General features: G+C 37.2%; 4 protein-coding genes, 1 long non-coding RNA gene and 2 pseudogenes across 7 annotated transcripts; 6 read left to right on the top strand and 1 right to left on the bottom strand.

Annotated features, from left to right (window-relative positions):
* Positions 1–5096: 5096 nt before the first annotated feature.
* Positions 5097–6017, top strand: LOC149846315 (syntaxin-111 pseudogene; annotated as a pseudogene).
* Positions 6018–8203: 2186 nt separating this feature from the next.
* On the bottom strand, positions 8204–8896 carry LOC149846314 (protein RADIALIS-like 4 pseudogene; annotated as a pseudogene).
* A 59617-nt stretch (positions 8897–68513) lies between these two features.
* Positions 68514–70292, top strand: LOC149846313 (auxin response factor 4-like). Its single transcript, XM_089990921.1, has 4 exons — positions 68514–68824; positions 69567–69679; positions 69912–70007; positions 70218–70292. Exons 1-4 carry the CDS (start codon positions 68605–68607, stop codon positions 70290–70292), a joined length of 504 nt encoding a protein of 167 aa, XP_089847047.1. The 5' UTR covers positions 68514–68604.
* A 69-nt stretch (positions 70293–70361) lies between these two features.
* On the top strand, positions 70362–72620 carry LOC149846312 (uncharacterized). The gene is made up of 3 exons (XR_016430517.1): positions 70362–70514; positions 70740–70824; positions 72530–72620. It is a non-coding gene; the product is annotated as an uncharacterized LOC149846312 (long non-coding RNA).
* A 1943-nt stretch (positions 72621–74563) lies between these two features.
* Positions 74564–76756, top strand: LOC149846311 (auxin response factor 2A-like). The gene is made up of 4 exons (XM_089990910.1): positions 74564–74774; positions 75150–75997; positions 76155–76345; positions 76603–76756. The coding sequence occupies exons 1-4, from the start codon at positions 74564–74566 to the stop codon at positions 76754–76756; spliced, it is 1404 nt and encodes a 467-aa protein (XP_089847036.1).
* Positions 76757–92377: 15621 nt separating this feature from the next.
* LOC149846310 (bifunctional 3-dehydroquinate dehydratase/shikimate dehydrogenase, chloroplastic-like) lies at positions 92378–96627 on the top strand. The gene is made up of 10 exons (XM_089990898.1): positions 92378–92565; positions 93318–93423; positions 93624–93842; positions 94439–94785; positions 94884–94947; positions 95096–95198; positions 95285–95431; positions 95777–95925; positions 96176–96341; positions 96475–96627. The coding sequence occupies exons 1-10, from the start codon at positions 92378–92380 to the stop codon at positions 96516–96518; spliced, it is 1533 nt and encodes a 510-aa protein (XP_089847024.1). The 3' UTR covers positions 96519–96627.
* A 2464-nt stretch (positions 96628–99091) lies between these two features.
* LOC149846309 (bifunctional 3-dehydroquinate dehydratase/shikimate dehydrogenase, chloroplastic-like) lies at positions 99092–119365 on the top strand. 3 transcript variants are annotated; one of them, XM_089997941.1, is made up of 10 exons: positions 99092–99512; positions 102327–102432; positions 102571–102789; positions 115966–116312; positions 116850–116913; positions 117029–117137; positions 117221–117364; positions 118382–118530; positions 118778–118940; positions 119052–119365. In XM_089997941.1, exons 1-10 carry the CDS (start codon positions 99313–99315, stop codon positions 119093–119095), a joined length of 1545 nt encoding a protein of 514 aa, XP_089854067.1. In that variant the 5' UTR covers positions 99092–99312; the 3' UTR covers positions 119096–119365. The 3 variants fall into 3 exon arrangements, with proteins under 3 accessions (XP_089854067.1, XP_089854066.1, XP_089854068.1); XM_089997940.1 differs by having other exon boundaries at positions 99108–99512; positions 115954–116312; XM_089997942.1 differs by lacking the exon at positions 119052–119365 and having other exon boundaries at positions 99109–99512; positions 115954–116312; positions 118744–118862.
* Positions 119366–144179: the final 24814 nt, after the last annotated feature.

Genomic DNA, 144179 nt, shown 5'->3' with positions numbered 1-144179 from the left:
ACAAGAATGTTTTTCAGCCTAACAACCACAAAAACACGACTTGTCTACGGTAGAGTAGTTAGAATTAATGTTGATATAGTTTTATGAATTTTTGAGATATATTAATGTGAAAAAAAATTAGAGTTTCGAATTCGGGTGGCCTGTTTTGGCCCACCCGAATGCCTAACTCTCGGAAGTACGTATTTTTGGCCTGACATCCAACCTATAAATCGCTCATATCTCTCTCTTTCAGAGGAGTTTTAATGCGTGATTTATTGTGTTGGAAAGCTAACAAAATTTTACATCTACTATAAAATTTTGAACTTTATTCATGCAATGAGCACAATTCTATGATAGTCGAAACAGAAAAGTATAAGTCTGCACCAAAACGTTCTTAAATCCTTCATATGGATGAATTTTTATCAACAGTTTGCTGCATCAGAAAGCTAACAAAAATTTCTATAAACTGTAAAAAATTGTATGCCCACCTATGGGGCATGAATTGAATGTTAAAAGAATGCCTAAGCTAGCCTGCATGGCCTTTTGCTAATTAGGAGACCGTAGAGTCCAATTTGCGAATTCAAGTACAATGATAAAGAAGATAATACCTGCTGTAAATTTTCTTATATGTTTGTTATAATGATGATGATGATTGATGATGGTGATGATGTGAATGTAATGATTTAAGATATGCATCGATTGGCCCTAAAGTGCCTGAATCCTTTTTAGGAATTTTCATACGGTGTTGCATATAAAATGACTTAATTAACGAAGCTAAACATGTAACACTAAAGCAAGGGTTTGTAAGTGGTACTTATGTCTTCGTGGAAATATGTTATTGAGCATGAAAGGTTGCTCTTCCCCAATCACGAAAATATGAGAAACCCTCTGTAATAGACTGCAGCGTAGGGAGAATAAACTCATGAGTGAAAGTTCAATACATCGGGATGGTGGTGTTAGGAGTCTCTCTCACTCTTGTCGTCCCTCACCCGATACTGGAAAAAGGTGTTCGGCAAGGCCAAAGCCATCAATGTTGGAAAATATTGCCTGTCACGGTCTTGATCCAAGTATAAGCTGGTGTTTGTACCCACAAGGCTAAGAAGTGAAACCTAAATGTTTATGCATTAGATAGGCAAGGAAAGTTAATTAAAGATAAAAATTTGTTTATGTATATGATCGGCTTCTGCAATAGTAAGTGCATACATTTTTAATTGTTCATACATTTTTAATTGTTCAAGTTTGAATGAATTATTTTTTGCAATTATATGCTCACATGAGATATTTGCAATACATGTTAAACTTTATTGTATTTAATTTTGTTAAATTCATGAACATTTAAAGTACTTCCTGCTTACTTATTCTAATTTACATATTTTGTATAGTTTTATCCTACTGAGGCAAGTTTTGTCTGACCTTATGAAGTTTAATGTTTTTAGAAAGTGAGTGAACTCATATGCGATAGTGGGAGGTTGCGATGGGGACCGAGCCATGCTTTTCTCAATTTCTAAGTGTTTTAGACAGAGAGCAATTTTAACTGCTCAAGACTCTAATTTAAATTTTAAAATGGATTGTTATTACTATATTTTAAAAGTAATGGATATTTATTTGACTTATGAATGTTTAATTTTCTGAATTAAATTTATGTATGGATGTGAATGTGAACGAGAATGTAATACGCCAAGTTTTTATCCTGTTTAATTTTTTTACTGTAATTTTATAAAAGAATTTAAAAGTATTTCAAAAATATATATTTTTCATGATTTTTGAAACTTAAAATTTGAGGTGTTACAATTATGCTTTGAGATGCATTATTTATAAAATGCATACAAGATTATATAAATCCCATGGAGTTGCATGAGCACTTTGGTGCTCGATAAAATAATAATTTATGGTTCTAAAGAGGAAATAGTGAAATAACAATGCACTAGCCTAAATGGTAGATGCTTTTAACTGTGGCCTAATTAATAAAGATAACTTTGTGCTATATTTCATGTATGCCTTTACCAAGGTATGTTGAACCGAAATGGATGGTGATTTACTTTAGAGAGGGTAGGCGGTATGAAACTCTCTCAGCCTTTTCTTTCTTATTATGTTGCGAGGGGCAATGCCTTGGCGGTCTCCCAGCACAGAGAATTTAGGGGGACAAGAATTGTCTCTTATATCCTAGGCGGGCATGTCCTTGGGACTTCTGCAGAAGTGAGTGATCATGATCATCATTGTGGCACAAAGTCATGCCCCCGGATAGATTCTCTCTGAGCACGCCGCTACTTCTTACGCCCTGACTTCACTCCTGGAGGAGATGACTCAGTCAGCTATTCGAGAAATTAAAATACATAGGATAATAAACACCCAAGTAGTTTAATTTGTTTCGTGTTGGTCCTACGCATACCCAATAGGCTTTTTATAATCAAGTGAAACATAAAATACTTGTTCACTTACTTTTCTGCACTTTTATTATGTTCATATGATTATATATATTCATGCATATTATTGGATGCCTTTATTTCAATTACAATGCAGTTACGTAGGCTTGAAATTGTTATATCATGCTTATGTACATTTTTCATAATTATAAATGCATGATTTTTTTGTTAAAGCATTTATATGTTTATTGAATGTTATACTTTGGTGATTGATGCATACTATGCAAGCTTTATGTATTATATCTTGTGTTAGTTGTGTAAATCTTACTAAGACTCTTCAAAGTCTTATAATTTCAAAATAAAATATTTTCTAGGTAATATGTGATCTGTGGAGCGAGTGCATGATGCTGGGGGGAGGGGGGTTATGAGGACTAATGTTTTTGAAATCCCAGGGGCTACTTATCTTTTTAATTCGATATTCATTGACTATTTAATTATTTATTCTGAACAATTGCTTGAATGGTTTAAGATTTAAAGCAAACTATTTTATATTTCAATTAATTTGTCTTATGGGTGATTGAATGCCAATGTTTTTAAAATGTAATGTGTTTGGGAGGTTTAACAAAAAATTCAACTTATTAAATTGATTTCAAATCAATATTTTCCACTGTATTTGCTCATATAAATAATAACTTAAGGATTTTGTCATTTGGACGCTTTATTCTCAAACTTTATTCGAAAGCGTTATTAAATATTGGTGCATGCGCAGGCTGACCCCTTAAAGCTTAATTTGGTTAAAGTAATGTCAATGATGAAAGACTTAAATTAATAACTTTTTCTATGTAATGGTTCAATCGAATTTGTTAATTATGGCTCTATACTAGATCTAGTACTAGGAGACTAAGACACGCTTATGCTCAAGCGAGCTGTCTAGTACTTTGTACGATTGAAACATGTTCGTTGGTGAGACCGTTGTATTATTATATATTAGAAAAAAATTTAATAATATGTTAACTTTAAAAAAAAATCTTAATATTTTTGGGTTAAAATCTGTCGGGCAGCTACACAAACACACTGCACTTTCCAAATGCTCAACCCACAAACAAAGTGTTAACCCGTATTTTGGATCTTGCTAACATATATCTTAGTTTCAATCAAATCCAAAATAAATTGGACCAATTTTACCTTTTTCATATGAAAATAGATTTTACCCATTTTCAGCATATACAGCTCCACACAGACCCATACCAGATCTGGATCTGAAAGTCCAAAATGAGATTGGAGTTGAATCCAAATATAGACCCGATTTACACAATTCTGATATAGTACCGGGTTAAGCATGATACAAACCCATACCCTACTCGTTTGCATTTGTGCCCTTGACCAGCAACCGTTTTTTCATTTTTCTTCCTTACCATGCTGTAGAATATAAAGTATGCCAACAACTTGGGTTCGGGTTGGATAGCCAATTGACTGATTACTTGGATATGGTAAGCCCCTTCCAGACCCGAATGGATAAATGTGGTTTAAGGGTTTTCTTATCCAATTTACAGAAAACGTAAATTACAATTAAAAGCTAAAAGCAATTCAGCTCGATATCTGGCATGATTTAACGGACTCGGGTCCGAAACTGAGTCCCAGGCAAACAACAAGTCACAGCCTCGGTTTTAATATATAAAGTACAGTTGGTAAGGAATCTCCTGTTATTAAGTCCAAATCCAAATCCAAATGTACCAAACCCAATTATTTTGAAATTGGATAGACCAGGATCTAAGTTAACCAGATTTCTGAAGGTCCAGTTGGGTCTGAGCTGAAAAGATCTTCACTCAGCTGGGTTAGATTTGTTCAAACCATCTGCGTCTCCCATGGAGGCATAAAGTGAAAAATGGGTTGGATACGGGTCTGATAATGACAGGCCCGAATTAAAATCCAAAATTTAAACAACAGATTCCAATCCAAATCCAGGTTCAAACTAGATCTGATAGAGTAGAATTTAATCCTGAAACGTTGAAATGGTACTAATGGATCCTGTAAAACAAGAAAGGATGGGAACAGCGATTTTACATGTAAATTGTTCAGATAGATCCGATCCGATCCGATCCAACAGAAATTATTGATCGGAATCTAGAAAAAAAACATATGATCGATCGTATTTGGATGAGGAACTTATTTTAAGATCCACATCAGATATTAACATATCCGATTCAAATCCAAGACCCGAATAAATCAACATATGGGCCCACCACATATCCGAAGGTTCTCCAGATGGACGATTCCTGATTGTTGGCTCGTCCAACATACATGCACGCGAGACTCACTGTGTACTTACTCATTGAGACGCACCCTTTGCAACGGCTAGTGACGGATAATTACGGTTCCACTGCTGATTTCCAGTGTCATCACAAGTTCCCCGTATTTATCCCCGTCTTTCTCAGTTATGACCTTCATATCCCTCCTCAGTGAGTATTTTTTCTCCAATACCGAACCCGTTCCTTCCATACCTCCAATACAAGAATAGTTTCGTCATTTCATCTAGATTGGATTCAAAATCTCAGGTGGCTGGCTCCAACGGCTACTCGAAAATATTACCGTTAGAAGAACCACTCCCCCCTCTTGTTATAATGCCGCAGGTAGGCTTCTACCGCCCAACAAATTCAAGAGAGATCCCTAATTTAGAAGCAAGAAAGCGAGAAAACGATCACCACCAACGAAAGAAAGAAGAAAGAGATCGGTCGAGGAGAAAGACGAGGAAAGATGAACGATTTGATGACCAAATCCTTCACCAGCTACGTCGATCTGAAGAAGGAGGCCATGAGAGACCTCGAAGCCGGGCCTGATATAGAGATGACCACCCAAGACGCCAATCTCATACATTTCTTCGAAGAGGTCGGCATTATAAAAGACGAGATGGAGGCGATCAGCGGCCTCCTCTGCCGGTTGCAGGACGCTAATGAGGAGACCAAGCTCACCCACAAACCTGATTCCATGAAATCTTTGCAGAATCATATCAATTCCGACATAACCGCCGTGCTCAAGAAGGCTACGACCATCCGGTCTAAGCTTGAAGATCTAGACAGCGAGAACCTGGCGAATAGGAGGCTCTCTGGATACAAAGAGGGGACGCCCATAGACAGAACCCGGACCTCTGTGACCAACGGGCTGAGGAAGAAGCTCAAAGAATTGATGTTGGATTTCCAGGACCTACGGCAGAAGATCATGACTGAATACCGGGATACCGTCGTCCGGAGGTACTTCACTGTTACGGGCGAGCAGGCGGATGAGGAGGTGATGGAGAAGATCATCTCGACTGGGGAGAGCGAAACGTTCCTGCAGAAGGCGATCCAAGAACAGGGGAGGGGGAAGGTGCTTGCAACAGTGTATGAGATACAGGACAGGCATGATGCAGTCAAGGAGATAGAGAAGAGCCTGCTGGAGCTGCATCAGGTGTTCCTTGATATGGCTGTGATGGTGGATGTTCAAGGGGAGCAGATGGACGACATTGAGCACCATGTGGTGAATGCGGCCAACTACGTCAACGACGGGACTAAGAATCTCAAAGCTGCAAAAGAGTACCAAAGGAGCAGCAGGAAGTGGCTGTGCATTGGAATTATCCTGATACTCATCTTGATATTTGTCATTGTGGTCCCAATTGTGAGCAGTCTCTCAAAATCATGAAGCGTAAAAAGGGTGGTGGGCCTTTTGGGATGTTTTGCTATCTTGGTCACCTCATCTCATCAGACTGTTCTGTTGGGATGGTTTTCTGGGGTGTTGGAGTTCGCCTCAAGCTCCCAGAGTTAATGCAATTGAATTCGAGTTCAATTGTTGGTGGCATCATCAGTTGGTTTTGTCTGTCTTTTAGGATTAAAAATTTGGTTGTTTCCGAGATTAGATTTTGTCTCAAACCCCTGGAGCAACAATTTCTATTGAACTGGGGATTTGCTGTAATTTGCACGACAGCATAAACACGACAGCATAAACACAAGTTTTGCATGATTCAGTTTATGGTAAGAACAAGTTTGTCTTTTGGCAACAATATTTGAATCTTTATTATTTGTAATTTGCTATCAATGGGGATACTCATCCTTGTCTAATTTTTGAGGTTAACAGTGGACAAAGAAGTTTGTGGTCCTTGTCTACTTTTTTCCTTTAACGCCACATAATTGAATTAGTCATTATGATAGCAAACCAAAAGACTAAATGCCACATAATTGAATTAGTTATTGTGGTATTAAACCAAGAGACAAAAATATACGCTATGCAACTCAAGCAAATATTAAATCAAGTAGCCAGTTGAGATTATTGAATGAAATGCCAAAAATGTAAGAGGGGAAGTCCCAAAAACTTTCTATTTCATGCTCCTTGACACTATTTTATTCCTTTCTGTCCTTTTCTTTCTTTTACTTTGAGTCCGCCTTTCTGTGAAGAAAGCACCAAAAGTTTTTACTTCTCTTCTTTCTTGGAAGCAGAATTAACCACGAGAAAACGAAACTTATGAAGTGATAAATGAGACTTGATGATACCTTGCAACTCTGCAATATGGGGCCAAAGAATATAGCCTACCCATAGTAAGTTTCAAGTATCTGGCTTGTCTATATTGACCATGAACCAAAATCAAGAAGAGATCAGAATATAGGACCATGATTAGAAGGCAAAATAAACACCCAAAATAAGTTCTACTCTGGCCCATTGTATGATGCTTATTTTGGGAATCTTGCAAACCAAGATCGATCCCTTTGATACTGTTTCAATCAAACCAAGTGGTGGACTAGGATGTTAAAGATCTCATATTTTCCCATTCATGGACATTGGACTATTTGAAAAGCATCCCTCTTCAAAATAAAGCTCAAAAGACGAAAATACTGTTACACCAGGAGCACAAATCATCTCTCTCTCTCTCTACCCCTTTAAATAAATTATCAAATAAGTACATCCTTTTGCAACTTGGTCTGTCCTGGCTGTCAATAACTCTAACAAGAAGGTGAGTGCAGGTAAAGCAAAGGGAAACAACGGCAACGGCATCACAATGTTTGCAACTTATGCCATCTTCTATGCCCATGAACCGATATAAGCCTTATTATGGCAAGAAAGCCTGATAACCTAAAAAAAAAATGCACGAGTCACAATGTCACATAGTCCATTTTAGTATTCCAGGTATGATGCATAAATGTAGCAGTCACCAGCGACCCCAGGACCAATGTCACATCATCAACATATATATATATATATATATATATATATATATATATGAGAGAGAGAGAGAGAGTTGTACGTATTTGCAAGGAAGAAAAGTCTAAAGATTGATCATCTTGCATTACATACAGTGTCTTGCCGATGCAAGGCTGCAGTTTACAGGGATTGCTACAATGAAGCGTGTAGCCCCCAGATGGATGAGACAAACTTACACACAAACAAGCAAAAAAGAAAACAAAAGTACTGAAGAGGGGAGTATCGAGATGGTCGCTTTAAACGTGAAAGGGTCCATAAAAGGTGACCTCATAAAGAAACCCGTCAGTCATTGCTTTGCTCGTCCACGTGAACTAAATTGCAGAGTCACGTGACACGTGTACCATGAGAGAGAGAGAGAGAGAGACAGATTTATATAGCAAGCCTATAGATTGGCAGTACATATACTAATAGATGTCGTTACATTTACTAGACATCTACGGCCATAGTTTAGTTTTCTATATAATCCTTATATACTTTCATCCACTTTAAACCTTGGTATATAACACCCATACAAGAAGAACAAGAGCCCTCTGTAATATATTCAACCACACACCGTATTAAGTAACACAGGCAACCAGGCGTAAGCAGATAGCATATATTCATCATCCTAACCATCTTCCTCTAGAGTGGACTCCTCATTGACGCTGCAACTTCAAATTCTTCAACAGCCTGCAGAAGAACAAAGAAAACAAGAAATTGGGTATCCCTTAAAAGGGCAATTCATGAGCAAGAACAGAAAATTAGACAATTTATCTCGATGAAGTCTAAACTATGTCACGTGGGTACTTCATTTTTTACCCCGTATCGTGTCCTTTTATATACTACTCATATTAAAAAGTTCATAAAAATGGCGTGTTCCTTAGTATACTAGTCATATTGAAAACTTCATAAAAATGGTTGTATCGGTACATACTACTCATTGAAAACTTCATAAAAATGGCGCGTCCCCTTATTAAAAACTTCATAAAAATGACGGTTTGGCCAGCTGTATCAATGTGACATAGGTCTAAAAAAAGGCTACAAAGAAGACAAAAAAAAGTACAGAACAATTACCTGTAATCTTCATCTGTTAAACCGGAGCCCTTCCCCTTACTGTCCCCATTGGACGACTTGTAGTTAGGGAAGGGCACTTGGCCTGATTCAATAGACCTCAAGTCCTCCAGCAGCAGTTCATAGTGGCGTTTCATTTCCTCTGCAGTCTTGCCTCCAACCATGGCTGCCACATTCTTCCAACGGTCAGGAGTCTCCTTATCATACAGTGCCAGAGCCTTCTCAAAGGCCTTGTTCTGCTTTATTGTCCAGGAAGAGGTAGCTGAACGAGAGGCCATTCTTTGAGGATAACCACAGAATTTCAAGAGGGACACGAAGGGATTACAGAAACTGATGGTGGGTGTCAATGCATGGGAGAAAGGCTTCTTTGTTGATGGGTATTTATAAGGGAAGGATTCCCCTTTTCAGAGAGAGAGAATAAAGATTGCGCTGTCTGATTTTTTCTCAAACCACAGAAGATGAAGAAAGAATTGTACCCAAGGAAAAGGAACGCGAAGAGGGGGAATCAGAATCCCTTGATATCAGAAATTTTGTGTACCAGTGTACCCAAAAAACAGAGAGAGAGAGAGATGAATACATAGAGTGTGGTCTAATAGGTTACAGTGGGTGTTTTGGAGATGCCCATAATAAGAGAACTCGATTCATGACGGGTGATCACATGATTAAAGTGGTGATTTATAGAGGTAAGTAAGAATAAGAGAAAGAAATTGTCAAAAAAGAACAAAAAAATAGATTCTACAGGCTGTAGATGGATCGAATTTTGTGGCATCCAATTTCTCTCGTATATATCTCAAAAGGACTTCTTGGGGGGATATGATATCAGGTGCAAGTGCAATGTGATTGCACACTTCAAGTTATGACAAGATACCAAACCGGATTTGCTGTTATTATAAAAAACAATGTCAGCCAGCATAAAAACTTAGTCATACCCTAGAATATGAACGAACATGAGAATTTCGTTGCAGCGTTCCCTACTGAACGACGCGCTGTACTATATAGGCCTGGAGGCAGTGATAAATGGGCAAGGGTTGCCTCACTTTGTTGGACGAGTGAGGGTAAAGAAGTTAGTCCAAGATCATAAAATTAGGTTAACCACTTGAAACATAGGATCTTTAATTGGTAAGTTGGTAGAGTTAGTATATGTTATGTGTAGGAGAAAGATTGATATTTTATGTCTATAGGAGACCAAATGGGTAGGCGAGAAAGCAAAAGTGATAGAACTTTGGGGATATAAAATTTGGTATACAGGAATATGAATGGAGTAGAGATTGTTATGAGTCGTAAGTTTATAGATAATGTAGTTGAGGTCCGTATGAAGGGTGATAGGATTTTACTCATTAAATTAGTATTAGGTTCGGATATTATTAATATTATTAGTGTTTATGCACCTCAAATAGGTTTAGATGATTCCATTAAGCGTCAATTTTAAGAAGATTTAGATGGAGTAGTACAAGAGATATCTTATAGAGAAAGGTTTTTCATCGGCGGTGACCTTAATGGGCATTAGTAGGGATGGATTTGAGAGTATCCATAGAGGCTATGGTATAGGAGAAAGAAACGAAAGTGGAGAAAGGATTTTAGATTTTGGTTTATCCTATGAAATGATCTTAGCAAACACTTGGTTTAGAAAGAGGGAGTCTCACCTAGTAACATTTAAAAATGGGGTTAATACGAGTCAGATAGATTTTTTTCTACTTAGAAAGAGAGAGAGGGGTTGTTGCATCGATTGTAAGGTTATACCGAGAGAAAGCGTAGCTACACAACATAGAGTCTTAATTTTAGATCTTAGAATTAGACAATGCCGCAAAAAGGTAGACATAGGATAGATCCTAGAATTAAGTGGTGGGCACTGAAAGCAGCTAAACAAAGAATGTTTGTAGAGCAAATAGTTAAGGAAGTTGATTGGTGTCTCGAGGAGGATTCAGAATCAATGTAGAATAAGAAAACGGGTGGCATGAGAAAGGTGGCTAAGGAGGTATTGGGTGAGTCTAAAGGCGGTGCACCGCTAGGTAAGGATACATCGTGGTGGAACGAGGATGTCAAATTAGCTATTAAGGTTAAAAGAGAGTGTTATAGAAATCTAGGTAAGAGTCGTGATAATGAGAATTTGGAGAAGTATATGATAGCAAAGAAGGAAGCTAAAAAAGTAGTTCGGAACGCGAGGGATAAGGTATATAAGGAGGTTTATGACAAGTTGGATACCAAAGAGGGCGAGAAGGATATTTATAGGCTTGCAAAGATGAGAGATAGAAAATCGAGGGATCTGGGTATGGTTAGATGTATCAAAGATGAAACGCAAAGGGTTTTAGTCAAAGATGAGGAGATTAAGGAAAGATGGAAAGATTATTTTGATAACCTATTTAATGAAAGTCATACTCAAGATCTTAGAGACTTCTTCATTCCTTTTCATGAGATGAATTATGACTTCATACGGAAGATTCAAAAGAAAGAAATTGCAGAGACTCTGAAGAAAATAAAATCAAGAAGGGCAGTTGGCCCAGATGGTATACCTATCGAGGCTTGAAAATGCTTGGGAGAGAAAGGTTTAGAATGGTTGATAAATCTTTTTAACAAGATTTGGAGGACAAATAAGATGCCTAATGAGTGGAGAAAGAGTACTTTGGTGCCTCTATATAAGAATAAGGGTGATATACAAGATTGCACAAACTATCGTGGTATAAAACTCATGAGTCATACTATGAAACTTTGGAAGAGGGTGATTGAGTCTAGGTTGAGGAAGGTTGTCATGATATCGAAGAATCAATTTGGTTTTATGCCTGAAAGATCAACTATGGAAGCTATACATCTTCTTAGACAACTTATTGAGAGAAATAGAGAGATGAACAAAGATTTGCATATGGTTTTTATTGATTTGGAGAAGGCATACGATAGAGTACCTAGGGACATTCTCTGGTGGACAATGATGAAGAAAGGTGTTTCTCTCAAGTACATTAGTATAATTAAGGATATGTATGAAGGAGTAGTAACCAATGCCCACACTTGTGGAGGGGTGACAACCAATTTTCCTATAACGGTTGGGTTACATCAAGGATCTGCTTTAAGTCCTTTCCTATTTGCTATAGTGATGGATGAGCTTACGAGATCAATTCAAGAAAATGTGTCGTGGTGCTAATGATATTGTTTTGATTGATGAGTCTAGAGTTGGGGTTAATGCTAAGTTAGAATTATGGAGACAGACATTGGAAGCAAGAGGTTTTAAGTTGAGTAAGAGTAAGACAGAATACATGGAATGACGGTTTAGTAAGCAACGAAGTAGTGATGGGAGTGTAGTGAAGCTTGGTGAGCAAGAAATATCGGTGGATGATTGTTTCAAATATTTGGGATCTATCATTCAAAAGTATGGAGAAATTGATGGAGATGTAAATCATAGGATAAGGGTTGGGTGGATGAAATGGAAAAGTGCAACTGGAGTGTTGTGCGATCGTAGAATGCCATTGCAGTTGAAAGTAAAGTTTTATAGGACGACTATTAGACCCTATTTACTACATGGTATGAAATGTTGGGCTGCCAAGAGACATCATATTCAAAAAATGAGTGTAGTTGAGATGCGTATGCTGAGATGGATGGATGGAAATACAATAAAAGATAAGATTCAGAACGAGGAGATACGTAAGAAGGTAGGCGTTGCCCCCATCAAAAATAGATGAGAGAGAATCGGTTACGGTGGTTTGGACATATTTTACGAAGGCCTAATGATGCTCCAGTTAGAAGGATGGAGAAATGGGAAAATATATTAGTTAAAAGAGGTCGGGGTAGGCCTAGGAAAACATGGATGGAGGTGATAGGAAAGGATATGAATGCTTTGAACCTCACCGAGGACATGGCATTAGATAGAAATGATTGGAGGAGAAGGATTCATGTGGAAGACCCAGAATGATTTTCTTTTTTGGTTCATATCGTTGACCTCAATTGTTTTGGGATGAAGGCGTAGTAGTTGTTGTTGTTGTTATTTTGAAAATAACGGGTTATGTTTACATCTCAACATGGGAAATGAGAATATGCAAACTAAAAACATGAACTTTTGAGGTTTGAATATTTATTGAAAGTTGTTGATTCTCATGCCTTAAAAAAACCTGCTTGAATGTCATAATCGGATAATAGAAGTTGATTCCTTTAAAATCGAGTCCCAATCGGTGCAATATGATGATTGCACAAAATTTTGTTCATTAATTACTCCATTACCCCTCCATCAGTTCTTGGGTCTACAGGCCATGTCCCAAGATAGAGGGTGATCAGGTGCTTAATGCACAAATATTTGTTCAATCATATTGCACCTGATCTTTTCACTAAAAATCAAGCATGTAGAACACATCCATATGATGGATTTTCTAAAAGAGATGGAAAAACCTCTCTAAAATCTCAGTTTGGATGGTAGTATGTAGGATCCAATTGCGAAAGTGCGAAACACAAATCAAGAGACTCGACTTTAACATGGTTCGATCTGCAAGGATCTACATCCACGATGACACCAACTCTCCTTTTTTACTTCATACTTAAATCGTATGAGGGAGAGTGCCTTTATATATCAAGTTGCAATATTGATTTGTTTTACATGATAAGAACGGATATGATCATTAGTGGTTACAACAGATTTTTTGTTTCTCACAATTTCAGTATTTGATCCTATGTGGCCCTTGTTCCTAGCCGATTCAATCTGCCCGCTCTTATCCTTAGGTGATTCCATCTTAGCCGAATATTGACTTTCAGTTGAGTCTTTAACGCCCTAACCACGTGTATGGCTTTATCATGTGTAACTAATGAGTCCTTATCAATCTCATCAGCAACTGAAGTTGCCGGATGACCATGAGTCTTAACATCCTCCCGCAAGCTGAACGGTAGTAATACAACATTGAACTTGATGTGAAAGCTACAAAAAGACTTGGTGTTCCACGGCTTCATCAATATATCAGCAATTTGTTCTTTGGAAGAAACATATTGAACTTGGACTTGATGTCGAGCAATCTTGTCTCGTACAAAATGAACATCGATCTCAATGTGCTTGCTTCTATTATGAAAGGTAGGATGAGCAACAAGATAATTGGCGCTGACATTATCACACCAAATAGTAGGAATTTTGTGGATCTGGACTCCAAGATCCGTTAAGAGGTAATGGATCCAAGACGCTTCAGCTACAGCATTCGCTATTCCCCTATATTCGGCTTTTGTGCTTGACCGAGAAACAACATGTTGTTTCTTGGAACTCCATGAAATCAAATTTGGCCCCAAAAAGACCATGTATCTGGATGTTGACTTTCTATCAATAGGGCATCCTGCCCAATCAACATCTGAGTAGATATTGAGATCAATGGATTTTGATGGCTTGATTAGAAATCCATGATAGATTGTCCCTTTTAGATATCGAAGGATTCTTTTGACAGCCCTCCACTGTATTTCGGTAGGTTTGTGCATGAATTGACATACCTTATTCACGTTGTAAGAAATGTCTGGCCTTGTGAGAGTAAGATATTGAAGAGCCCCTACTAATGCTTGATATAACGTAGGGTCATTGAAGTCTTGACTTTCATCATGAAGTTTGAGTGAAGTGGACATGGGGGTTTTGGAGGCTTTGGCGTCTTCTATCCTGACCTTCTTTAGAACATCGTAGATGTATTTTTTCTGAGTTAAAAATAAGCCAGACGAATTGAATTGTGCCTCAACTCCCAAAAAATAGTGAAGGCATCCAAGATCCTTGAGAGCAAATTTCCTGCTAATTTCTTCAACAAGGTTGTTGATTATGCTGTCTGAATTTCTTGTTACAAGAATATTGTCAACATAAACCAAGACATAAATGAGAATGTGACTATTTTTTAGTACAAACAATGATGGATCAGCCTTGAAACATATGAAACTGAGCCCTTGAAGAGTAGTACCAGGCGCAAGGGGCTTGTTTAAGGCCATGTAAGGCCTTATTAAGCTTGCAAACATAGTTTGGTCTTTGTGGATCAACAAACCCAGGCGGTTGAACCATAAACACATGTTCGGTTAATGTATCATTTAAAAAGGCATTATTGACATCCAATTGCCGAACATTCCATCCTTGTCCCAAAGCAAAGGAAAGAACAGTTCTGACAGTAGCAAATTTGACCACTGGACTAAAGGTTTCAAAGAAATCAATCCTTTCTTCTTGATGAAAACCCTTAGCAACAAGGCGAGCCTTAAACCATTCTAGGGATCCATCTGCTCTATGTTTGATTTTGTAGACTCACTTGCATCCAACTAAATTGTGTTCTGGGTTAGGAGGCACAAGAGTCCAAGTATTATTTTTGTCTAGAGCTGTTATTTCTTTGCTCATCGCATGTTGCCATTTTGGGTCACCTTTGGCTTGAGAATAGGAATTTGGTTCAATATCATATTCAAGTTGAGCAACAAAGGCTTCAGAAAAGGCATGTTTTGATGTTGTATAAATCTTAGGTCGCCTAGTTCCATCTTGAGTTCGGGTAATCATGGGATGAGTTCTTTGAACCAAACATTGATCTTGTATCTCAAGATTTATTTCTTGACTCGGATTGGCACCATTTTCTTCATTTGAGGATGTCTGTTGAATTCTTCCCTCTTCTGAATTGCTTGAAGGAAGAATCAGTTCCCAACTAGGTAACCCAATAGGAACTTCTTGTTCACCTTGTTTTGAAGTTTCATTTTCCTCTTGGTTTTTACGAAAAGGAAATTTTCCTTCATCAAAAATCACATCTCTAGAGATAGTGATTTTAAAAGATTCTGGATCCATGCAAATATACCCATGATGGTTGTTGTTGTACCCCATAAAAACCAGTTTTTTGCTCGGAAATCAAGTTTATGAGCTCGGTAAGGTCTCATATTTGGGAAGCAAGCACATCCAAAAGTTTTTAGAAAATTATAATCTGGTTGTTTGTTGAAGAGAACCTCAAGTGGGCTCTTATTATTCAACACAGTGATAGGCAGCCTATTGACCAAAAAAACTGCTGTAGAAAAGGCATATGTCTATAATTTTGTAGGAATTTTCCCATGAGACATAAGAGTCAACCCTGTGTCAACAATATGTCTATGTTTCCTTTCTGAAATACCATTTTGTTCTTATGTATGTGGACATGAGAATCGATGCTTAATCCCATAATTTGGCAAAATTTTGTCCAAAGCTTTATACTCTCCTCCTCCATCGGTATGTAAATATTTAATATTTTTTCCAACTAAGTTTTCAGCAAGTAGTTTAAAACGTTGGAAAATCTCAGTAACCTCAAACTTATTTTTCATCAAGTAAATCCATGTATACCTGGAGTAGGCGTCAACAAATATGATATAGTACTTGGTCCCATCATTGCCACAAACAGGGGTTGGCCCCCAAACATCAGAAAAAAACAATGTCAAGGGATGAATGTTATCATAGTCGACTTTATTAAAGGCCAACTTGTGATGTTTCCCAAACTGGCATGCTTCACAAATATTGAAAATTTTGTCATAGTGTGGCAAACCAAAGTTTTTGACAATATTATCAACAATTCTAAGATTGGGATGTCCCAACCTGTTATGCCAAATATCGTAGCTAGCTTTTTCACCTATCAAAGCATTTTTAACCTTATTTTTCAAAGCATCAAAATCAAGAATGTAAAGGCCATCTCTAACACCTCCATGTAAAAGTTCCTTCTTGTTGACTGCATCCTTTACTGTGCACCTGGTAGCGCCCAATTCAAATACCACCCTGTTGTCTTTGGCGAATCTTTGCACAGACAATAATCGTTTAGTAATGAGAGGAACATGTAAAACTTCATTCATGTAAAATCTATAGGAACCAGTATTGAATACGGAATTACCAATATGGGAAATGCTCAAACTTGTTCCATTGCCAACTCTGACTGTTTCAGTGCCTTGATAGTTGGAGTGGTTTGACATGGAATTAAGGTCTGGAGTAACATGATGAGATGCACCTGAGTCAGGGTACCAAACATCTTCATACGATCCATTATTGAAGGTTTCAGCATGATAGGCATGAGGCGGAAGAGTTCCTCCATTATCTCCCATTATTTGTCGGCAAGTCTTGGCTATATGACCGGGTTTGTCACAATATTGACAAATGATTTGTTGTTGGTTGCCTTGGTTATTGTAATAACCTCTACCTCGGCCACGGCCACAGAACCTACCATGCCCTCCTCTAAAGTTTTCTTGATTGAAGCCAATGTTTTGATGACCTGAATTTTGACTTTGGAAGGTGTTTTGAGGTGCTGGATTTTTTGAAACAAGATCTGCCTCGTAGCTTGATTCAGCCTTTCCTTCAATCGTTTCACTTATATAGGCTTCATGTGTGAGGAGGAGGCTATGAAGTTCAGCCATAGATACAGAGTGGACTCGAGTAGTCAAGGAAACTCTTAATGAATCATATTTTGTGGGTAGACCTCTTAAAATATAAAGAACCAAATCATCATCGGCAACAGGTTTTCCAATTGGTGAGCTATAAGTTTGGCACGTTGAACATAATCATCAATAGTTTTGGCTCCTTTCCTTAAGGACTGCAACTGCTCTTTAAGATGCATCACACGTGCTCTCGATTGGGCAGCATAGGCTTCCCTGAGAGTGTTCCAGACCTCATATGAGGTTTCCAATCCAACGACTTGAGTGTGAACTGATTCACTCAAGGATGATATTATCCGGCTGAGGAGCAGCTGGTCCTGCCGTCTCCATATTATATATTCAGGATTGATGGTTTCCTTACCATCAACAATTATCATTTTATTTGGCTTGGATTTTGTTCCATCAATAAATCCATCAAGATCATATGATATCAAAAGAGGTTTAAATTGAGAAGCCCAAAGAGCATAATTATTCACATTCAGCTTTGTTGCGAGAAAGTACTGAAAATTATTTGGAGCAGGAATTAAAGATGAACTTAACTGAGACGAGCTCCTTGAGCTTTGAGAGGACGGAGTCTCTGGTGCCATTTGATGGAGGCTATGATACCATGCGAAAGTGCGAAACACAAATCAAGAGACTCGACTTTAACGTGGTTCGATCCACAAGGATCTACATCCACGATGGCACCAACTCTCCTTTTTTACTTCATACCTAAATCGTATGAGGGAGAGTGCCTTTATATATCAAGTTGCAATATTGATCTATTTTACATTATAAGAATGGATATGATCATTAGTGGTTACAACAGGTTTTCTATTTCTCACAATTTCAGTATTTGATCCTATGTGGCCCTTGTTCCCAGCCGATTCAATATGCCTGCTCTTATCCTTAGGTGATTCCATCTTAGCGGAATATTGACTTTCAGTTGAGTCTTTAACGCGCTGACCACGTGTATGGTTGTTTTGGATGGCTTTATCATGTGTAACTGATGAGTCCTTTTCAAAAAAAAAATAGAGTTAGAATTCTATCTTTTTAAAGTTAAAAATTTTAGGGTATTAAAGGTGGTCTTTGAATTGTTCGGCTACGATGCGATCAAGGATCTCAGGCTGCATTTTTAGACTTGACAATTGAATCTTGTCTGAATCAACAAAAATGGCTTCCAGTTGATGAAGTCTTCCATCAACTTTCATTGTCCTGCGAAGCTGACAAGAGTATCGATCATCCTGCGGCTAAGAGTATCAGCTATGATATTCACCTTTTCAGGATAATAGAAAAAACATGAATTCGTAGTTTTTGAGGAATTTCAGTCATCCCCTTTGTTGTATGTTCAATTCTTTTTCAAAGAAAAAGTATTTTAAGCTTTTATGGTTCTACATGACCTTGAACTTCTCTCCATATAGGTAGTGTCACCATATTTTAAGTGTGAACACTATCGTGGCAAGCTCTAGGTTATGGGTTGGATAGTTTTTCTCATAGATTCTCAATTATCGTGACGTGTATGCGATCACCTTTCTGTGTTGCATCAACATACAACCCAGACTCATTTCTGAGGCATCGATATAAGCTATGAAGCCACCTTGACCAGAAGGTAAGGCAAGGACAAGGGTCGTAGTAAGCCTCTGTTTTATAATCTCAAAGCATTTTTTGCACTGGTCATTCCATCCGAACTTAACTCCCTTCTTCAAAAGTTTTGTCATGGGTAAGGCAATTTGGAAAAGTCTTGTATTAACTTTTGGTAGTATCTAGCAAGACCCAAGAAGCTGTGAATATCGGTGATATTCTCTAACTGTTTACAATCCAACACAACTTCTACTTTTACGGATCTACTATTATTCCATCTTTCGATATTACATTCCCAAGGAACATCACTTTGTCAAGACATAATTCACATTTAGAGAATTCGACATAGAGATGATTCTCTTGAAGGGTTTTCAAGACAATCCCCAAGTGCTCTTGGTGTTGCTCTTTATTCTTAGAGTAGATGAGGATATCATCAATAAAGATGATAATAAAGCTATTCAGATAGGGCTTGAATATTTGGTTCATCAGGTCCATAAAGGCAGTAGGTGCATTAGTGAGTCTGAAAGGCATTACTACAAACTCATAATGGTCATATCTCATTCTGAAGGTTGTTTTAGGTATACTCTCCTCCTTGACTCTAAGTTGATGATAGCCAGACATGAGGTCGATCTTAGAGTATACTCTTGCTTTTCTGAGTTGATCAAATAAATCTTCAATCTGAGGCAACGGATACTTATTTTTTATGGTTGCCTGGTTAAGCATCCTATAGTCGATGCACAACTGTAATGATCATTCTGTTTTCTTTACAAATAGGATGAGTGTTTTTCACGGTGACACACTTGGTTGGATAAATCCATATTTTATTAATTCTTTTAACTGACTCTTTAGCTCACTAAGCTTTGTCAACATCATTCGATAAGAGTTCTTTGAAATTAGCATGATTCTTGGTAAGGATTGAATTTCAAACTCAAACTCACGAAGCAAAGGGAGTCCTAGCAGTTCGTCGAGAAACACATCAGAAAAATCTTGCACTACCTCCAAGCTCTCAAGAGGCATAGTGGTTAGTTCTTCTACCGAGAGACTCGCTAGGAAGGCTACACAACCCTTCCCAAGGTATTTTTTGTGTCTTTAACGCTGATATGACTCATTTCTGACTCTGCCCTCATGGCACAAAATCTTAGCATGGTTCTGGGCTAACCAATTCAATCTTAGAATGACATTGTACTCTACCATATCGAGTAGGATGGCACTAGTAGGCAAATGTTGTCTAGCTATCTCTATATCTAGGTTCTTTACACATTTTATACATTTGATGCGAGAACCTAGTGGATTATACACTTCAATCATTTTATGTACTGAGTTTCACCGAGATGTGAAGTTGTTCTGTGAAATCGTTGGAGATAAAAGTATATATAGCTTCACAATCAAACAAGACATAAGCGGTATGTCCATTAACAGGTATGGTGCTTTCAATCAGGTCATCATTAGCTACTTGTTCATTAGTTACAACATATACATGACTTGTCATAGGTCTTTGTTCTGTTCTCGGTGATGGCGATCGTTAGAACTGAGGACACTGGTGTACTTGTTGGGAGGGTCCAGTCGATCCAGTATTCCTCTGTTGTTCATCTGAGGCCTTATTGGCACAGTTCCTCACATAGTGCCCCACTTTGCCACAATAAAGACAATCACCCGTGTCGCGAAAACAAGATCTTTCAGGGTGGTTCGTGTGGCACTTCTGGCAGTTAGAGATAGGTTGTTGGTGAGGCTGGACTACTTCTTGCCTTGGTGGTGGCCTCATGACCTACAGTGCAGAGTTCTTTCTTTGAAACTCCTTGCAAAAGGGTGGTCGTGATTCCTGATCACTCGGAAACATCTTGTTATGGTTTTTACTGCCCGCTACAAGCCCCTTCCCTTTGACCCCTTTAGATCGCTCTTAGTCGGTATGATTCTTCAAAGTTGCCACCATAGCAGCTTAAAATGTCTGGGGCATACTGGTGATGACACAAGACTGTAGCCCTTCCCATAACCCATTGATATACTTGTCGGCCCTCTCCTGGTCAGTCTTGAATAACAGGGAGCAGTACCGCTCAAGGTTCTGAAACTTGGTAGTATAGTCAATGAGACTCATATCACCCTTCTCTAGTTTCAGAAACATTATATTTTTCTTGTTCCTCGGGTGTAATGGGAAGTAATTATCCATGAATGCTCTTTGAAAGTCACCCCAAGGGATGTTCTCATACTCCGAGAAGTGGATAATTTTTATGATATCCCATCACTTTTGTGCATTGTCTTTTAGCATGTATGTTCCAAAGTTTGTCTTTCTTTCCTCTGACACTCACAATACCAGGAACGCATGTTTTATTTTCTTGACCCATCTTTCTGCAAGTTCTAGATCAGCTCTACCGATAAAGACTGGCGGGTTAAGTTTGAAGAACTTTTCATAAGTTATTCCTAAAGTGCTCTCATTGCGAGACAATGTTGGTTTCTGCCTCATTTCACATATGACAATCACTAGGTTGTTGAGAGTCTCTAACAGGAACCCTTGCATATAAGACTCCTCATTTGACATGGTTCTACTTGTCTTATGAACCATTTATCTAGTCACATACAATTAACGTAGTTCAATTTCTCGATATATATAGGAAAGAAAAAAAATTTACTTGTATATATACATTGCATCGCAAACAAGCATACATCATCTTTAATTACAAGTGTCACGCTTTACTGGCGGGCATAGGTGGTGAAAACCTCACATATGAGTCCCCTGACTCAAAACATAACCCGTTCCTAAGAATTGGGTTTCTTTTATGAAGTAAACAACCTTAGATAGGTCTGTCAATCGCTACATCACCTTGGCTTAGGCGCAGTTGGAGTTTGCTTAGAAGGTACTTCTGCACTTTCAAGTGAAGTCAGGGGGTAGACCGGTGATGCTCGTCTATTCTAAAGCATAGCAGCATGATGGCTCAGAGAGTTTGAGATCAAAATGGTCGTTCAGGCTAGGTATAGGTGTTTCTAGATGATAACTCCGCGAGTGATAGAATTTAACAAAGAAAACTTAGTCATTGCCTCCCAATCTCAATGATTCTACCGAAGTCGATGGGGGTACTGTTACTCCCCACACTAGAGTGATGGGGTTCACTTATAATGGTCGTTCAGGCTAGGTATAGGTGTTTCTAGATGATAACTCCGCGAGTGATAGAATTTAACAAAGAAAACTTAGTCATTGCCTCCCAATCTCAATGATTCTACCGAAGTCGATGAGGGTACTGTTACTCCCCACACTAGAGTGATGGGGTTCACTTATACATGAAGTATCATCCTTAAGACCAAGTGGTGCTCATCGACCCATATCAACGGTGTGTTTCTTTTGACATTTGTTGGTGAAATGTCTCTCTTCACTACAAAACTGACAATCTTGGACTTCAAATGGATATAATCATTCAAAGTGCATGATATGACACTGATAGCAGTAGCCTTGCAAATTGTGGGTTGCCATCTATAGTTGACAAAGATTTTTTACTATCAGAAACTTGAAAACCATACTTACAAAGTTATACTGCGAATATGACGGATCTTGAACCAGGTTTCACAGGCTTAGGCTCTGATACCAATTTTATAACGCCCCAGAATTTCAAAATAATACTCGACCAAAAATTCATGAATGTCTTTTTTTTCTTCTTTGCAGCAAAATTTAGAAAAGGTTTTTAGCAACAGAAATAGACAATAATGAGTCGTCAGTTTTAGAAAATATCGGGCAAGTCATAGGTATGTAGTCAAACTCTCATTGACAAAAATGAGTGGTTTATTACAAACATCACTTCTTGAAAAAGCAGTAATCTATAAATTTGGTTCTATAAATGAAAAGGTTCAACGCTTTCTAGAGAAACCCTGAAACCTGATGTTGCCTTGCTCCGCATATTGCATTGCAGGTTTAGTACATGTATCCCTTATAAAACAGGGTCAAACCATCGTTGGTCTAGTAAGAAAGCCTTCAAATTTGGAACAACTATAAACTGTGAAAATACAATGAGCTACTTAGAGCCATAGTTCAGAACGTCGCTCAAGTCTCTATGACTTAGCGTATATCACAAACAACTCCTCAGGGCCACGGTTGAAACATCAAAGCTCAAGTCTTCATGACTTGGTATATCAGTATCCCACGAATCCAAGCATGAGCTCCTCGAGCTTTGCTTAGTCATGTAGATACAACTTGAATCTTTTACCCTATCGGTCCAGCAGTGTACCGATAACAACACCTTTTACATGGTTATGCATGAATCATCAGAACAACTCACATTCATTCATTCATCATTGAACCTAGAACTAAGGCATTATTTTGATATTAATCGTTCACCACCTAGTATGTAGTAGAAACTTGAACTTCAGCATCAATGCGACATTTGGGGGATTTATTATGCTATGTATTTTATATACTCCAGAGGCCTAATGACCCTGTCCATCGTGGGGCGGTAGTCAAAGCTCATATCGGGATAACCTCACCAGGTCGTTTCGAATGCACTCTTCTACTGTAGTAGTGGGATTTAATCCTTAGATCTTAAGGATAACTGGATTTTCAAACCTCCTGAATGACGGGAGGTCCCTTGAACTCTTTGGTTCATAAATTATTCATGTCACTCGCGGCTGCACCATCATCGTTTGCCACAGCGAACATAAGTTCTGAAGGAGTTCGCAGCATAATCATTTTTATAGGACTTCGAAATACCATTTGGGGCAAACCAGTGCCTTCAGTATAAAGAAAAATATATACCCCAACCTCATTCAGTATTCTGAAGCACGGGTCGCACGGGTCGCCCGTGTAGTCCTGAGACTACTGTTAAGTTTTATTCATATGCATGCAAGATCCCGCTCTTAGCATCTATGGCCTTTACGAGTACTTCACCCCTTTCGGATGGATAATCAACTATGGCACGCTGGCCCTTATGAGTCTTGTTGTATAACAATGTTTTATATGGGCATGCATAGACAACAATTACTTTGGACCGAGTGCTCGGCATATGTAGCTGCAACAAGCACTGGCCTAGTCAAGGCACAACGACTACTCTAGCGCATCGGCTCTTACGAGTATGGTGCCCATGCAGGTGGAGGTAGAACGGGTCATCAAGACAGGGTTTCGACAACAAGAGCATCAATGTGCCAATCAAATTAGCTCAGGCAAGTATTTTACCAGAAATTTTGGCAAAACTTCTTCTGTTTGATGGAGGAAGCGTGACGATCCTTTTTACTTATAGAAAGTAACTTGTCAGAATTTTGGAAGCACTTTCTCTGGTTGACAGAGGACGTATTATGCTCTTTCTAAGCTCGGTGATCATCTTTCAAAAAATTTGGCAGTACCTCCTTTCTTTGATGGAGAAAGCATTGCGCTCGCTACCCTTAATTGCGAATAGATATGCATTGTTATGAGTACTTTACATCTACCATGGTTCATTGAAACTCAGGCCTTAGTTAGGCCATGCACAAGTGACTTAGGTGTTTACGTAAAAGTAGTTTTATGCAAAGAGAGAAACCTTTTCAATAGGGGTTTCTTTCGTCAATCAAAGTATTGATCGATGATGGGCATATAGAATCACACTTGGTGATATGAGTGGATCTCCATTTGTACGCTTACTTATGTGCAGCTATATGTAGTATAAGCAGAAGCCTGTGCACGATATACCACGACAGCATAAGTAAAGCATATGTTAGGTCTGGCTAGTAAAACCGAACTAAATAACTTGCAGAAAGTAAATACATATATAATTACGGAAAGTAGGAGCCTTGGCACAGTTTGACGTGACGTCAATCTCAAATGCATAAGCAAATACATATATATTGTAGAAACCAAGAGCCTTGGTATCATTTGGCATAACGATAATTTTAAAAGCATTAGCATATATATATATATATATATATATATATATATATATATATATATATATATATATATTACAGAAAACAGAAGCTTTGGCACCGTTCGGCATGATGACAATCTCAAAAGCATAAGCGAACACATATATATTGCGAAAAGCAGAAGCCTTGGCACTGTTCAGCACGATGACAATCTCAAAAGCATAAGCAAATACATATATTACAGAAAGCAGGAGCCTTGGCACCATTTGGTGCAACGACAATCTCAAAAGCATAAGCAAATACATATATATCGAGAAAAGTAAAACTTTGGCATTGTTTGGTGTGTAAACCTACCCAAGCTAGGCGAAGGTGCTCTAATGGGGTGGTTGAAGCACTTATAGGTCATGGTAGAAACATCCTTTATGTCCAGTACGGTAACAAACAAGAGTGTCTCTTAGAGCTTTCAATGAAACCGTGATACGACGAAGTCTAAACCAAAAATTGGATTGGACCTACCTTAGGTTCAACTGAGTTCGAACCTACCTCAACAAGGTTGGGCTAGGTCAAATGGGTTGGACCTAGTCAAGGGAATGGTAGAAGAGGTCAAGCAATCAGGGCTAAGGGGTTTTGTCTCAACTGGGTTTTGTCTAGGTCAAGTGGGTCTAAGCTTACCTCAAGTAGGCTAAGTCTAGGTCAAGTGGGTTTGACCTAGTTTACGATCAAGACAAGTGATGTGAGAGAAAAACTAACATAGTGGGTCAAGTGGTCTTGACCAACTGCACTCATCCTAGGCTAAGCAGGTCCAAGCTCACTACAAGTGGGCTTAGTCTAGGCTAGAACCAAGAGAGAGGGGAGAGTGGCTTGAGAGAGAAAAAGGAGAGAAAGGGTTAGATGATTTTCTAAAAAGGAGACACCTCTTATTTATAGGCAACCCCATGGAGTCTGGATCCGATCCAAATGCCCATTTGATCCAAAGATCCAAACTTAGTAGTGAAGTAACAAAAAGACTTATATATCTCTTTGGGGCCCACCTCATGATTCTATGAGATATTTACGTAGGGCCCACCGAATATTTTTGGTCAGATATTTTCGTGAGGTCCACCAGATATTTTTTTGGGTCACACGTATTTTTGGGGTTTCACTAATATTTTTTGCAAAAAAAAATATATGAATATATTTTTTTTTTATCAACGAAACTAAGCGACTTGGCTCATTGAAATCTCTTAATTTTGTTCAAAGAGAGTTATGGCCCCTTGACTATTTGAGCATATATCTTACAGGATATATACATCGTAAGTATAATTGATTTGTTGAAATCTATTTATTTCGCATTCCATGTTCATATGACATTTTTATATAAAATACCTCTTAGTTTATTCAAAATTTGCAATGAAAATTTGTGGGTGTTACATGCACTGACAGCTCCTACCAACACGCGAAGCCCCCCGTTGGTTTATATATCTTTATTTTTGTATCATTTTTTTCTCCAAAAAATTTCCTATTGTATAACTTGGTCAAGTTACCAACAGGGGCTCTGCTTGTTCGATAGAAACAGCTAGTGAATGTCATCTTGTGTTGGGACGTAGCAAGTTTGAATCCCAATGGTATCGTTGTATAACTGGTCATCTTGTGTTAGGACGTTGCAAGTTCAAATCTCAATGGTATCGTTGTATAACTGGTAGGGATCTGCCTTGGTCAAGGACTATTTATCGCTTGCAAACATAGTAACCAAGCATTTAAATATGCAAAGCTAGGCAGCCAAAATCTCATGAGAAATTGAAAACTTTGGTAAATCTCTCAGTTTTTTCTAGCAAAATATCGGCAACAATGGATACATGAAAAAAATTAAAATATTTTTTATGAAAAATATATATATATATATATAAAAGTAAAATCACATATTTTTTCATGAAAAAATATCCATTAAAAATGTAAATATTGTGTAAAGTGTGCTATTTATATTTTTTGCAAATCACAATATTTTAAAAAACTCGTGAGAATTTGCCGTTTAAAATTTGTCAATTTCTCTTTTTTTTTGGCAATGTGTTCAAAAAATCAGGAGTGTTTGTTGCGCTGCTAATGTTAAAATTGGTTCACTAGGTCAATCAGTTTCTCAAAAAAATAAAGAGAAAAAAAATTGAATCTAGTCGAATCAAAGATGAATCAGTCAACTTTCACTATCAAATGACACATTGAAAATAAAAATTTATTAAAAATACATTAACAATTTTTTAACCCCATCAAAAGAATATTTAAAAAATGAATTGAATCGGCCCTTCTAGCATCGTTGTTGGGCCTATTAGATCAGAATGGGCCGAATTCAGTCCGATTCATACCGATTTTAACAACATTGCAGGCTGCTAGCAACCAACACTGAGCTTGTCACTATTGAATGTGGCAATCAGGCAGTTGTATGTATTTGAAAAAAAAAACCATAAGCATCGATATATAATTCAGGGACACAATCAAATCTTAAAGTGGCGTTGGTTTCCTGCAACAGGACGCTATACAGCCCATATGAATTGTGACTCGACCCAAAAACCACCCCGGGGGATCAGAGACCTAGTCACGCTGGCTCTGCCTGCCATACTTAAGTCGCTGTACTGGGTTGAGTACCAACATTTTATCATATACTGGATCTTGGGTTAACTTGTTTGACTTGGCTTAGATAAAGGCAACATTTTTTACTTGGTGGTGGCCAAGAACATGCAATATATGCCAAAGTAATTTTTTTTTTATAGGCAAGCTGAGAGCAGACCCCTACCAGATATCTCTTGAGCCCCATGTGGCAGAGGGATTAGAACCTGAGCCTTCAGCTTGACACAGGACCCGCTTACCACATGGGATACCACCTCGGTTGTCAAAGTAATCAAGTTGAGCTGCTTAAGCTGGCTAAGTTCTAATTAGCACTTAGAAGAAGGACCATTTGACAAGTTAAGGTGGATCAACTCTGACTGCTGCTAGGATGTATCTCGTCGCTTTGACTGGTCAGTTCTCATAAGGCACGGGGTCGGCGAACACTACTCGGGGTTTACTTTGTAGAGACGTGGGCCCATTAGCGACCTGCATTGTTAGAAAGTTGTATCATCATAAAAAAAATGCATAACAATTGCAACTTGATTTGGGGGTTCTTGCCTCTGAAGTTTTACGCCACCGGTATGACGCGATCGTAGGTATATGGCAGGCTTAGTTAGCGATCAGGTCTTCGTGCCGAGTTTAGTTTATTCAAGTTATAAATCCAATAACAATTGCAACTTGATTCAAACTAACCCTTGTTTTCATAATCGTCCTCAACCAGGGGCGTAGCTATATCTCAATACCGTCGCTTATGTAGGTAACTCTTGCCGAACCCCTTATAATCTTTGTTGTAGGTTGGTCCTAAATGATACGTAAAAACGTGGCTTTTATTTTTATGTTTTTGGGTATGTCAGGTCAAACTTATGGTGCTACATTAAACAAAGTATAGTGTTTGGTTTTAAAAGAGAGACACATTAATATCTCACGTTAAAAATACCTAGTTTGACATAGAGGGTGTTTTGATAACCCTAGACATACCATATTTTATTTGGTCCCCAAATAATGTATGTTATTGCAACAGGGCTTTCTTTATTGTGATGATGACTTCACAGTGCCCCCCCCCCCCCCCCCCCCTCCTTGATTTGGACACCTCGGGTTATTCCCCAAACATGGTAGTTGGACCTATGCATTTTGTGCTTACTTTTTGTTTTGATATGGTATAATAATATTCCAAGGGAAATAAAATAATACTATTCCTAGGGTTTAACTAGTTGAAGACAATAAATGAAAAGGAAAACAATGAAGATTCAAAAACCTTGGCAGCTATGGCTTGTCTAGGGCAAGGGAGCACATGGGGGCCAAGAAAAGGGAAGCCATGGGCCCACTGTAAGAGAAAAAAAATGCGCACATCCAGGTGGGTCCCACACCCCTCCTCCGTTGTTTTGTCCCAAACATGCTTTTGTATTGGGATCATGAAACATGGCTTGATTTCTGTAACCCTTTTGGAAATCTTTGATGTTGTCCAAAATTAATAATATGGAAATCATAAGAAAGATGATATTTTTATCTTCTTTAATTCTTAGTGGGTCCCGTATCGGCACACTAACCATGTGTCAACATGTCCATTCACTATACCCAAGTTGCCTGAAGGGGAAACGAAAACGTCTTTGGGAAAAAACAAATGAACCGCAACAGCAAGATCCTGGAGTTCAAAAATGTACATGTAATCGTTTTCAAGAGACGAAAAAAAAAACACTAAAGCAGAAAACATGGTAAGAACCTAAAAAAAGAATTTGTATATTAAGACACAAACTGTATCTGTCAAATCGAACAGCAGAGCATAAGAAAGTATGACTCGAAGCTACCAAAATACAGACGAATGGTCGTTAAGCAACGCAGCACATTGAAACACCAAAGAATCAATAGAAATAAAAAGAGGTGATTTAGAGGTTGGACAGTTTGTTTTAAGACGATCGAAAACCTGATTTGTAAGACCCACAATTCATGAGTTATTTTCAGGTAAATATAGCATTTATACTTGAAATGCGAAACAAATCGATTTTTATAAATCAGTTATACTTAAGATATTCGTATGTTTGCGAATATATGTTCAAACCGTTAAAGAGTTATAACTTCTTCCCTAAATAAAATTAAGAGATTTACATGAACCAACTTTCTTAGTTACGTCAATACAAAGATAATGGCATACTCAGAATTTTTCAAAAAAAAATTATCGAAAACTCAAAAATTTTGCAGAACCCACGGAAATGTTGATGGGACCCACGTAAATATTCCTTAAAAAATATTTTGTAGGACCCACAAAATATCCCATGAGAACTATCTAGTGAGCCCCACCTCAGAAAGAACATCTTGAAAATGTTAGAAAAGAAATGACAAGAAGGAAAAAGAAAGTTTTGGGCTTTTCTATTTTTTTCTAAAAAATTCTCAAAGAGAATATGGGATTACTTGGGGGCCAAGTAATCTTAGCTATAAATAAAGGTACCCCCCTTTAGAAAAAATTGTCCCCCCCTTTCTTTGCCTTCTATCTCTTTGTCCTAAACCTCCCGTACCTAGCCGAGCCTGCCTGAGTGGGTCTGAGTCTGCCTTATCTGGTACTAGCCTGCCTGATCTGGTCCTAACATGCCTGACCTGGTCCTAGCTCAACTGACCTGGTCTAAACCTAGTTGACTTGAATCTAGTTGGGTTTGAAGTTCAAGTCATTTTTTGTCTTGAAACCTGGTTTGGTTCACTTGACCCAGACCCAGCCTACTTGGGCTAAGTCTGAACCTGCTTGACCCAATTGACTTGAACTGAACCCAGTTTGGTTCAAACCACCTAGGCTTAGCAGTTTGACATGCTCTTCCTCATTCTCAACTAGGTCGACCTCATCTGACCTAATCTGACCTCTCGAATAAAGGATCGAACCTCGTTTGAAGCAATCAGAGCCTTCTAGAGTTGTTTCTACTTTGATTTGAAGTTAGTTCGCTTCGTTAATCCATCTCTCTCAAGTATTTGCTTGTTTGTATACGATATATACTTTCTGAAGTAGTATCTAACCCTAGTCCTTGGTTGAGCCCTCTAGAGTACTTCGGTGTTCACGCGCTCGCCTTGTGACTATCGTCAGATATATATGTTTCAATACACAGTATATGTGTTCTTAAAAATAGTATCTCGCTCTAGTCCTTAGTTGAGCTCTCTAAGATACTTCGGTGTTCACGCGCTCACCTTGTAACTATCGTTGGATATTGATTCTCACGTATATTATATTTTGTATGACCATCGCATTATATAATGCAAGGTTTCTACTTTCTACAATTTACAATTACGCACTTATATTATGCATTTTACCTTGCCGTCACATCGAACGATGCCCAGGCTCCTGCTTTCTGCAAGTATATATGTAGAATATTTCATTCAGTTTCACCCTCCGAACAATATGTTTATGCACTTTTTTACACCATCGTCATATAAAGCACAAGTTTCTGCTTATATTAAATATAGTGTGCGTAAATGAGCATTCAAATAGAGATCAACTTCAAATCGCTAATGTGATTTTATTACCGCTCCTCAATCAAGATTCTGCATGATGAAAGAAGCTCCTACTGGAAATGCTTCGCCTTTGCGCAAAACTGCTTTTTTGTAAGAACTAAGTCACTTGTGCATGATCTGGATATGGCCCAAGGTTCTATTGAACCTCGATGAATGCAAAGTACGCACAACGGTGCGCATTCATTCCTGAGTTAAAGCGTAGCGATTTCTCAGTCAAAGAGGTAAAGTGTTGCTAGAATTCTAAAAATATGCTCACCAAGCTTAAAAGAAATGCACGCTTCCTCAGATAATAAGAAGGAGTGCTGCAAAAAATTCTGAAGAAGCTCAACAAAGCTCAAAAAGAGCATAGCATATTACTCCATCATATAGAGGAGAAGGTGCCCATATTCCATCATGTATTTTCTACAACGTAGAAAGGTTAGACTCACTCCTACCGTCAAAGCAGAGGAAGTGTTGTCGAAATGGTTGACAGAAGAGCTGTTGGAACCAGTTGAATGGCACGAAGATGCCTTGTTATCGGAACGCTGCCAGAATGGCCTATTTTTATGTTTCGTCTGTAAGGACACTTTACTCGTAAGAGTCGCAGAGTCAGAGTAGTTGTTGCGCCTTGACTAGGTCATTGCTCGTAAGGGCTGCAGAGCTAGAGTAGTTGTTGCACCTTGAATAGGCCAACTGCTTGTTGTGGTGATTCACGTCGAGCATCTGATCCGTTGAGATCGAGTCATATGTATGCTCATGGATATTGTTATACAACTAGACTCGTAAGTGTCATTGCGCCAGAGTACGATGTCCACCCAAAGAATGTGAGGTGTTTGTGATGGCCGTAGTGACGAGAACTCAGTTAAGCATGCATATGAATCAGACTTAAATGTCTCATGAACGCCGTGGTTGATGGCCATGTTAGGGAGGATTACTAAATGAGGTCGAGTACATATATCCTCAGTGTGGGATGCACTGGCTTATCTGAATGGCAAAAATATATTTGACAAGTAACGGTTACACCGACGGACATCTTCAGGACTAACGTTCACCGTGACAAACGGTGATGGTACAGCCCGAGTGACATGTATTTGATTATGAACCTGACAAAGTTCAATGAGACCTCAGTCACTCAAGGGATTTGAGGTCGTGGTTATCCTTAAGATCTAAGGATTGAACCCAACTACTGTAAGTAGAGGATGTATCTGAACCGGCCTGTTAGGGTTCTCCCGGTACGAGTTTACTACCCTAACATGGATGGGGTCAACAGGCCTCTGGGGTATCTAAAATACATGGAATAATCAACCCCCAGAATGTTGCGTTGATGCATGGACAATGCTTTGCCCGCGTACCAAGGTGAAAGAGAATAATATCGAAACAATACATTAGCTTTAGGTTGAGCGATGTATTGAGTGTATGAGTGAATGAACGTTGTTGTGTCAAGTACTGTATAACCTTAGTGATGGTGTCATGATCGGTATACTACTGGACCGATAGGGCAAAGACTCGTGTTTTATCTACACGATTAAGCAAAGCTCAAGGAGCTTGCGCTTTAGCCTCGTAAGATACGGATATGCCAAGTATGAAGACTTAAGCTTTGACATCCCATTTGAGACCCAAAAGAAGTAAATACTAAGTCGTGGAGATTTTAGCGGTTATTCAAATCACAGTCCTAGAAAGGCTTATGCTAAGTCGTGCAGACTTGAGTGAAAGATTCAAATCATAGCCCTGAAGAGGTTTGCGCTAAGTTATAAAGACTTGAGCAAATGTTCAACTCAAAGCCTTGAGGAGGCTCTTGCAATATACGTCAAGTCATGGAGACTTGAGCATCGTTATTGTGAACCGTGGCCCTGAGTGGTCAATGCATTTACTTGAGTTGAATGAATGCAATATTGCTTGCTTGCCAGACCATCAGTGGTTCTGACCTCATTTAATGGAGATTTCAGGTATTGGACTTGTGTTGCGATATGCGAAGCAAGAAGGTATCGAGTTTCATGGTTTCTCTAGACAATGTTGTGTCGCTTCCTTTATTAAACCAAATATTGTTTTTTCTCAGCAATGATGTTTATAATAAACAAGTGATTTTGATAAATGAAATACTTTGGTGGTCAAGGAGAGCTTGGCTACATACATGTGACTCGCCCAGAGTTTTCTAAAACTGATGACTTATTATCGTCTAATTCCACTGCTAAAAGCTTTTTTAAGTTCTGCTGCAAAGAAGAAAAATAAAAAAAAATTTAACTTAGCTTTGTTTTGGAAATCTGGGGCATTACAGAATTGGTATCAGAGCAAGTTTCTGAGAAACCTGATTCAAGAATCGTCTTCTTTGCGGTATCGTACTGTAAGTATAAATTTTATATTTTTTTATATTGGGTGCATCTTTATAAAGATGACAACTCATGACTCACGTGGTTATTGCTATTCATGCAAGTTCATGCATGATGAGTGAATATGTCCGTTAGAAGTCAAAGACTACCACTATTGTGGCGAAGATGAAAATTCTGCCAACGAATGCCGAAGAAGGTATACCACCGATATGGGTTGGCGGGGGTCGCTTGGTCTTAAGGATGAGACCTCACGCATTAGTGGATCATATCACATAAGTGTTGGAAGTAGTTGTACCCCATCGACTTCAGATGAATTGCCACATCTGGTGGACTTTGACTTGAACTTTCTTGTAGAATTCAATCGCTTGCAAGGCTATCAACAGGCAGCACATACGCCTAGCTTACAGAGCCTGAATGAGGGACACAACTTATGGTATTCTCCCATTATGATTTTGGATTCTCCAAGTCATGATGCTACGAAATCGGGCAATGGAGCGACATCATATATGCCAAGCCTGAATGGCCAGGATAAAGTATACAACTCCTTCTATAATCCCATTATGATTTCGGATTCCATGAGTTATAATGTTACTGTATGAGAGAATGGACTGGCATCACATACGTCATGCCTGGATGGCCAGGATGAAGGATACAACTCCTTCTATAATCCCATTATGATTTCAGACTTCTTGAGTCATGATGCTACTGTATGGAAAAGTGGACTGGCATTACTGATCTATCTGTAGGATTCGCTCAAGAGTACGGAAGTGCCGCCCGAGCCAAATATAATTGTGCCTAAGCCAAGGCATTGTCGATGAACCTACTTTGGGTCATTTATGTTAAAAAAGAAATCCAGTTCTTAGAAAAATGGTTATGGAATCAGTGGACTTGTATGTATGGTTTCTTCCCGCCAATGTCCACCAGTGTGGCATGATGCTTGTAAATAATGACGATATTTGTGTAATGAAGTGTATATAAAGTAAATAAAGCTTTATTTTTCTATATACATCGAGAAACTAAAACATGTGCTTGTGTATGAATAGATAAATGACTCCTACGACGAGAAGAACCATGCAGAGCGAGGAGTCTCATACGCAAGACTTCCTGCTAGAGATACTCAACAACCTGGTAACTGTCATTCGTGAAACAATGCAAGAACCAGCCTTGCCTCACAACGAGAACCTGGGAGAAATAACTTATAAAAAATTTCTTAAACTTGACCCACCGGTTTTCGTCGACAGAATCGATGTAGAGCTTGCAGAAAGCTGGATCGAGGAAACAGAGCGTGCATTCCTGGTATTAAGAGTGTCAAAAGATAAAAAGACTAACTTCGGCATATATATGCTGAAGGATAATGCACGAAAGTGGTGGGATACCACTAAGATTATCAAGTTCTCACAACTTGAGGTCGTCCCTTGAGATGACTTTTGGAGAACTTTTATGAATAACTACTTCCCGTTGTATTTCAGAAATAAGAAAAGATAGAGTTTCTGGAATTGGAGCAAGGTGGTATGAGTCTGATCGACTATACCATCAAATTTTAAAATCTTGAACGATATTACTTCTGGTTATTTGAGACAGATTAGGAAAGGGCTGACAAGTATATCAACGAACTATGAGAAGGGATGCGGTCTCGTGTAATAACTAGCATGCCCCAGACTTTTCAAGCTGCTATGGCGGCAGCTTCAAAAATTCAAGTTGATTGGGACTGATCCAAGGTGATCGTAGCAAAGAGGCCAATGGCGGATGGTGGAAACCGCAAGAGGATGTTCTCAAGTGGACAAGGATCACGACCACCTTTTCACAAAAGAGAGTTTCAAAGGAAGAACTTCGTTCAACAGGTCATAAAACCACCACCAAGGCAGAATATTATTCAAAATAGCCAGTAGTCCAACTCTAACTACTTACAATGTCGTCTGAACCACCCAGAAAGATTGTATCCTCGTGACACAGGTAGTTGCCTTTATTGTGGCAAAACAGACCACTTCATAAGGGATTGTAACAAGAAGACTGCAGATGAATAAAGGAGAAATGCTGAATCAGTCGGACCCTCTCGTCAAGCACTACAGCGCCTTTAGTTCTAACGACTGCCACCTAGAGTAAAACAAAGACCTGCAACAGGTCATGTATATGTTATAACGACAAAACAAGTCAAAAATGGTGACCTAATTGAAGGCACCATACCTGTGAATGAACATACTGCTTACGTCTTGTTTGATTGTAGTGTTACTCATACCTTTATCTCTGATAACATCACTGAACAACTTTGTGCTTCGATGCAATCGGTTGATAAAATAATTAAAGTATACAACCCGTTGGGTTCATACACCAAATGTATCAGGTGTGTGAAGAACCTAGATATAGAGATAGTAGGGCAATATTTGCCTACTGACGTCATCCTAATCGATATTGTGCAGTACGATATCATTCTATAAATAAACTGGTTGGCCCAAAACCATACTAAGATTTTGTGCCGCGAGGGCAAGGTTATTTTATTACAACCGAGATTGCCTAAGGTGGAATACAGGTTATCCAAACTTGTCCCGCAGAAATGACTCATATCAACTCTTATAGCATAAAAATACCTTAGGAAGGGTTGTGTGGCTTTTCTATTGAGTCTTTCAGTGGAAAGTTCAAATGTTCAGTCTCTTGAGAATTTGAAAGTGGTGCGGGAGTTTCTCAATGTGTTTTTTGAGGAATTTTCAGGACTCCCGACACTTCGTGAGGTTGAATTTAAAATTTAATTCTTACCTGTAACGGTGCCAATATCAAAGGCCTCCTATCGAATGGCGCCAGCAGAGCTCAACAAGTTGAAATGTTAATTGGAAGAACTGATGAAACACGGGTTCATTCATCCAAGTGTATCACTATGGAGAGCCCCGGTGTTGTTTATAAAGAAGAATGATGGATCCTTTCGGTTATGCATTAATTATCGGATGCTAAACCACACAACCATTAAAAACAAATATTTGTTGCCTCGGATTAAGGATTTATTCGATTAGTTCAAAACGGCAAGGGTATTCTTCAAGATCGACCTTAGGTTTGGGTATCATCAACTCAGAGTTAAGGAGGAGGATATACCCAAGACTGCTTTTAGAATGAGATATGGTCATTATGAGTTCGTAGTAATGTCGTTCAGACTCACTAATGCACCTGTTGCCTTTATAGACTTGATGAATCGAGTATTCAGACCCTATGTAGACATGCTTGTCATCGTTTTCATTGATGACATTCTCATTTATTCTGAGAACACGGAATATTGAAAATTGTTTGGAAGACCCTTCAAGATAATCAACTCTATGTCAAGTTTTTAAAATGTTAATTCTGGCTAGATAAAGTGATGTTCCTTGGCCATGTGATCTCAAAGGAAGGAATCGCAGTGAATCCTACGAAGGTGCAAGCTGTGCTGGATTGAAAACAGCCAGAGAATATCACTGATGTCTGCAGCTTTTTGGGACTTGCCGGATATTACTGGAAGTTCATACAGGACTTCTTCAGAATTGTTGTACCTATGATAAAACCGTTGAAAAAAGGAGTCAAGTTCGTATGAAACGACCAGTGTAAGGAGCGCTTCAAGATTCTCAAACAGAAGCTTACTATTGCCTTTATCTTTACCTTACCTTCTGGTCAATAAGGCTTTGTGGCTTATATTGATGCCTCAGAAGTTTGGGTTGTGTGTTGATGCAACACGGCAAAGTGATCGCATATGCATTACGACAACTAAGAATCTATGAGAAAAACTATCCAACCCACGACTTGGAGCTTGCTGCAGTGGTATTCGCACAATTTGGCAACACTATCTGTATGGGAAAAAGTTTGATGTCATGTCAAACCATAAAAGCTTAAAATACCCCTTTTTAAAAAAGAAATGAATATGCAGCAACGGCAGTGGCTAAAATTCCTTAAAGACTATGAATTCATGCTTTCCTATCACCTGGAAAGGTGAATGTCATAGCAAATGCCCTTAGTCGCAAGACTATTGGCACTCTAGTTAGTCTCGCAGGACAATGAAAGTTGGTGGAAGATTTCGTCAACTGAAAGTCATTTTTGACTGATTTAGGCAGAAGTTGATTGTCAAGTCTGACAATGCAGCCTAAGATCTTAGATCGAATTATAGCCGAATAGTTCAAGGACCTCCAGTACTTGAAACTGAAAGTTAGGGATGATAAGGATGATACTTTCTTCCACTTAATGAAAGATGAAAATCTATGGATAGAAGAAAGGATATGGGTTCCAAATAACCCTGTACTCAGAGAAGAAGTACTCTAGGAAGCGCATAGTATCAAGTACACTATCCACCCTGGAGGTACCAAAATGTTCAGAGATTTACAAAGAGAGTACTGGTGGAAGGGTATGAAGAGAGATGTGGCTACGTTTGTCTCAAAATACTTGACCTGCCAGCAAGTCAAAATTGAACATCAATGACCTAGCGATAGAATGTAACAGATCAAAATTCTACAATAGAAATAGGAGGGTATTACGATAGATTTCATTGTAGGATTACCTAGATCCAAGAGACAACATGACTCCATATGGGTGATTATGGACAGACTCATCAAGTCTTCTCACTTTCTGTCAATCAACACTCGATATTCCACCGAAAGATTGGTAGAAATCTACATTCGAGAAATCGTCAGACTCCATGAAGTATCGCTATCGATCAAATCTGATCGTGACTCAAAGTTCGCCTCTCACTTTTGAGAGCAGCTGCAGAGAGCCTTGAGGATAAAACTTAAGTTCAGTACAACATTTCATCCCTAAACTGATGGGCAATCTGAGCGAATCATACAGACTCTTGAAGATATATTAAGAGCATGTATGTTGGAATGGAAAGAGAATTGGGATTCTCACTTAGTGTTGGCTGAATTCGCTTACAATAATAGCCACCATGATAGCATTGGGATGGCACCGTATGAAGCCTTGTATGGACAACCCTGCCGAGCCCCAATCTATTGGAGTGAGGTGGGTGAGCGAACCTTGGACTCTCCCATTATTTTGCAACATTATACTGAGCAGGTCCAGATGATCAGAAAGAAGCTACTGACTGCTCATAATCGACAGAAGAGCTACGCATATAAGAGGCATAGGGAGCTCACTTTTTCAGTTGGAGACAAGGTTTTCGTTAAGGTCTTCCCAACCAAGAATTTTGGAAAGAATGGGAAACTCTGTCACAGATTCATTGGTCCCTTTGAGGTTTTGAACCAGATTGGAGAGACTGCCTACAGAGTAGCATTGTCACTGCAGTATGTACAGATACATAGCGTATTCTATTTGTCAATGCTTAGGAAATATGTTCATGACCCTTCCCACGTCATCCAACATAAAGACATTGAGATTCAGAAAGATATGATGGTGGAAAAAAGACCTGTAGAAATCATGGACCATCGAGAATAAGTGCTCAGAACGAAGGTCATTCTACTTGTTAAGGTGAAATGGTAACATCATTGGATCAATGATTGCACTTAAGAGCCTGAATCTAATATGCAAGATAAGTATTCTGAGTTATTCACTTAGTACTCTTAACATAATTTTATGGACAAAATTCTTTTAAGAGGTAATGATGTAAGACCCACAATTTTTCAGTACAACTTCTGAATAAATTTATGAGGCATTTCTAGGTGAATATATCATTTATACTCGAAATGTGAAATGAATAGATTTCTACGAACCAGTTATACTTAAGATATTCATATCTTTGTGAATATATGTTCAAACCATCACGGAGCCATAACTTCCTAAATAAAATCAAGAGATTTGTACGAGTTAACTTTCTTAGTTATGTCAATACAAAGAGAATGGCGTACTTAAATTTTTTTTGAAAAAAATCACCGAAAAACCAAAAATTTTGCGGGACCCACAAAAATATTTCTCAAAAAATATCTTGTGGGACACACAAAATATCCCATAAAAAATATCTGGTGGGCCCCAGCTCAAAAGGAACCTCTTGGAAATGTTAGAAAGGAAAAGGCAAGAAGGGGAAAGAAGACTTTGGGCTTTTCTAGCTTTTTCTAGAAAATTCCCAAAGAGGATGTGGGATTACTTAAGGGCCAAGTAATCTTGGCTATAAATAAAGGTGCCCCCTTTTAAAAAAAATTGTCCCCCCCCCCCCTCCTTTGCCTTCTATCTCTCTTCTAAACCTCCCCTACCTATCCTAGCCTGCCTGAGTGGGTCTAAACCTGCCTGATCTGGTCCTAGCCTGCCTGACCTGGTCCTAGCTCACCTGACCTGGTCTAAACCTGGTTGACTTGACTTGAACTTAGTTGGGTTTGAAGTCAAAGTCAAAGTCCCTTTTGGTCCTAAAACCTAGTTTGGTTCACTTGACCCAGACTCAGCCTACTTGGGCTAAGTCTAAACCTGCTTGACCCAGTTGACTTGGATCGAACCTAGTTTGGTTCAAACCACCTAGGATTAGCAGCTTGACCTGCTCTTCCTCTTTCTCAACTAGGTCGACCTCATCTGACCTAGTCTGACCTCTCAAAGGAAGGTTCAAACCTCGTTTGAAGCAGTTGGAGCATTTTAGAGTTGTTTCTTCCTTGATTTGAGGTAAGTTTGCTTCGTTGATCCATCTCTCTTAAGTATTTGCTTGATTGTATACGATGTATACTTTTTAAAGTAGTATATTACCCTAGTCCTTGATTAAGCCCTCTAGGACATTCGGTGTTCACGCGCTCACCTTGTGACTATCGTCGAATATATATGTTTGAATGCACAATATATGTGTTCTTAAAAATAATATCTCACCCTAATCATGGTTGAGCCCTCTAGGACACTTCGGACTTCACGCGCTCGCCTTGTAACTATCGTTGGATATTGATTCTCGTGTATATTATATTTTGTCTTATTGTCGTGTTATATAATGCCAAGGCTCCTGTTTTTTGTAATTTACAATTATGCACTTACATTATGCATTTTGTCTTATTGTCGCATCGAACGATGCCCAGGCTCCTGCTTTCTGCATGTATATATGTAGAATATTTCATTCAGTTTCACTCTCCGAACAATATTTATGCACTCCTTTACCCCGCTGCTATATAAAGCACAGACTTCTGCTTATACTAAATATAGTGCATGTAAATGAGCATTCAAATGGAGATCAGCTCCAAATCGCCAATGTGATTCCATTACCGTTCCTCGATCAAGATTCTGCTTGACGAATGAAGCTTCTATTGAAAAAGCTTTGTCTTTGCGCAAAACTATTTTTTCTTAAAAACTAAGTCACTTGTGCATGACCTGAATACGCCTTAAGGTTCTATTAAACCTTGATAGATGCAAAGTACGCACAACGGTGCATATCCATTCTTGAGTTAAAGCGTAGCGAATTCTCCATCAAAGAGAGAAAGTGCTGCTAGAAATCTAAAAAGATGCTCACCGAGCTTAAAAGAAACGCATGCTTCCTCAGATAAAGAGAGAGAGTGCTGCAAAATATTTTGAAGAAGCTCAACAAAGCTCGAAAAGAGTGTAGCATATTACTTCATCATACAGAGGCAGTGTTGCCCATATTCCATCATGTACTTTCTATAACGTAGAAAGGTTAGAGTCACAACTACCGTCAAAGCGGAGGAAGTGTTGTCAAAATGGTTGGCAGAACCAATTGAATGGCACGAGGATGTCCTATTGTTGAAACGCTGTCAGAATAGCCTATTTTCATGTTTCGCCTATAAGGGCACTTTACTCATAAAGGCCACAGAGCCAGAGCAGTTGTTACACCTTGACTAGGCCACTGCTTGTAAGGGCTGCAGAACCAGAATAGTTGTTGCGCCTTGAATAGGCCAACTGCTCATTGTGGTGATTCACGCTGAGCATCCGATCCGTTGAGATCAAATCATATGCATGCTCATGGATACTGTTATACAACTAGACTCGTAAGGGTCGTTGCGCCAGAGTACGTTGTCCACCCAAAGAATGTGAGGTGTTTGTGATGGCCGTAGTGCCGAGAACTCAGTTAAGCATGCATATGAATCAGACTTAAATGTCTCATGAACCCCGTGGTTGATGGCCATGTTAGGGGGGATTACTGAATGAGGTCGGGTACATATATTCTCAGTGCGGCATGCACTGAATTATCCGAATGGCAAAAATATATTTGACAAGTAACGGTTACACCGACGGACCTCTTCAGGACTAACGCTCATCGTGACAAACGGTGATGATACAGCCCGAGTGACATGTATTTGATTATGAACTTGACAAAGTTCAATAAGACCTCAGTCACTCAAGGGGTTTGAGGTCGTGGTTATCCTTAAGATCTAAGAATTGAACTCAACTACTGCAAGTAGAGGATGTATATGAACCGATCTATTAGGGTTCTTCCGGTACGAGTTTAACGCCCTAACATGGATGAGGTCAATAGGTCTCTATGGTATCTAAAATACATGAAATAATCACCCCCCAGAACATCACGTTGATGCCTAAACAATGTTTCACCCGCGTACGAAGGGTGAAAGAGAATAATATCGAAACAATTGATTAGCTTTAGGTTCATCAATGTATTGAATGTATGAGTAAATTGACGTTATTGTGTCAAGTCCTGCATAATTTTAATGAAGGTATCATGATCAGTATACTACTGGACTGATAGAGTAAAGGCCCGTGTTGTATCTACACGACTAAGTGAAGCTCGATGAGCAGATCAGGTGATCTGTCGAATCACTTTGACATCTTCATCGTCCATTGCTTCATCCCACAAAGATCTCATGGTCCTTATGTACATTATGAACGGTGAGGATGCCAAATCACTTGTTCTGCTCTCACCCTCGTAGCCTATTATGTTAGGCATAAGCTTATGCAAGAGGATGGCACCCGGGGTAGTCAAACCCTGGCTACCCATATATATATATATATATATATATATATATATATAAAACAGCCGAGGCCAACTATGCTTACCCCTTTTGAGGCTGCCTACCCTTATTTATATGCTATGAATTTAAAACTATCTACAGATTGGCAGTAACCTGGTTCATGTTGCAAAAAAGTGACATGATTCATGAATGTTTTGAAGAATACCTTAGTGTGAAATGTAAAGTGTTCGGTGGGGGTGTTGTGTCAAGATGAAGGCCCAGGATTGAATCTCCCTGACACATGGGGGCTACCGTTGCTTTATCATGATGGGGGCTAGGGCTGGGAAACAAGCCGAGCAGCTCGTGGTTCAGCTTGGCTCAGTTCGCCACGAACTCGTTAATATAATTTTTACTAGCAAATCCATAATTGCAACCACTAAAACAACTTCTTAATAAATAATATATAAGTGATTGCAACAGAATCAACCAAAGGGCAATGATTAATGATGGCTTAAATAAACCTTAAAACATATTTTATAATTTGTATACGCTACCTGTAGTTTGCTTTTTTAAAACATTGGTGGTTTAATCTTTAAGCCTGCTTTTCAAAAACGTTTTAACTAACGAAAAGAAAAAGAGGGCAGGGCGATAGTGACACCTCATTTGTCGCACGTGAGAATCATCAGCACCTGGGTTAACGCTTCGACACGTGTTCAATCACCCGTGTGGCTCCGGTCACGCGCGCGTCGTGTTTCGAAGTTTTTGGTTTTAGAGAATTTAATTAAATTCTTAAAAAATGGAACAAAAGATGGGGAATGCGTACGTGCGCACTGTGCTCACGTACCTTCGACGAGACATCATCTAGGCTGTCAATTGTCAAAATCCCTGAAAAGCGCCAGAGGAGATGTTCCCAGTGGGACCCACGTTTCGCATATAGGGACACGATGGGACAATTGTAGGCTTGTAGGATCCAAACACCCTTTGTGCGAGGTTCATGTAATGACGAAGAGTGAGGGTTACGTGAGTGCGGTGCTCATATCTCTTAGATGTGACTGTTCTAGGTAGAGCCGTAGGGGGCACTGTTAAGGCTTGTTTGATGGCGCGTCCCTCCTATCGCGCGGGACGAAAAGTGTCGTTTTCACGTCATTTGTAACAATGGTGGGATGCAGCGGACGGCAGAACTGCGTTCAAAATACCGTGAAAACATCGTTTCAACCCCTGTTACAAAAATAACAAGGACAGTAAGAACAAATAAAAAAAAAAGGTGCCTCGATGGGGGTGCCCGACTTTCTCTCTCTCCTCTCTCTCTCTCTCTCTCTTTCTCTCTCTTTCTGCAGGAAAGACGGGGGCGATGTGCTCGTTGGCTGCAGCCATCGTCGTGGGGATCGCGGTGGGGAAACATAGGTTTTCTGTTCTCCCTCTCTCTTCTCTCATTTTCACGAAGCACACAACCCCCTTTTCGCCCGCATCTTTTTCTCACATTTATCTTCTTCTCCCATTCTCTCCTCATTTATGCCGATTTCTCTTTGGCTGAGATCGAGCCACCGTCGGTGGGAGGTCATTTCTGCCCCCTCCCTCCCCTTCTTCATCTCCTGCCTTACGTTTGAAAACCAAGGAGACTGGGGAAGATCTCCACGAATCCACCATCGTAGAGGGGCGAGATTGGTGTTGTTTGGACAATGTGAGAGACGCTGGTGGGAGTAGGAACCGTACGAAAAAAATACTCTTGGGGTTTTGATGTATGGTTATAGTAGAAAATTTTTGTTTTGGGGATTGATTTTAAGCAAATTAGAAAGTTGGGTCTTGGGGTTTCATAATATTTTGTGGTTCATGTTCATATTATAACATGATTTTGTTTCTGCTGAAATCATTGTTGTTAAGCTTCTGTTATTGGAATATGACAAACCTTTGTTATTGACGTGTTTTTCTGCTGAAGTGTAGTATTGCTGTTTTTTTTTTTTTTGAAAAATAAATATATTGTTGTTCATGTTTCATACTGAAAATTTTATACATAATGTTATTCACGTTTTCTGTTGTTATGTAAATTTTGTTGGGATTTCGATTGAGAATCCCATGTTGTTAACATGTAAATTTCTATTGGGATTTTGGTAGAGGAATCCTCTGATATAATGGGTAATTATGTTGAAATTGTTGTTGAGGAATCTCTTTGTTTTTAAATCGTGTTGTTGCATAGACTTATTTTGAATATTGTCCTACTGTTAATGTATTTTGCTACAGGGATTTGTGATTAAAAATCCTTGTTATTAATGTGTCTTATGGTAGAGATCAGTGTAAATAGATCATGCAGACTGTGAGTGGGAGAACCCCAATTTCAGTACTTGTGTTTCTCTTTGTTTTTGGGTTTTTCCTCTACAATGGCAATATCAGACAAATCCAGGAAGAGAAGGCTGGTGAGCTTCTGGATTTTAGATGTACTTTTGAAATTGGATTTATATCTCAGCCAAAAACCCATAATAAGCTTGTTAAAACATGTAAAATGATAGACGGATCGGGTCATACGATCCAAAACAAAGTAATCTAACTCACTATCCATGTCTGTCTAAGTTTCTCGCACATCCTCACCAAACAATAGACATTTACAACACAAGATCTGAGCATGGTACAATTATTATGGAAGGAACATTACCAATGTTCCATCTTTTTTGTTCATTTCGGCTAATCATGGACAAGCCATCAATCTTACCCTTAGGAACTTGGGTTTGAACTCTAGAGTTACACATTCAATTTGTTTTGAAATTCTGTTTGGATTCAAATCAAAAATTTATGTTGGAATTAGGTTAGGATCAAACCCAGTTCTTTAAGAGAAGTCTAATTCGCGGACGGCTGGACAAGCTTGGATAAGGGCACCTTATCCTGCCCTGTCTTGTTCATGGACAACCCTTGACAAAGACAATGATTTTTTTGTTGTTTTTCAGAAGTCTTTAGGGTATCTTGTCCTCTCTTATAATGCCCCGTATTTTTAAAATATTATTTGGTCAAAATTTTATGAATATTTTTTTCTTTGTAATGGAACTTAAAAAAGGTTTTTAGTATCGAAAATGGAAGCTAATGAGTTATCCATTTTAGAAAACACCGGGCAAGTCACAGGTATATGGCGAAGCACTCATTGACTACCAAAGTGTTTCATTTATCAAAATAAATTATTTATTACAAACATCACTGTTTGAAAAATCAGTATTCTATGAAACTTATTTTATAAAGGAAGCAATGCAATATTGTCTCAAGAAACCTTGAAACTCGATATCGCCTTGCTTCGTATATCGCATTGCAGGTTCATTACCTGTATTCCTCATTAAACGAGGTCAAAACTGGTTTGGTAAAAAAGCATTCAAATCAAATCAAGTATAAATTCGTGAAAATACACGAAGCCACTTAGGGCCGCAGCTTGAAACAATGACGCTCAAGTCTCTACGACTTAGCGCATATTACGAAAGACTCCTTAGGGCCACAGTTGAAACATCCGAGCTTAAGTCTCTACGAGTTGGCATATATCACGAAAGTCTTCATAGGGTCATGATTAGAATATTAAGCTTAAGTCTTAAAGACTTGGCACATCCGTATCTCATGAATCCAAGTGAGAGCTCCTCAAGCTTAACTTAGTCGTGTGGATACAATACGGGTCTTTGCCCTATCAGTCCAGTAGTATACCGATCTCAACATTTTTTCAAAGTTATGCATGAATCATCAAAATAATGCACATACATTCATACATAGTTGAACCTATAACTAATGCATTATTTTGATATTAACTCGTTCACCCCTTGGTATGCTAGAGAACTTATCTTTGATGTCATCTGAGGGTTTATTATTTCATGTATTTTAGATACCCCAGGTGCTTGAGTGACCCTGTCTATAATGGGGTGGTAGAACTCATACCGAGATAACTCCATCAAGTCATTTCAGATGCATCATCTACTGTAGTAGTGGGGTTCAATCATTAAATATTAAGGATAACTCGACCTCCAAACCTCCTAAGTGACTGAGAGGTTCCTTGAACTCTTTGGTTCATAATAAATTTATGTCACTCACAGTTGTACTATCATTGTCTGCCACAACTAGCATAAGTCCTAAAGATGTTCGGTGGCATAATTGTTCTTTATAGGACATTCTAATATCACTTGGGCAACCAGTGTGTTATGTACTAAGAGAATATGTATCCCAACCCCATTCAGTTATTTTGAAGCACGGTACAACCGTGTGGTCGATGAACTATCATTAAGTTTTATTCATATGCATGCAACACTCCGCTCTCAGCATCTACGGCCTTTACGAGCGCTTCACCCATTTTGGGTGGATAACCAACTCTGGCACATCGGCCCTTACGAGTCTTGTTGTATAACAGTATTTCACATAATCATGCATATACCATGATCACTTTTGATTGATTGCTCAATGTATATAGCTGTAACGAATACTAGTTTAGTCAATGCGCAACAACTACTCTGATGCATCGACCCTTACGAGTATGGTGCCCTTGTAGGCGAAGGTGGAACGAGCCATTCCGGCAGGGTTTCAACAACATGGCATCATCATATCATTCAACTAGTTCAGGCAAGTATTTTGCCAAACATTTTAGCAACACTTTTTCTACTTAATGAAGGAAGCATGTCGATCATTTCTACTTATAGAAAGTAACTTATCAGAAATTTGGCGGCACCTCCTCTTTTGGACAAAGTACATGCTACGCTCTTTCTAAGCTTGGAGAGTTTCTTTCAAAAAATTTGACCAAACTTCTCTCTTTGACGGAGAAAGCAATGTATTCTTTTAAGCCCGGTAAACATCTTTTCAGAAAATTCGACAACACTTCATCTCTTTGACAAAGAAAATATTATGCTTAACTCGAGAATAGATACACACTATTGTGCGTAGTTCTCATATATCATGGTTCTTAAGCCTTAGTTAGGTCATGCGCAAGTGACTTAGGTTTTTATGAAAAAACAGTTTTGCACAAAGAGCAAAGCCTTTCCAATAGAGGCTTCTTTTGTCAATCAGAATCTTGATCGAGGAGCGGCATATGGAATCGTATTTGGCTATAGGAGTTGATCTTCATTTGAACGGTTATTTATATACAGCTATATGTAGTATAAGCAGGAACCTATGCAATATAGCGAGGTGGTATAAATAAAAGCATATTTAATATTCGATGGGAAAACCGAACTAAATAACTTATAGAAAGCATATATATATATATATATATGTGTGTGTGTGTGTGTGTGTGTGTGTGTGTATATATATATGTGTGTGTGTGTTTGCAGAAAGCAAGAGCCTTGGTATCGTTCGATGTGATGACAATCTTAAAAGCATAAGCAAATACATATATACATATATGCAGAAAGCATGAGCTTTGGCATCGTTCGACGCGATGACAATCTTAAAAGTATAATTATATATATGTGAAAAGTAGAAACTTTGACATCGTTTGACGCAATGACAATCTTAAAAGCATAAGCAAATATATATACGTATATGCGAAAAGCAGAAGCTTTGGTATCGTTCGATGCGGTGGCAATCTTAAAAGCAGAAGCAAATACATATATACCGAGAAGAGAAGAATTTTGGCACTGTTTGGTATGCAAACCTACCCCAGCTATGTGATGGTGCTCCAACGAGGTGGTTGAGGTACTCCTAAGTCATGATTGGCATATCGTCACAACCAAGAGTATCTCTTGCAGCTTTCGATGAAACGGCAATCCAACGAAGTCTAGACCAAGAACCGGTTTGGACCTAACTTAGGGCCAACTGGGTTCGAACCTACCTCAATTAGGCTAGGTTTGGTTAAATATATTGGACTTAGGCAAGGAATTGGTAGAGAAGGTCAAGCCATCAGTACCAAGGGGTCTTGTCCTAACTGGGTTCGATCTAAGTCAAGTGGTTCTAAGCCCACCTCAACTAGGTTAAGTCTAGGTCAAGTAGGTTTGATCTAGGCTAAGAGCAAGATAAAAAAGGAGAGAGAAAAGTTAATCTGATAAGTCAAATGAATCTTGACCAATTGGGCTCAGCCTAGGCTAAGCAGGTCCAAGCTTAGTACAAGTGGGCTTGGTTTAGGCTAGAACCAATAGAGAGAAGAGAAAGGAAATGAGCTGGAGAGAAAAAGAGGAGAGAGGAGGGGGGACGATTTTTAAGAGAGAGGGTCACCTCTATTTATATCTTTTTTTATGAATCTTGGATCCATACTTGGTTTGGATCTTACCCAGTTTTATTTACTTTATCTAAGACCCAAACTTGGTGGTAAAGTAATAAAATAACTTTCATGTTCCTGTGGGGCCTACCTCATGATTCCATAGGATATTTTTATGGGGCCCATAAGATATTTTTGTGGATCCCACATATTTTTGGGGTTTCACCGATATTTTTTTCAAAAAAATATGAATACAACATTTTCTTTGGATCGCTGAAACTAAGCGAGTTGGCTTATTGAAATCTCTTGATTTTACTGATGATGGAAGTTATAGATCCTTGACTATTTAAGCATATTTCTGCGAAGATATATACATCATAAGTATAATTGGTTCATTGAAATCTATTTGTTTTACATTTCGGGTTCATATGCTATTTTTACATAAAATACCTTGTGAATTTTATTCAGATTTTTTACTGAAAATTTGTGAGTCTTACTATCTCTAGTTTTATAGAAAAGCAATGAACTCCTTCAAACATGAAAAGGTGTCCCGCCAATCCACCCATCTCTCATTTGTATTGATGCACGAACCTCACACGTTACAGAGAAGCTAGACACCACCCCTCTTCAGAATCAAATGCCCATTTTCATATGCATGTTCATCTTTTTATCGGGTTTAGGATTACCATATACATTTTGGATCCATATTCAGTATCCCATTAGAGTTGTTAACATGATTTGGATTAGGGGTGTCAATGGGTCGGGTTTACTTGGATCTGATTCGTACCAAACCCTATAGGGTTCGAGTATGGTGATGAATAAGAAGACCCCAGATCCGATTAATACATGGAGCTTGGTATAGCCTGTGAAATTTCGTACCAGACTCTGGCCCGACCCGAGTTGTGATTAAGACCTGCAATTTTTCAAAGTAAAAATGATAAAAATTATTATTTTATTGGGTATGACCATGGTCTGGTTCATGTAGTTTTTATCGGATACAGGTATGGTTTCTCTTATGGTGGGTCCAATTAGACCAAGTCTAGACCCGATACCATACTAAAAAATCAGGGTGTTGATTCCACCTAGGTTCAAACCAAACCCCCCCCCCCCAGTTGACACTAGGGGTGGCAAAACCTGACACGACCCGCCAACCCGCCTCTTAGGCAGGTTTGGGTTGGGCTTAAGCCAACCCGTTTAATAAACGGGTTGACCCGTGTAACCCGTTTATTAAACAGGTCGGGTTCGGGTTGGGGGTATGCCAACCCGCCAACCCGGCTGACCCGTTTAATAAACGGGTTAGGCGGGTGGGTCAACCCACCAACCCGATCCGCCAACCCGTCTGCCAACCCGCCAACCCGTCAACCCGACCCGCGAACCTGAGAACCCGTTTAGCCGACCCAACCCATTTATTAAATGGGTTGGCGGGTCGTGTCGGGTTACCCGTTTATTAAACGGGTCGGGTTCATGTTTGCCACAGCCGACCCGTTTAATAAACGGGTCAGGTTCGGGTTGAGGTATGCTGACCCGCCAACCCATCGGGTCGCCCCGCCAACCCGACACGATTGCCACCCCTAGTTGACACCCATAATTTGGATCTACTATGGATTAGGGTTTGAATCAAGTATGGGCCGACCTGTCTGCACCTTACCCTGTTCAGCCTCGATTTTCAAATGAAGTGCGAGAATCGAATCTCTCGGTTCCCAGAGCTGAGACAGTTCAAATGGATATCACATCTCAGCCTACTTGAGCGACGTATGGATGGACCCGCTCCTCGAGGATTATAGGTTCACCATAAGCCCGATATGCACCCGTACGAAAAAAGTAAAATGGTTAAAGCATTTAATTTCTCTAAAGGCTACCATAAATAAACAAAACCCCCAAAAAATGAAATAGTTTTTAAACTTTTTATGGGAAGTTTTGTTGTTTCTTTAATTCCCCATTTAATTTTTGCATTTTCCAATTACATATTTGTCTTGTCGACAAAATCCCGATCTCGGTTCCTCACGGGCTCCACACCCTCAGAAATAACAGATTTGCCCCTTTCCAACCGTACCGCCTCATCTACTGAGTCGGTTCGTACCCGATTTCATCCGGCTGTATTTTAAATTGGATCACAAAAATAAAACAAACTCGAACCCAATTTGAATCAGGTTCGATGTTCAGTTGGGAACTTGGTATGTCTTGTTGGAATCCAGAAAGATGTAGGAAAAGTGATGCAAAATGAAAATCCATACTAATTTTTCAACCCTTCCAAACGGGAAAGAGTTTTTCGTTGAGAGAGTTTTTCTAAAAAGTACAATTTTTTACAAGGAACATTCTTCCATGAGAGTGTTGGAGAAATGTTTCCTACCAAAAGAAAATTTATTTTTACACTCCCCACCACCCATCTCACATCTCACCACCACCACCCACCACCATCACCTACCCTCCTCCTCTCTCTCATTTTTTTGCATTTTCTCACTTTGTTTTTCTCATGCTACACAAACAAGCGAAAAAACTTTCTTTTGAAAAACTTCTCATATCAAAAACTCTCATACGCAAAACTTTCTTTTACTAGGAGAGTTTTCTCTCTTCCAAACAGGGGCTCAAGTAGATACTGGGTCGGTTTGGGTATGAATGGGTTGGATCGAGATAGGTTCAGATTGAATAAATTCAGGTCATGTGTGAATAATTTTGGATCTAAAAGCAATTCATATTTGGTTTAGTTGGGTATTAGATATTAAGAAATAACATTATTGGGTCTGGGTCTGGACCTAGATCCAAACCCATATCCAATACACCTGGTGTGACACCTACCTAACGTGACACCTTGTTTCCCTGTTTTGTTGGAACTCCCAATTCTGTTGGGTTTCCTTGTTACGTTTTTCTTATTGTGTCGTGTCTCTTCATATTTTGTCTAAAGAAATTTGATATTGATCTTTCAAGCACTTGTTTGACGTCAATCTTACTTTTTTGCTTGACCCCATAAGATATTCGAGTTGTCTATTATTCTTTGAACCTTATTTGGATTCAAAACTTGACATATTCATATTTGTATAATCTGCATACTTAGATTTGCAGGTTTCTTTGAGTTTCATATATCAGGTCATCTACTTTAAAGATTCTCATTTATTTATTTTTTGTTAGAAACATCAAGTTTCTTATAAAATCGATTATGCTACATGCATATTATGATATTCCGACATTAAAAAACGATTAGCAATTTTTTGTGTGATTGTTTGAGTAATTCTATCTTTTTTCATTCTCTTCTGTTCTTATTTTTCTTACTCCTTGATTCAAACAAACAATGTCTCGATCTTCAATCTTTTAACCTAAATTAGTCATAAAAAATAAAATAATTTTAATTTTTTTAATTAAAAAAGATAAATAACTTCTTTCATTAGGAGTCAAGATCTCTCTGAACACTTAGATGGGTTCATCGTCCCTCTACTAGAGTATATTCTCAAAGAGAAAAGGACGACACAGGGGTTGTGATTTTCTTTGTTCATGTGAAAATTTTAGATTTTATTTTATGGATCAAACGAGATTAGGCATTGGTTGCATCTTTGTCATGATAAATGCTTATTGGAGTACCTGATGATTGCATTCAATTGCAACTGTGGACTAGACTGGTCTATACATACTCTTAAATTTCAAAATCCATGACAATATTTTTGAAGAGAGAATTTTAGAACTTGAAGAAAGGGTCTATGTCAATCATAGAGTATCTAAATAAGATGAAGAGCATTATTGATCAACTTGCCATAGCTGCAATTAAGTATCTGATAAGGATATGGTTCATCAGGCTCTTAATGGTCTTGGTCTCGAATATCACATCATCTCCACCTCCCTACAATACTCAAATTTGCTTCTTACATTTGAGAATTTGATGGTCATTACACTATTTGTTACACCTTAATTTTTATATCCCGAAAATCATGAAAAATTATTTGTTTTTAAATACTTTTATAAAATTACAACAGAAGACTAAACGAAACAAAAATTTGGTGTGTTACTTTCTCGATTACATTCACATCCATACATGCCATAAATTGAGAATTTAAACATTCATAAATTAAATAAATGTTCATACATCTTCAAATTAATAATAATAATTTATTTAATAATTTAAATTAAATATTAGAGTTTCGAGCATGCTAAAATGCTCATAATCCAAAAATACTCGAAGGTTGGAAAAGGCTTAGCTCGGTCTTCATCGTAACCTCTTGTCATCGCGTATGAGTTCACTCGCTACCTAAAAACATTAACATCAATAGGGTCAGACAAACATGTCTCGGTAGGATAGAGTTATTTAGACACATAAATTAAAACCAGTCAGCATAAAATTACTTTGCTCTTTCATATATTTAGCAAGATTAAAGACAACACAATTATAAACATAAATTTCTAATACATCCTTTAAGCATACATTTGAGAAATTACAGTCAATCAATCATCCACTTAACATGAATAATTAAAGATGCATAACAGTTAAAAATGCATGCACTTACCATTGTAGGAGCCGATTTTATGCATGAGTCATTTCTTATCTTTAATTAAATTTTCTTTCTTATATGATGCATGTCATGCCTATCTAATACATAATCACTTAAGTTTCACTTCTTAGCCATGTGGGTACTAATACGAGTTTAAACCTAGATCAGGGCCATGACACACACAACATTTTTAAATATAGGTGGCTTTAGCCTGGCTGGTCACCTTTCACCAGTTCTATGGGCGAGGAACGAGCGTATCAAGAGAACGCTCCCAACACCATCATCCTGATGCATCAGATTTCAACTTATAGGTTTTTTTCCTCTACGTTGTTGTCTATTACAGAGGTTTTCTCTATCTTCGTGGTTGGGAAGTAGCAACCTTTTGTGCTCAAAATATTTTTCATGAAGTCGAAAGTACCACTTGTCCTCTCCTTGCAAGCATCATTCTTTAGTGTTACATGTTTAACTTCTTAAATTAATTACTTTACATGCAACGCCATATAGGAATCCACTAGAGGGATTCGGCCACTTCACGGCCTATGGATGCATATTTTAGAAACATTCAATTTGATAACATTTTTCATATTTATTTATTTTCAAGCACATACGCATATGTATAAGATGCGAGAGAATCGTTTACGGTGGTTTGGACATATTCGGCGAAGGCCTAATGATGCTCCAGTTAGAAGGTTGGAGAAATGGAAAAATATATTAGTTAAAAGAGGTCGGGGTAGGCCTAGGAAGACTTGGATGGAGATGATAGGAAAGGATATGAATGCTTTGAACCTCACCGAGGACATGGCATTGGATAGAAATGATTGGAGGAAAAGGATTCATGTGGAAGACCCGAAATGAATTTCTTTTTTGGTTCATATCGCTGACCCCAATTGTTTTGGGATGAAGGCGTAGTTGTTGCTGTTGTTGTTGTATACGCATATGTATAAACAAAGTTCAAGCACATACGCATATGTATAAACAAAGTCATGGGTTTTCTTAAATATTGCATGCATCCATTCATTCACATTATCATCATCATCATGACAGATATATAAAGAAAAGTACAACATGCTTGCATCATGAGACATTCATATATAATTCGCAAAGCGAACCCTTCAGTCCATACATTAGCGAAAGGCCATGAAATATGCTTTTGCATTTGCCTCTTACTCGGTTCATACCCCATGAATGGGCACTTAGTTCCTGCAGCAAACTAACTTTTCACAGTCCATACACTGTCTAATATTCATTAGTAAAGGCATGCATACAATTACATAAAATTTGCAAGTATTCGATAGTTGGTTCTTAACCAGTTCTAAATTTGTGAAAACCAAATTTTATTTGATAGTTACAAAAGTTACAGAAAATTTTACATTCGTTGAAGAAAGCTACATTTTTCACAGTTTGTAGAGAATTTTTTCAGCTTTCTGATGCCATAAACCTTTCATAAAAAATCATTTGGATGAAAGAGTTACAAATGATTTAGTGTAGACCTATATTTTTTTGTTCCAACTATCACAGAATAGTGCTCAACCCATGAATATAAATTAAAATTTTATAAAAGCTGCCAAATTTTGTTAGCTTTCCAATATAATAAATCACTTATAAAAACTCTTCCAGACGAGAGAGATACGAGCGATTTACCGGCCGGATGTCAGGCCAAAAATACGTATTAACGGAAAATATGCATTTTGGTGGGCCAAAACAGGCTACCCGAATTCATGTTTTCCAAGAAAAAAATTATGAGCACATTGAGAAAAATTATAAAAACATAATTATAGCCCTTTTAACTAATCTACTATGGACAAATCTTATTTTCACAACGGTTAGGACGAAAACCAGACCCATCTCGCCGAAGCCTACTTTCTTAAAAATAGTTTTGATAAATTTTGCAATAAGGCATATTAAACACGTAATTTTTTATGACATAAAATAAAAGAATCATGCTATTCATCACAGTGCATTCACATGAATATCCACTACAATCTCTAACTAAAATTTACATGAAAATAATTAGATATTACATGGATTTGCCAAAAATTATAGAATTTATTTTTAAGAAAATCGATAGCATAAAACATGTATTTTTATATAACAAAAATAATAGAAATCATGCCAATTATTACAATATATTCACATGAATATTAACTACCATTTATAATTACAAATTGAAGGAAAACAAGTTGATATTACATGCCTTTTCTATAAATTATGGCTTTCATTTCTTACGAAACCGATAGCATGCATATATGGTTCTTTTTTTGTTTCTAATTCAAAAATTAGGCTATTTTGGGGGGTGAATCAATTTCTTCTACGAAAAATCGAAATCAACCCCTTTCTATTGAGTTCAATATTCATTCTTTCACAAATTTTCTTTTTAATTATTTTTATCAAAAGTTTGAATCAGGTCCTCAAACTTAAATTTAGATAAACCGATTTTTAGAGGGGGGTTTCTTTCGAAAACCCTCTCTATCTTATATTTCGACAACCATATGCCCAACCCACATGTGGGAGGCATGATATAGGGTATGTCTTTATAAAAAATCAAAAGAACTCATGCTTATGAGTTTCAATTTATGTGTAGAGAATAAAACCCCCTACCTCTTTTGACAAAATCAGCTCATATGCTTGCGAAATCGAAGTTCAACTATGAACCGACCATTCAATACGTGTGACCACCACACCAATGAACTTATTTCGCTCCTCACACACACGTGAGTGTCCTCCTTGTTGGGCCAAGAGAGATTGCACAAGAAATACGTAGGAAAGAATTGGAGAAAGAAGGGAAAATAAAGGAGCAAAGGAGATAAGAGAGATAAAATGAGAGAAAATATCAAAGTTGCAAATAAGGAGGTCGTGAGCCCCTCCCATGCTTTTATAGAAACTAGGTGAGGTCAAGGGCTGAGTTAATCTCAGCCCTTAATCTCAATCAAGGGTTTATTTCTAAATCTCAACATTTATCTACCTTCCTTTTTCTTATTTCTTTTCTCTTTTTGTTTTCGTTAATCTGCTCTTTAGCTACTTAGGGTATATTATTTATATCATAGCATATACATAATATATCAAGTATATAATATGGGGATATATGGGTTGGTTGACCTCCATGGGGTTGGTCCCTTCCATATTCTAGTTTTCAAACTTACTTGCTTGGCAATCAAGTTTGACTAGTCTTTAGTTTTTTTTTTCAATATGTTTTTATTTTTCTTTTTAGTTCAGCCACCCCGCTCCTAGAATCATCTAGGAGGGAACACCCTTCTCTAAGGAGGCTCTAAACTTGCAAAAATGCAAGTTTTGACTTTAAGAGCCTTGTCTTATATTTTAGTAAGTTTTAATTTAACTTGATTTTTAAAAATCTATTTTGAATTTATCTTTTTAAAAGTTAAAATGGATTGTCACATAGGATGGGATGGCCCACCTATGGACTCCTACAAGATTATAAATTTTAATTAAATTACAAGTTTCATTCCACTAAATAAATTCCTAATTAATTAAGTTGAAATTGGAATTCAATTCTTTCAAAAACTAAAATGTAAAATTAATGAAATAATACTAGATGAAATCTAAATTAGGTTCAGATATAGGGCGTGTCCTCTTTATTGAAATTTCATATATATATATATATATATATATATATATATATATATATATATATATATATATATATATATATATATATATATAAATTATTTATTATATTTTTTTCTAAAGATAATTTGAATTCTTAAAAAATAATTTTCGAAGAAAGGGAATTCACTAGGGTCAATGAGATCCTTGAGCATGTGGGTGTAATTCATACCCCTAAACATTTTTTCTAAGACTTACATTTTCTATAGCATGACACCTGGTTCACATTAATAATTTTATTTTATCACACAAAAAAGAGAATTACAAAATTTTATGAAAATTCCTCAAAAAATCACAGGTATTAGACTATTAGATGACTCTTTCTTCTAATGTTGATTTATCAAGTGAAACACAAGAAGTTCTTGTCTTTAATATTTCATGAGGATGTGGAAGTGGTGGATACTTTAAATGGGATAGGGGACATGGTCACGAAGGCAATCAAAGAGGTTAATGTGTACTGTCTACAGTGAATGTTGCTCCTAACAATGTTGTCCATGAGAAATACCCCATTCTTACTTACTTTATATGCAAGAAGTTAGGTCATGTCAAAGAGAATTGTTGGTCTAAAGATGATCTCATATATAATTAAGGGCCAACGTAGAACAATAATCAAGGCAAGAGCCAATCTGAAGGTCAGAGTAGCGCACAATGTAGTGGAGAAGGTCAATTCCTGAAATATAAGCAATTATTACTTATTATCCTTGTCGGTTTCGATTTAAAGCATAATGAACAATGAGATCTTAATTCTGGAGCTACCTACCACATTACAGGTGATAAAAGTATGTTCTCAACTTTGGTTCCTTATTATGGTAGAGATAGTATTGTTGCTAAAGATATGACTTGTCACCCCATCACACACACAGAAAATGTGTCTATTCCTCTTTCTAAGTCTACCTCTATAAATTCTTTTAATGTTCTTTTTGTTTTCAACATCAAGAAAAAACTTATTTTTGTTTTTAAACTTGTGGATCATAAAAATTCATGTGCGGATTTTACTATGTCATCTGTTTGTGTCAAGGATCTTCATACGAAGAAGATATTCGTTGAATATATTTTATAAAACATAAACATGAAGTATTTAATATATTTGTGAAATTTCATATGTATTTTAAAAATCAAATTTTTATGTCTATTCTAAGTTTTTAGTGTAATGGTGGAGGAGAGTACTCTTCGAAGGTATTCATTACTTATCTTGAAAATAATGAAACCAATAGAAGAATATATTTCATTTACACTACTTAGCAAAATGGATTAACTGGAAAAAAACATTATCATATTATTGAAAGTTTTCTAGCAATATTACATGCCAAAAATGCCCTCTTATATCTTTAGACAAAAAAATTTCATTCAGTTGTGCACATTATAAATATGTTGCCTATGAAGGTTTTAATTCTAATTCTTCATATTATAAATTATTTGGGAAGCATCCTAACTATAATTTTTTATGAGTCTACGAGTGCATTTGCTATGTTCATATAGATAAGTCTCAGAGAAAAAATTTGAACACAGATCTCATATTTATAAATTTGTTGGTTATGTTGATAATTATAAAAGATACATGTTATGATATTAAAAATAAATGTATTTGCATTTTAAAAAATGCATAATTTGATGAAAGCTCATTTGAGTATGATCTCATTTCAGAACAGGTCAAAAAACCAAAAGAGGACAGCATTGAGTACCACCAGTCATGGATAAGTAAAGAGTTGTTTTAATAATCAAATAAAACTTCTATATCATAATATGGAGATCTAAAAAGCCACGAGCAAGAAAGGGGTGTTTCTGTCATCTCTATAGTAGGGGTGGCAAAACCTGACACAACCCACCAACCCGCCTCTTAGGCGGGTTCGGGTTGGGCTTAAACGAACCCATTTAATAAATGGGTCGGGTTCGTGTTAGGGGTATGCCAACCCACCAACCCGACTGACCCGTTTAATAAACGGGTTAGGCTGGCGGGTCAACCCGCCAACCCGTTTACCCAACCCAACCCGTTTATAAACGGGTTGGCGGGTCGTGTCGCGTTACCCGTTTAATAAACGGGTCAGGTTCGTGTTTGCCACAGTCGACCCATTAAATAAACATGTCGGGTTCGGGTTGAGGTGTGCTGACCCGCCAACCCGTCGAGTTGACCCACCAACCCGATCCGATTGCCACCCTACTCTATATAAAATGTAACTATAGATGGGATATATAAAGGACAAGTATATACTAGAAGAGGTACAAAGACAACTATATTTAAAGCTAGGGCATAAAGGACAACAAAAAATGAAATGTAACCAGAATAAAAAAAATGTGGACAATTATGAAGAAACCATCAGCCCGTGTGATGAAATCCTAATCAACCAGAGTTTAGAAGATCAAACAGGGTTAAGCATCTTGTTGAGAGGTGGGTAAGTTATGAAAATTTTAGCGTAGATCATCATGCTTTCTTTACGCAAATAAAAAAACAAAAATAATCATTTTTTTACTCTCAAGTTATCTGAACTAACAAGTGAATTGGAGCTATGAATGATGAAATGAAAGCATTGCACATGAATGTCAAACATGAAAATTTACTAAGACCTTCAGAAATGCAATTTGATTTTCATTTAGGTTTGAGTTTACCTGATCAAGTTACTTACCCATGTCATCAGCTACAGCTAGTGTTTAAAACGGTTGGCTCGGGTCTGGATTCAAATCTTTATTATTTGGTCTAGACCGGGTTCTACGCCGATGCAAATGCCCATGTGGGATCTTGGTGCAAACCTAGTACAAGTGGAATTCCCGATTATTTCTTGTATGGGAAAAGAAAACAAGCTGGATCTTGTCAATACGAACTCAAATAAAGATGGATCCAAAAATGCATGTTTGGTTTAGATCAAGTATTGGAACAGTGATAGCTAACCTGGCAAACATGGGTCTGGAGTTAGGTTTGTAGTTGGCTGGTCCAGTATCAGTAAAGTCAAGCTTGACCCAACACTGTATCCACGTTTTGAAGAGTAGGTCCAGTTCCAAATCTTATTCGATTCAAATCTCACAGTAGAGTCTCAAACCAGTTATGATTCGAATCCCTGCATCAATGGATCTGCTAAATGATGGAAAAGACGGTAGTGACTTTCAGGTTCAAATCTCACAGTTGAGTCTCAAACCAGTTATTAATTGGGCTGGATCAGACAAAACCCGAACTGACACAAACCCGGGCCCGAGGTTGGCCGGTCCTGAAAATTAGGGGACCGGTAATGGGTTGAACTTAGACTGGGTCAGACCTTACAACGGTTGGCACATCATAACTCGGGTAAACAAAACAAATAAACTGAACAGAGCAAGTTGTAGATTAAGTCGTTAGCAATAGGTGACTCAACTAATGTTCATGTCTAGCCCAGCTGAGGGCTCATCCCTGAATGAGGCAAGCCAAACCAAGGTTGTTAAATGCGATGAGGCGAAGCGAGGCGTTGAGCCTGCGCTTCGCCTCTGAGGCGTACGCCTCTCACAACTGGTATGGAAGTGAAGCGGTGGGAGGGGAGGCAGGGAGCGGCGGAGGAGCAATTGGCCGGCACGTGGCGGTGGATCCACCGGCACTTGGGGTTAGCACAGCCGACGAATCGGGCGGAGGAGGAAGACTTGGGGATGAAGGAGGGAGTTCTGGAGGTTGATGAGGGCAATTTGCGCATCACAGCACGCCTCATTACCTTGAGTGTGCGCCTCTGAGGCGTACGCTTCAGGTACTGAGGTGTACTTCTCTCACAACACTTAATTAGCCAAACACCAGCATAAGAAAATTCCATGTTATTTTTACATGAAACGCCTTGGGTTGGCGCCTCTGTAACAAATATCGCAAGAAATTGCCTGAAAGTTTAAAATGGCAATTTCTTGCGAGATTTTCAAACCGTGACATATATCACGATATTTACCGTTTTAACAAATATTTATCACGAGATTTTTATTTTTAAATGTGTTTTATTTATATTTTCTTATAAAAAATATTTTTTAATTTTTTAATTTATTTTTTATCGTCAATTTTTTGCGGAAAAAATGCAAGATCTATGAAAAAATTCAAAATCTCTCGAGTTTTTGACTCCCGAGATTTTGCAGTTTTTAACTTTTGTCACTATGGTTGGGGCTCTACTCCGTTTTAGGCAAAGGAGCTACTCGTGACTCGGCTTGCCAGCTGGTATAAGCCGATCAAGAACGAGCCAAACCAATCTGATTCGCTCGCGTGTGTCGTTTAGTTCATTTACCAACCTTACTCGGCGGAACTCCAGCCAATTTTCTACATGATAAGGGCATTTTTGTCACACAAAAGTCCAAGATCCTACTCGTCCATTTACCAAATTCTAGATGGGTCTTAGGTAATTTTACAGAGTAAGGGGAGGCGAGGGAGAGAAAACGCCCTTTTCTTTTCTTTTCTTTGGGACCGTATATTGTGACAACGCCTCCCGAGCTTCGTAACCGCTTCCCCCACCATGCACAAACGACGTTTATGATTCCGTTAACAGCGTTCCTAACGTCTGGAGGAGCTGCCCTTCTCATTAATGCTCTTCCAAAAAAAAGTAAGCCGCAACGTCTCATCCTCGTAACGGTCGATTTTTTTTTTCATGGATCGGGGGAAGAGTTGTGAACCGGTCAAATAGGGATGTCAATAGATCGGACTTTATCCGATATCTTAATCCAAACACTTACAAAGGTACTCGGCCCAATGACTGGATGCCATACATTCAACTGTCTCCTCCTTGTCGCAAAAGATGGGTTGCATGACAAGGCACTCGGTTCGACCACTGGATTTTCTCTCCATATTGCAAGTATAACAATTTTGGTTCATAAACTTGATTCGTGGACTCGTATAACAATTTTGGTACTTTGTTTGGGGGGTTGTTGGCTTGTACTTTTTTTTTTTGAGTTTTAGTCAGAGTAACCGCCTCAGGCGCAGAGACCTAGTCGCTCGGGCTCAACTTGTCGTACTACGGTCTCTGTCCATGTCGGCGTAAAACTCCAAGGGCTTTCCCCTCGACCCCAAGGAGTCTCCAAGCTTTAGCTTACTTACACAAGGAGATGACACCCATGGGATTTAAACCTAGACTGCCCGTCTAACAATCTAGGCCCCATCCCACCATGCCAAACCCGTTAGGTCTACATTGTTGGCTTATACTTGTATGGTAGATATCTTCCACCTGATTAGGATTAGATGGGGATACGAGGATAAGATCAGGTTACGACCTCTGTTTCAAGCTGATTCCTCTTCCTTTCAAGTTTTGTTGGTTGAGTCCAACACAACCTCCTCAGACTGTACTGTCTATTTATTATTAATAACACTTTTCTTTCACTCAAAAAAACAATTTTGGCGCATAAACTTGGTTGTATTTTGTGATAATCGCTCAAGCAAAACAATTTTTGTTCATAAACTTGGTTGTATTTTGTGATAGCCAAGTTCAAATGTGGGCTGCCTAGATTACGCCAAGAAGCTGATGATATTTCTTTTGTGATAGCCAAGTTGAAATGTGGGTTGCCTAGATTATGCCAAGAAGCTAATGATATTTCTAAAATGTAAGTGAGATATGATAGTGTCTTGGATCATTGTGTGGACGATCACTTTGATTTTGGTGTGTAAAATATGTTTTTAGATTCAACAACAACAACAACTACAACTACGCCTTCATCCCAAAATAATTGGGGTCGGCGATATGAACCAAAAAAGAAAATTATTCTGGGTCTTCCACATGAATCCTTCTCCTCCAATCATTTATATCCAATGTCATGTCCTCGATGAGGTTTAAAGCATTCATATCCTTTCCTATCATCTCCATCCAAGTCTTCCTAGGCATACCCCAACCTCTTTTAACTAATATATTTTTTCATTTCTCCATCCTTTTAACTGAAGCATCATTAGGCCTTCGTCGAATATGTACAAACCACAGTAAACGATTCTCTCTCATCTTATTTTCAATGGGTGCAACGCCTACCTTCTTACGTATCTCCTCGTTTCGAATCTTATCTTTTATTGTATTTTTACACATCCATCTAAGCATACGCATCTCAACTACACTCATTTTTTGAATATGATGTCTCTTGGCAGCCCAACATTTCGTACCATATACTAAAGCGGGCCCAATAGTGATCCTATAAAACTTTTCCTTCAACCTCAATGACATTCTACGATCGCACAACACTCCAGTTGCACTTTTCAATTTCATCCACCCAACCTTTATCCTATGATTTACATCTCCATCAATTTCTCCATACTTTTGAATGACAGATCCCAAATATTTGAAACAATCATTCACCGGTATTTCTTGCTCACCAAGCTTCACTACACTCTCATCACTACTTCGTTGCTTACTAAACCGACATTTCATATATTATGTCTTACTCTTACTCAACATAAAACATCTTGCTTCCAATGTCTGTCTTCATAATTCTAACTTAGCATTAACCCCAACTCTAGACTCATCAATCAAAACAATATCATTAGCACCACGACACATTTTCTTGAATTGATCTCGTAAGATCATTCATCACTATAGCAAATAGGAAAGGGCTTAAAGCTAAACCTTGATGTAACCCAACCGTTATAGGAAAATTGGTTGTCACCCCTCCACAAGTGCGGACATTGGTTACTACTCTTTCATACATATCTATAATTTAGATTGGTCATTAAAATATACTTATGTTCAAATTCACATTCTTGTACAAATTTATAATTTATGGAAGATATTAATTCATTTCAACCCATGTGAAAGTACACATAAAATTAAAAACTATGATTTAATTCAATGATTAACTTTTATACTTTTTTCAGGATTCAGGGTTGTTCCTAGTCTGTTCTTGGGCCTGCCGTGTATATATATATATATATATATATAGAGAGAGAGAGAGAGAGTAATGAATTGGATAGGCCCTCTTTTTAGTTAGGTTTCCTTAGGCCTCTTAAAAAATCATAGTTTTAAGTATTGTTTTTCACATCTAACACCGTAGATGTGATCTATAGGTTTTGTTTAGTGGGAACCAACTTTTGGATCGCTAGAACCTGACCTGTATACAGGTTTTTTCAGTGATCCAAAATCAATGGGTACGAAGGTACCAGTTTTTCCGACACGTAAATTCATGTTTTTTATTGAAAACACATGATCCAAGAGTCGTTTCTCACTAAATCGATCATGATAAACACATCTAACGGTTCAGATCTATCATTAAACATTTAAAACCTATGGTGTAGAATGGGGAAGAATGAGAAATGAGGCCTAATATGTTCACTTATCTATATACAATATATATATTGATCTATTTGTACTCTTTTTATCAACAATTCATCACATACTCATGTAAAACTTACACAAGCAATCTACTTTATCACATCATACAACTAGGGTTAGTAAATGAACCGAATAAAGGGCATTCAAGCTTGGTTCATTCTTGTGGTGGGCTGGGCTGAGCTGGAACTGACTTATTAAAGCAACAAAAAACTTTTTCTTTAAATTAAAATTATTAGAAATTGAGCTTGGAACTTAAAGCTCAAACTGGATCATTCCAAAATAAATGCATGGTTTCAAAGCTATAAACAATAGGATTTAAACTGTGGACTTATTACTTGCGAGCCAAACACTTCATTACTCTCCATGACACACACACACACACACACACACACACACACACATATATATATATATATATATATATATATATATATATATATATATAGAGAGAGAGAGAGAGAGAGAGAGAGAGAGAGAGAGAGAGAAGCCGGGTCTTGTAAAGCTTATTAACACAAGCCGAGTTACATACAGCTCATTTCATTTCCCACCCTTACAACAATAATGTAAGTTTAATTAATGTTTTCTTTTTTAATGAAAATTCTTGTATTTTTCATTGATACATGTTGCACCCTACTCACATTAATCACAATTAGTATAGTTTTTTGTTAAATAATTTAATCTTTGTATAAACTTTCTTTGTAACGACCAACATTTCCTAATTATCCATCTAGGGTGGCTTGTCCTTAACAAACATTTCAATTCAAATTCATTTTTTTTATTTAGTTTTTTATAAGTTAACGTTGGAGGAGACTGCAACGTCTCCTCTCATATTCCACACCATCCATTATATGTTGAATGTGCTTCTTATTTCAAAGTTTCAATACTCCTAGCAGAGTCTAGATACAAGACTAGTTTTCAAAGAGCTAAAAAAAAAAGATAGAATTCAAAGCTTCATACCCTCCAATATCAATATATTCAAAACTTTTTTCTTTATATTTACATGAAGAAACCGCCCCCAAGATCAAAGGCCTAGCCTCACTGGCTCTGCTGGACATGCTTACAAAAATTCTATGGGGATTACCCCTTGCCCCCAAAGAATCGCCATGCTTTGGCTTGCGCAAGGGGTGATGTCTATGGGATTTGAACCTAAACTGCCTGCCTATCAGCCTAGGCTCCATCCCACTCCATCAAACCCCTTTGAGGCATATATTCAAAACTTGATTTCATAATCATATTGCCATTGGAAATGGGAAAATGTTTCCTACCCCAATGAGTTACAAACCCCATATTAGAAAACATCATTTTTCACATTTAACCCTCTAGATGTGATGTACATATTTGGTTTAGTAGAATCTGCCTCTTGGTTCATATTTTCCCAAAATGTATGTCAGATTTCTGAGGCCTAAAAACCCAATATGATATATACCGAATTTTCAACCTTCAATAAATCATATTTTCATGTTTAACAAATATGTTGAAGGTCCAATTTCTACTATTTTAAACATTTTGTGCATTGACGGTGTAACGCCCCAAATTTTCAAAATGACACTTTGTCTAAATTTTATGGGTTTTTTTTCTTTGCAGCAGAATTTAAAAGACTTTAAGAGTAGAAATAAACGACAGTTAGTAGTTGGCTTTAGAAGATGCAAAGCAGGTCACCGGTATGTGGCCAATCATTCATTATCTACTAAAATATTTTATTTAACTAAACCCAAATGAATTATTTATTATAAATAGTATTGCTTAGTAAAACAGTACTATATAAACTGAGCTTTTAAATGAAATGTCCAACGCAATTGAGAGAAACCCTAGATTTTAATGTCACCTTACTCTGTATATCACACCGCAAGTTCAGTACTTGTATCCCTTATAAAATGGGGTCAGAACTATTTCTGATTTGGTAGAAAAATATTTTAATTGTAACAAGTATAATATATTGAAGACATAAAAAGCTACTTTAGGGTCGCAGTTGAAAACATTATAACTCAAGTCTCCACGACTTAACATATATGTATTTCATGGACCGAAGCAGGAGCTTATTGAGCCTAGCTTAAGCATGCAAATACAATTTGGGTCATTCGTCCGATTGTTCTAACAGTGTACTGAGATCAGTACTTTATATATAGTGATGCATGACTAGTACTAACGTATATTCATTTATTCATTCATCCATTAGTGTACTTATAACTAATACATTGTTTCAATAATTATAAGTTCACCCTGTATAATGTAGAACATAAGTTCAACATCAAACGAAGCCATCTGAGTGTTTCTTATGCTATGTATTTTTTTGCCCATAAGCTTTATTAATCTTGTTCGTAGCAAGGCAACATATTTTTGTCAGGATAACTTTCGCTACATCGGTTTGGATGCTTCATACTACTGCAGTAGCAGGGTCAACCCCTATGTCATAGGGATAACCTGACCTCCTTTCTGAGTGACTAAAAGACTGCCCGAACTCTTTGGTTCATAAGATAAAGTGTCACTTGAGGTACTACCATCATCGTTTGCCTCAATGAGTGTAAGTTCTAAAGGGGTTCGATGACATAATATTTATTATTAGAACGTCGAGTGCCACATAGGCAACCAATGCATTTTGCACGAAAGAAAATATGAACTCAACCTCAATTAGTTTTCTGAAGCACGGGTCAGATCCTGTGTAGACAATGATTATCATTATGTTTGTTTATATGCATGCAGACATCGCTCTTGGCATCTACGGCCTTCACGAGTGCTTCACCCCTTGCAGGTGAATAACCAACTCTAGCACAATAGTGTTTGCGAGTATTATTCTTGTGGCAGTAGTTTACAGAGGCATACATAATTAAGGATTGCTTTTGATCGACTGCTCATGCATATTTAGTCGCAACGAGCACTAGCCTAACAAGGCACAATAGTTACTCTGGTGCAGTGACTCATATGAGTACGATACCCTTGAAGGCAAAAATAAAATTAGTCATCCTAATAGGGTTCCAACAATGAGGGTATCATTGTGTCATTCATACTAGCTTAAGTGAGTATTTTGCTAAAATTTTTTGTAACATCTGCCTTATTTAATAAAAAAAACACTACGTTCTTTTTTAGCTCTAAGAGCACCTTGTCAAAAATTTTGTCAGCATCCTCCCTATTTAACAGAAGAATTGCTACCTTCATTTTTTGATAGATGTGCATTGTTGTGCATACATTACATCTCTCATGATTTATCAAAAACATAAGCCTTAGTTAGACCTTATACTGGTGACTTAGATATTTACATAAATGTGGTTTTGCGTAAATTTAAAATCTTTTTAATAGATTTTTTTTTGCCAAACAATATTTTGAACTCGATAAGGCCTTTGAATATCAGTCACTATTTGTATGTTTATTACAATATAGTTATATTTATTAAAAGCAAGAGCTTGTGCACATAACAACACGACTACAAAGTATATAACTTAAAATATGAGCCTATGCATATAATAGCACAGGGATAAAGTAAAGTGCGTAAAATAGGACTGGGTGAATGAAACCACTTATCGGGCTAAGTAACGTGCATAAAAAGATATATATATATATATATATATATATATTAAATAGGAAAGTAGTCACAAGGATATGCGCTTGGATATTAAAGCAAACTTGTACTGGCCTAAAGGGCATGAACCAAAGATTAGGATCATATGATACATAATCCACCATCAATATTGAGAAGTAGCCACAAGGATACACACATAATCACTGAAGCAAGCTTGCGGTGGCCTAGAGGGCGTGAACCAAGGACTAGGATCCGATATCGTTTTACAAAAGTGTATGGTAAGAAAAATATTATCGTACATGACAGTTATTTCAACAAATATAACTTGAAATAAAGAGAGACGTGCAAACCTACCAAAAATTTGTTATAGATGGCATAGCACAATTAGGGATGGCAGTGGACCGGAGGACAACGGGGCTCCACCCTGCCTCGTCCCGTTTGGACCGAGAATGAAGGGCATGAAATGGGGATGAAGGTGGGGATGAAGGTTAAAATCTATCCCCGCGTGGGGATGGAGGCGAGGACGGACTTACGCTTTTCTCCGCCCAGCCCCCACCCTGTCCCAATCCCCGCCTAGCCCCGCCCCATCCCATCCCCAATCCTTTAAGGGATGATTATAGATTAAGGGGAAACGTGACTCCATCCCCCCTCACCCCCGTTTGGACCGGGGATGGAGGCGGGGGTGGAGGTTAAAATCCATCCCCGTGCGGGGATGGAGATTCGGATTTTGAAATAGGGCGGGGGTGGAGACCTTGTCCCCCGCCCCCAACCCCGGTCCACTGCCATCCCTAAGCACAATCATAAAGACGTGCCTAAGTCATGGCCGACACATTCTTACATTCGGTACAGTTACAACCAAGAACATCTCGTGTAGAACTCGTTGGCGCTAATAAACATTGAAAAATCTAAAAAAAGAGAGCTTTTTCTATAGAGTAAAAATCTAGAGAGTGTTCTTTTCTATAGAGCGAATATTTTTATAGAGAGCAAAATTAGAGAAATGAGAGAGGAGAGAGAAAACTTAAGAGAGAGAAAAGTGAGGGGGTGACAAATTTGTAAAAAGGAGAGAGGTCCTATTTATAGAGATTGGGTGTGGGCCCACCTCCAAGTGATAACTATTCCATTCTTCTCTATTTCTCTTTATCTCTTTTTTTTTATATAAGGACAAATATGTCTTTTATGGAGCTCTATTTGGAGCTCACAAGATATTTTATAAGATATTTATGTGGGGCTCGCACATTTTTTAGGTTTCTTCAATATTTTTTGCGAAAAAATATGTTATTTTCTGTCTTGACAAGACAAAATGAATCATTTATGCAAAATTCTCTCATTTTGTTCAATGAGTGCCATATGGCCCTCTAAATGTTTTCAGTATATATCCTTGAAGATATATGCATCTTAGGTATAATTGATTCTACAAATATTTTTTGTTTTGAATTCTAGGTTAATACGATAAAATTATGTAAAAATACCTTTTTTTTATTCAAAAGTTTAAAGAAAAATTATGAATCTTAGGTAATGCGATCAATTTTGGTATAACAAATGCCCTTCCTTTGCTTAAAATATAAGTTTATGAAGTGATGATTAGGGAATAAACAATTTGTCTTAAACCAAGACTTCTAAAAAAAAAGTATATTACATAGTTTAAATAAAAAAGCCTAGATTTTTTTAGGTTATGACAAGATTTTTTCACTAGAACGGGATTTTTCAACTATGATCCTGATAAGTTCTAACAAAACCACAAAATGAGCAACAAGGGTAATCGGGGTAACTAAACTAAATTGAAGTACATGGTTAATGAGACACAAAGAGGAGAGAGAGAAACAAGACGGCAGGCAAAAAAAATCGATTTTGGAGGGGAAGGGGAACCCATCATTAACCATGGTTAGTCAGGTGGGTGCCTGCCGACCTGTCTCGGGTTAAGTAGCTGTGCACCAAGCAGGGGCGCTACGGTACGGAGTGGCTCAGAGTTTCAGAGAGAGAGAGAGAGAGAGAGACTAGCATAGGCTCTTTCTTTCACTTTCTCTCTCTAAATATGGGAAAAGAGTGGCAAAATTGAAGAGGCGTTATGCCACATTGAGCAACGAGAGAGAGAGGGCTCTGCCTCTGCTATAACTTCTGTTGTACGATGGTGGTGGTGGGGATGATTGAATGGTCGCTTTCTCTTCTTCTTCCGGTTTGAATTCCGTTCGTGGAAATTGTTCTGGAGTTGTTGGTATTGACTCTAGAGAGAGAGAAGTCTGTGAAAGAAAGAAAGGCAAAGAAGAGATGATGGAATGGGGTGGTGGGGAGGCAAACAGGGGGAGAGTGAGTGGTAGTGGTTGTGGCGATAGCATGGTTTCTGGGACTCACTTGGTAGGAGAGAGAAATGGTAATGTTTCTCCTCTTCCTTTCTGAAGCTTTTTGTGGTTTCGAGTGGTGAGTTTCAGATGGGTGTTGCTTGTTTTTTTTGTTTTTGTTTGATTATACTGGTTGGTTGTGATGATTGTATCTTGGTACTGTTTGGGTGTGTTGTTGGGCTCTCATTTCCCAAACCAATCTATATGTATCCCGTTTTCTTTTTGTCTTCCTGGTTCTTGTGATAGGCATTTACTATTTTCTTATTTAGGTTCATATGGATGTTTACATGAATGGAATGTTTTCCTATGATTTTGTGGGGTTTTATTATTATTATTTTTCTGGAAAAGGGCTGCCACTAGCATCACTACTTTTTGGGTTCTTTATAACTCATGGTTGAATGGCTTGGCTTTACGAAGCTCCCTTTTTCATGCTGGCCATTTTTTGTATATACTTAGCGTTGTTTGCTGCTTTTATTTTTTGAAGGGAGGCCTTGCTAGGATTTTGATTTCTGAAAGGGCTATGAAAAATGGGATTTCTGCAAATTTCTCTCCGAGTTGGTTTCTATCTGTTTATTTATTTTACTCTTTATAGCTATCCTTGTAACTATTTGTTTTAATATACATTTTCTTATGCCACTGTGGACATGTGAAGTTGTGAACTTACTTCCGTGTATTCATTCTTTCTCAAATAACGGTGCAGTGAGAAATGCTTTCTTTTTATTTTATTTACTCTCTCTCCTCGAACGATTAATAGTAATGTGTATCAATTTTTAGACGCAGATGATGTTCTTTACAGTGAGCTTTGGCATGCCTGTGCTGGTCCCCTCGTTTCAATGCCCAAGGTTGGGGACCTCGTCTATTATTTCCCTCAAGGACACATGGAACAGGTACGCCGACCCTTCTCAATTCATGTATTTGGTCATGCTGGTTGTTCTCTATTTAACTAAATGCATTCCTAGTTTTTTTTCTTCCAAAAAAAAAAAAGCTAACCCCATGCATAGTTTGCTACTGCAATGGTTTTTCTTATTTTTTGTGGGTATGCTTCTTCCATTTTAGTCCAATGCCACTGGTAGCCATCTTTACATTCCCTCTAAGTTTCTCTGTTTCTGTTTGTTCTAGTTGGAAGCATCTACAAATCAAGGAGCGGAGACCCAGTTGCCCAAATACGACCTGCCTTCCCAGATTCTCTGCAGAGTGATGGATATTAAGCTATTGGTATACTCTCTCTCTCTCTCATTGTGGTGTTCCAATGGTGTCTGAACCTCTGGCGTGTGCATTGCTCAAATATGCCTGAACGCTTGCATATATCACTCTCATACATTATGTTTTTGTAGCTAGTTTAAGTAGATGTAGCGGATGCCTGTGTGGAAATTTGGTGACAACTGTTGGTAAAATAATGTTATTAGTTGAAAACGTTCTTTGCAGGCTGAAGCAGACACGGACGAGGTGTACTCACATTTGACATTGATTCCAGAGCCAGAGGCAGGCACTTGTCTTTAACATTATATTTTTATGCATTTGAGTTTCCGATTGAGTATAATTGATGGTGTTTTCATGCCGCCATAGCAGAAAGACGGATCTATGAAAGAAGAAAGTACAAAAGCACCGCCTGTTAAGCCACGTATATACAGCTTTTGCAAGATATTGACTGCCTCAGACACCAGTACACATGGTGGATTCTCTGTGTTGAGACGCCACGCTGATGAATGTCTTCCTCCATTGGTAGGAGCCTTGTTTCGAACTGCTTTGATAGATATGATCTAAGGTTTTCTCCTTGTATCAAAAGTCTTTTTTTTTCTCTGGGAATTGCTTGAGGTAGTATGATAAAGTTATTGCAGGGGATATTACTTCTCTCTAATATGAGAAGTAAAGAGTTGACATTCATTGTACAGGATCTTGGTTTGGCTGATACATCATATCTCTAATATTTTGAGACTGCCTTTACAGGACATGTCCCAGCAACCTCCAACTCAAGATCTTGTTGCAAAGGACTTACATGGTGTTGAGTGGCGCTTTCGGCATATCTTCAGAGGTAAAACCAGACACTGAAGTTACCTCAGCAGTTTAAAATCCTTAATCGGTTTGCTTTGTAAGCTGTTTTTTTTAAAATAGTTCAAAATTTGACTACTTTCTAAAACATCTTATTCCTATATAGATTCTAAAGTACAATGAGCTTGTGGTAGAGCTGCTTCATCACGTTCATAAGATGGACAAACAATCACCACTAGCAAATTTTATGTGCACATGCACACACATGCCCGTGCACACGCACATACACACACCTCAGGTACATCATCAGATCCACATTATTATATTAGGAGCTTTTGATGTGCTTGCCTACTTTCAGTGGTTCTCTTTGGTGTTTGTAGGATTTAAATCAAGTCTATATCTCTGACCTATGTTAGTAACGACTTGAATTCATACTCAGCTCTGGTGTCACATTATATCAGTACCCCCAAGTTGATTGATTTATGTCCCTCTATGTCACATGGATGCGGGTGCGACACGGGTGTGGCACAATTTCAAAAAATTCGGACACGGGGACTCGGCTATATATATATATATTAAAAAATATATATATATATATATATATTAAATATATATAATTGCATATATAACAATAAATTAACACATAAAGATTGTAAATTTTAAAGCAAAAGTAGCACCCTGCCTTGTTCTTATTTTCCGGCAGCCCCCCCCCCCTCCCCCGCCCCTCGCAGAAGAGGGGCTGGGCCCTTCCCTGTGCCTCCGATTCACAAAGGAGGGGCTCGGCCCCTCCTCGTTTCCCTTCTGTCCGGCGGGCAAGGCTAGAGGATGCAGGGAGAGGGGGGGGGTGGCTTTCGAAAAATAAGAATGAGGCAGGGGCAGAGCACCCTGCCTCGTTCTTTTTTCCCAGCAGGGGCCTGAGGCAAGGGGCTCCGCCACCTGCCGGAAAATAAGGAGGAAGGGGGAGCCCCCTGCCGGACGAAGAGGAGAGAGTGGGAATGGGAGGCATACCTGTTGACGGAGGAAAGGGGGAGACGGTGGTTGGCATCACCTGTGGCTACCGTCGTCAGAGTCTGGATCACCGGCGTGAGTGTCGGAGGAAGCTGTAGGGGATGGGGGGAGGAAAAATCGATAGGGTAAGCCCCTCTTCCTGTCGTAAACCCCTCTTAGGGTTCGGGATGAAGTTTGGATATGGGTCTGGACCCAATCCAAATCCAAAACATATTTCGAAATGGACATTTTTGGACTCGGTCAATGTTGATCGAGTCCAAAACGAGGACGGACTTGGCCTCGATTCGTTGACCGAGTCCGACTCGTCGTTGACCGAGTTCGGACCGTGTCTGAAGCCGCACCCGTGTCGGGGCGTGTCGACGCGGGTGCGTCGCCTCCCTAGCCGAGTCCGTGTGACTTAGATGTCCTTGGGTCTAGTCATCTGGTAGACTCTAGTGTTGTTGTGCCCAAGGCATTTTGGATTTAGAGTTGTTTGTCTTTCAAATTTGCCATTCGGTATGTAATGATTTACTTGCTGCTTTTGGTGATTCACTTTCCTATTGAACCATTTTCTTGTGGAGTTAGGCAGTCTTAATAATTTGATTTATTTATGCATATTATAGCCTCCCATAATACAATGATATCTTCCCACGTGGTTTACCACCTCTCTTCTTCCTTGGTATTCTAATTTAAGGAGTTTAGATTGTTATGCAGACTTTACAAACATAGATATCACTTCTGATGTTGCTCCCAATTTGCAGGCCAGCCAAGGCGGCACCTGCTTACCAGTGGTTGGAGTGCTTTTGTGAGTGCCAAGAGGCTGGTTGCTGGAGATGCATTTATTTTCATTAGGTAGCTTATCACTGTGGGTTCATGAATTCAATTAGTTTTCATTCTACTATAAAGTGTTAAAACGACTATGTACCTGTTGCAGAGGTGACAATGGTGACCTTCGAGTTGGGGTGCGCCGTGCGATGCGTCAACAGGGAACTTCGCCTTCTGTCATATCAAGTCAGAGCATGCACCTGGGTGTACTTGCAGCTGCATCCCATGCAATTGCTGCTGGAACCATTTTCAGTGTATTATACAAGCCTAGGTAAGTGGTTTCAGATTAGTGGAATCATGTATCCTCACTTGGGTGAATTATACGATGCTGCATGTTTTAGTTTCTTAAAGCCTTGATGAATCCAGCATCACAGTCAAAATCAGAGTTACTGGAAGCTTCTTAGATAGGTGGGAAGCCCGCTTTCCTAAAACTTGCTTCGGAAGTGCGACTCCTCACTTCCGAAACTTGATGAGAATATCGATTCTCCGACGCTTCTCCTATGCTTTCCACACGCTTTATCGATTCTTCTTATATGTTCTCTCATTCTACTTTTCATGTTTTTTGTGTTTCCTCTCACGCATCTCACTTGCTTCCATGTGCTTTCTCTGAATTAACAGTCATCATTATTAGATTTTGTTAAAAATTTAATTCTTACACTAAAAAATCATAACATTTAAGAATAGTCACTTTGTGTTTCATTTCGATTTTCATTCAATTCTTATATTGCTTTTTTTTTTTTTTCTGGCTACCAGCTTCCTATACATTTTAAAATGCATCGCTTCCAGCTTCCGCTTCCCTTATTGTTTCCCGCTTCTGCGCAACCTTGGTCAAAATGGTTTCTTTTATGCTCGTTTTCGGGTTTTTTTTTCTAATATTTAAGGTGTGTATGTGTGCTTGCTAGATTTTGAACTAATACTGATTTTATGGCAAGACATTCACTGGCTGCGCAAATCTCAATAAAATCACGAGAGATTAAAAATCCCAATTATGTAAAATATTTTTTTTTAGTTTTTATAATTCACTTGTTTTCTTGTATTTTAAATTATTATATGTACCAATATATCCCCATATTTTTTGCAAACTTCTTTTAACTTAATGCAGGATTTTCCCTTGTTGAAAAGGTACTGAAAACAACACCTTTTGTTTATGCTAGGTCCTTCTTTGGGGCATATTATTCTTGGTCTAATGTGATGTCTCACTTTGATTTAGAATAGATATTCCTGCTCATAGTGTGTATTCAACGGTATTACAGTGTGTTGAATCTCCTGTTTAGTACAAATATAAAGGCAAAGTATATTGAAGACTAGGACGAAAAATGATGTATCATAGAAGATTATGTTCCTCTGATGAATGCATGAAACATGTCTGTATATTGGAACTGGAATTTATGTCTTTTGTGGAAAAAATTATTTTCATTGGTGATATTTGAGAGATCAAACATAGATTCTTCAGAAGTCTTCTAGTTACTTATAACCTCTGTGTATATTAAGGACATTTCTATCTTTTGTCTCGTCACTTGGACTGAAAATATATCTCCTGACAGGACCAGCCCTTCTGAATTTATTATACCATGTGCCCAGTATGCAGAATCTATTAGAAGCACCTATTCCATTGGAATGAGGTTCAGAATGAGGTTTGAAGGTGAAGAGGCTCCAGAGCAAAGGTTTGAAGTGAAATATAGTTTGTCTCAGAGACTTGGAGTTTATATACTTTCTTTCCATTAACACTTCTTCTGTGAACTAGATTTACTGGCACCATAATTGGCATCGGCGATGTTGATCCAAACCGGTGGCCTGGATCAAAATGGCGATGTCTCAAGGTTCTCTCTCTCTCTCTCTCTATATATATATATATACATATATATATCCTTCCCTGATTATCTGCATTTTCGTCCCTAGGGTCTTTGAAAAGTACAACTGTTCGCCACTATATCTTTTTCAAATAGATCTTTTTTTTACTTGTTGCATTTATGATCAACTATGATGATAAGGCTTTTTCGTCTTCTTTGACACAGGTTGAATGGGATGAAACATCTGCCATTGCTCCTCTCCCTGACAGGGTTTCACCTTGGAAGATTGAGCCTTCTGTTGCTTCTGCTGCATTGAATCTTGTGTCGATACCACGGCCCAAGAGGCCTCGATTGAATGTAGTATCATCAGCTCCTAATCTTTCTGCCTTTGGTAAGGATGGTGAATAAACATGTTTGTTATTGAATATTGAATAGTTGTATTTGCGGAGTTAGCTGTTCATATGTGTGTAATCTAAAGCTCTTTTAGTAGCCAAATATTAATAGGATTATAGTTGGTTCCATGTGCTTCATACAAATATTCATAGTTCTGTGGTTTTTCATTTTTTTGTAGATTATAATGATTTTGCATGTGTGGCATTAATGATATTAATATGATATTTAGTTGATGTGATACTGTTGTTGGCATTGATTTTTGTTAGTTCTTTATGGTATTGATTCTTTTTCATGTATTGCAAGTTACTAAGATGTACACGTTTCTGAAGGGAATGGGCCTTAATATTTTTGTTTACCCTTTGCGATATTTTAGGAGTGTCTCAGGCTGATGGATGTCAAACAGCCTTGCAAGGTCAAGAAATTATGACCTTGGGCCGGTGTTTCATGGACAATAATGCACGTGATGCAACACCGAAGTTGGTTCCATGGTCTTTGGGAGCAGAAAAGTATGATATTGATGAAAGCCATACAATAATTGGTTTAGATAACTGGGTTCCTTTGGGTCATGATCCTAACACCTTCGGAACCTTTGCTGGTGAATCTTATCATCCATTTCCTGCAAATATTTTGGAACTTGCTGGTTCTACTTCTAACCCATGGTTGAGGTCATTCCCCCAGTGTTCAGGTGATTCAAGTTTGAAGAGGCCCGTGTGTTCAGGTGAGGTCTCTTCTATTAAGAGAGATATTAACTCAACCAGTGATCAGGGGAAATGGTGCCTACCTATATTGTCGTCTTCACATTATCAATATTCTGGCTCCACTCCTGAATGGAGTGGTAAAGGGCTTGATCAGGTGAAGGTGGGAATTCCCAAGGAAGATTCAGCCACACTACCTGTTGAGTCCAGTATACTGAAGCTTTTTGGCCAAACATTGGTGGGCTCTAGAGATATGTTTGAGAATGTGGGAGGGACAGAACTCGTGCCCCATTGTATTGGTACCTTTAATGAAAACCTTAGTGAGAACCAGGAAACTAGAATACAGCCTTCATCAGTAATGCATCTAGCTGGTTTAGATTCTGGCCAGGTTTCAAAACGGTTAGAAACAAAACAGTCAGTGGACATTTTGGGTGCTGGCTGTGAGATGGAGAAGCCTTGCAGCAATAGAGCTTCCAAGGAGATGCCTTCCCGAACTCCAGGCACTTTAACTAGAAGTTGTACCAAGGTAAAATTCTCAAGAGAATTTTGAATTAGAGCCATGGGTATGCCTTCCTTTGCTTGTCATTCCTGTTACATTTTGACTGTTCAACTTCTATTATCATGATTTTGAATGATTAATCTCCTGGTGTCTTATTTAATGTGTTTTCTGTTTTTTTCTGCAGGTTCACAAGCAGGGTAGTGCTCTTGGGAGATCGGTTGATCTCACTAAGTTTGATGGTTACAAGGAGCTTGTCTTGGAACTTGATCATATGTTTGACTTTAATGGGGATTTGGTCAATCCAACCAAAGGGTGGCAGGTTGTATATACTGATAATGAAGGGGACATGATGCTGGTTGGAGATGATCCTTGGCCGTAAGTTTGTGCTCTCTTTTCTTTTCCCTGTATCTTTGCTAGATTTTCAGGAGTCTCAAGCAAATAAATGACTTTGTTTGGCGTCTTGGAATAAGATGCTGCTTGCTATATTTCTTTCTACTCTGTTGGAGGTAAAAAAATTGAAATCTATCAAATGGTTTGATCTAGTGAGTGATGTGCAATTTTTCTTTTTTTTATAGATGTAAATTTTCTTGCTATTTGTGTCCGTTAAACAATGTAAACATGTTGAAAAACAGGGAGTTCTGTGCGATGGTTCGGAAGATTTTGATCCACACTCGCGAGGAAGTGCAGAATATGAAGCCAAAATCTCAAAATCTGAAGGGTGGTGAAGTGTCTGGTGAACCAGCTTCTACGAAGACACGGTCTAGTTCTGATGCTAAGAGCTGTTAGTGTAGTATCCCACTTACATGTGCTCAAGTTAGTGCAGCTACAAGGCTGCCATACTCCTTCATGCTCTCAAGCTTAGCACGGCTACGAGACTGGTGCCCTTGTGCTTCTGTAGAGGTGGTTTTGGTTGCTGGTTTAGTTTCGAGTATCGGAGGGAGATGGTACTTTATCTTATTCCAGATCCCAGTTTTGCATCAGTTGGCGATTTCATTTGTTGGTTCCTATACAAGGCAAGGTATTTGTAAATTTCTGACAGTCCTGCCGTATAGGTACGCATATCTTATGCATAGGCATGAACATATGTTGTTTTCAGTGTTGTTTGTATATGATGAATATGAATAATGCTTATATACATCTGCATGTATATATAGAAATACAACACATGCTTTCAGCTTTAGACGAGCAGTGCAGTGCTTCTGATCTGTCTTAGGAACCGAGCAAGCCTGTATTGTGTAGGTGCATTCGGGCCCGAGCAAAGTGCGCTAATCTTAAGCTGGGGGCCCTAGCAAGCGTGTGACATGTAGGCCTTGTGATACAAAGATCTATGGTCTTGCAAGAGGTGCCTTGCAAACTGTCACCAAGTTGAAAGGATGTCATGAGTTCAAAACATATTGGGTGTGTCCCTTGCTGCGAGGCTGAAGCTGAGAGTACTTTCTGGCTAACGAGGGGATTTTTTTTTTCCTGCTTGAGCTCATGAGCGTGGTGCTTTTCTCTGGTTATCCAGAAAAGATCAGTTAGACCGAAATCAACTGACTTGTTTGTTTTGTGGACAACACAATGGTGGTGAGTGGAAAATTTTGGCTTAGTGTTTGATGTTTAGACCCATGCCGGTTGCAGAGCCGTAAACAATCATGACTGCTAATTTTGTATCAACCCGGCTCTAAAGCCCATTGTTTTAGATGTCGAATATCGGTTTTGGACATCAGAATCAGCTATTCAGACTCAAACCGATTGAAGCTGAATTGGCCTCTTTCACTTTTTCGTTAGTTTAAACAACATTTAAACTTAAAAATATTAAAACTGTTAGAATAAGGACCGATTCAACCTCTGATTCAGAGCCTGATTTGAAGTGAATCGGGATTTAATCGTCCAATTCTGTAAGGGCCCTCTGGTGGAAATTAATTTTGACACTTTGCCTGTTTTGTCATGGCTAATAATGTCATTCCCTTAAATATTACTGGTGTTTCATAAAGTAATCGATGTCAAATCCCAAGTTATAAAAATTCTTTATAGTTGGTAGTCCCAAAATCTTTATTTCCATTCCCTTTTGTCATAAATAGGGAAGGGTACCCTCTTTTTCGTGTGACAAAGGAGATGAAACGTTTGTTGTTACAATGCAAAAGCCAACTGCCTCTCAAACTAGGTTTTAATGACTGAGATTCCTTTCAGTCAAGCTTTTATGTTCAAGTTCGTGTCCATTAAGCTATTCTTGGTTTAGGGCCAGGGCTACCGGATGATGGGAAATGTGTTTCCCAAGAAACTATTTTTGAAACACATGAGAAACATGTGTCAATCTTTTGTTTCTTGTGATTGTGGCTCTCTATTAGATTAAGATTTACCTTGTCATATAAAGTCTCTTTTTTAAATCGTTTAGAATCCCATATTATATGGAAAATATGAACCATACCTGGTCTGTTGACGGATAAGAACTCTAACTTGAGATTTTTTTTTAAAGTCTAGCTGGGTTTGGGCAAACCTCTACCAAATGTCTCTTAACCCCCCATGTGGTTCAGCTTGGCACAGGTCCCCTTACCACATGGGATACCACCTCGGTGGTACTCTAGAATTATAAATAGAATGTGTGCTATCTTTTTAGAAAACTTCTTCTTGGCTTGAAGGGAGAAAAGAGAGGTTATCTCTCTTTCTTTTTAGTAAACCCAGGGTTTGGTATTTCTCTTAGATTTTGAGAGAAGTGAACGAGTGAGATGAAGTTATGGGCTAGCTTCCTTTTAATGAGTGATATGATTTGTGACTTTATTTATTCTTTCTTATATTGGTGATTGATTATATTAATAAAAGCTAGGTACTTTTTTCATGGATGTAGGCGGTTTTGTTGAACCATATAAATTTTTTTGCCTTGAAGTTATTTGCTGCTTTTTATTCCTAATCATATCAATATTAGATCTGACCTAGTGTGATCCTAGGTACGTGTCTCAAAATCACAACATTTTTTAAACGTTTTTCTTTTATGGGATACATGTTTCTCATATTAGGCAAGTTTTTTCTTGCTAAACGCTTCTCAATTTGTTTTTTGGTTTGTTTCCCATCTCCTATTTCACACACAACTGGGGATGTCAATGGATCAGATTTAGATCATACATCTTTGGTATAGAAAATTGGATCTGATTAATAACCACATTTGGATTTGGTATGCATATTTGCATCCAAATCCTAATTTGAGTCCAAACTGAATTTGAATCCCGATTACACATAAATTATATCTGATTAGCTAATTGGTATCGGGTTCGGCATAACTTTTTCCCACTGTATCTGAATCTGATTAAGCCAGATCCAATAAAGTCATGTTCAGTAATGCCTAGATCTGAGCCTGAGTCCAACCTGTTTACATCCCTACCCATAACATCACCAGATTATCTGATCCAATTCAAAGGTCCCAATAAGAAAGCTCGGAGCTAGGTGACCAGGACAGACCCGACCCATCAACAGTAGACCCTCATGGACGGTTGAGATGCATTAGGCAAGGGTGATTCCTCTCCCAGGCATAAAATATACATACCGGTATCAAAGGGAGAGGAATCCACCAATAATGGCAGGTTACTTCCTTGTGCTGACCAATTCTGATCTTCTGTCTCACTTGGGTGGTGCACCAAGAACACCACCTTGTACTGTGGCACTCTCCCTAAGATTTCCCCTTGTGGGGACAACCCTACAACACCACCACCTCAAAAGGAAGGTCCTTCCCTCTCGCCAATTTTGCCTCCAAGCCAGCAACCATGATAATGCAGATTATAAGGATGATGTCTTTGTTGAAGAGCTAAGGATTCCATCAGATTGGTTGGTACCCTTCAAGGCACTGGAGGTAAACTCTTTCATCTTATTCCAGAAGGCCCTATTTATCTCTATTCTGTGTGATAATCCAGATTGGTTTCTGTTTTTCCATTCTCCATTTGGTTTTGTTAGTGTTTGTTTTCTTGGTTTCCATGATTCAAGGAATCTCCCAAGTAGCTAGATTTAGTTGGGGGGTAATGCTGGTTTTTTCTGGGTGGCAGTCAGAATTAGCATAATTTTGGATAGAAGGCTAGTTAGCAAATTTTCTTTTAATGGGCAGTAACTATTTTGTACGTGGAGACTGATTTGACTCGGCGTGGCGTGCTAGACTGCTAGTGATGTTTAGATGTGAGGTTTATGCACTCATGATTGTCTCCCTGTGGGCTCCATTATTACTCTGTTTTACTTTAGATGTTTTATCTATCTGAGATTCATGTTTAGGCATCCATGTCATTGTCAGCCAGCATTTTATTAAACTATGTAGAGTGGATGACCCTATTACAGGGAAATCTCTTTTAAAGGATCAAGGCTGTTCCAAAGCAAATGTGAACTGTTCAATATTTTTATTTTTTGGGGGGGATAGTCCAAGGGCATCTGGCATCTATGTAGGGTTTCTTTGGCCCAGTTCCTTCCATTACAAAATTTAGCAGCAGTATGTTGAATGGGTTCCCTACAACTATTAATTAGGCTTTTGGATCTAGCGGTAAGATGGTCATTTAGCTAAGCTTAAAGCAGACGTTTGGTAGAGTTTGCCTACATTATCAAACAAGCAGCATATGTGCTTCCAGATTTTTCGATACCTAACCTGGTATATTTAGTTTAATGGTCATAACAATTGGCAAATTTACGAGTAACTGATTTTTGTTGAGTACTAGCTATAATTTCGCTTGGAAAGGATTCACATTCAGTGTTAGAAATAGCTGTGTTGTAACTAACAATGTAGAAGGAAACTGTTGGAATGACAATAAGAAACTCTGCTGGCAGAACTTGAAGAAATCTAGCATTTTGGTCCACAACAGTATTTGTTTTCTTGTATTGCTCGCTTTTCTCTTTTAAGCTAAAAGATTGTACGAGAAGTATCTCATTTCCTGCATCAGAATTGCCAGTTGACAAGCTTTGCTCTGCGCAATGGGTATTACTTGGTGAACACACTTTTATAAGATGACTGGGATACACTTGGGATAGAAAACTCTTACCACTATATTCATTTATCAGTTTGATCGAAGTGATTGAGCTAGAATGTGCTTATTGGAAAGTTTCTGTTTCTTGTGTGAAGGATGGTCAATTTTATCCATTTGAACTTCAACCCCGTTTAGAAGCGTTTGATACATCATGAGGAAAGCAGGGCTTCAGTAAATGTTTTTTGGTTTTTAGTTATCTTCTTTCTTTTCTGGGGTCACAGTCAGTTGAAACACTGCCATATGCACAATCAATTTCCTGCCCAACTCTCAAGAAGCATTTGTTTTCTCAATCAAAATTTTAAGTTTCTTATTCACCATGGACTGGGTTGGGATGGGCCTTTAGTTGCTCATTCGGTCTGTTGAGTTCAGGAAACCTTGCAACTTGTCATTGGCTTGCCCTTGAATTAGGCTGGGTAAAGCTGATGCGTGCAACTCTTTTTTGGTTCAGGTCAAGGTAGGTTTATGATAGTCTTGGGACACTCTTGCGAATGGATCTGGGAGTGTTTCGTGTGGCTATTTTAATTATGGACCTAGATGGGAGCACCGGTTGTATTAGGATGCTAATGCTACCATTCTAAGTTCCAGATATTAGCTGTGGAATAGCTTCCGGTGGGCTTCAAACCCCATGTCCCTCAGTTAAAAACTTAAAACGGTGAAATTCTACCAGTTCATTAACAAAAGAGTTTTCGAGTCTTGTAGTTTTGACTGAACCTCCAAAGAACACAGAATACAAATCCCATAAGTTTCTGCCAGAAGACCAACTCTCAGTAGAATCTCGATCATAAAACCACCCATTGCTTCAACAAAACCTTTTCTCAAGAGGAAAAAAAGGAAAAAAAAAACTACAAAGCCAGTCTCACTGGCCTATTGAAGAAATAGCATCGCACTGGCCTATTGAAAAAGTAAGCCGGTGACAGCCAGACTCCCTTGAAAAAATAAATAGAGCAAAATTATATTCAGACTTCGACTGTCAGATCCTTGAAACAAGTTGCGCTTACCCCCAAAACAGAATTATAGGTGAAGATATATTTTGCTTCCTGGGCTAAAATCCTCAACTTATCAAAATATATAAATTTATAGAGGTGAACAACTAAGCTGAATAATTGTCCTTTTATATACAATATGGATACCTCGTTCGGTCAAGTAAAGCTAAATGCTGAAAGGTTGATGAGGTGCATCCAGCAGCATCCCCTTTGGATTATCTAACACTAAATCTTGATGAGAGCTACCAAGCTCGTGCTAGGTAAGTTTTCAGATGTCAAACATGCATATTAAGATTCATAAATCAAAAGCAATATTCTCATAGTCCATGATTGAGAAGGAATTCTTTTAAATCCAATTCAAAGAGAGATGATTGCAACATGTCAAGATGATTTCACCAAGATCTTTTATAGTAGATTAGCAATTTTATGGTGTATTTAAATTTTAATAAAACATATTTCCCACGTATGAACAGTTGGCAAAAACATTTCTTATTATATGTGCATCCATGTCAACTGGATAGATATGGCACTAACGATGTTAACCTTGAAGAAACTTTCTTAAGATCACGTGGGACCAATGCTTTTCTCCTAAACTTAGCAAACACAGGGAAAACTTCCCTAGATGAATCTGTTAAAAAACCACATGTTTTCCTCTGTAGAGAGAGAGAGGGGGGGGGGGGGGGGGGGAGAGACCTGATCTCAGAAGGTTGGACTTTTTTTTCCAGAGACTGCTTTTTCAAAAATATTTCTTCTACTTTACATTCAGCCAACATATCAAAATTTTACCAGGGTAAACAAGTAGTGGATAAATTTGGCTCTTGGACAAAGACAAATTTCTCCAAGGAGAAAAAAGTCCTGGGAAATCAAAACAGCCCTTTAGGTTGTTGCACTTAAGTTTCTTTTATTGTACTTACCAACTAGAACCTTTTCATCAAATGTGTGATCATGCTACACTTCAACCGTTTTTTGGCATGGTAAATGTTGCCTTTCTTTTACTTCTCTTGACAATATTATCAGAATCATCAACATGATTCCACACACCAATAAAAGTATTACAGTCGATAATTTTTAATCTCTCAATGTTTTCCTGAGAATATCTAAAACCTTTATCAAGCAAAACCAACACAAAATTTCCTGGCATTAGCAATCTGAATTTCTCATGTAATTATCATGGTATTTTGCTGTACCTATGAAGTTTAATTTTTTAAAATTCCAAAAACCTTTATGAAGCAAAACTTAATCTGAGAATACAGTGCATTAGCAGTCTGAATTTCTCCCTAAATTATAATGATGTTTTGCAGTACGTCCAAAGTTTCAATTCTTAAAAATTCCAGTTTTACCCAAATTATTTTCCTTCTAAATTTTATGAGATTTCATAATATTTTTCTTGAGAAAAACAAATCATCCAAGAGATCTCAAATTTCTGCAGACATAATTCTAATAGGATAATAATAACTATACAATAAATAAAATGGCTTAAAGATGCCAATCAACATAATGCCCTACCGATGAATAGTATCTTGTAACAAAACAAGCAGTTTTGACACACCTCACTCAAGAGACACAAATCACACCCACAAATCGTCCAAAGCACAAAAACCACTAAGGGCTTATGAAGAACGCTATCACAAAGTACACATGCACAAGTCCACTATGGGACAATCCAAAAAGCACGAAGGCTTAGGGTTACAGGAAGCGCCATAGGGCATGGGGAAGCACAAAATGTGGTGCTTCCGAAATGTATTGGAAAGTGCCAAAAAATTGGAAAATGTGCTTCCCATTTAGGGGAAGCTCGCATCTCCTTTTTTCAATTTTTTTGTTTTTATTTTTATTTTTTTTTATTTTTCGCTTCCTACATCGCTTTCGAGATGATTCCTATTTTGCTTTTAAGTCGTCATGCGCTTTCCACTTCCTAAAATTTTGAAAGTACCTTGATTTTTGCTTCCCAAATTGCTTCTCTCTCCTACTTTCTCTATTGGCAACTCTGGTAAGGCTTGCACAAGCACAAGGATGTATACAATATCAAAAGAGAGACAACACTTAAAAATGATGAATTTATTCATCAAGGGCCTTCACAGAAGCTTATTGTATACAAGAGGCCTTAAGCCCTTATTTATAGACAAAAAGAGACCAAGAGGGAGCCTCCAAATAGGCGTTGGGAGGCTCCCAATGGTCACAGAGTACTCACAATAACTATAAGAAGGCATTTAACAAGAATTCCCTTACATAATGAGATAAAATAAAAAAAATTAAAAGAAGAATAAAGAAAAACTTGTTTTCTAGCATGTATAAAATGACTAAAATGCTCTTGGTGGGTAACCTAAATTATATTATTAATTATACTTATATATATATAACTTAACACCCCCCCTCAAACTTACGGTGATGTAACCGTAAGTTTGCAAATACAAAAAAATCCATGACTTTAAAAGTCTTCATAGTCTCCATCATGTTTCTTCATTACTTCCTTCCATTGAAGGATGTACAGAGTCTTCAATATTTTTGTTTAATCATTTGCTTAACGACTCTTTAATACTTGGGAACCTGTAAATAGACCAGCAAGCCAAATATACTTTGAATGAACACGTACACAATTATTATGTAAGCTCATTCTTGTTAAATGACTTCTTATAGTCGTTGAGAGTACTAATGATTACAAATATGATTGTTGAAAGCCTCCTAGTATCTACCTCTTGGTCTCTTATTGTCTATAAATAAGGGCTTAAGGCCCCTTATATTTGTAAGCTTCTTTGAAGCTCTTTGATGAATAAATTCATTAGTTTTAAGTGTTCTCTCTTTTGATATTGTATGTACTCTTGTACTTATGTAAGACTTAGTGCTTTTTTGATTGTCCCATAATGGACTTGTGCATGTGTACTTTATGATTGTGTTCTTCATTAGCCCTTGGTGGTTTTTGTGCTTTGGACGATTTGTGGGTGTGATTTGTGCCTCTTGAGTGAGGTGTGTCAAGATTCCTTGTTTCATTACAAGGTATCATCTAGGGTATTTTTGGACCTTTGAAGTGTGATCATCACTTGATCGTGGTGATTGCGGTGCCCAAGAGGTTGTGTTGTCTACATCTTTCTCTTTCTCTCTCTTATAATCTTTCAAAGTTAAATAGAGCTACATGATATGGGCTTTGATATGTATTCTAAAATCCTTATATATGACTATTTTTTAGTTCTCTATCTTTAAAAAAGTATTTATATATTTTTGAAAAAATTATTTGAAATATTATGGTTATTTTTTAGTAATGTAAATTATATTTTCTTTAAAAATTAAATTAGAACTAGAGTTTGTGTTTTGATATTAACTCAAAACTAGCATATTGTTGAATTCTTTATGATAAATCCTAGCGATGGCACTGGCGGGGGTGGGGGACAAGGTCTCCACCCCTGCCCCATCTCAAAATCCTACCCTCTATCCTCATTTCATGTCCTTCATCCCCGATCTAAATGGGGTGAGGTGGGACGACCCCCGTTTCCCCTTGGTCCACTGCCATCTCTAAAGAAGGGTTGAGGATGGGGAAGGGCGAGGATCAAGGACGGGGATGGGGCGAGGGGAAGCGTAAGTCCATCCCCGCCTCCATCCCCGCCGGCGGGGCCCTGTTTCTCCCCGGTCCATTGCCATCCCTAATAAATCCTCAATTTCTTACTTTTCTATAAAAATTACAAAATGACCAAAATGCTTTTGGTGGGCAACATAATTACTTTATTATATATATATATATATATATATATATATATATATATATATATATATATATATATATATATATATATATATATATATGAAATTATACATATAACTTAACATATCTAACATACCTCTTCCAAACTTCCTGCCTTCTGAATCCACGTATCCACAAAAGATGAAAGGCCATACAACTCTGAAACAAAAGGAAATTTCAGCAAGTTACATGATTCTACAATATTGGCATCATACCAAAGAGAATGATAAATAAGAGTTACTCTATCAAAAATGACAACAATTAATAAAAAATAAAACACAAAACAAAAAAATCATAGTGTGAACTAGCGTAAATTAGATCATCTATCTCAAAGCTTCAGTACTAGATATGCTGGAAAAAAATTAGTTACAAAATACAATATCAACTAAAACCCGCACAAATTTCCATTCTACACGACTCTTGCACAATGATTTTTTCAACCTTTACTTAGTTTTTTAAAATAAGAAAATTTCTATTCATCTTCACTTAATTTTATGTTATGCAAAATTGCAATTTCTACAGTGAGTTACAATCTATGTCACAGGGACTCAGACTCAGACTAACCAGGTGATGCCCGCACAGACGCGATGTGGGTGCAGGTGTGACACCCGATGCAATTCCAAAATGGACTCCTAAAAACAGGATTTTGGCCAAGGTCAGATCAACCTTATTCTGTCTCATTTGAAAACTAAGATTCTTTAGTTTAATTCATCTCTTTTAAAACCCTTGAGAATATTGTTTTGAAGGGCAAGAATGCAGTTGAACATAATTTTGACTGGAAAATGACCCGAAAACCCTTGTTTTCAAAGATTTTTTTTTTTCAAAAAATAATTTGGTCAAAATTGGGGTGTCTACTTTCATAAATGAATCAAACTCTACACATGTGATGGACATGCTCCCTTTAGTGTGATCGGCTTTTGAATTATCAGTATCTGGCATGTTATAAGTTGTTCCAATGACTCAAAATCCATTGGTCATAAATGCACTAAATTTTCATGGCTAAAATATACAATTTTATTGAAAAATATGATCCAAGCGTTCATCCTGACAAGTCAACTATGCAAACACATTTATGGTGTCAAAATTGGATCACAACAGCTTACTCATTGATACTGCATACACTATCGGATATACATTAATAGCTAACACGCTCTGGTGCGGCGCGCACATACACAGAGAGAGAGAGAGAGAACATTTATCATTCAACATTATCAAAATACATCCAACCGAATATTGGATGAGAGAGGAACATAAGAGTAAGACAGCCACCATCTAGACGGTGACTGTGCACAGTTCAAAGTACAAGTAGATCCAAACCCCGTCTCTACTATGTAATTTAAGAGTAGCATCCAGCATTGGTCTCTTTTGTATTAGGTAGCATCCAGCAATGGTCTCCTTTGTGTTAGGTAGCAACCCCTGGGGCATCTATGTTTCTTGCCAAGTGGAGTGTTAGAAATTGTTTTAGGTATGTACTTGTAGCCTTAGATGGAGGTCCGTGTCAGTCTAGAGAGGGTCGAGGAGTTAGGTGCCCAAATATACGTATGCTAGAGCTCTGGTAAAATTAATAACGCGAGATGGGTTGCGGGTACGACGTGGTATAATTTTTTAAATTTAAAACATAAAAATAATTTTTATAAAGAAATATAAATAAAAAATATTTTAAAATAAAAACCACACGTATTTCATGATAAATGGACTATACAAACATAAATATCGCTTTTAAAAAAAACTCACAAGAAAATCCCCTTTTTAACTTGTGGGTAATTTCTCACAATATTTTGGAGAGATTTTCATAAATGTCACTATGGGTGATAATGCCCTTGATATTCACCATTCTACAATGCTTGGTCTAGACCTTAACATGCATCCCTATTAGAGGTGGCAATCTGGTCGGGTTGGCGGGTCAGCATACCTCAACATGAACCTGACCCATTTATTAAACGGGTTGGCTGTGGCAAACACGAACCCAACCCATTTATTAAACAGGTAACCCGACACGACACGGTTAACCCCTTTAATAAACGGGTCGGGTTGGCGGGCCAGGTTCGGGTAAATGGGTTGGCGGGTCGGGTTCAAGTAAACGGGTTGGCGGGCGGGTCAGGGTTGGGTAAATGGGTTGGTGGGCGGGTCGGGTTTGGGTAAACAGGTTGACCCACCCGCCTAACCCGTTTATTAAACCGGTCAGCTGGGTTGGCATACCCCTAACACGAACCCGACCCGTTTAATAAACGGGTTAGGCGGGTTGACTCGTTTACGACACGAACCCGTTTAAGCCAAACCCGAACCCGCCTAAGAAGCGGGTTGGCGGGTCGTGTCAGATTTTGCCACCCCTAATCCCTATGCCCTTATCAGGCAACACCTAATTAATGCCCCTTTATTTATTTTTTTGGCTAGATCAAGGAGAACCCCCATCGCAGATTAGTGGGTTTCCATTGGTAAGGTATCCCATACACACTTGGGATTACAAAGGGATGTCTCTCATGAGTTTCGAACCGTGGTGGAGTCCATCTTTCGACCTTGCAACATGGGATGCCTCTGTGGCTTTTGAACTGTGGCCATCCCATATCCACAAATTTTGCACCAGCAAGTCAGAGCCCTTGTGAGCCGTGTCCCCCCAAATTTTGTTAGCTTAAATATGCATAATATTATGCATTATTTAGAAAAGGATAATCTTGTTGTTAATAGTTTAATGTTAAGGCCAAACGTGTGAGAGTAAACGAGGTGCACCATATCTGCAAGTCTGCCGGTGCTGATAAATGGAAGTTGGTGCACTGCACTAAATATATTCTGGCTGGGTCACTGCTTGACCCTTGACCATGGCTATCCCTTGGCTGTTGTGGGCTTCCTAACGGTCTTAAGATGGAAAAAACAAAAGACTTAATAATAAGAATGGAAAATGGCTAGCCACCTTGACCAACTGATGCTACTAGAACCGATTCAGTGAGACTTTTAAGGCTGAGAATACTCAAAACCGATTTCACCAATCTTGTCTGGTAGGAGCAGCTAGTGCACGTCACCTTTGGTTGGGACGTTACATGTTCAAAACCCAATGGTATAGTTGTATAACCAGTAGGGGCCTGCCTAACCCCAATTTGCCTTTAAAAAAAAAAAAAAAGTCACCGATCTTGTTCTTGGGAAATCACAAACTTGCAAAATCATTTGCTTGCATTCCATGAGATCCGAAATCACACATGATTCCATCTCATCTGATTTGAATCATGTGACTGGAAATCACTTAGTGGACAATGTATTTCGAATCACAATTGCCTTGGATTTCTCAAGATAATATGACTGTAAATCACAATCACAACACTTTCACAAGGTTAGTGAAACATGAGAAAAATGCAATTTGTGATTCTGATTGCCAGTTATGATTTTTTTTTTTTGCCTTGAATCTTGTAAAAGTTGGTCACAAGATTGACCTTGTGGACAAAGAGCTTTTACTTTTCTAGATGTGATTGTTCATTCCTACCTGTGACCAAAGCAAACTTGTTGTGTACAGTGGTTCCTAATGTGATTTTAACATTTTCTCATGATTTCTTTTACATGAGCCAGAATCAATCTCTTTATTGTGAGAATTTGGGGCCAAGCAAACGTGCACTAAGAGATTTATTTTTTCTTAGAAAAATATTGGTATGTATAAAAATAAAAAAAAGAAATATAAAATAAAAAACAAATCTAAATAATATAAAAATATCATAAACCTGTTTTTATCACATGAGTATTACGATGAAAAGCCATACTTTCAAGATGGTATTCTCAAGTACCACGTTTTTAGAAAACCGATACCATCGTTTTAAATAGGATGGGTACCACGTTGGTTAGGATTGAATGTACGATGGAACACAATGGGATTAGTTGCCAGTTTTTATGGGTGTTGTACGGTACGAGATATATAGTTCAACGCCCCCATTTTGAATTAGAAAAGATGCAATATGATTGTACAAATATTTGTGCACTAAGCACTTTATCACCCTCCATCTTGAGGATAGGGCTCATCAGGTGTGGGCTCAAGACTTGATGGAAGGCGATCATGTACTTAATGCATAATTTTTGTGCAATTATATTGCACCTGATCAGGATTTCATTTTGACTCATTTTTTAAATGAAAAATGATTGTACTACACGTTGATGCATTTTTTTAAAAGCCTTATAATTTTTTTTTCTTGATGTCCAAAATCACAAATGTTGGGTGTTAAAAAGTTTTTTTTACCTTTTGCACACACAGACATTTTAAATATATGTAATGTTTTTTTAAATATATTACTATTTTTTATAGAATAGTCTCTATCCTCATATCTATATCTCTCTGATCCGACATCAAAAACTTGCATGATTAGAGTCATTGAAAAGCTGAGACACATGCTTATGATTTTTCTTGAAAACCCTTCTAAGGTTCTCGTTTACACGTTCCTAAAACAAGAGAACAAATGCAATTGTGCCTTTTCTGTCTTATACTATTTTCTGGCTAACTATATTAAAAATTTAGAAAAATAGCAAAAATGATATAGATCAGGACATTAGCTTTCCAACGCTATCAAGATCACTTTGATCTAATGAGTGGTTGAAAAAAAACATCCTTCAAAAGATAAACTTTTTAAATGTATCACACCATTTAGCTAAAAGGTAGATTCACACGATATTTTATGTGAGGATAATGAGGCTCGTAAATATTTTATGTGAGGATGACGAGGTCCATATATATTTTATGCAAGAATGAAAATGTCTGCATATATTTTATGTAGACTTCATGAGGTCTGCAAAAAAATCGTGTGAATCTACCTTTAAGTTAAATGGCGCGATACATCTGAAAAGCCTATCTTTCAGAGGATGTTTCTCTCAAACCACTCATTAGATCAATGCGATTTGGAGAGTTAACATGCTGATTTGTCTTTCCTTTTTTATTGTCTTTTCAAATTTTCGGCATAGGTGGCCAAAAAATCACGTGAATCCTTAAAATTTTGGGTAAAAAACCAATATTAAAGATTGTCAAAGAGAAAATTTGCATATCTTAAAAGCTCCACACATGCCAAAGTCTAAATGATCATTTTAACACTCAATATTTGCGATTTTAGATATAAAGAGAATAGCGAAAAATAAATTTTTTAAGGAATCATGTCAAATTAGCCATACATTATAGTTATTTTTTATTTTTTAAACATAGGCTATGACTATTTTAGAAGCACTCCTATAGGGTGGGGGAAGAGGAGAAAACTTGTTTCCCATTTGTGAGAAACATGTTCTCACTCGCTTTTTAAATCACTTCTCTTTCGTTTTTCAATGCTCTCGTATTGCTTTCCTCTCACTTTCTCCTTTGTTTTTTGTATTTTCGTGTTAATATTTACTTTTGCACTTCTTTACTTTTCATATGCTGTCTCCTTGCTTCCCACTTGTTTTCCCCTTATTTTCCTTCACATTTCTTTTTTTGCTTCTCATTTACTTCCTCCACACTTTTCACTCATTTTCTTCTTGTTTTTTTCATGTTTTCCCTTATTTTCTTCAAGTTTTTTTTTTCACTTCTCACACGCTTGCACAATCGCTTTTAAAAGGAATCCTGTTTTTCTCTTCACACTACTTTTTAATAGATCGGGTTTACCGGACCTAACTCGAACAAAACCCTATAGGGTCCGAGTATGGTGATAAATAAGAAGACCCAATTAAGACCTGGGTCTGGACCGAAGGTGCGATTAATACATGGAGGGTATAGTTTGTGAAATTTTATACCAAACCTAGGCCCGACCCAAGTGCCGATTAAGACCCACAAATTTTTAAGGTAAAAATGATAAAAAATATTGTTTTACTGGGTAGATCAGGGTCTGGTTTATGTAGTTCTTATCGGGTCCAGATATAGTTTCTCTTATGGTGGGTTCGATTAGACTCAGGTCCAGACCCAATACCACCCCTAAAAATCGGGGATTCCACCTAAGTCCAAACCAAACCCGACCCGATGGCACCCTTACTTTTTAACACTCGTTTCCCCGGCTTCAGGCATCGCCTTCTGTATCCACCAGTAAGGTGGTAATATGTTTGAAGTGTGCATTGACGTGAGAGAGACAGATCCTGCAAATATTGCATTAATGGAACCCATCTCTCTTAGGATCGAGGTTTGATTGACCCATCTCCCCTTTCAAGTGGGACCCATATTGGGCCCAAATTGGCAGACCCACCTCCCGTCTCTGAGAGAGAGAGAGAGAGAGAGAGAGAGAGAGAGTTAATGATACAATCTCTTAGGATCGACATCTGATCGACCCATCTCCCCTTCCAAATGGGACCCATCTTGCTGAGACCAAATAATCTGACCCACCTCCCCTTCCACTGCCCAAGCCACCAACCAGGCTTGGTCAACCACATCTACCTTTCCCATGATGCCCAACGGCCGATCAGTAGCACCACTTCAAACCATCTCACCAACTTGTTAGATCGTGAAATGCCCAAAATTAATGACAACTTTTGTGGGCATCCCTTCTTTTTGTGTTTATTTTGTTAGCCAACCCACAATGCCGCCATGCGATCACTTTCTCAGTGCTTCTTCTACCAAACCACATTTTTATTGTTTCAAAGTAATTTGTTCAGATTTCAGATAGCAAATTTGAAAAAAAAAATATTGTTGGGATCTTGTATATATAAATGGGTGGGTGTTCATTCTAGTGGGGAATAATAATCCTCTAACTCAGACAGTTTAGGTACAGCTTCTGCTCTTGGAGGGTAAGCTTAGTGAGAGATGGCTCTGCTATGTGTTCCTCTAGTGGCTTCATCTGTGGATCAGATGCTGCTTGATAAGGATAAGGCCAAGGCCAGCGGTGCAGACCTTGTGGAGTTCAGGCTGGACTATCTTAAGAGCTTTCAGCCTCGCCAAGACTTGGGGGTCCTTCTGAGGGATAAGAAGTTGCCAACAATTGTTACCTACAGGTAGGACTGCTGGATCTATGGTCTATTGAGGCTTGACAGAGCTTGCTATTTGCTAGTTTGTTTTGCTTTTGCTTTTCTTGATACCTTAAGGGAAAATCTCCATTCATGGAGTCCCCACCTTTTGCCTGGTACTACAAAAAGAGTCCCCTCCAATGTTTTCAAAAGTTATTCTAGGACTTGAACTTTTCACTGAATCTGTCAAATTTGAGTTATGTACAAGAAAATTACTAAACTGTCCTTACTTCATTATAATATAGACAAGACACTCCTTTTCAAGCCAAAGGCTAAAATGATATTTTATGTGGATTTGAACCATGAAATTAACTTCAGGTATGGATTTGATAGTTTACTGAAAAGTTGGCAAAAGGTGGGCCTGTAAATAGAATTTCCTTATTTAAAGGATCACTCATAATCGCATAAATGGCCGATATTTTGAAAATATCTTAATATTTTTCAAAGGCTGACATTATTCTAAAAACACAATATTTTCAGAATATAACCTGTTTCTAAAATATCACGTTTTAGAAACAATATTAACCTGATAAAAACTCTTTTTTGCAGAGTTTCTTATATTATTTCTATTTATATTCATAGCATATATATTTTATATTTTTATATATACCCCTATTTCCTGCGAAAAGCTAGATTTTTTTACCTATATATATATAATATCACCGATATTTTGCTTACAGAACGAGATTTTTTTACTTATCAAGTAACATCTTGGTGCTTTTTTATTGTTTTCTTTCCAGGCCTAAATGGGATGGTGGTCTAGCTGAAGTTGATGAACAGAAAAGATTGGATGCACTCCGTGTGGCTGTTGAGCTAGGATCTGATTATGTTGATGTGGAGCTTAAGGTTGTGTTCTTCACATGATTACAAGCATGACTAGAGCTAAAATTCTGAATGTAAAACTGTTCCTCTGGTTTGTTAAACTCACTTATTAAAAAAGTATTGGAAATAATTCAAAAAAGGATTATCTAATCATCTAAATATACTTTTTTTTTTGTTTTCATCCTATTTCAACTTCTCCCATTGGATTGATTTTTTCTTCACAGGTAGCTGATGATTTCATAAAATCCATATCTGGGAAGAGGTCAGACAAGCTAAAGGTCATTGTATCATTCTATAACTTTGAAAATACTCCCTCTGTTGAGGATCTGTCCAACATAGTTGCAAAAATCCAATCCACTGGAGCAGACATAGTGAAGCTAGTAACAACTGCTAAAGATATTACAGATGTGGCGCACATGTTCCGAGTAATGGCGCATTGCCAGGTGAGCACTCATGCACACTGTGACCTTTCTTATGCTAGTTCTTGTATTGGACAGATCTTCCAAAATCATGCCTTTGCATATGGTGCTTCATTCTTCTGATTCACATTGAATTTTGCCAACTGCATTAGACTAAGTCCATTTAGTAACATAGTTTCCTCTTGTGAGCTTGCCAGCCAAAGATATAGAACTTGTTCAGAACAAACTGAATAGAAAACCTTTTGAACTTGAACCAGCCTTTTAAACTACAGATTTCTTTATTTACTTATTGAGATAAATGACATCAGAGCTCAGTTTTTCTCCACTTGTGCAAAATATGCTTCCTAAATATTTGTTTACTGTTAGATGTTGAGCAGAAGAAAATATCAAATTCAACTATTATATTATCTGTACCTTTTGATTTGGTATTAAGAATTGTAAGTGGAAGAAATCTATAATTGGATAATATATATTTCTTCAGAATTGTTTTGTTGAACCCAATGTCTTTGATTTTTCTTTTGTGGGCATAGTATATACAATAGCATTTTTTGATAATAATAAGAAATGGTGTAAACAATCACTTTTGGATAACAATAACAATGACAAAGTGCATTCTCCAGGTTCCAATCATAGGACTGGCACTGGGAGATAGGGGTGTGATCTCCAGAGTGCTCCCCTCAAAGTTTGGTGGATACCTCACTTATGCAGCTCTTGAAGCTGGAAAGGAATCAGATAATGGGCAACCAACAATAAAAGATATGTTGGATGTGTACAACTTTAGGCAGGTTGGGAGAGAGACCCAGATATTTGGGCTCATAGGAAAGCCTGTCTATCACAGCAAAGGGCCAGTTCTATACAACAAAGCATTCAGTTCTGTTGGGCTTGATGCAGTCTATGTGCATTACTTGGTGGATGACCTTCCCCATTTCGTCGACATATACTCATCGCCAGATTTTGCTGGGTTCAGGTCCAGTCCAGAGTTTTCATTTTACAAAAAAAACATATGATTTACATCTAGGTGTTTCCATGTCAGATCGATCTTACAAAACTTGGTCTAAAATACAGTTGCACAATCCCTCACAAGGAGATTATGGTTGAATGCTGTGATGAAGTGGACCCTGTTGCCAAGGTAATTGATATATAGTTCTACATTCGTGAGCTCATTTAAGATACTCTTCTTCTATAAGTGCAAGTGACCAACTATTTTACTGAACATCAAAATTTGAAGATACAGTAGTCGCTGCAGTCTCATTTGCATTTCTTTGTTTTCTGCATAGGCTATTGGAGCTGTAAATGCAATTATTAGACGTGATGGGAAACTGCTCGGATACAACACTGATTATATTGGCGCCATCTCTGCCATTGAAGATGCACTAAGAGGTTTGCATTTTGAACTTTTTGAGGTGATATCTAAAAAATATCACCTACATTGCCTGATAAGCTATGTGTTTGCTGTCATGTATCAGCTGCAAATATTCAGGGCAATGTTCCTGGTGGGTCACCCCTTGCTGGGAAACTATTTGTTGTCATTGGAGCTGGAGGAGCAGGAAAATCACTTGCTTATGGTGCCAGAGAAAAGGGAGCCAGGGTGGTGGTTGCGAACCGCACTTATGGTATTGATGCTCTTGGACCATGCAAATTTTGTTAGAATTTTGATATGAATCGTCATTTATGCGAGCTTATTCATACGTGTCAGTATTTTTCTTACCAAATTATGTTGTATTCTATTCGAATTTGATAAGGTTATGACCAATACCTTTTCTTCATTGCCAACTTCAGTAACATGCTTATGGACTCAAAACTTTTTGCATTAATCATAACTGGTTTGAATTCATGCATTATTTATTGATTGGATAAATTAAAACTTCAATTGATGTTTAGTCTGCCATTCTGTTAGACATATTTCCTATGTCAGAGGATTAACCTGAATTGTAACCATTGTTAATTCTTACAACTAGAACGATCAAAAGCGCTTGCTGAGGCAGTTGGAGGTCAGGTAATTACTCTGTCTGAGTTGGAACACTTCCATCCTGAAGAAGGAATGATCCTCGCAAACACTACTTCCGTCGGGATGCAACCAAAGACTGGTGTGTCGCTTATGCCCAAGGTTTGCCTTCTCTTCTAATACATGGGAACACAGTTTTTCTGATTCATTTTCATTTGATATCTCTGGTTGCTAATTACCAAGTCCTGTTTAGTTTTATCGCAACTGTATGAACTGAAATTTTTGGCATTAACACCAACATGTGCCTACATCTAACTTTTATCAACTTAAGTTGTTTCCTTTTTAATGATTATACTCGCTTTTAACCATGCAAAAAATAACTTACAAGACTATATATTTGTGCCTGTTGCAGCATGCTATGAAGCACTATGCACTGGTGTTTGATGCAATTTACACACCCATAGATACCAAACTCTTGGTTGACGCAAAGGAGTCGGGATGTATTGCTGTTAGTGGTGTGGAGATGTTCCTTAGACAGGCAAAGGGACAGTATGAACTCTACACCGATGGCGCCCCCGGTAATCTCAATACAGCCATAGCTTTGTTCAGTTTCATTATTGTTATGTTCTAAGAAACAAACTGTAATTTTTTCGTTGCGTGCACTTGTTTATGCAAAAAGCCTTAACAATGATCTGCCATTGGTTGATGCAGCACCTGTGAACGTGATGCGGGAAGCCGTCTTGAGCAAGAAGTAGAAGAAATGCTGGCAAACATCCTCCTTTCCATCAATATATACAGAGCTGTGCTTCTTGTATTTGACTTTAATAAGACTTCTATGTGGAATTATCCTTGCTCTAGTGATCTGAATTTTGCAAGGATTCTTGCTTCTAGTCATATTTCAAGCTTGTTCAACTGTAATTGTCAATTATGCTTTGAAGGTGGAATTAGATCACCATTTCCTCTAAAACCTGGGAGTGACATTGATAACTGCAAAATGCAATCCATTCCACACTTCATGGTGGATATTCATTGGTTTCCAAGTAGTTTTGTCATAAAATTTGAGGATTAAATAATGTAATTGGATATAGAGCATAAGGAAAATAAATCAGTAGATCTCATCCAAGCTGAGACTCTGAGAGTTATAAATACCATTCCCTTTAAAAGGTAGAAGTGAATTGAGCCGAAAGAGGATCAACATTATCACTCATGAAGATCAACAAAATGTTGAACCCATGAACCGAACAAAATAGAAAAACAAAACTAAAATATAGAAAAACAAAAGCAAAAGAAAAAGAAACTACAGCCAGCTAGCAACAAACAACAAAGCCAAGCTCAACCAGGATCCTCTGGATAAGAAGGAACCACCGATGAGTGAACGTTGTTCAGAGGGAATGAGAGGTCTCTACGATGCATACGTAGAATCACGTATACATCAACCAAGATTTTATGGACAAGATTATTAAGGATGACCGGAATTTGACGGAACCATGTCTTCCAGATCAGTCTCCACCGCTTGCAACGTCTAATTTCAATAGGGCCTAGTAGCAGATCAAGCGCAAAAGACTCCTCTTTGACAATTACGTTCGGAGATCACTAGAAAATAGGGATGAGTAACCCAGCCGCCCGGCCGAAACCCGGCCCGTTATATATGCGGGCCAGGCTCGGGCCGGCCTGCGGGCTACCGGGCTGGTTCGATGGGCCCGAGTTATCTATTAATTTTTTAAATAATATAATTTTTTTAAAAATTAACTATTACATAGTAACTTGAATAACTATTATTATTTACCTAATTAGTTGCATGGGAACTTGTTATTTGTTAATTATTACAGTTTACCTAATTAGTTGTACTAATTCAGAATTAGTTGCATGGGAACTTGCTATTCTCTCATTAACAGGATCCAATCTATATTACTGGATCCAAATAGTAGATATTTAAATCGAGATCCAATTCAAAACATATAAGTTAGGCCTTGTCAGATCCGAGTGTGAGATCAGTCAAGCATTTATCATCAGAACCTGATTGGATCAAGTTTAACCTGACCCGTTTTAGATCCTCTGCTTAGAAACTAATAGGCTTTATCTGAGCATTAGAGATACAGAGACCGGATCCAAATGCAGTATCCTAATATACTCAAGTCAGATCAAGACCTGAAAGTAGATCCAAATTACAAAAGTGGTGACGTATGACCCGGCTCGTCTCCCATCCGTACTGTGGTCTATAGAACACTAGTAGTAGTACGTGAAACATCAAAATAATCGTTAAATTGAAGACATGATTTAAAACGTCTTGCATTAAAATAAACAACAGAAAAAGGTGCACAAAAAATCTGGCAAATAACGTATTAAGTTTAATTCGTTTTTAATCTAATAAAAAATGTTAAAAGAAAAAATTTAAGAACAAGGTAAGACAAAAAATTATGCCAAAAAATGAAATATATGAGATTTTCTTTTTTGATAATCAAGGTGGGTATAAAACAATGAAGCTATTGATTTGAAGACCCCAGATCAAACCCCACTGGAGCACAGGTATGTCTGTAAACTTTCAGAGGTGGGCCACGTAAGGCTGGGATCCCCACTCAGGGTTTTCCCTAGCTTCGATAAGGGTTCCTCGTCATAAAAAAAACAATGTCATATTTTAAAATATGGCATCCATTTAAAAAAAGTCCGTTTTTTATGCAAACAATTCTTCTGATATTTTTATACACCTCAATATTTTATTTGAACTTTCTTATAACTTGCTATCTTATATATTCTTAAGTGGATATTTTTTCCAGATTTTCCTAACAAACCAAATTCGTCAAAATATTGTGAGATTCTTCCTGCCTGATAATTTCCCTCGAAAACAAGATTAGTGTTTGTTTGTGGGAACCCTCTTTTCGAGAATTCCATGGAGACCAAGCTGTGGACAATGGTATCCGTGGCTAAGTCTGTCAATGGGTCGGGTCAGGGCTAGGTCCGGGTTGACAGACCATATAATCAATGACCGGTTCGGGTTTTGCTGAGTCACAAAAATAAAATCCCAAACCTGGACCTGCATAATTTCATAAATTTATTTTTACCGAAAATACATATAAAATACTCGAGTACTGGGCAACAAAAGCCGAGTCCGATAAGGTACCCGGCAAAAATCATAGCCCAAACTTGGGGCGGGTTTGGTCTACCCGAATATTATTCGGGTCCGCACTTTTCATGCTCATACCTGAGAATTCGGTTTCGGTTCGGTTCAGATATCCGGTACAAACCCGATCCATTGACAGCCCTGTCCGCCGCCACACCCACCCACCCACCCACCTAACTCTTGCTCGACACGACTGATCAACACACTTTCGGTGTTTTGCCTTCTCCGAAAATCATTGTTGGGTAGTCCCAGAAGTTCGCATTTTCTGGTGCCAACCACTGTTTGGCTGCTGTCAAACTCCCGTCAATGTGATGTAAAACGCAAATTCTCAAAGTTGGGAGATCTCTGTATACCCCTCCTCTCTTCGTATTCTGGCTCCGAACTGATCGTCTGCTTCATTTTGGAGCGCAAGAGCTTCGCTGGAAGGCACTATGGCGTCCAACTCCACCCTTCTGTGCGTCCCCTTGCTGTCCTCTTCCGTGGAACAGATGCTGCACCAGATGGATCAGGCCAAGGCCGCCGGTGCAGACCTCGTCGAGATCAGACTCGACCACATTCACAACTTTCAGCCCCACCAAGATCTCGAAATTCTGTTGAAACACGGGAAATTGCCTGCCCTTGTCACGTATAGGTGTGTGCAATTGATCCCCTTTGATGAAAATCTTAGAGATTTTTAACGGGTGTTTCGGTAGATGATGTTTTTGGATGTTGGTATCGTTTTTTGGAGCTATATCGTCTTTGGATCTGTTTGTTTTACTTGTTTTTTTGCTTTATTTGGGATTTCATGTGGTGTTTAATATGTTTGTATTACGTAAAGTGGTGAATTGCATAGGAAAAATAAATAGCCTGGACAGAGATTGCTAATTTGGGCGGTTTTTTCAAGTTGGTGTTTGTGAAATAGCAAAAAGAACTGTTCTGGGGCACGTAAATTGTTGGGTTTCAGTGTTGATGTTGAATGGGGATGAGGGTTAGAGCTGTTATAGCGTGTTTGATAGTCGATCATGGACTCTACGTATGAAATGTGGGATATGTGATGTTGGTGTTAGGAGTTGTTCATCATGTTTAATGTGCTAGAACGGATGTGCATTTCTCAATTGATAGCCAGAATAACATCTTTATCACATGAAATTTTTGGCCATCATACTTACACAAAAGCCATTTGGGACTTGGTACTTGAAGGAAATATGCGATTGGTGAACTCCAAAATTAACCCCCGTGTGATGTGTTCTTATGCGCTGTTCTTACTCGGAAGTTGTACAATGATAGTGTGTCGATTGACATAAGAGAGGAATCCTCCTGCTGTGCAGGTGATCTGCTGCTTCATTCTTTGTCTGCAGAAGTGGGAGAATTTTAGGAATCACTAAAACCATAGAAACATTCTGAGTTTATGTTCTATTAGTGACCAAGAAAGTCTTCCCAATGTGGGTTGCCTTGGAGGCTTGGGTTTTGCAGGATTTGTGGTGGCTGCATGGCCAATTTTGAGATTGCTCACTTGAAATTTTTGTGGTGAAATTCAATTGTAAGGTATAATGTGCTTTGAGTGTCAAGTTAAACTAAGAATGGTAGCTAGCTGAAAATGTTAAAGATAGCAGGCTTGGCAGTCTGTAATAAGATGCTAGATCCTTTTTCTCATCATAATTGAGCTTAGTCAAGCTAACCTTAGGTTTTCACACACTCACCACATCATCGCTGAACCATGCTTTCTTGTAGTCTGAACTTCACTCCTGTCAACTTGCTTGTTGGGGCGTTTGAGCACCTTGGTTAAGATGGTCCCTGTTCTCCCACGTTATGTGGATAACTCTTGAAAGCACGTCCTCCTTATTTGCTGAACATTAAGAGATCCTGTAGAATGGTTCCAAGAACCCTCTATACTCCACTGCCCAAACCAATAGCCTGCACAAACCCATAAGAGTTTAGCAGCTGTGCAAGTGATCCACTTCATTGACATTATAATTATGATGTCTTCTCGTGGAGCTAGTCAAAGCACCATATTGTAGCTGACATCAATGGGATCCTATTAAGAAGTGGTCTACAACAGCAGCCCTGTTCATATCTCTTAGCTGTTCCTCAAGGTAGAAGATCTGTGATTACATGCTGACAGATGGAGACTGAGGTGTTGAGTTCTTACAGATGGAGATGGAGGTGTTGAGTTTTTCTGAACCGACATAAGGACACCTAACCAAATAAGGTTCCATCCCTGCAAAGATCTCTTCTTACTGCATTTCTTTCATCTGTATATGTTGTTATTTTCATCTAGGTGCCGCCACCTATTAGACATAGCAACAACAAAAATGCTATCTTAGAAATTAAGATTGATTACACAACCATTTCTTCAAATTCTTGTTAACATGGTTCTCAGTTTCAAGAAGCCATTTCTTACTTTTAGGAAAACAGCTTCTTTATCCGACACGTGGTCTGGTAAATTTTAAGACCCCTTTTTAGCATCAGTTCTCTAGTGCTCTGCTTCATTCTTGTTAATACTTGCTGTTTGAGAATCCCAAGTCAACACTGATAGAGTCCCACCCCTCAAAATGCCAGCAAGAGAAGTTAGCTACTGAACTATCTCCTCAAACACCAGTTTGCATGTATAGTATTAGCAACTGAAAACTCTTGACTTTGAGGCATTGATTTGAACTTAAGTGCGAAAAGCCAGTGATTGTACGCCCTTGCCTCTCCAAAACTAAGTTTTCAGAGAATTTATCAAGTGCATGAATGATGTGGATCTGATTTTTTTTTTTATGATGAGGAACCCTCACCGAAGTGAGGAAAACCCTAGAATTATATACTGTCACCCACTGTGCTCTAGTATGACTGAGGAGGCAACTGCAGCTCTTCAATCTTCTTCAAAGAGCTGATATGTTCATTTTTCCAGGTGCATTGGAAATAATTCAACCACCTTGCCCCTCCTTACTCTACCTTGTAGCCTATTCATGGTCTTGTGGAATTATAGACTAGAATTGTTTTTTTTCCCTCAAAAACAGCACTAACAGTTGCTGACAAATGATTGCAGTTTGTTGGAATTGAGCTGAATTTATGAGAGGAAGACACCCATTCCATTTCCATCCTGATAACGGATCGAAACGCACAAGCTTGCCAATATCTTATAGGAAGAAATGAATTTTATTCCTGTTTTAAGAATGCCTGAAATCTTGAAATTGTTTGGTGATTATGTGTAGTCATATAGTTATGAATATTATATCCTGTTATGATTTAAAAGCTCTATCTTTAAGAGTTATTTTTATCTAATTTCCATTTTCATTAAAATGTGGGAAGGATTCATCAATTTTCTGCAGAAGTTCTGTTCTTAATATATGCATCCATAAAATGTAGAACCAGCACTTTTACACTTCATAATGAATTGCTTTTATTTATCTTCCTAATGAGGGCTTGAATTTATTTGGATTGCATTATCCTAATTTTCTAGCATATTTTGTGCTGATTCCAGGCCAAAATGGGAAGGTGGTCAATATGAAGGTGATGAACATAAAAGACTGGATGTGCTTCGTTTAGCTATGGACTTAGGTGCCGATTATGTGGATGTTGAGCTCCAGGTTATTTTCTCTTTGGTTGCAGTAATGAATTCTCTCCAAGTTTTCTAAGTATATCAATGACTGGAAAATGTGCATTGACAGTGTTTATCTAAACTCATGTCGTGCTTCAAACTGTTAATCTTTTCTGTTTTTTCATAGGTTGCTAATGACTTCATAAGTTCCATATCTGGAAAGAAGCCTGAGAAGTGCAAGGTCATTGTTTCATCACATAACTACCAAAGCACTCCTTCCATTGATGACCTCAGTGATCTGGTTGCAAGAGTACAGGCAACTGGAGCTGATATAGTGAAGATCTCTACAATGGCCACAGATATTACAGATGCAGCACGTATGTTTCACGTAATGGTGCATTGCCAGGTGACTACTTGGATACATTGATTTGGATATTATGCAAACACTGTGCTAGAAAACCAGTTTGCCTCTAAAACTAAGAGTATTGTTTCAACTAGTGCAAATTAAATTTCTTAACATTTATTTTTCAAATTATAATATTGGAAAATTAAATTATTGAAATTTTGGAATAAGCAAAGTTTGTGATTTAGAACATTGCAGTGGTAATTTTGCTAAAATAAACAAGCCTAGCTTCAGGAAAGCAGACAGTTTGCTTGTTCACGAGCACAACTTGTCTCATTAAGTAGGTTCATGAGCCAAAATCAAGGATAGTCACCTTGTATATTCACCTGAGATTAGGTGTCTGAGTGCTTGTGTGAATGTTAACATAGTTATTGGAATGCATTTTTCAAATTTTTTATATGCTTTATATTGTAAGTTATGTTTTACAAAAAGATAAGAATGCCTCATTTCTCCTTGAGATTACCCTGTATATTTACCTGAGATTATGTGTTGTGTGCTTGTGTGAATGTGCACATAGTTATTGGAATGCATTTTTCAATTTTTTTTTATATGCTTTATATTGTAAGTTATGTTTTACAAAAAGATAGGGATGCCTCAGTTTTCCTTGAGATTACATTGGGTGCTGCAGGACACCATGGTAAGAAGAAAGCAATATGGAGTGGATCCTGTAATTCACATCTGTGTTGAAAACAGAATTGATTGTGCTTGACCTAGAGTTTTTCCAGTTCACAAGCTGAACCAAGCAGATTTTAGGCACAGCCTGAGCAACTTGCACTGAGTTCAAAGTTCAAACCCATGTCACTGAGAACTATGTCAGCTTCTGAGCAAACAACCATTTGGATGCTTTGAGCTTCACTTGCACCTGTAAATGCCACAAGTTAGTTCTAATCCATCTTTGAGACAAAAAATAAAATAAAATTTTCAGTGTTTTGTCAAGAAAAAAAAATGATACAAAAATATCAATTTTATTGAGTTGCCTAACTATTCTTGTGATGCATAGGTACTCCAGTCACTCCGCAGAAGAACTATTCCAAATGATGCCAAGTAACCCATCATCTTTGTGTAGTCTGCTATTTGAGACTACATGTAGAGGTTCAACTAGGTTCACCCAATGTGTGTCTTGGCTATTTGTTATCTGCAGATATGAGTATCCCTTCCATGCTAATAAAAAGGATCCTTACCAAGATCACAATGATCCTTTATTGTCATTAAATTCCTCTTTGTTTTATTTATTTGCTGCTTATGTCTCATAGGTGCGGCGATGCAGCACTTTAAAAAACTTGGGTGCGGGAGGGTATATATATAATTTTTAATAGTTAACAGTAACACTAATGAAATAAAAAACAATTATCGTATCATCAATTCATCATGCATGCAATAAATCAAATTAACAATCTACAATTCTATTGTTCATCATAAAAACTAACACTACAATTAAATCAACCTAAATATATTATGAAAACAATGAAACAAGTAAATCAGAAAACAAGTAAATTATACATTATACTATTAAAAGAAGCAAACAATGCTTAATTACATACCAAAAGTATATCCTAAATAATGTATATGACGATGAGGAAATGATCCTAATAATTTTCTGCTTCATCATTAAATTCATCATAAGAAGGAAGAGTATACTCAGATAAGTCCATGTTTGTAATGTTGAAATCATGTTTTCCCTCTAAGTGGCACTCTTATGGGTTTACATCTTAAAATTTGGATGATCCTTATCTGCATTACAAACTCAATTTGAAAATGTTAAATACTTGCCTATTTAAATAAAGAAACTAAGAAATAGTCAAATAACTAAGAAAGCAATTAGTACATGTATTCCTCATTAGTTCGTAAAAGTAATCGAAGATTAGAATGAGCATAGACTAAATCCTCTGCATGCTTGCTGGTGAGTTTGTTTCTCTTCATATTGTGGATTTGAGCATATGTGCTCCAATTTATTTCACAAAAAGATGAACTACCCGGTGGGATAGCAATCTCAATGCAAGACGTTGGAGAAGAGGTGTTTTTGATCCATATGTTGACCACCATGTGATAGGATCTATATTTTCCTCCTTTCTCTCTATTAATGTTTATCCATATAACCTCGAAGATAAAAAAATTTCAAACTCTTACGTGACTTGATTTACAATATGTGATTCTCAATAAAGTCTTGCCATACACATATTTCTATGCCTTGATAGCTCTGTGTCTAAATTTGAAGGGACACAACCAAAACCACCTTTCTGCCACTTCTTTGCATAATATTTGGGATTGAGAGAATGTGCCATGCAATACAGAGTGTTGCTCTTATCTCATCTTTTGAATAAAATTAAATTAATATGATTAAAAAATTCTGAATCATCCAATGCAGAATTTTTTCTCTCATGTTTGAAAACTACAACTTGTATTTTCTCAATCATATTATCCCACATTTCATAAACTTTGTGAAGCATGAGTTCATCCTTATCAACTTCTCTCAGCATTTTTCAAATAGATTGCGTAAACTCAAGAAAGTATACGATTTTATTCCAAAACTCATTATCAACAATGAATTTCTTAATTTTTTGAGCCTTAACAACATCATTAGCACGATAAAATATTCGAATTTTATCAGTTACCATGTTGACCAAAACATTTTTGACTTCTTTAATTCTTTTCACCATCACAATGATGGACGCAAAACGTGTTTCAACAACATTCAACAATTTCATATCAAAATGCCTATTAAATATGACATTAACATAATGGTGGTTGACAACAAAATTCCTAATGCTTTTGACATTTTTTTCTAATTTCTCAATCTATGAACATATATGCTGGTGAATTTTCTTCTTCTTTGGGGTTGCAGATGCTCTTGAGGGCCAGATTCAAACTGTATGTTACACAAGGAGTCCAAAAAATATGAGAATACTCACTCTCCAAACTCAATGCTGCACTTTTATAAACTGGAGTGTTGTCTGTGATGATTTATATTACTTTCTAATCACCCACTTCTTTTATTACTTCTATAAACAACCCCTTTAAATACTTAACATTTTTACATTGTCCAGATGCATCAACTGCTTTCAAGAATACTGGGCCACTAAGCGAAAGAGTAATGAAATTAATCGGTGGACGCCTTTCAATATCTGTCCAATCTTTAGCAATCTCTCAACATTTGCCCTCTCTTCTGCAAGAATTGTCGGTCGTATTTTTTTTGAACTTGGAGGTACATAGCCAGTCAAATTATAATTTGCTAGTGAAGTAACTAAATCCTTCAAATAAGGATTTTTAGCTGCATTAAATTGAAGTGAACTAGAATAAAAATACCTTCCTACTTTTTTATTCATCTTCTCCCTTCCATATGTATTGAATGATGCTTGTATTGTTCCTCTTCTTATACCTCCTATATCCACTTTTTTTTTCATCTTCTTGGTGGCTTAAAAATGGTACACTGCACAAGAATCACTCATTGTCTTCCTCTTCTCATATTCATCTTTTATTTTTTTGTATTGTTTTCGCATTGCCTCATCAACTCTTTTGCTACCTGAATTGTCATGTCCTGATATTTCCAACAAATGAGCATTAACTTTTGTGTAAGATCCAACAAAATATCTTTTACAAAGCTTGCATCGAAATTTCTTATTTTCACCACTTTCTCCAGCTTTTTAAAGCTTATCCACATGTGCTCATAGTGGCCCCCAATTATCACATGATGCAGCTAACAAACTCGAATCAACACTCCCACTACAACTATCAACAACACTAGCAGCAGAACTTACATATGGGGATGAGGATGACGCAAGTCCTTTCCCTTTATTCATCATTTTCGTCCTTAAAACAAAAAAATATTATATTAAAATAAAATTCATATCAGAAGGGTTGGGTTCGACAACCCAGGGTATTGAGAGCCGAACCCAGCCTAACAGGACTGGGTTCAACAACCCCGGTTGCTGGGAGCTGAACCCAACCCAACAAGACTGGGTTCGACAGTGCAGAACCCAACTCTGCAGGGCTGGGTTCGACAACCCAGGGTATTGGGAGCCGAACCCAGCCTAACAGGACTGGGTTCAACAACCCCGGTTGCTGGGAGCTGAACCCAACCCAACAAGACTGGGTTCGACAGCGCAGAACCCAACTCTGCAGGGCTGGGTTCGACAGCGCAGAACCCACCCCTACAGGGTTGGGTTCCACAGCGAGCAGAACTCAGCCTATTGGGCTGGGTTTGTCGGCGCATAACCCAGCCTACTGGGCTGGGTTGCTGAATTGCACAGAACCCAACCTACAAGGCTGGGTCGCTGACTTGCGCAGAACCCAGAGAGAGATTGAAGGAGAGATTGAGAGCAGAGTTACCAGAAACTTCTTAGGTAGGTGGAAAGCTTGCTTCCCCGAAACTCGCTTCGGAAGCGCGATACTTCTCGCTTCCGAAACTTCTTGGGAAGCTCGATTCCCCCACGCTTCTTATATGCTTTTCATACACATGGTCTATGCTTACTATATACTTTTCTCACGTTTCTTTTCATCTTTTTCATGTAATTTTTTCACGCTTTCACTCACTTTCCATGTATTTTCTTTAAATTGGTAATCATCATTTTTGGATTTTAACAAAAATTTACTCTTTTACTGAAAAATCATGAAATATAAGAATGATCAATTTTATTTTAGTTTTTATTTGTTTCTTGTTTGATTCCATATTGCTTCATTTTTTATTCATATTTTGCTTTTAAATTGAAACTTTGCTTCCCGCTTCATATAAATTTTAAAATGTCTCGCTTCCGCTTCCCGTATCGTTTCTTACTTTCGCTTCCTAGTTTGGCATCCTTGATTGAGAGAGAGAGACATATCTTGCATGTGTAGTCGCCATATGCAATCGGAGGAGGAGAAGAGTAGGAGAGGACTCAGAGGAGAAGGGAAGGCATCGGGGGTAAATTTTTTTGCCCTAATCCCCCACCCAGCCCCCTTTCATCGTATTTTTTTTAGTTCAGATTTGGACATTTATAACCATCAGTGCATTGACCGCACTGGGTGTCGCACCCGAGTCACGTCGCATTGACGCAGGTGCGGCACCCTGTGACATAGTTTGCTGCTCTTGATAAGTTTAAGGGCGACCAACTTGTTAATTGTTATCATTTTTCTAATGCTCTGCATTGGAAAAGGGATGGTGAATGTGGATAAGGTAGATGGCCTTTTGTGATTGACAACATCAAATTTAGAGATACGGTACTTCTGTTTCTTGTTCTGAAATTTCTGAACATGTTAAAGAAAAGTCTGCATTTGTGATATTGTGTGAAGGACTTGTGGTTTTCTCCTCACTTTTTTTTATCTATTTTTCCAAGGGACATCACTTGTTCCCAGAAACATCAGATTCATCTCAGGTGTCACTCATTGCATGAGTGTGGTGTGACCATAGTTCCATTAGATGTCAAATCATCCTTATTTAGGTGTGATGCCTGGCCAGGGTGGTCTGTAAACCTTTATTCAGTCAATCTTTTGTTCTTCAAAATGGAGATTGTAATCAATCAAGGTCAACCTCCTTTTAAAAGCATAATCTGAATCCATTTTAGTCCACAATTTATTTGTCAATCACTGAAGACTTTACGTACTGACTAGAGAGATTAGTGCTATTCACCTAGATGGCTAAGCCTAGTATAGTTCAAAAAAACACAAGTATGAACATGAATGACAAATATCTATATTGGCAAGCTATTCCTGTGAAAAAAAGAATTATTCTTGGCACTTGAAAGACGTAACTTTGAGTCAGATTGACTTCTGGTCCATATTGTTAGTAATACATTTAAAAATGAATTAAAGTTGACTCATTCAATGAAATGGCACATTTTTCTACCTGAGAGAAACAATATCATCACAAACAAAAGCTTGACCAGGCACTGACCTGGCCACGCATGAGAAAAAAATGAGTAGATGACTGAAAGTTCAATCTTTCTTCAAAACACATTATGGAAAAAGGTACTATGATGATCAGGAGTCATCCTCTCAAGGAACAACCAAAACAAGAGGACAAATCGTGTTACCTTGCCCCCTACCCAAACTAAGTCAACCCCTGGCCATCTAGCCTTTACATTTAAGAATAACGGACACTGGATTAATGTGATGAAGTATGCAGAAATATAACCAAAGAATGCAAAGGCATTAACCAAGTCCAATAATGAACATGCACGATGGCACAAGGATATTACAACAAGAGGTCCATGATGGTACAATAATCTTAAAAAAGGCAACATAAACAAGTAAAGAATATAAATCTTTATTGAAGAGAGCTTGAAAAGCTTTGCAAATACAAGGGGCGAGATCCCCTATTTATACACAATCAATGGGGTATGAGAGACCAAGAGTCGTTGGGAGCTCCCAACGGTCATATATATGATCGTTGGGGCCCCAACGACTCTATGGTGGGCCCCCAATGTGATTCAAAAAAAGAAAAAAAAGAAAAAAGAAAACTCACATTTAATTAAGACAAAAACTCTAACCTATTAAATAGTTATTTCTAGAAACAACTATGTGAAAAGATACAAATACCCCTATCGGGCAATCTTGACAAAAAATGTATGTATATATATATATTTTAACACCCCCCTCACTTTACAGGGAAATGCTCGAAAGTTTATTAAAGAGAAAAATAAAACGAGCAGGAAGAGCTTTGGTGAAGAAATCCATCAACTGATACTCTGATGTGACATATAGCAAAGTAATAGTTCCTCTAAGATATTTGTCACGTACATAGTGACAGTCCATCTCAATATGCTTAGTATGCTCATGGAAAGTGTGGTTGCTTGCGATGTAAATTGTACTTTTATTGTCGCAACACATCTTCAAAGGTGTGGAGATGACTATGACCATATCACTGAGAAGACTTCGAAGCCACACAAGCTCGGTGGTTGTAGTGGCCATTACACAATATTCGGCTTCAGTTGAGGATAGAGATACTTTGTGCTGCTTATTGCATCTCCATGAAATCATAGTCACCTAAAAACACACAGTTACCTATAGTTGGGACTCTATCATTGGGATTTTCACCTCAATCAGCATCAGTATAAGAATATAAATGAAATGAAGAGGATGAAAAAAGAAAAACCCTTTTGGTTATAGTATTCTTGATATATCTGATAATTCTTAAGACAACACTCATGTGCACAGTGGTAGAAGCATGTTGTAACTGACTGACTGAATGAACTGCGTGAGCTATGTCTGACCGAGTGATGGATAAGTATGTGAGTGATCCAACAAGTTGGCAGTAAGGGGTAAGATTTTTGAGTAGAGTCTCATCTTTCAGCCTCAATTTGGCATTAATGACTTCAGGGGTTTCTATCTTTTTATCATCTAAAATACTAGACTTAGTGCAAATGCAAGCAGTAAGTTTCATTTGAGAAAAAATGTACCATCTAGGAGAGTACACAACTTCAATACCTAAGAAGTATCTTAAGAATCCTAAATCAGACATGTCAAAATTTTCTTAATGTCATTAACTCCTTGCTTATCACTTCCAGTGATAATCATATCATCCACATAAAGTAGAAGAACAACAACCATAGAACTTGTACTTTTCACAAAAAGAGCAATGTCAGTATAACACGAATGAAAACCCAGATGAATCATCACATTACTAAATTTATCATGCCAAGCTTTTGGAGCTTGTTTTAAACCATATAAGGTTTTTTTAAGTTTAAGAATTTTTTTTTCCAATGCAAACGCCCAACGGAGGATCCATGTAAACTTCTTCATTTAATTAACCATTTAAAAAGACATTTTTCACATCTAGTTGATAAATAGGTCATTGTTTAATAGATACAACGGTTATGAGGGTCCTAACACTAGTCATCCTGGCAACCGAGGCAAATGTTTCTTCGTAATCAATACCATACTCTTGAGAGTATCTCTTAGCCACTAGTCTAGCTTTGTAATATTCTAAAGACCCCTCACTCATGGTTTTAACTTTGAAAACTCATTTGCATCCTATAGATTTCTTTTCAATGGGTAATGAAGTTATCTCCCATTTTAACTTTTTCAAAAGCACTAAGTTCTAGCTTCATAGCTTTAACCCATTGCGGAAGATTTTTTGCTTTATTATAATGAGATGGTTCATGAAATGAATGTAATGCAATTGAACATGACCTATATTTTGGTGTTAATGTGTCATAGGATACAAATCTATTTGGTGGATTAAATATACAATTGGATCTCCTAAGAGAGGTTTTTTCTAAGTTTGAATTTTGGTAATATTTTTCTAAAGCATTTAGAGGATTCTTTGATCACACTAAGTATAAGTTTGCATAGGTCTATCAATAATATCATCATTTATATGTATTTCTTCTTCCATATTTTTATTACCATTTCATTGACATTTGGGGTATTATCCCCTCCATCATTCAAAGAATTATCACGAGAGTTCAACTCTTCTTGTGGTAAAAGATAAAAAAAAAAGTATATTCAACTTCATTGTTGTCTTTGGTCTTCTCAAAACCATTTTCATTTTCTAAAAATGTTACATCTTTAGAAACATATAGTTTGTTGTTTTGGGGATCAAAACATCTATATCATTTTTTGTTTTCTCTATAACTTAAGATTACACGTTCAATAGCTTTGAGAGACAATTTATCTTTTTTATGAAAAAGCACAAAGCACTTACAACCAAAGATCCTTGATCTATTAAAGTCGGGTGTTCTTTCAAATAATTTTTCATAGGAGGATATGTTTTGTAAGGACGATGAAATCATTCTATTTATTAAATAGGTTGATGTTAGAGCAACCTCGACCCAAAAAAATTTTGGAATGTCTTTAGAAATAAGTAGTGTCCTAGTGTTTTTCAAGATATGTCTATGTTTTCTTTCGGTTGATCCATTTTGTTGGGGAGTTCTAGGACATGATTTTTTATGACAAATTTCATTTGTTTCTAAATAATTTTGAAACTCATTTGATAAATATTCAACACCCGAATCAAATCTAAGGATAAAGATGTTGCTTGAAAATTGATTTTTGACAATCACATGAAATTTTTTAAAGAATGAGAAGACATCGGATTTGAAATTAAGAAAGTATATCCATACATATCTAGTGAAATCATCAATAAACATCACATAATATGAGTATCGTCCTTTTGATATGATAGGAGAAGGTCCCCAAACATCTGAATGCACTAATTCAAAAGGTCTCTTAGAAATAAAAGTTTTATTTGGAAAGAGAACGGATTTCATTTTTCCAAAGATACAACCTTACAAGCAAAATTTTTCTCATTAAATTTTTTTTTTCAAAAGAAAAAAGGTACATCTTAGAGAAACTTGGATGTCCAAGTCTTTTATACCAAGTTTTAATATTTTTATCTTGGATATAATTACAAAAAGAGTTGGTAGGAAGATTTAAATAGTTCATGTAGTAGAGATCTTTCTTTTTATGGCCTTGCCTAATCAGCTTCCCGGACCGGAGATCCTGCACGGAGCAACCCGTAGATGAGAAGGGGATTCTACATCCATGATCAAAAATTTGAGAAACGGAAAGAAGATTTAGATTTAGTTGTGAAACAACTCTTACATTTGACACAAAAAAAGTTTTAGAAGAATTTAAAGTCCAACACTTTTAATTTGTAAAGATGTTCTATCGACAGTTGAAATATAAGAGGTTTTTGAATTAGTGCATAATTCGGATAAACCACTCTCAAGAGGTGTCATATGAAAAAAAACCCTTGAATCAAGGATCCAAGAAGACATACCTGGAGGTTAAGAAGAGGCAATGGCGGCACCCGATGTGGATGGAGATTTGAGTAGAATTTGAAGTGCCTCCAATAATTGAGCTAGCGAGAAGGAATCCTTTCCTTTGGTTGGTTCTTCATTCCTTGGTGTAGTTTCCTTGACGGAAGCAACTTTGTTCTTTGAGGTTTCATATAACTTTGGACAATTAGGCCTTATATATCCTGATTTATGGCAATGATGGAAAATGACTTTCCTATAGCCATTTTGCCTCCCAAAGTGTAGAGGCTTGTAAGTTTTAACATGATTGTCAGGTTTGGACATGGCTAATACTTCATCTCCTTCCTTTATCATGCCAAGACGAGTTTTTTCTTGGCATATTTCGGCAACAACATTCTCTAAGGGAAGAGGCTTAGACATATGAAGAAGGGAAGTTCTAACTTGTTCATATTCGGGCCTAAGCCCATGTAAAAATTGGAAAAAGTGTTCTTTTTTCATTTGCTCTCTTCTAAGTTCAACATCTTCACTAGCAACCCATTTGAATTCAAGAAGAGAAAATTCATCCCACAAGTGTCTAAGGGTGCTAAAATAATCACAGACACTCATGTCTCCTTGCTTAATGGTACAAATTTTTTCTTAAAAAAAAGTTGTCTCGTAAGGTCTTTTTTAGTATACATACGTTTCATAAAAAACCATGTCTCGTTTGCTTTGCAGAATTTGGCTATGTTGGCATATATCTTGAGCTCCACGTTGTTCATAAACCATGCAAGGATTTTTGCATGTTTACTTTCCCAATCCTCTATCTTGGATTGGTGATCTTCAATGGCTTTGGTGCGAGCATTTTTCTCTACAGACTTTTCTTATCCTCCTTCCATTTTGGTAAATTTGAGTTATGGTTTCGGAATGGAGCCCATCACGTATCCGCAAAGCTTTTTGCCCTTGAGTTTGTTCTTCATGGCGGATGCCCACATCATATAGTTGGTGCTATTTAACTTGAAGGAAAGATCAATCTTATGCTCATTCTTTATAGTGACTTAGAGAGAGGATGAGCAAAAAGTATGAAAGATATTCCTGCATCACAAACTATCAATAGATAGCTTTAACAAAATCAAGAGCGTAAACCTTGCTTTGATACCATGTAATGAAGAATGCGGAAATATAACCCAAGAATGCAAAAGCATTAGCCAAGTTCAATAATGGACATGCACGATGGCACAAGGAGAATACAACAAGAGGTCCACGATGGGACAATACAAAAGCCTTAAAAAGGCAACACAAACAAGTAAAAAATAGAAATCTTTATTGAAGAGAGCTTGAGAAGCTTTGTAAATACAAGGGGAGAGATCCCCTATTTATACACAATCAATGGGGGATGAGAGACCGTTGGGAGCTCCCACATAGAGTCGTTGGGAGTTCCCAATGGTCATATATATGACCGTTGGGGCCCCAACGACTCTATGGTGGGGCCCACAATGTGATTCAAAAAAGAAAAAATTACATTTAATTAAGACAAAAACTCTAACCTATTAAATAGTTATTTCTAGAAAAAACTATGTGAAAAGACAAAAATACCCCTATCGGGTAATCTAGACAAAACATGTACACACACGTATGTATATATATGTACGTACATATATTTTAACAATTAATTGATTCCTTGACCTTGTTGTGCTTGTTAATCATGTAGATTTTTTTCCTTCCAAGTGAACCACAGTCCTGGAAAGAGGACAAACCTGTTAAAATATATTGTGTATATTTGATATATGTATATTTATACAATATATGTATATCAGGGGCATTTTTGTCTTTTTATGTCCTGTAATAAATACAGTCCACTGGGGACTGTATTGTCCTTTTATTTTATTTATTTTTCTGCTTTTTTGTTTTTTAGTCATAAATATGATCGTTGGCCTCCTCTAGTGTACGTGTGGCTCTATAAATAAAGCCACACTCTCTTGGAAAGATATGCTTTTTCAAGCACATTTGTTGAAGTTACAAATTTATTATTTTTACATTGTGGTGTTGTGAAGTTTGTGTTTTATTTATCTCCTTTGTGAAATTGTAATTGGTCCATTAGAGACCATATTGTGATTTGTGCACTTGTGTAACCCTTTGTTAGCATTGTGATTGTGCACATCTTGTTTCGTTTTATAGTATCAAAGCCTTGGGCTCTTGTAGTAGCAAAAATCATCTTGGGTGTACTCTCTTTGTGGTGGTGGTCATCAAGCTTGGTTCTTCAACCTCAAGCTTATTTCTTCAACCTGGTCGAAAGAGAATCCGCTTCCATCATCTCTTACAAGCTCAACGAAAGCAACTACTTGATGTGGGCTACTGCAATGGAAAACCATATCAAGGAAAAAAAGCTTTGGGGTTTTGTTAGTAAAACCACCAATGAACCTCAACTAAAGCTAATGTGAAGAGAAGGAGATTAAACCAAAGTTCTCTACGAAGAAGAAAAAGAGAAGGCTTTGCAAGAATATCAAAGCAAAATGGAAGATTGGGAGGCTAATAACGCTCAAATACTCTCATGGTTTATGAATGTAATGAAGTGGATTGAATCCGATACACATGCAAGAACACACTTTCAATCAAGTAGAATACTTGATTGAATCAATGAAACCACCCACACAAGGGTCTTAACAAATTGTTATTGCATAAAAAAGGCACTCCAAAGAGTTGAAAAATATGCATGGCCCAAGGGGCTATTTATAATACAATGAGAATAAGGGGCTGAACATGTGACTGTTGGGGCTGCACCCAACGGTCACATTTGTTTCTTCGATAAGAATACTTGAAGGGGATGATTACTTTACCATATTTTTCAGTTTGAGTTTCATATTGCGGACATCTTCACTAAAGCTCTTTCTCTACCATGTTTTTGTTTCTTCTTAACAAACTTTCGGTAATCTTATCGTAAGTTTGAGGGAGGGTGTTAAAATATATTGTGTATATTTGATGTATGTATATTTATACAATATACATATATATCAGGGGCATTTTGGTCTTTTCCTGACCTGTAATAAATACAGTCCACTAGGGACTGTATTGTCCTTTTATTTTATTTATTTTTCTGCTTTTTTGTTTTTTAGTCATAGAAGATTGTTGGGACTGCCTCCCTCTAGTGTATGTGTGGCTCTATAAACTCTCTTGTAAAGATATGCTTTTTCAAGCATATTTGTTGAAGTTATAAATTTATTATTTTTACATTGTGGTGTTGTGAAGTTTATGTTTTGTATATCTCTTTTGTGAGATTGTAATCGGTCCATTAGAGACTATATTGTGATTTGTGCACTTGTGTAGCCCTTTGTTGGCATTGTGATTGTGCACATCTTGTTTCATTTCAAAACCAACTAAATTTTTTCTTGTTTATTGATAATGGTGGAACGTTACATGTGTAGGTTGTTTGTTTTTTAGAGATCTTGTTTTTGGTACTTGCTCTAGAAGTTTTCTTGATCATCTAATGCCTTCAGATTTTCTCACTAATAACATATTATAGAATGTTCTTCAGGTCCCAATTATTGGATTGGTTATGGGAGAGAGGGGAATCATCTCTCGAGTGCTTTGCCCCAAGTATGGTGGATACCTTACTTTTGGTACTCTTGAAGCTGGAAAGGAATCTGCTCCTGGGCAACCTACAATAAAAGATTTGCTAGAGTTGTATAATATAAGACAGGTTGGACCTGATACCAAAGTGTTTGGTATTATTGGAAAGCCTGTAGGACACAGTAAGGGTCCTATGTTGTACAATACAACATTCAAGCATGTTGGGTACAATGCAGTCTATGTACATCTATTGGTGGATGATCTGGCACGTTTCCTTAGCACATATGCATCACCAGACTTCCGTGGTTTCAGGTTCAGTTCTTCTCGGAGAATGCATTGAAACATCATTCTAGTTTAATGTTATGAGGGTGTTGTATTTTTTCCTACATAATTAATTGTTTATGCTATTTCATTTCTGCAGAACTGTGACAAAAGTTCTGAATAGTCTATAGGATGGCATTTAAATTAAAAATATAATTTTTGCCTAGTTTATTTCAGCTGAACGAATAGACGTGTACTTGATTCTTTGAAAAATTATCCAGGCAGTTCTGTTAGCTCATTGGACTTGGTATGATTCTGTAGTAGACTTAATGGACTAAAATGCCATGCCAAAAGGACTTCTTAATGTTTTTTTTTCAGATTAATGCTGCTATATATATTGTTCCAAGTAATTTTATAATGCACTTTAAGAAATGCAGCAAGTAGAGCCGATAGTTTCATTTATTTTTCCATAGTTTTTCTGTTGAATGAAAAACACTTGGTTTTAGTAGCAAATTGTAAAGCCCATCGTTCTCCTCTAGTGGATATTTTTCATTTTTCAGTTATTAATCTGTTCAATTTTCTGTGCAGTTGTACTATTCCTCATAAGGAGGCTGCAGTTGTATGCTGTGATGAAGTAGACCCAATAGCCAAGGTTCTTGACTGATATCACCTTGTACAGTTTGCTATCTACCCGTCTAATATTGCAAATGTGCTATCAATTTTCGAGTCGGATAACCACATTAGAGATGATACTTTTATTTCTGTAGAGTATTGGAGCTGTAAATACAATCATAAGACGTCAGAGCGACGGGAAGCTGATGGGATACAATACTGACTATTACGGTGCCATATCTGCTATTGAAGATGGACTTAGAGGTTCGTACATCAATTATAAACTAATTTATAAAATTGTGGCTGTTTTTCCTGGTTCATGATGGATATCCCTTTTTGGATCACAGGTTCAACTGCTAATACCAATACAGCAAAATCACCCCTTGACTGTAAATTATTTGTTGTCATTGGAGCTGGTGGTGCTGGTAAAGCACTTGCTTATGGTGCAAAAGAAAAAGGAGCAAGAGTTGTCATAGCAAATCGGACTTTTGGTAAAGATTTATTTGCCCCGTTTGACCAATCCAACTGAAGATTACTTTTCATATGTATGCATTTCTGTTGAAGTGGCAAGCCTGAGTTGAAACATATTTAAGACACTGCGGGGCAATCTCTTGAAGCCTGGTTTAATGCAAGGAGTGTACCTTTCATATGGAAAGGCATGCCTTTCGAGTTTCAAAAGTCTTTTGCCACACTGGCTTTCCTATGAAACACCTTCCCCGTGGAGGAAGTTGTGAATGGATGACTGGGGCCCACACCTGCCAGTGGTACAATTGCCCGGCAACCTCTGGTTGCCGACCCTCTCTCTCTCTCATTACAACAACACCGGCAGCCATGGCTGCCGATTCCCTTTCTACAACATGCCGGCAGCCGGCCTTCTAAAAAAAATATAGAAATAGGGAAGTACGAACAGGGGGAGAGCGTACCTGCCGGTGGTGGCTCCTCCCGGCGGTGTGCTCCGGTAATCTTCCTCCCACTCTCTCTGCCACTCTCGAAAAATCTCCCTCGTTGAATCGATGGGGCTAAGCAGCCACCGTGAGGACTCTTATATAGTCCTTGCGGTGGATGAGGATAACTCTCTCCCTCCCTCTAAATGGGGAGGGTGAGGGAACCTTCCCCAAAATACGCCCCCTTTTTTTTTTTTACTCACCTTCCCCACCCGACTTTGTCGGGTGTGGTTTTACAGTTTCTGGAGAAGATAATCATTCTTTATACCTTCCTATTACTAGGGATGAGGTACGCCTTGTGGTTTTCCAAACTTTTAGAAACAAGGCTCTGGAACCCAATGGGTCTTCTGGGAGTTCCCTAGGTGCTTGTTTCACCGATGATGTGAAAATGGCCCTTTTTCATAGGAAAAGGGACCCTTTTCCCCCAAACGGGTAAAGGATATTTCAAGACTATATTCTTAACTAAAATTGTGTTGCTGCTCTGTTGCTTGATGCTTTGGCTTCTTTTCCTACCTTGCTTTGGTTAGATTACATCATAAATATATTTTTCATTCTTGCTGCAAGATCGAGCAATAGAACTTGCCAAGTTAGTCGGAGCAGAAGCCATAACACTGGCCGAACTAGAAAACTTCCATCCAGAGGATGGCATGATCCTTGCAAACACTACTTCTATGGGGATGCAGCCAAAGATAGACGAGACACCTATACCAAAGGTTTGGCCTACTTAACAGATATATTTGGTGTTTGTATTTTAAACTCTGTGAATGCATGAGCATGTCCTGCTCCAGTTATCTCTTGGAAAAATTAGTCCGATTCCCAGATGTGCATGTTAACTCTTATATTCATGAATTATGACCTTAATGCCTAAGTTGCCAATTGAATCATAAGGTTGTCCCCCTTTCCCTTTTCTCTTTCAATGCCAATAGCTGAAATGAGAAGCCACTGTTGGGTGCGTTGCAGCACGCTCTGAAGTGTTATGCCCTTGTTTTTGACGTGGTTTACACCCCCAAAATTACGAGACTGTTGCGGGAAGCAGAGGAGTCAGGCGCTATTCCGGTTAGTGGTGTGGAGATGTTCCTCAGACAAGCACTGGGACAATTTGAACACTTCACTGGTTTGCCTGGTATATCCTGATTTTTACATTGTATCAATTCAGCTTCTATTATTCATTATTATTTTTCTGTTTTTTGCTCAAATTTTAGTATGTTGATTTTTCTTCAATTTATCAATGCAGCCCCTGAGAAAGTAATGCGTGACGCTGTCCTGAGCAAGACGTGAAAATTTTCGAGCCCACTCTTTTTTCAGGTAATGGAAGCAGGTCTCTTGTTTGTCCAACACTGTTGTAGGTGGGAAATTTTTTTCTTGTATGAAGTTTGGTAACGGTTCTTGCTCTATTCCTGGGCGAGGTGCAGGATATTTGCTACTTGTATTAACTATCTATTATTTTCAAGGATGGACGAGAAACTTTGTATTTTTATTCTTGCTTGCTGGAAAAATATTTGGAAGGAAAAAAAAAGACAATTTTTATTGAAAAAGTCGGTTTCGCTACATCCAATTAGTGTTCCGCATAAATGAGCCAAAACTGACTAGAAAGTCCATGTTACATTTTTTCCATGTTGCTAGAAACATGGAGAAATGCATGGGTCCCACCACTTTTGGGAAAAGGTTTTCTTTCTTCCAAAACTTTATCTTGCAATGAAGCCGGCACGTTTGCAAACACTTCTCAGAAGTGATTTTGTGTCACTTTTGAGACGTTCTTTCTAAGAATGGGAGCCCCTTGACCCCGTTATTCGCCTTTCTCTCTCAGTTGGAAAATCACTTCTTTTTTTAATTCTCTCGTACAAACATGAGCTCACCTTTGCAATCACGTGATAAATTGGTTATGAGGGTTGTTTGTTTCATGCCCTTTCCTACCAAGGGTGAAACAAACATGTCTATGAGAAATATACGGTGGGACCTAATTTAATAAATGCAAAAAAAAACAAAAAAACAGTTTCCCCATCAAAATGGGTTCATACCTGGGAAACCACTTTCCCTCCAAAGTGGCTCTTTCAAAGAAAAGAGGCTTCCCTTGTGTGGGAGTGATACAAACGCCCTATAAAAACTTCAATGATTCTTACATGGGTGTAAGTAAACACACGTGCTGGTTAAGAACAAATAAAACAGAATTAAGAATTATTAAATTTCATTCAAACAGAAATATGTCGTCTCAAATCTCTCAATTAGGGATGTAAATGGGTTGCGCTCTGTTCAGATCTCGACATTACTAAATCCAACTTTAGCAAATCTATCCTAATGCTATTTAGATTCAATTTCAGAGTTGGATGAAAAAATGGTGAACATTGTCTACATACTGCATACAAGAGACAATATTCTCATCAACCCAATGCTAAAAACAGAATTGAAAACTGCCAAGAATTGTCAGAGTTAGAGAAAAAATAAGAAGGTAAGGGAGTTTTCATGTGTTTTGTCCATTTTTATTGTCTATTAATAGACAAGCATGACCAGAAATGTAAAAAGGCGTCTCATATGAGACACTATTTTGCATTTTACTAGGTGTTCAAACTCATTCATGCCCCTCCATCCACATACATGGTGAAGAGACATCACCAATCCCAACGGTTAGGTGTCTTTTCCCGTTTGAAATATGACACGTCTTACTATAATTTGAATATCTAAGTCAATGTGTCATAAGAGAACTCATGTGAAGAGGTACCTACATGGAATGCACTAGTCTCTCAAGAGTCTAGTTACCACACAAGTATAAAACTAGAAAGGAAGCGAATAAGAAATAACATGAACACAAGTATAAAACTATATGAAGCCAAACATGTGAGCTTGTTATAAACAAATTATTATTTTGTAATATGAAAAACATAGAAAGTTAGGAGAAAACAAGAGAGAAGTGATAAGAAACAAGAGAAAAACGTTAAGGAAGTGAAAGAGAACCGATTTGAAAACAAGAAGTGAGATTCCTATTAAAAGGAATTGAACTTCTAATATTTCAGAAACAGCTGTTTTCTTAAAGCTTCCCCTCCTTTCAATGTAGTGAGGAGCTTTCTGCTTCCGAAACTAGCTTTCCCATTGAGCAAAAAAACTTAAACAATGTGGATAACTTCTGGCCGACAAAATAGTTGGCCTATACAGTGTATCTTTGGTGCAGAAGATCAGGCTTTGTGGCCCACCAAGATCTAAACATTTATGCCATTAACTGTATAGGAGCAAACTAATTTGAGTAATGCTACCTACTCCCACATTAAAAATCATGGTTGTAAGTTATATCTTCTCAATCAGACCTATTGGATTTACTCAACATAGTTTAATTGCTAAGAATCATGCTTTTGTCATGCCTTTTGGACATAAAAGTAGGATTTTTAAAGTTATTAAATTTTGATACATTGTGAGCCATTGATTTTTAAAGGTCTTAAAAAACCTACTTGTATGCTATAATCACATTATCCAAAACTTGTTTTCTACTAAATAATGCTTATAGATCATATATATAGCGTCTGATCAACAAAAAATTGTTCAAAAAATTTGAAAATCTAAAGCTTTTATTAGGTGTGAGTAGGTGCTCCCTATCATTCCTAAACTAATTTAACTATAACAAGCCAAAAACCACAGACTGCAAGTGGACTCAGATGTTGGGTGCCAACTTGGTCTCTGTGTAAACAAAAGTGGTCCAAGATGATGAGCCTCAAATTATTGAAACATGCCCAGCTCATTTGCACGCTACCTGTTACATCTAACAATATTGTATGGTCTTATCTGTACATGTATCCAACAAATATCATATATATGATGAAATGTGGTAACTCACAAGCATGTGGGGAGTCTTTGTGTGATGATGTATAAGTCTTTAAGTAGGGGTGTCAACGGGCCGGGTTTACTCGGACCCAACCCGGACCAAACCCTATAGGGTCCGGGTATGGTGACAAATAAGAAGACCCAATTAAGGCCTGGGTCTGGACTCGAAGGTTCGATTAATACATGGACTCGGGTATAGTTTGTGAAATTTTATACCAGACTAAGGCCCAACCCGAGTTCAGATTAAGACCCACAATTTTCAATGTAAAAATAATAAAAAATATTATTTTGCCAGGTATGGTCTGGATCTGCTTCACAGTTCTTATCGGGTCCAGGTATGGTTTATATTATAATAGACCTGATTAGACCCAGGTCCAAACCCGATACCATACCCACAAATCTGGTCCAAGACTGGTTCCACCTGTGTCTGAAACCCCTTGCATATTGCATATTAAGCGTACCAAGATATTGGTATGAAACTCGTATCTGAGAACATGGACGAAAGTATACAATGTTTAAAAAACTTGACCCAATTAATTACTTGAGAAACATGTACCATTTTATATTCATAAATGAGTATCAAGTTTGTTTGTTTGTTTTAGCATTTCTTCAAACAAACAACCATTTCATTTTATAAATACATGACTTTTATTAAGATTTTTAATTATTGTAATTTATAAAAATCTATTATAAATAATGATTAATTTATATATTACATTTAACTGTTCTAATTTGTAGGTATCTTTATAAAAATATAGACCACATCAACTATTTGGAAAACTCATACCATTTTTTTTAAATGTGTTTCAATGTTTATTAGAAACTTGTATCAATATTTTTTGCAATTGTATCAATATATACTCTAAATAAAAATTTATCCAAAACTTTTAAGCCCTCATATACCCTTACTAATACATCATACCTGTTTTTGGCAACTATGGTCTAAGCGTGCCTTTGAAATACAAGTGAAAAAAACGGGAATTAAATGTACTAGACATCAAGTTGGCTATGTTTTTCAAAAAAATGACAAGTTGGACGGCTTTTTGGGCTTTTGGATGATGAGGAACCTACATAGGAACAGGGCCAGCTATCTCCACTTAAACAGTAAAATCTTAGGTGGCAACCCAGCCCCACAAAGGCATGCATACACACCAAGCTATGATGGGGCAGCTTTATCTAATTTCCAGAAATTGAAGCTTTGGCTAGATGTTAAATATGTGATAGTTTTTTTTATAACCCGAAGAAACCATACTCGGCATGAAGATCTGGTTGCATTGGCTCAGCCTGACATACCTACGGTCGTCGTGCTGGCAGCGAAAAACTCCAAGGCCAGTACCCCTGCCCCTGGGTCTATGCTATGCATTGGCATGCGCAGAGGGGTGACACCCCATGAGAATCGAACCTTTACTGCCCGCTTAGCAGCCAAGGCGCCACTCTACTATGCCATGAAAATTGCACTTAGGCAAGGGGTTCAACTTCAAAACTAGGGTTGTCAATGGTTTAGTACTCGAACCCAAATTTCTGATTATGGGCATAAAAAGTGCTGACCCAAACAATATTTGCGTCGATTTGAACCTGGCTTGAGCAATATGTGGGTTGGGTTTGGGTTACGATTTTTGTGGGTTAAAAGTAAACTTTTGAAAATATACGGATTCGGTTTTGGAATTTTATTTTCGTAATCTGACAAAATTTGAATTCAACAATTTGTTATTTGGGTGGGTTTGGGTACATCCTAATGGGTTGGGTTATAACGCCCTCAATTTTTTAAACCAAAGATTTAGGGATTTTTTTTTAAAATTCCTTTTCCATGATTTTCAAGAAAACAACAAAAACTCTTTTTAAGCACGATTCAAACCTTGGGTGGGTTACAGTTACAACTCACACGTGTAAGACTAAAAATAATTGAATCAAATCATTATTTAAATTAAAATAAATCAAATACTAGTCTTCCAAATATACAGGACTTAATGAAATAATTAAATAATAAAATATATTAAATCCTCTCAACAGTCTAAAGAAGTGTGACCCTCTTGGCACCACCCTGAGCCTCTTGTCATCACCCTTCAGCTTACTCGTTATCTGAAATATTAAAAGTAAAGGCATTAGCCACATTCCCAGTAGGAAAATACCCTAAAAATAGGCATGGAAAGAATGCAAATATACAAAGTATACATATTTCTCAATGCAAACAAATCATAGCATGTCATAGCATATACACACAATAAATATAATGATCACAATAATGATAATTTAAGCATACAGGATTTCACAATAATTCATTCTTACCATCAAGTAATAAACCTGCATTATATCATTAGTAATTAAGCAGTAAAACAGATCCATATATGCCAACATATGCATGAACTAGAAATTATACATGACATGCATATAATTTTATATTAGCATTCAATGAATCATTTAAACACTTGTGAACGTAATCTAATACATTATTTTTCTTTTCTATCCTGAAAGGATACACGATCAGGACCTAATCCAAACTCAGCAATCACATAGGGGTCTATTACGCTATATATTTTAAATACCATATTGATTCAAAGAGTCAGGCCAAACATCCACTGAAGCGTTCTTTAACCGAGAGAGACTTAACATTGGTCCAGGAAATCGATTCCTACTCTGCAGAGCCTGACTCCCTATCTTAGATGAATTAACAGTCTCAACCCCCTACACTAATGACTGGAGGGCCAAGAAGTGTCTATGCCCTCAAAACGTGTCAGTCGACGTGTATACATTCTACTCTCTCCAAAGTAAGTCACAGAACCAAATAAGCTATTAGGTGTTATTACACTAGGCTCAACTACAACACTTGGTGTACTCAACACCAAGCTCAACAACCCCAAACTCCAGTCTAGGTAGCTCAAACCATTGCCTCTCAAGGCATGAACTCACACCCTCAAAGTCACTGAGGTACACTAAAGATAATCTATTTGATCCACTCAAGGTACGTACTCAATTTAAGGAGCACCTAAGAGTATCTCAAGGTACATACTCACGTTAAGGAGCACCCAAGAGTATTTCAAGGTATGTACTCACGTTAAGGAGCACCCAAGAGTTTAGTCTTAAGTGTATGTGTATGAGCATGTTTATTACAACTTAACTAGGTGCTCACTAGCACCCCTGGATCCACCGAACCTGACTCGCATTCGAGCCTCATGTATGCATGTCTCACATAATTTAAAATATATTACATGCCATATACCACACTACATGATGCATGAGACTCATTTCAATTTAGCATGAACCATAAATTTTATAAAATAACGCATGCATGTTTATGCATACTACATGCCTTAATTATCATGCTTAACTCTCATGTTTTAACATGCAGTCTCATATGCCATCATGCACAAATAATCAACATGTTTGCATACAACATATTTATGAAATATCTCATATTAGCATATACATGATTAACATCTCATATCATAAGAAAGCATATGAATTTAGTAAAACTAGTTCACAAGCCAATATATTATCCAAAGATCAAGAACTATATAAACTCAAAAATTTTATGTTGTTCATAGATCTGTTAGACCATCATCCTGAATAGATATGAACCCATAAAAATTCTCAATTATACGAGAAGGTATTAACTCTCAAATCCAAGTGATAGCTCACAAAAAAACAATTTTGTTTGGGAGTGAAAATTCATAGACCAGAGACTGTTTTTCTATTATGACAGAACCTGCCAGAAACTTGCTTCATAAAGAAGTAATTCCCAGATCCTATGAAAGCATATGAGTTTATTGAAAAACTCTATCATATGAATTTTCTAGATTTTCTGGCCCAGACCCTATCTGAGATAGTTCCAGATTCAGATCTTCTGCAGAATCTTGAATTTTACACGATTTGTGTGAGACTCCAAGATTCACAGAGAACAAATGTAACACTCTAATTTTTTAAATAAAAAATTTAAGAAAATATTTTTTTCTTTCTTTAATGTAATAATGCAATGATCTCATCAACAAACTCGTTCCAACCGTACCAAGTACTAGGCGGCCCGCCTGAGCGTAAGCACAGGCGTGTCTTAACCTCATAATACTAGGTTCAGTACGAAACCATCTTCAACGAATCCGATTGAACCATTACATATAAGAAATTTTTTAAAACCAGTATTTCATTATTGGCCTTGCCTTAACCGAATTTAGCTCTAGGGAGTTAGTCTGCGCATGCATCAGCGTTTAATAGCTCCATAGAACCAAGTTCAAAATTAAAGCATCCAAATAACAAAATCTTTAAATTATTACTTTTCAAGAAACACAACAGACACAATACACATGTATGAAACTAGAATAATTAAATCAAACCATGCATTTAATAAATTAAATACTAGTCTCAAACATTATCAGAGTTAACATGACTTAATCGAGTAAATAAATATCAAAATATTAAGTCTCCTTGAAGCTGTAAAGAACTATGACCCTCTTGGTGCCATCCGATCCTACGATCATCACCCATCAGCCTATTCATTAACTAAAATATTATAAGTAGAGTTGTAAGTCCACAGCCTCTGTAGGTAATCACCAACACGTGAACACAATTATTCCAATCATATAAATAGGTATTGACACATTTTCAAATATCATCTAAATCATGCAATATCACAATATCAAAATTAAGTATAATTTACAACTACACTAATCATGCTTGCATTCATATTTCATAAATAAATATGCTACAATGCTTTATGCCAATGAAATAACAATTTATGCACAAACTGAATATTACAATGATTCTAATCTGATTTCTTAAATGTCATTTTTTCTCACGCCAGAAGGTACACTCTCTGGTTCCTAACTTCGATTCATCAAATCCAATAAGGAGTATATTATGCCATATATTTTATTAACCTCATTGAACAGAAAGAACCTGCAACCTCACCTCGAGGTCCCACTAGAGTGATCTGTAACCGAAAGAACTCTCAGTGGTTTAATGCAGAATCGATTCCTACTCTACAGAGATTTTAGACCTACCACCTAAGACACATGGTAGTCTGGGCTCCCTACGACCGGAGACATGAGACCAGGAGATGTTACCGCTCTCCAAAACAAAACAACAACCACTCGATCGTGTGTACCCCCATTTTCTCTAAATTGGGACCCAGTTCAAGGAACTTATTCTGAATGGGTCATGGGTGTTATTTAATTATTAGGTTCATAAATTAAATTATATGTGCTCACTGCACACACACCCGGGCTCACTATCCCAATCTCCTCACTGTAGATTTCATAAGCAAGTCTGTTTTTTACTCATCTAGATCGCACAATTTACGCTGCGAGTCCTGACTCCATGAGGCAAATATATGATTATGTACATGGATATCTTTTTTATCTCTGGTGCACCACAGGAACCCATAAGTTCCACTGAACCCTGGCTCACACCGAGCCTCACACACATGCTCATATCATACATCGTTATCACCATGTCATATGCTCACATACATAAATAAAGGTTGTAACTACAAGCAATTCATGATCATGCTTAAACGAGCAACATGTGTAATAATTCACTTTACACTGATTATGCCTTATAATATTCAATGTTCATCGACATGCATGTCATATGAATGGTTATAAAATAAGAGTAACATAGAATATATTCAGTTTGCATGCATATCATCTCAAATTTCAAGTTAACATTCATAACCATGCTACATAATGTAAAATATATTTAAGCAATCATACATGGCCTCATGTGTAAATTCAGCTCCCTGTTAACCTGTTTTTGGAAAACCCATCAAAAATTCCAGATATCGAATTATACTTTTCCAATTTTATTGATAATGCCCTTATGTCTTATGAAAACAGATCAAGAAACATAATTTAAAAGTTCATTGTACAAAATCATGAAAATTTCTTGACTAAACCCTGTTCGTGAAAAATATAAACCAGATTTTATCATCTGCAGAAATTTATCCCAGTTTGGGAAATTTTTCTAGGCCTACAGAGAAAGCTTTTTATAAAACCATTTTTACAGGATCTTCTTATACTTATTACCTTTCTCTTATATTTTTCCTAATTTATTTTGATCAGTTTTTATTAGGTATTTAAAATCAACAAACTCATGAGTTGAAACAGTCCTGCAAACAGAGCAGAAAATCAGTGCTTTGTTGTTAAGGACGTTTCAGCCTCAATACAGTTCCAAACAAAATGATTCAAGAGTCTAAATTTAAGCCCTAGATATGTAGAACACTCTAGTATTTTTATTTTTATTTTTATTTTTATTTATTGCCAGCATTTTCATTGAGTTATCAATTTTTTCTAAAACAGATCAATATAAAAAATAAGGACAAAAAACCAAGATCCAAAATCATGCAAGATCCATCAAGAAAGAACAAGATTCAAGGTAAAGATTTATACAATCACAACTTTTTGATGCTCTTATCATGTTTATATCATCATACAATAATTATTTGCTCAGATCCATGCTAATCTTGCCAAAACAAATAGCATACATCATTTGAGAATCGTAAAACCATCAAGAAATAACTCGAATACGGTTTTATCTATGCAAGAATCATAATAAACCCTTATCAATCATAAAAACATGGATTCTTTATACATTAAGATGCAGTTTAATTATGCTAAATATGAAATAATCCATCATACATGCTTAGATCAACTTTCTTTATAAAAAATAACAAAGCTCTAAAAATATTTTTGTCAAAACCTTCATTAAAATGATTTTTTGCATACAAAAACATGGATTCAAGCATATAATAAATTTTTAGATCATGTAAAACCTATATTTTATCAATATAAACTAAGATTAAAATATTAATCATGATAAAATAATAAGATCTAATAAAAATATCAAAGAACCTATCCCCAAATCATTTTTTTTACAAGCTTGTAAATTGTCCTATTTCAAAAACTACTTTTCTTTTTCTATTCTTTAATAACATAGTTCTATAAAAAAGTATTCTCTATATTGAAAATCAACCTTAGAGAGGTGTTTCAAGGTCTGATCCATTATTGGTTCAGATCTGAAAATCGTTCCACACATATTTCATGCATTTGGAAAAAATGGTATCTACGTAAATGATGTACCTACCTTAATCAAGTTTCTAACCATAGATCGGCCTTCGTCTCCCATCTTAGAACCTTGATAGAGCTCCAATGGTTGCTGAAAAAAGGTCTAAGAAAAAATTAAAAAAAAAAAGAGAAAGAAGAAGAAAAGAGTTGAAAATAAGAATAAGAGAAAACTCTTTTTTTGTGTTTTTATAATAAAAATCCACCAAGGGTGGGGTTTTCCCCTCCTTGGAGTACCATCCTAGCCGGTACTCTATAGGGTTGATCCCTATAAGTCCTAATCCAAGGGTATTCAAACTAATTTTCTTAATTAATTAATTAATTAATTTAATTATCTATTATTTTAACCTTAAATAATTACTAATTAAAAACAAGTATAAGTTTACAAGACAAATTCAAATTTCTCGTGACCTTATTTTATAAAATATGTCAAGAATAGCAGAATGCTTATAAAATCACAAGATTTTAATGTGGTTACCTGTGCTTATTAAAAATACAACCCAACAAATTGTTCTTAAAAACAATAAACATAAAAATAATTAAAAATAGTTTATGAAATCCGATTCTGATAGAGTTTTGGTCTAGAATCTGTAATCTGCAAGATTTTAATCAGATTAAGATATTTTGTTGAAATTTTTGCAGAACATTTTTGACAAAACCCTATTACACAGTCTGATATTAGGTATTAAGATTCACCCAAATTTTTTATTAAATATTTGGAGTCATTTTTTATAGGAGTTTACAATATTTATCAAAGATGGGTCAAAATTGTCCTGTAAACAGGGTTAGAAATTGGGGTTATGTTAAATAGGCATAACTTCTATAATACTGATTCAAAATGAGTGAAACAAGATTCTAAATTCAAGATCAAGATGTGTAGATGATTGTGGTGATTTTATTTATATTTTATAGACTGGTATTCATAATATTATCGATTTATTTATGAAACTGATCAAAAAAAATATATCAGACATTTCAGCTTTAGGTTTCTCAGAAAACGATTTTGTAAAAACCCTTTTTAAGATTATAAAACCTTTAGAATCTTATTATTTTCGGTTTGTTCTGACTTAATATGGATTAATACATGAATAACACCATAAAAATCATATTCAAACACTAAATCCAAAACAACACTGGATCCAACTCAGGTTTGGATCTGAACCTAATTCAATTCAAGATCTATAATACAAATATATACAAAAAATTATTTATTCACTTGTTTAAGCCACATATTTTTAAATTTTATAATTATTCTTCTAATTTTCTTTATAACTTAAGTCTTAATTCATAATAACTTGAAATCAAGAAAATCTAGAGTTTCAAGAAAACAAAAAAAAATGCATTTTTTTAAACCAACCAAAATCCAAAATCGTTGAATCGAATCTCCTATGAGATCTACGGATCATAACAGATTTAACTAGAGTCCTAGTTAAACTTATATTCTTGAATTTTGCCTGAATTTAACATAAATTTAACCTAAATTTAAAAGTTAAACTACATCAAAATCGCAAGTGTTACAAAAAAAAATTCTCAGGTTAATTCATATAATAACCATCACATATCCAAAAAACTGACATAAACAATAATCTTTTGATTTATTAGATTTTCTTCGAGACTGACTATCAAAAACTGCTCTGCACATAAGACATGATTTCTGTCTTGGGTTGCAACAGCCATAGCCCTCACTTTTGTGCCATCACTGAGGCCCAATGTTTTTCTTATTCACCTCTTAGATGCCTGAAAGGTCTCTATAAAAGGGATTGACTGGTGGTGATCCGATTTGAGAGTTATATTTATTTTTCCATAATAAGTCGGTTAAGAAAATCAAGGCAACATGTGTATCATAAAATAAAACATGATAGAAATAGGCAAAACACATGCATCAATGTGCAATATTGATTTTAATCATGCTTCAACCATCTAGACAGTACCTAAACATCATATAGAGTCATAAAAATGTTACATGGTAATAAAACAAGCTTTGAATCCTAAATTATCAATATAAACAATAATTTTTGCACAGAATCACTAGTTTAAGATGCTAGCAAGTGAAATCATCAAGGAACACATGAAATAAATTTGCAAAAACTTGATTCATACTGTAAACAAATAAAAGAAAATCAATATTCATTCAATCATGCTGGAAACAAAGATATAGTCATCTAAAATTATGTAAAAACGCAAAACTATATGTTTCACATTACTTGATTTCCTGGTTTAGTCATCCAGGCATGCATTTACCAAAATTGTATTTGTAAAATTTTTTCAAAGCATGGTATTGATTTAAAAACACTTTTAAAACCTTTTAAATCAAACTTTTTTCAGATCTGATCTACCATGGGTCAGCCCATAGAATCGGCAAGATGCACAGTTTATGCGTTTGCATCTGATTTATGCTACGAGTAGGATGAATCCTACTTAAAACATGTTCTGAGATGAACCAACACCTTTGTCTCCCATCTTAGCACCTCAAAGCAGCTTTAATGACAGTTAAAAAAAATTAGGAAGGAAGAAGCTGAAAAATATGAAAGAAGGAAGAAGAAGAAGCAAGAGATGTATTTGAATTGAGAGAGAGAACTTAAATTGTTCAATAGGGGGAGCATCCCCTCCTATGTGCTCTCCTAATTTCCCTTGGAGATAGAATTCTATCTTCAACTATCCTTAGGTAGTTCCCACTATGTGAGAAGTCCCACCTAGAAGGCTCTCTTAAGAGTTTTCTAAGTTATGTAAAAGATTTCTTCTAAAGGACTTTCAAATCCATAAGGTCTCTTAAGAATCCTACAGAAATAAAATGCTGACCAACTAACTACTATGGGTCCACTAAGGGGGGCATCTCACCCTCTCTATAACCCTCATTAATTAATTAGAGATCATTTTCATGAGGTCTCTAGAAAAATAAAGTGGGCCCCACCTAGGTGGCACCCCACTTGGGTCCAATCTAAATAATTCAGATCCAAAAACCCTGGACAATATCCAAAGCCAGTTGGATTGGATCCAAGTACCAAACATAAGTTCAGATCCAATGCTTAAATTAAGATCCATGTCCATAAATGAAATCCAAATCACTATTGGATCCAAATACTAAGATTTGGATATGAAAATAACTCATCCAAGATCCATAAAGGCCATTGGCCACTCCTGAACCCCTGTGGGCCACCATGTAGGCACATGGCACCCCATCAGGCTGAGCGGGATGCCTCTTGGTCTTATAAGGAACCTGGTTTGAGTCCAAAACATAGCTCGGTCAAAATTAAATAACCAAATTCTCAACCTTATTCAAGTTGAAAAACCTAAAATGAGGATCGATCAATTTTAAAAATTGTTATTTTTGAACCAACCGTTAACCAAAATCACCAAATCTGATCTCCTACGAGATCTATGGCTCGTAAGAGACCTAATTAGAGTCCTAATTCAATTTAAACTCTTGAATTCTACCTGAATTTAACTTAAATTTTGCTTGAATTTAAAAGTTAAAAATAAATTTAATTTGCAGATGTTACATGGGTACCGTTGACAGTCCTATTCAAAACACTCAATCACCGTCTTCTAGCTTGTCTATAAAACTTAAAAAAAAAAAGAAAAAATATAAGATAATACCATCGAGAGAATTTCGGCAAGTTTGGGTACATTTTAATATTTGTTGGGAAATGATCTTTTCTCATGTTGGTTGAAACTTTACGAGGTTGTTTGTTTCTTTCCCTTTATCTTTCATAAGAAATACGGTTTCCCTCCTACAAAGGGTGAAAAAAACATGTCTATGACAAATATTACAATAAGACTCACATAATACATAAAAACAAAAACAACTTTTCTGTCAAAATGGATTCGTACTTTCTCTCCTCAGGAAGCACATTTCCTCTAAAGTGGACCTATCAAAGGAAAGATGCTTCTTTTGAGTGAGAGTGTAAAAAACGCCCCCTAAAAGTGTGTTTGAACCCTTTGAATCTTAGAACTGAAATTCGAGAATCTCTACCTTGCTTCCCCCTCCCTACTCCCCCAAATCAGACTAGATATTCATGGGTTTGGAGGAAAATAAGACTATTAGTTCCCCAGATCTAAGACCCCTCATTTGAGAGGAAAGAGCCCACACCTTCATCTACATGTCCTTAGATCTCCTCCTTAAAGATTTAAGGCATTCAAACTCCCCTCCGTTCCAGTGCTTACCTTTTTTCTCATATATATATATATATATATATATATATATATATACATATAGTAACTAGAATATGAGAACTGAAATATGAAAACTAAAAATATGAGCATTTTCAACACTTTTTTGCAAATCCAACCATCTGGATGTGCTTGACATGGTGAATTTGCTTAGAAACAACCATTGGATAGTGTATTTTTTATTAAAAAAAATGTGATTTTTGAATACTTAATATTTACAAAGATTATGAGCCATCAATTTTAAAGCCTTAAAAAATCTCCTTTATGCATCAAAATCTGATGATTCAAGAGTGGGTTCTTATAAATCCAAGCATGTAGATCACACTCACTACAGTTAGATTCAAGAGAAAAGGACAAAAAAATCATGAAAACCGATATTCACAATTAATTCTCATATTCTAGTGATTATATATATATATATATATATATATATATAAGGAATGAACAAGGAGCATCTGTAAAAAGGTCCTATCAGTACAACAACCGAAGATTCCAAAAATGTTGTTTGATCTAACATGTCATCGTTAGATCTATCAGGGCAAGAATGGGGGTGACTTGATTAGAAGGTTCTAAGGATCCGATCCTCCTAAAAGGTGTGAGTCCCCTTCCACGCACCCTTTATAATCACTAGAATATGAGAACTGAAAATATGATAACTAATTGTGAATCACAATTTTCATGATTTTTTTGTCCTTTTCTCTTGAATCTAACTATAGGGATGTGATCTACATGCTTGGATTTATAAGTATCTGCTTTTGAATCATCCAATTTTGATGCATAAAGGAGATTTTTTTAAGGCTTTAAAATCGATGGCTCATAATCTTCATAAATATTCAAGCATTCAAAAATCATAATTTTTCATCGAAAATACATGATCCAATGCTTGTTTCCAAGCAAATTCACCATGTTAGGCACATCCACATGGTTGGATTTGCAACAAAAGTGGTGCTTATATTTTTAGTTCTCTTATTCTAGTTATCATATTTCAGTTATTACAATGACTATATATATATATATGTGGAGAACAGTATAGCCGCTTAAAAGTTACGTACGTAAACCTACTTACACAATCTGATCATTGGATTGAATAGATCCAACGGACGTGCTTTTACTTTTGCACAAATTTTCGTTTTCCCTCTCCCTCCCTCGTTCCCTCGTACCAGACCAATGACCAGTGCTAGCGGGATGTGCTCGGACCAGTGGCAGCGGGCGCCAGCGGGAGGTACTCTGTCCAGCGGCAGCACCTGAGGTTCTCTCTCTCTCGTGCGATCTTTCTCCCTCTCTATATCTAGTGCGATCTATTTTTTGCCCTTTTAAAAAAATCAATTTGAACTTAGGGTGCCTCTGTGAAAGCAAGAGCACGGGAGAGAGGGAGTTCGTGAACCAAGGGTGATGAAGGGTTTAATGAAAAAGAAAAAAACTTAGGGCCAGAAGAGGGGAAAGGGGTAAATGAAAAGGGGACAGAGGGAGTCGGGTGCCCTACTGGGCCCCACTCCACTCAACTCCTCTTAGGTCTTGCTCCCATCCAAACCGGATTCAATTTGGTCCGGTTTGGGTCCAATTATCTCTCAAACCCTAAAAAAAATGTTTTCTAAAAGAAATAAAACTAGAACTCGAATTAATACTTAATATATTTTTATATTCTTTCCAAATGTTGTTTTAAAGTTTAAATTATAGTTAATTGATATTTTATTTAGTTATTAAAAATCCTAAAACCCTAATTGAGTCGACCCATTTGGGTCCAATCCATATGGACTACGGGTCCATATGTAAATCTGTTTCCTTTACTAACTAAAATCCTATATTTCGCTAAGAAAATACACTGTTGAATCTTTAAGCCAATCATTGTTTTAGAAACTTATTAATTTACTAATTTTATTAGATTAAAATATCTATTTTAATTATTTTTAGCCAAAATATTCTTTTTGAGTATTTCTTTCGAAACTACCAAAATACATCTAGTTAGGTTCAAAACACTTTGCTAATACCTTGATGATTTATGACTCACTAAAATTTTCATAATAATTTAAATATTTTAACTGTTTGTCTAAAATAATTCTTAAAATGTCTATTTAACCCTTAATGAACTGAAATGAGTAATTCACTGTGTATAATACCAATACTTTCAAATAAAAAGTAAAAGTACATTTTTAATTCAATGATAAAGCTGAATTCTTTATTTATTAATAATCCTAAAGAATTACAGGTTTTAGTCATCTTTTTGTCTTTTTGTTTCTTTTTTTTCCTGTTTTTGCCACCTGTTAGGCAAATTGAAATGTGATTGTGGGACATTCATACAATTTTTTGATCTACTTGTTCATAAATGCAGTCTTGCAATCATGCACACGAGCATTAAATGTCATACATCTATGTCTGCAAACAATTTGTTTCAAAGATGCTGACGATGTTATTGCCCATTCCATGCAGCTTCCAATTCAAAAGTCATCATGAACCCTATCTAAGCGGCTCTGCTAAAATAAAAAGAAATTCACTACCTCACGCTATAGTGTTTTTGGAGGTGTTTCTTTGTATCATGAATATCTGTAACCACTAGGGCATTTTTTTTTTGGAGATCAAGTGATAAAAGTGCTATCAAAATAATGGCCATCTTTGATATTGTTCGGTTGTATCAAATCTTCTATCCAGATTGTACTTGAAGCTTGTAGCAGGATGCAATGTTTATGTTTTGATCAAGATATCATATTGCTTTAGGTGTTGTTTGACACGTTTATTTTTTCAACTATTGTCAAATAATGCTATGTAATATATATTTTCAAATAATCCAATGGGTTACTGATATGGAACTCTTCACTGTTTAAGCAAATAGAATAGCATCTCAAGCTTCTGTCTGCCATTGCTATTCATTCATCTTTCCGTCTTTTATCCTCGTGTTCTGTTTTTTTGTACTCACGTTTCTCTTCACATCATTTCTTTGTTGTTGTTTTTTGCCATTTTGACTGCATATCAACCTTTTTTATTTTTTAGGCTTTCTCCTCCATCTAATGCAGAACAGGTCTTGAATTGTTAGGTATGCATAATCAATGATAATATCACTGTTCTCATCTCTATTCAAGAACCGTACATGAGACGATTTCATATGGCTCCTCAATGGTGAACAAGCAAGAGAAAATGGTTGACTCTCGTGGATAGATTTTTTTTTTCCAATTTATAACCTAAAGAAACCGCACCTGGCACAATGACCTGGTTGTGCTGGCTCAACCTGCCCCTTATTTAACGTTATGCTAATCAATTGCATTAAACTAAATGTCACGAGTTATAATGAGGCAATATGGAAGCCAGCAATGGAAGAATATTTGAAACCGCTGCTAAAAGTGACAGTCAACAAACAAACTTGAACACGAACAACAACAAACCAAACATATTCAATCAGTGATATGACAAACTATGGATTTGAGCCCAACCACTTTACTTACGATTCCATATTTGGCTTATCCATATAAATCAGACTCTGTTGATTACCACAAGTCCCTGTAACAAGCATTAAATTAAAAACCACGTAACAAGCATTATTAATTAAAATCCTTATATCAAACATTCAATTGCTAAAGTCCCTGTAACAAGCATTAAATTAATGTCTACAAGAATACCGGTCACAAGTACTAATGTTTACATTGACAGTATTATTTATGTTTAACTCATTTACACGAGATATCATATTATTAAACTCTTCTCCATGTTTGGTAACTCCAACATCATCCTCGAATGTCAGTAATCCCTTCACCATCTTTAATAAGAAGCTTTCATTGCAATCTTTCTCCTTGCTCCATAAGTCACTTTCATCGCACCATTTAAAATATTTACAATGATTTGGCTGAAACAATCAAAGTAATTGACAATAAGCATCATTCTGGTATTAATATATATATAAATGCTAAAAATAATATATAACATTACTTACATAGTTCTGACATCCAAAAAATAATCTATTTGGATTTTTGGATGTATTTGCCTTGCGTATTGGTGCAATTAATCCACAATCACATCGAACTTTTAACACTTTTGATCGTGCATATGCGATTGGTCAGTTCTTTGCGGTCGACATCTAACCTACAATTTTTAATTAATGTCATTAATAACAATTTATGTCAAACATATGATAAAATAATCTATTCGTAATTGCAAGGCTCATACCCGAGAAGATGAAGCACTTGACTCACCACTAGAGCTCATTTGCAAACACTTAATTGAATGAATAAGTTTTTCTTTGCAAACACTGCGTTAAGCAAAAGAAATCGCAAGAATTATAAAAAAGAGAAAACTGCAGCATGAAAAACAGGGTTCAAGTGACTTGGGACCTGGGACATAATCAAAATCATACACAGTTCAATAAGCTATAAAAAACATGAAATGTTATGAACATGATTAGGATTGCTTCTTTCTATAAATGAATGAATGAACTTCACAAAGTGTAGAATATCATTGAGAGAGAAAGAAGTCAGATAAGCTTACTCCACTGTATTTGTTCCTCGGATACTCCCCAATGTCATGTACAGTATCTTTATTCGCTTGATCCTGAATCACATGCATTTTGGTTGATGCAAAGAGCAGGATAGTGTGTGCATCATTCTATGTATCATTAAAGTCGCAAACAAAAGAAGCATATATACGAAAACAAGGTACATATTGTAACAAATATGAAAAAGGTATGATAATTAAAACCAGATAATTGTAAAAGCAACAGAGAGATTACATCGGTTGTCCTCATGTCAAGATCTCTATATGCCTTCAGTTTCAAACAATTTCCAAAGTAACAGAGAGATTACATCAGTTGTCCTCATGGCTAGTGCATGGCCCATCTCATGCTAAATTTATTGTTCTTAAAAGTAAAATGAATATAGTTATTTGCATCAGGACTATATTGTACCTTTAAAAACACACATCATAAGGAACCATCTATAGAACTACATAAATGGCATATTCATATCTATGCACCTTTATATTCGAACTTTCTTGGAAAATAAGCTCAAGCCCTATAGACAACAAGATGGTTTCATTCAACAATTTGCAATTTGCAATTTGTTTAAAGACATAGAAACATGAATTCAACCAAGAAAGACTAGAAATGAAATAAAATGATAAAAAATATATTTTGAATTTTAAAATATGGAAAAAATTTACTTGGGACAGGTTTTGCTCTGTGCTTGAGTTGCTAATTCTTTCATCCCTTTTATTTCTTCTTCCTCCTTGAATCATTCTCTCAACCCCTTCCTTGTAGGTTTTCTTTTCTTTTTTGTTCTCATTATTACCAAATAATTTTAGATTTCTCCCTTGATAAGAGAGAGCTCTCAAGGTGAAGACCATGCTCTCAAACTGATGCATTTTCTGAGTTCAAATTATAGTTTTTTCAAGTCTATACTTGGCATTTTTATAAACGTTGGGCTTAATCATTTTTTCAAGAGGTTCTCCAAGTGACAAGACTGATCCAGTGTAATCAATATATCTGCAGCACAGATCTAGGCCTGATACATCTTCAGAGATTTCAATCCGATATGGATATCTGCTAAGGTTATGACTCAAAAATAAATAAATAAATAAAGACAGCAGAAACTCGATATGAACAAAGAAATTAAGAAAACATGTTGCATGTGTACTTCAAACAGACAAGGTGTCTCAAAAATCCTGCGAGACTTGTTATCTAAGAGCTTTCAATTAATTAAGATAATATGTTATGAAATGGGATAAATCATCAAGAGCTACATTGAACTAAGACAACTGTTTATCCATGATAAATCAAGGTTGGTGCATGTTGATGTCACAGGCAAAAAGTAAATTACTTGTTTAGCACGAGTGAATGTCATATCATTGCATCAAATGATTACTTGTTTAGATCTATTTTTCTAAGCTAAGGAAAGCACTCTGCATCGTTAGTTTAGTTGTCAGCCCTATGTTTTAGATCTATAAAAACAAAGAAAAAAAAACATGAAACAAAATAGATCTAAAAAAACCAAAACAGGACTTACCTAAGAAAACTGCTAACCAATGTTGTCAAAATAGGTCTGAATCGACCCAAAGGCGATTCAAAAGCAAAAATAGATCTACAAAAACAAAGAGAAAAAAAATACACAGCAGTACTTAAACAAAAGACAATTCAAAATCTTTTTTTAAAAATGGGGCAAAAATAGATCTACAAAAAACACAGCAGTTTAGTTGTCAGCCCTCTATTTTAGATCTACAAAAACAAAGAGAAAAAACATGAAAAAAAAAATAGATCTAAAAAAAACAGTTAACAAATCATCATCTTCAACATCCAAAAAAGGGCAAAACTTGTTCAGATCGAATCGACCCAAAGGCTATTCAAAAGCAAGGTTGATTCAAATTGATTTTTTTAAAAAGAGGCAAAAATAGATCGCACGAGAGAGAGCCTCAGGTGCTGCTGCTGGACCGAGCACCTCCCGCTGCCGCTGGTCTGGCAATATATATATATATATATATATATATATATATGTATATATATATATATATATATATACATATATATATATGTATATATATATATACATATATATATATATATATATATATATACATATATATATATATATATATATATATATATGAAGTTGGAGGTATGCATGCGGAAAGCTAATGAGATAAGGTCCGTCTATTTTGTAGGTTGGGTTGGAGATTATTATTGAGAAAATTTCATTTAGGAGCTAACCTTTTGGCCCTAATTTCAAATATGGGTCACACGTTTGTTAAATTCTAAGTATAGAACTTTTCCTGAAAATTGTCAAACAAGGGTCTGCATTTATTGCCGTCATTTAACTCAGGTTAAATCACACATCAAATTACAATAATGACTTCATCATTAAGATTTGAAACTGCTTGCTTTTTCTTTTTTATGAGGATGAATGAACCCTTCTCAATTATTACACGAAACCAAAAAAGACTCACGCTTTTCAATACGATGGATTTCCTTTGAACAGTTTCTAAGAAAAGTTTAGTTCATATTTAGAATTTAAAAAACATATGAGCCTATTTAAAATTAGAAGATAAAGGTTGGCCCTAAATAGAAATTTTCTTATTATTTGGCCATTGCATTAGTTGTTTGCTTCACGAGTGCTCAATAATTTATGCACGTTGTGGTAGAGTGTATAACAGTTGACATTGCCTTGGCTTTGCGAGCATTTTCACATTCTTTGAATTCATAATTTACAAGTTGAGCATTTTGGGTGAAAAAAAAAGGATTATCGTATGGTGTGGTTCACTTGGAACCGCAGTGACAAATACAGAGAGATTTATGAAAATCTCTCGATAATATTGCCAGAAATTACCTAAAAAGTTAAAAACTGTAATTTCTCGTGATTTTTTCAAAATATCGTGATTTTTTGTCAAAACATAAATATCATGATTTAAATGCAATATTTGTGGTTTTAATGGCTATTTATCGTAAAAAAAAAATTGTGGTTTTTATTTTTACATATTTTTTATTTATATTTTCTTATATAAATTATTTTTTAAAATTTTAAATTTATTTTTTATTGCAGAGATTTTGGTATGCATGTTAAATATGGTGATTTTGCTAGAAGTTGGACTAGTGTATCTTCGATGAAAGAAATGTGATTTTTAGATAGTTTAATATTTATGAAAATTCAAAGTCATTGATTTTCAAATATTAAAAAATCTTGCCTATGATTTTTATAAAACTTTATCACATCCGTATGGTCAGATTTAAGTTTTGTAAGGAGAATTATACAGTATGAAGGGTCTGGTATGAAAAACTGAAAATATAAGAACTACCTTGTGAGCGAAGATTTTTATAGTTTTTATCTTTTTCAGTGCATTAAAACTTGAGAATAAAAAAGATTCAAGTTTGTCTTTTTTGGTTAAATGAACTCTATTCAAAGCATGTTTTTATAAAAAAAAATTATTTATATAATTAACAAAGACGAATCCCGATTCAGGCGGTAGGATTCGGGGAAAAAATAGTGCTCTGCCATATGACTCACCCCCAAGCAATTAAACTCCTTGATCATCTCCTCATACATCATAGAGCCTACTCTTTTAGGCTTGTGATTAGAGGTGGCAACGGGTCGGGTTTGGTTCGGACTCAGGTTGAATTAGACTTGGAACAGATTTTTGGGTATGTTAACAGGTCCAGACCTAGGTCATCAGGTCTACTATAAGAGAAACCATACCCGGACCACATAAGAACTACATGAATCAGACCCAGACCATACTTGGTAAAATAATATTTTTTATCATTTTTACATTGAAAATTTTGTGGGTCTTAATCAGAACTCAGGTTGGTCCCGGGTCTAGTACAAAATTTCACAAACTATACCTGGACCCATGTATTAATCAGACCTTTGGATCCGAACCAAAGTCTTAATCGGATCTTCTTCTTTGTCACCATACCCGGACCCTATAGGGTTTGGTTTGGGTCACATCCGGGTAAATTAACCCGATCCATTGACACCCCTACCTATGATATAAGGGATGCACAATTTTATTTAATTGTTAGCATCCTTCTATCACGGGCTTACTTTTTTCAATAAGCCACTCTGGTACGATGACCCTTCCTTACCGCCGCAAGTCTTTCTATCACTCTGTCACGGGCATAGAATGCTTCAAACCTGCGACACCCTAAGTTGGCCAGCCTAATGGCCAAAGGCCGCATACTAACATGTTTTCATGTGTTGAATCATTTTCATTGGCCCGGCACACCACCCCGTGCGCAGTTGCCTAACGAAAGTTGATCAAACGCATTTCCAAATGCACAATCCATATAGTCCATGTCACTTAGTACATAACCGTTCTATACCAGCTATCACTTTCGAAAGAGGTACAAACTTTGCCTTAGCCTTGCGTGTCATAAAACGTATTGTAGCTTCATGAGCACGACATAACAAAACCTCACTACTGAAGTAACAAGACCTTGCGGCCCCAAGTTTGAAGACCAGCTGATAATTGAACACCATAACAAAGAGCACCAACCAGACTCATTCTTCGGTGCCTAGGCATTCACTCTCCTAGCCCCGAGTCACCATACTCAGTTAGAACCACCTAAGGTGATTCTTGAAAGAATTTGCCCTAACCCACACGCACCCCCGTGTGTCCAATCGCTACGCGTGAGAAACTCTTGCAAGCAGAGATGACCTTAACCAAATCTTCAAAGGCAACATCCTCTGATCCGCTGGCACTACTTAATCGAACAACACTCCACGTCTGTGCCACCACCTAATGACGAGATTGATGCCTATCACATGTCGTGCTACCATCGCACGTCACTAATCAAGTGAATGCATACCGCGTGTTCCTACACTCGATGCATTTTTCATTCAGTAGAGCTCCGCACTGCATATGCCCCATTCCGAAAGATCGATCTGTAACATTCTCCTCCACCCAAAACCATTATTGTCCTCAACAATGCTGGTGCAAATAAGAACACAGTCTTCACTGATATGTCAGTTTTCTTTTATACTTATGTTTGGTTTATTCTTTTTTTTTAGCCTACTCAACTTGTTCTGGTTTGTATCCACCATCACTACAACCTTTAACAAACCAAGTCTCATACCTTTAACGCATCTTCGATCACTTAGACAACGGTCTTCAACTTTATCAACATCGAGCATTCTCTGCTCGCGAGACCCCAATGCAGTCTCAGATAAAAATGGGTCATCCTCGCCCGCACGACAAACTTGTCATCCTGATGCTCATGTCTGGGGTGCCTTCCAACCTCAGCAAGGGCAAGTCCAAGCCCTTTGTAGTTCTCACACAGAAAGACGACCACCAATATGTGTCGCAAAGATATCAACTCTCTTAAGCACCAACTTGTGGTTTTCTACTGGTCTAAACTAGTCCTTAAGTGAGGGATACCTACCTGCTTACGTATCACCCCAATGTGGTTCTTCAAAGTGTTTTCCTAGGGACTCGTCTTCATAAGGGCACTTTGCTCCAATGTTGTACTCCCCTCCTAAAGCCAGGTACTCTCTCTCTCTCTCTCTCTCTTAGAGTCAGCAAAACGCTTCTGCAAGAACCAACAAGCCACGAACAACAACTTTTTCTATACACGCAATCCATTAAATATCTGCCAACTCAAGGGACCAAAACAACGGGCATTCTGCTCAACGTAGGCACTCCACTAACCCACAATCTTGCGAGAATATCTAGAAATTTAATTGAGTCTCCCATACCCAAATGTGCAAATCCATCAAGTTGAATCCAACATGCATTATCTGCATGCACAAGGCAAACGTCATGCTCTACTTGTGAGCCTAATGTACAACTGGTAGAAATCTTTGGCTTATTTGCGTTCTCTTAGCCAACTGAACATCAACCTTACATTTTTGCTTATCATCGACAAGATATATCATATCATCCTGCCAACATCTTACTTCTGTGCTCGGCCAACTACATTTTTGCTGCACAAAATTATGTAACCAAAATAAACATCACTGTCATCTTCAGTGTCGCATACAATGAAGAGCAAGGTCTCCATAAATCTTTCTGCTCTGATGTCAATTTATCACGAGCTTACTTTTTTCAATAAGCCAGTGTGGCGTGACAGTCACTCCTTACTGCCGCAAGCATTTCTATCGCTCTATCACAAGTATAGAATATTTCACAAACTCGCGATGCACCAAGCTGCTCTAGCTGGCTAGCCTAATGGCCAAAGGCCACGTACTAACACGTTTTCATGTGTTGAATCATTTTCATTGGCCCTGCACACTATCCCATGCACAACTGCCTAACGAAAGTTGATCAAGCGCATTTTCAAATGTGCATTCTATGTAGTCCATGCTGCTTAGTGCATAGTCGTCTCATACCTGCTATCACTTCTAAAATATGCACAAACTTTGCCTTAGCCTTGCGTGCCATGAAGAGTATTGCAGTTTCATGTGCATGACATAGCAAAACCTCGCTACTGAAGAAACAATACCTTGCGGCTCCCAGTCTGAAGACCAATTGATGATTGAATACCATAGCGAAGAGTACTACCCATATTCATTCGTCGACGCCTAGGCATTCACTCGCGTAGCCCCGAGTCACCATACTCGGTTGAAACCACCTAAGGTGATTCCTGAGAGAATTAGCCTTAACCCACATGTACCCTCATGCGTCCAACCGTTACGTGTGAGAAACTCTTGCAAGCCGAGAAGTCCTTAACTAAATCTCCAAAAGCAACATCCTCTGATCCGCTGACACTGTTTAACCGAACAACACTCCACACATGTGCTACCATACAATGATGCACTAACGATGATATTGATGCATATCGCATGTCGTGCTACCACCACACGTCACCGATCAAGCGAATGCATAGCACATGTTCCTACACTCGATGCATTTTCCACTTAGTAGAGCTTTGCACT

This window comes from Nuphar pumila, chromosome 2 (assembly GCF_984573655.1).
Source record: "Nuphar pumila chromosome 2, dmNupPumi1.hap1.1, whole genome shotgun sequence".
In the NCBI taxonomy this organism is placed as follows: domain Eukaryota; kingdom Viridiplantae; phylum Streptophyta; class Magnoliopsida; order Nymphaeales; family Nymphaeaceae; genus Nuphar; species Nuphar pumila.
Note: the sequence above shows the minus strand (reverse complement) of the source record. Positions and strands in the feature narration are given on the sequence as shown.

What these genes read in the sequence shown, in the direction of transcription:
- LOC149846310 (XM_089990898.1), top strand. Translation starts at nt 92,378, where the DNA reads ATGGCTCTGCTATGTGTTCCTCTAGTGGCTTCATCTGTGGATCAGATG. An exon ending in GAGTAATGGCGCATTGCCAG is followed by an intron (nt 93,843 to 94,438) that starts GTGAGCACTCAT and finishes TGCATTCTCCAG; the next exon opens with GTTCCAATCATAGGACTGGC. An exon ending in CCAGATTTTGCTGGGTTCAG is followed by an intron (nt 94,786 to 94,883) that starts GTCCAGTCCAGA and finishes TCTAAAATACAG; the next exon opens with TTGCACAATCCCTCACAAGG.
- LOC149846309 (XM_089997940.1), top strand. Translation starts at nt 99,313, where the DNA reads ATGGCGTCCAACTCCACCCTTCTGTGCGTCCCCTTGCTGTCCTCTTCC. An exon ending in AAGTAGACCCAATAGCCAAG is followed by an intron (nt 116,914 to 117,028) that starts GTTCTTGACTGA and finishes TTATTTCTGTAG; the next exon opens with AGTATTGGAGCTGTAAATAC. An exon ending in CATAGCAAATCGGACTTTTG is followed by an intron (nt 117,365 to 118,381) that starts GTAAAGATTTAT and finishes TCTTGCTGCAAG; the next exon opens with ATCGAGCAATAGAACTTGCC.
- LOC149846313 (XM_089990921.1), top strand. Translation starts at nt 68,605, where the DNA reads ATGGTCGCTTTCTCTTCTTCTTCCGGTTTGAATTCCGTTCGTGGAAAT. An exon ending in CTCAAGGACACATGGAACAG is followed by an intron (nt 69,680 to 69,911) that starts GTACGCCGACCC and finishes TGTTTGTTCTAG; the next exon opens with TTGGAAGCATCTACAAATCA. An exon ending in TGATGGATATTAAGCTATTG is followed by an intron (nt 70,008 to 70,217) that starts GTATACTCTCTC and finishes CGTTCTTTGCAG; the next exon opens with GCTGAAGCAGACACGGACGA.
- LOC149846311 (XM_089990910.1), top strand. Translation starts at nt 74,564, where the DNA reads ATGATCAACTATGATGATAAGGCTTTTTCGTCTTCTTTGACACAGGTT. An exon ending in TCCTAATCTTTCTGCCTTTG is followed by an intron (nt 74,775 to 75,149) that starts GTAAGGATGGTG and finishes GCGATATTTTAG; the next exon opens with GAGTGTCTCAGGCTGATGGA. An exon ending in TAACTAGAAGTTGTACCAAG is followed by an intron (nt 75,998 to 76,154) that starts GTAAAATTCTCA and finishes TTTTTTCTGCAG; the next exon opens with GTTCACAAGCAGGGTAGTGC.